Below are 144,179 nucleotides of genomic sequence, written 5' to 3'. Positions count from 1 at the left end.
CACCACCTCTTTGGGAATGTGGGCATTGTATTCTTAAAATTGCTTCCTGTTGGGTACGGGCGAAGGTATCTTAATCCTGAAAAGAAAAAATTTAGGTTAATTGTCAAATTCTAGGAAAGGTAACTATATCCTTCGTTATCCAGTCTGTGTATAATGCCAAAGTTCAGGATTTATCTCAAGTCCTTATTCAAGTAGTCTTTGAGACTGGATCATCTCAGCTAGCCCTCTCAAAATTGCTCTGAGCACTTTGTAGTTCAAAGCTGACCTGTAGATGATGTTTGTCAGCTTAATGATATTATTATTGTCCACATGGAATTGTTGTTGTTGTGGGGCCCCATCTTCTTCCTGGAGAATTCAGTAGATGGTAGGCCTGGCTGAGATTTCCTGCAGAAAACTGATAAGAGACTCGAACACAAAGACATATATATGCAGCTAATTGAAGCCTTTTTTCTAGAATTAGTTAGTACTCTATATGACCATTCATATCTTAACAAAGTTTAATATATATATATATATATATATATATATATATATATATACTAATCTTGTAAATTTGGTGTAAAATTCGTACTTTAAGAAAAGTTTAAAGAAGCCTGGCGGTGGTGGTGCACACCTTTAATCTCAGCACTCGGGAGGCAGAGGCAGGTGGATCTTTGTGAGTTTGAGGCCAGCCTGGTCTACAGAGCGAGATCCAGGAAAGGTGCAAAAAAGCTACACAGAGAAACCCTGTCTCGAAAAACAAAAAACAAAAGAAAAGTTTAAAGAATCAGAATAGAATCAAAGAGTTGAGATTAGTAATAGAATAGTCCCTTAATTAATTTGGTTTCACTCCTGTCCTGTAGAAGATGGCTCTTTTCTTCTGGCATGATACAGGGAGTTTGCATTTTCCTTCTAACATGTTTGAGTTTAAAGAAGGACAGAGCCATTCTCCAACTCCAAAGTCAGCTTTAAATTTTAATTGAACTGAAACTATTAGAAGACCAATAGTGTTAAATTTCTTTAGAGAAGAGCAGAAACAAACATTTAGGAAGACTTAAAATTTTTTTAAATGATATATCCATATGCCATTTCACTCTGTTTCCTGAGGTAGATGATTTGTCCCTTTTCTTCAGTTGTCTCATTTGTCCAGTGTTCTTCAGATTCCTTAGCCTTCATTCTCCTAAAAGACAAAAACAAAAACCTTTTCCCAAGACTAATTTTGGGGATGTTCCTTTTTGGCAAGTTATTATCTGATTAAATGAAAAGACATGTGTTACTGATATAAGTTAGTTTAAATTGGATGTTCATGCTGGTTGATGACCTATCACCTCCTCTAATTAAGAGGTCTCTCTTCTTCAAATCAAACCTTTATCAATTTTGATGGTACCCACAGCTTATCTTCTCCTGTAGAAACAAAAGCAAAACCTCATCCCCAATGTAACACATATCCTGGTTTCCATTCTGAAGTCAGCACATCCTTAAAGTATATAGGCAGATTTAATTCTGTAGTTTTTTTTAAATTATGCAATGTCCCTCTACAACTGTTGTTCCTTTCTCATTGGCATTGAGAAAACTCAAAGTTAATAGAGCATTATGCAGTCTATTTCTGGGTATTTTTTTTACTCCTTTCTGTTTATTTAGCATATCCTTTAGAGATCTGTTTGATCTATCTATAACTGCTTGACCTGTAGGATTATGTGGTATACCTGTAATATGCTTTACATTGTAATAAGCAAAAAACTATTTCATTTTAACAGAGACATGTGATGGAGCATTGTCAGTTTTGATTTGTGCAGGTATACCCATGATGGTCATAACTTCTAGCAAATGAGTGATTACAGAATCAGCTTTTTCAGAACTCAAAACAGTTGCCCATTGAAATCCTGAATAAGTATCGATGGTATGGTGTACATATTTCAATTTTCCAAATTCTGCAAAGTGAAACACGTCCATCTGCCAGATTTGATTCCTCTGAGTACCCTTTGGGTTATATCCTGCTGGTAATGGTGTGTGATTGTGGAAGGAACAAGTAGGACATTTCTTTACTATTTCTTTGGCTTATTGCCAGGTTAAGAAAAAAATCTTTTTTGAAACCTTTACTATTGATATGATGTTTTTTATGACATTCTAAAGCCTCCGGCACATTTTTTATCAATAATTTATCAATCTCATCATTGCCTTGTGCTAGAGGGCCTGGCAGACCAGTATGGGATCGGATGTGAGTTATATATAAAGGATGACTCCTTTTCCTGATTGTATCTTGTAACTGAATAAATAATAAAGTTAATTCTGAAGCATCAGGGATAAATTCTGCAGTCTGAATATGTAATACTGCTCTTTCAGCACACTGAGAGTCAGTTACTATGTTGAGAGGTTCTGAAATCCATTAATACCAACAGAATAGCATACAATTCTGATTTTTTTGTTTGTTTTTTGTTTTTTGTTTTGGATTTTCGAGACAGGGTTTCTCTGTGTAGCTTTGCTCCTTTCCTGGAACTGGCTTTGGAGACCAGGCTGGCCTCGAACTCACAGAGATCCGCCTGGCTCTGCCTCCCGAGTGCTGGGATTAAAGGTGTGCGCCACCACCGCCTGGCACAATTCTGATTTTTGAACTGTATTATAAGGACTTTGAACTTTGAACCACTTTACTTAAATTTTCTGATTTGTAACCTGCCTTACCTTGTTCGTTGGCATCTGTATAAAATGTACAAACTCCAGATATGGGTTTTTCTCATACAATTCGAGGCAAGATCCAATCAGCTCTCTTTATAAGATCAATTCTATTGCTTTTGAGATATTTGCTGTTAATTTCTCCCCAAAAATTACTGCAAGCTCTTTGCCAAGGTTCACTTTCTGTACATAATTTTCCATGTCCTTCTTATTAAAGGCACAACAATTTCTGCTGGGTCTATTCCTGCTAATTGACAAAGTCTCAATTTTCCTTTTCAAATCAAGTCAGAGATTTTTTCCACATAAGTTTTTAATTTTTTATTTGGTTTATTTGGTAAAAATATCCATTCTAATGTAATATCTTCCCTCTGCATTAATATTCCTGTAGGAGAATGCCTAGAAGGTAAAATAAACAAAATGCAATCCAGCTTTCCATCAATACCATCCACATGCCCTTCATGTACTTTCTTTTCTACCAAGGCCAATTCTTTCTCAGCCTCAGGTGATAATTCTCTTGAACTATTTAAGTCCTTGTCACCTTCTAAGGTTTTGAACAAATTATTCAGTTCATCATTTTTTACCCCAACAACAGTTTATAGATGAGAAATGTCTCCAAATAATCTTTGAAAGTCATTAAGAGTCTGTAGTCTATCTCTCCTAATTTGCACCTTTTGGGGTCTAAATTTTTGTAGCTCTATTTTATATCCTAAATGATTAATAGAATCTCCTCTTTGTATCTTTTCAGGAGCAATTTGTAATCCCCAGCGAGGAAAAATTTTTTTTTACTTCTTCAAACATTCTTTCTAAAGTATCTGCATTTGAGTCAGCTAATAAAATATCATCCATATAATAATAAATTATAGATTTAGGAAATTTTTTACATACCACTTCCAATGGCTGTTGTACAAAATATTGACACAGAGTTGGGCTATTCAACATTCCCTGTGGGAGGACCCTCCATTGAAATTTTTTTAACCAGTTGAGAATTATTGTAAGTAGGCACTTTGAAAGCAAATCTTTCTCTGTTTTTTTCTTGTAAGGGTATTGAAAAGAAACAGTCTTTTAAATCAATAACTATGAGAGGCCATCCTTTTGGTAACAAAGTAGGCAAAGGAATTCCAGATTGTAGAGAGCCCATTGGCTGAATTACTTTGTTAATTGCTCTAAGGTCTGTTACCATTCTCCATTTACCAGATTTCTTTTTAATAACAAATACAGGAGAATTCCAAGGGCTGGTTGATTCTTCAATGTGCTGAGCATTTAACTGTTCTTCTACCAGCTCTTCTAAAGCCTGGAGTTTCTCTCTGTTGTTAATGGCCATTGCTGAACCCATACAGTCTTGTCTGTTAGCCATTTTAAATGTAGAGCTGTTGGTGTCTTGAAAGCTCATCAGTTGTTGTGCCCTGTTCTTTTATAATATGGATGGCTGGTGACCACTCATTAGAATAATATCTTCTAATATTTCTCTCAGAAACATGTGCTAGTTTATGATTTGTTTCTGAGATTGGAGGGATGTTAATCTGAGTATTCCATTGTTGCAACAAGTCTTCACCCCACAGGTTTATAGCTATTTTAGCCACATATGTTTTTAATTTTTCCTCTCTGTCCTTCTGGATCTATACATTCGAGCCATCTTGCACTCTGTTTCACTTGAGATAATGTCCCTAACAGTTGAACGTTTACCTCCTGAAGAGGCCAAGTTGGATGCCAAAATTCTGGTGCAATTATGGTAACGTCCACACCTGTGTCTACCAGACCAGACAACAAAACACCATTTATTTTTATTGTTAATTTTGGTCTTTGTTCATTAATAGAAGTTTGCCAAAAAGTTTTCTTTATGTTTTCTCCTGAGTTTTCTATTCTCTCTGTTTTGTCATCCCAACCAACATGATTTATTCCAATAGGCATTTGGTTATTTAATTGCTCTGAGTAGGGGTTTCCTCTACAACTGCAGGAAAGGTTTGAACTGGATTTGCTATAGGAGCCTGCATGAAGCCACTCTGGGAGTTTCTCAAGGACTAAGGCAAAGGATTACCTTGCCCGTCCCTTGTTGATCTACATTCATTGTTCCAGTGTTTTCCGTTACCACACCTTCTGCATACTCCAGAAGGAAAGGGCATTCTGTTGCCATTATTCCTTGAAGAAACACTGTTTCTAGGAATGACCTGTTTACAATCCCTTTTCAAATGTCCTTGCTTTCCACATCCAAAACATTTAACATTTCTCAAACCTTTTGAAATTGCTTCTCCTACCCACATATCATCATGGTCATGAGCCTCAACATTAACTGTATCTCTAATCCAATCTTCCAAGGGTGCATATCTTGCCTTTAATGGCCTGATTATTCTTTGCATGCTGCATTCGTGGTCTCAAAGGCCAAAGATTCGATTATTATCTGACTAGCTTCTGAATCTGGGACCATTCTCTTTACTGCCAAATCCAGTCTTTGTTAAAAAAAAATCTGTGAAAGATTCTTTTGGGCCCTGTATAACCTTTGTAAATGACTCAGTTTTTTCCCTGGTTCCTCAACTCTGTCCCATGCATTCAAGGCTGCCATTTGCCATAGAATTAGGGTTTGGACATCATATAAACATTGTGTTTGTACTGAAGCATATTTGCCTTCTCCAATAAACTGATCCTGGAAGACTTGTATTCCTTTATACCTCCATTGTTTTTCTGTGTTTTTAGCCTCCTCTTTAAACCACATTTGCCACTAGAGCCTTTGACTGGGTTCCAGAGCAGCCTGTGCCAGCTCCCGCTGTGGTATAATCCTATTGTATATTGACCAAGAGTTTAACATTTGCTTTACATATGGGGAATGCATGCTATAAGATACTATTGCCTCCTTAAACATTTGTAAATCTAACATTTCAATTGGAGCCCAAATGTTTTGTGCAGTCATTTGATTAGGCAACTGCTGTACGGTTACTGGATAAATTAAGGGTGACTGTGTGAAAAGAGGCTTTCTTTCTGTAACCTTATGATCCAATCTTGAAAAAAATTCACTGTTAATTTCTTCTGTCTGAATTTGAATTTCTCTATAATTCATTTTAACAGGTTTAACAGGGTTTTCTAAAGTTTTTATCCTGGCACTTAAATTGACTATCTTCTTAAATATTAAAATGAGGATAAGAAAAGTAATAAACTGCATAATTTAATCAATATTAATCTTCTCATATAGTTGTTCCATTGTCAGACTGCCTAAAATTTCAAACAAAGCCCAATTTTCTTCCAATTTACACATAAACCCCATTTTTTTGCTTTTCCATGTCTAATTAAAATCTTTTTTTTATTTAATTTTTTTTAATTTTTATTTTGCAATACAATTCAGTTCTACATATCAGCCACAGATTCCCTTGTTCTCCCCCCTCCCACCCTCCTCACCTTCCCCCAGCCCACCCCTCATTCCCACCTCCTCCAGGGCAAAGCCTTCCCCGAGGACTGAGATCAACCTGGTGGACTCAGTCCAGGTAGGTCCAGTCCCCTCCTCCCAGGCCAAGCCAAGCGATCCTGCATAGGCCTCAAGTTTCAAACAGCCAACTCATGCAATGAGCACAGGACCTGGTCCCACTGCCTGGATGCCTCCCAAACAGATCAAGCCAATCAACTGTCTCACCCATTCAGAGGGCCTGATCCAGTTGGTGACCCCTCAGCTATTGGTTCATAGTTCATGTGTTTCCATTCGTTTGGCTATTTGTCCCTGTGCTTTATCCAACCGTGGCCTCAACAATTCTCGCTCATATAAACCCTCCTCATTCTCGCTAATTGGACTCCCAGAGATCCACCCGGGGCCTAGTCATGGATCTCTGCATCCAGATCCCTCAGTAGTTGGATGAGGTTTCTAGCACAACAATTAGGGTGTTTGGCCATCCCATCATCAAAGTAGGTCAGTTTGGACTGTCTCTTGACCATTGCCAGCAGTCTGTTGTGGGGGTATCTTTGTGGATTTCTGTGGGCCTCTCTAGCACGTTGTTTCTTCCTATTCTCATGTGGTCTTCATTTACCATGGTCTCCTATTCCTTGTTCTCCCTCTCTGTTGTTGATCCAGCTGGGGTCTCCCGCTCACCCAAGCTCTCTTTCCCTCGACCCTCGCCCTTCACTACCCCCACTCATGTCCAGGCTGTTCATGTAGATCTCATTCCATTTCTCTGTCATTGGGTGATCCCCGTGTCTTTCTTGGGGTCCTGTTTTCCAGGTAGCCTCCCTGGTGATGTGAGTAGCAGTCCGGTCATCCTTGTTCCACACCTAGTATCCTCCTATGAGTGAGTACATACCATGTTTGTCTTTCTGAGTCTGGGTTACCTCACTCAGGATGATTTTTTCTAGATCCATCCATTTGTCCACAAACCTCATGATGTTATTGTTTTTCTCTGCTGAGTAGTATTCCATTGTGTATATGTACCACATTTTGTTTATTCATTCTTCAGTTGAAGGGCATCTAGGTTGTTTCCATGTTCTGGCTATTACAAACAATGCTGATATGAACATAGCTGAACAAGTGCTCTTGTGGTGTGGTTGAGCATTCCTTGGGTATATGCCCAAAAGTGGTATAGCTGGATCTTGGGGGAGATGGATTCCCAATTTTCTAAGAAAGCGCCATATTGATTTCCAAAGTGGTTGTACAAGCTTGCATTCCCACCATCAGTGGAGGAGAGTTCCCCTAGCTCCACATCCTCTCCAGCATAAGGTGTCTTCAGTGTTTTTGATCTTAGCCATTCTGACAGGCATAAGGTGGTATCTCAGAGTTGTTTTGATTTGCATTTCCCTGATGATTAGGGATGTTGAGCAATTCCTTAAATGTCTTTCAGCCATTTGAGTTTCCTCTGTTGAGAATTCTCTGTTTAGTTCTATAGCCCATTTCTTAATTGGACTGTTGGGCATTTTGATGTCTAATTTCTTGAGTTCCTTATATATTCTGGATATCAGTCCTCTGTCAGATGTGGGGTTGGTGAAGATCTTTTCCCATTCTGTAGGCTGTCGCTTTGCCTTGTTGACCGTATCCTTTGCCCTACAAAAGCTTCTCAGTTTCAAGAGGTCCCATTGATTGATTGTTTCTCTCAGTGTCTGTGCTACTGGTGTTCTATTTAGGAAGTGGTCTCCTATGCCAATGCGTTCAAGACTACTTCCTACTTTCTCTTCTAGCAGGTTCAGAGTAGCTGGATTTATGTTGAGGTCCTTGATCCACTTGGACTTAAGTTTTGTGCACGGTGATAGATATGGATCTATTTGCAGCCTTCTACATGTTGATATCCAGTTATGCCAGCACCATTTGTTGAAGATGCTTTCTTTTTTCCATTGTGCACTTTTGGCTTCTTTGTCAAAATTTATATGTTCATAGGTGTGCGGATTAATGTCAGGGTCTTCAATTCGATTCCATTGGTCCACATGTCGGTTTTTATGCCAGTACCAAGCTGTTTTTATTACTGTAGCTCTATAGTACAGCTTGAAGTCAGGGATCGTGATGCCTCCAGAGGTTGTGTTATTGTACAGGATTCTTTTGGCTATCCTGGGTTTTTTGTTTTTCCATATGAAGTTGAGTATTATTCTTTCCAGGTCTGTGAAGAATTGTGTTGGTATTTTGATGGGGATTGCATTGAATCTGTAGATTGCTTTTGGTAAGATTGCCATTTTTACTATGTTAGTCCTGCCTATCCATGAGCATGGGAGATCTTTCCATTTTCTGACATCTTCTTCAATTTCTTTTTTCAGGGACTTAAAGTTCTTGTCATATAGGTCCTTCACTTGCTTGGTTAGTGTTACCCCAAGGTATTTTATGTCATTTGTGGCTATAGTAAAGGGTGATGTATCTCTGATTTCCTTCTCAGCTTCTTTGTCCATTGTATATAGGAGGGCTACTGATTTTTTTTGAGTTGATCTTGTATCCTGCTATGTTGCTGAAGGTGTTTATAAGCTGTATCAGTTCCTTGGTGGAATCTTTGGGGTTGCTCAAGTATACTATCATGTCATCTGCAAATAGGGAAAGCTTGACTTCTTCCTTTCCAATTTGTATCCCCTTAATCTCCTTATGTTGTCTCATTGCTCTGGCTAGAACTTCAAGTACTATTGAATAAGTATGGAGAGAGTGGACAGCCTTGCCTCATTCCTGATTTTAGTGGAATTGCTTTGAGTTTCTCTCCATTTAATTTGATGTTGGCTGTTGGCTTGCTGTAAATTGCCTTTATTATGTTTAGGTATGTTCCCTGTATTCCTGATCACTCCAAGACCTTTATCATGAAGGGGTGTTGGATTTTGTCAAATGCCTTTTCAGCATCTAGTGAGATGATCATGTGGTTTTTTTCTTTGAGTTTGTTTATATGGTGTATCACATTGACAGACTTTCGTATGTTGAACCATCCTTGCATCCCTGGAATGAATCCTACTTGATCATGGTGGATAATTGTTTTGATGTGGTCTTGGAGTCTGTTTGCCAGTATTTTATTATCTTTTCATCAATGTTCATGAGGGAGATCGGTCTGTAGTTCTCTTTCTTTGTTGTATCCTTGTTTGGTTTAGGAATCAGGGTAATTGTAGCCTCATAGAAGTTTGGTAATGTTCCTTCTGTTTCTATTGTGTGGGACAATTTAGAGAGTATTGGTATTAACTCTTCTTTGAAGATCTGGTAGAATTCTGCACTGAAACCATCTGGTCCTGGGCTTTTTTTGGTTGGGAGACTTTTAATGACTGTTTCTATTTCATTAAGGGTTATTGGACTATTTAAATAGTTTATCTGGTCTTGATTTAATTTAGGTATGTGGTACCTATCCAGAAAATTATCCATTTCTTTTAGGTTTTCCAGTTTTGTGGAATAGAGGTTTTTGAAGTATGACCTGATGATTCTCTGGATTTCCTTAATGTCTGTTGTTATGTCCCCCTTTTCATTTCTGATTTTGTTGATTTGGATGCTCTCTCTCTGTCTTTTGGTTAGTTTGGATAAGGGCTTGTCTATCTTGTTGATTTTCTCAAAGAACCAACTCTTTGTTTCATTAATTTTTTGTATTGTTCTCTTTGTTTCTATATTATTGATTTCAGCTCTCACTTTGATAATTTCCTGGCATCTATTTTTCCTGGGAGACTTTGCTTCTTCCTGTTCTAGAACTTTCAGTGTGCTGTTAAGTCACTAGTATGAGATTTCTCCAGCTTCTTTATGTGGGCATTTAGTGCTATGAATTTCCCTCTTAGTACTGCTTTCATAGTGTCCCATAGGTTTGGATATGTGGTGTCTTCATTTTCGTTGATCTCTAGGAAGTCTTTAATTTCTTTCTTTATTTCTTCCTTAACCCATTGGTGATTCAGTTGGGTATTATTCAGTTTCCATGAGATTGTAGGTTTTCTGTAGTTTTTGTTGTTGTTGAAATCCAACTTTAGACCATGGTGGTCTGATAGAACACAGGAGGTTATTCCAATTGTTTTGTATCTGTTTAGATTTGTTTTGTGGCCAAGTATGTGGTCGATTTTAGAGAAGGTTCCATGGGGTGCTGAGAAGAAGGTATATTCTTTTTTGTTAGGATGGAATGTTCTGTAGATGTCGATTAAGTCCATTTGAGTCATGACATCAGTTAAGTCCTTTATTTCTCTGTTAAGTTTCGATTTGGCAAATCTGTCCAGTGGTGAAAGTGGGGTGTTGAGGTCTCCCACTATTAATGTGTGGGGTTTTATATGTGATTTAAGCTTTAATAATGTTTCTTTTACATATGTGGGTGCCCTTGTGTTTGGGGCATAAATGTTCAGAATTAAGACTTCATCTTGGTGGATCTTTCCTGTGATGAGTATGTAATGCCCTTCTTGATCTCTTTTGATTGATTTTAGTTTGAAGTCTATTTTGCTGGATATCAGGATGGCTACACCCGCTTGTTTCTTAAGACCGTTTGATTGGAAAGTCTTTTCCCAGCCTTTTATTTTTAGGTAGTGTCTATCTTTGAATTTGAGATGTGTTTCTTGTATGCAGCAGAAAGATGGGTCCTGCTTTCGTATCCATTCTGTAAGCCTATGTCTTTTTATAGGTGAATTAAGTCCATTGATATTGAGGGATATTAATGTCCAGTGATTGTTCATTCCTGTTATTTTTTGGTGGTGATGTGTGTGTACTTTTCTTAGTTGGGGTTTACTGCTGTGGCTTTATCTATTGCTTGTATTTTCGAGGGTGTATCTGACTTCCTTAAGTTGGAATTTTCTTTCTAGTGCTTTCTGTAGGGCTGGGTTTGTGGATAAATATTGTTTAAATCTGGCTTTGTCATGAAATGTCTTGTTCACTCCATCTATGATGATTGAAAGTTTTGCTGGGTATATTAGTCTAGGCTGACATCCATGGTCTCTTAGTGTCTGCGTTACATCTGTCCAGGTCCTTCTGGCTTTCAAAGTCTACATTGAGAAATCAGGTGTTATTCTGATAGGTTTGCCTTTATATGTCACTTGGCCTTTTTCCTTTGCTGCTCTTAATATTCTTTCTTTATTCTGTACGTTTAATTGTTTAATTATTATGTGGCGAGGGGACTTTTTTGGGGGGTCTAGTCTGTTTGGTGTTCTATAGGCTTCTTGTATCTTCATAGGCATTTCCTTCTTTAAGTTGGGAAAGTTTTCTTCTATGATCTTGTTGAATATATTTTCTGTGCCCTTGAGTTGGTATTCTTCTCCTTCTTCTACCCCTATTATTCATAGGTTTGGTCTTTTCATGGTGTCCCAAATTTCTTGGACATTTTGGTTCATGACTTTGTTGGCTTTAGTGTTTTCTTTGCCTGATGAATCTGTTTTTTCTACTGTATCTTCAATGCTAGAAATCCTCTCTTCCATCTCTTGCATTCTGTTGATTATACTTGCATCTGAAGTTCCCAATCATTTTCTCAGATTTTCTATTTCCAGCATTCCCTCTGTTTGTGTCTTCTTCATTTTTTCTATTTCCCTTTTCAGGTCTTGGACTGTTTCCTTGGTTTGTTTCATTGATTTTTCTTGATTTTCTTTCAGTACTTTATTGTTCTCTTCCAGGACTTTATTGATTTCTTCTAATTTGTTTGCCCTTTCCTCTAGTTGTTTACAGTGTTCTTCACATTTTTTTGTCTTTTCCTCTACACGAGCCTCTAGCTTCTTCATGATGTCATTCATAAGGCTATTTTCTTCTGCTTCTTCCAATTTCTGATGTTCAGATCTAGGTGTTGGAGGAGGGCTAGGGCCTGATGATGCTGTATTGCTATTGATTTTGTTGTATGTGTTTCTGCCTTGACGTCTGCCCATCTCCTTGTGGTTCGTTCTTGGCCTTATCCGCACACTTGGTTCAGACAGAGCTGACAGATTCAGGAAGTCTCTCTCTCTTGTCCAGATGGGAGCTCTCTTGTCCAAATTGGAAGTCCGTGGCAGGATGGGAGCTCTTGTCCAGAAGGGAAGTCTGGGGCAGGATGGGAGCTCTCCTCTCCTCTCTCTCTCTCTCTCTCTCTCTCTCTCTCTCTCTCTCTCTCCTCCAAAAGGGAAGTCCGCGGCAAGATGGGAGCTGGGGACCGGCCTCTAAGTCTCAGGAAGAGGCTTGGGGCTCGGGCGGATGGGCATGGGGGCAGGGCGTGGAGACTGCAGGGTCTGCCAGGGGTCTTAGAGAAGGGGATCCTTCCCAGTGGGGCTAGAAGGGACCTGCCCAGTGGCCAGAACCTGGGGCCAAGTTGGGCAGGTCTTCCCAGGAGTGGCTGGTGCCCAGGGATGGGGTAGGGGGCAAGCTAGGGCACTCACCTGTGCTTCAGAAAGGAAGTCTGGGGCGAAGGGAAGGTATTTTGACTGCTCAGGAGAGTCAGATCTGGAGCTGCTAGGACAGCTCATCAGAGAAGGGTATCCTGACTTTTTGGGAGTGGTATGGTGGGGGATGGTCTCCCCACAGGATAGAGCAATCCTGCTCTTCTCCTGCAGAGCTGCTACAGCTGAGCTTTTCTCAGCCTTCTGAGCAGACCTCTGCTTCTTCTCTAGCCTAAGATGTTGCTTCTTTTGCTTCCCTGGAAATGCCTGCAGAAATGTAGCAATCTCCTCTGGCTCTGGAGAAAGTTTTACTCTTTCAGCTCCCCCTTGCTCAGTCCACTATGGGACATCTCAGCAAGGTTCTTCTGTTCAGCTCACCCTTGCTCAGTCCACTATGGGATGTCTCAGCAAGGTTCTTCTCTGTGCCACTGAATAAAGATCTTCACACCCAAAACTCTTTTGAGAAAGAAATTTATTTGGGGAAGAGGAGTCCAGGAGAGTGGCTACCTCTGCCAGGGTGAAGAGAACATTCCACAACTGACCAGGCAGGCTGGTTTATATAGGATCTCTTGGGGGCAGAGTCAACCAGGGATTTTGGTTAGTTATTTTCTGCCCAGGGATTGGTCAGTTTTGTGGGCTAGGGGCAGAGATGGCCTTGATTTCAGAGCCAACTGTGTTTCCTTCATTAGTCTTTCTTGGCTTTTTGACACTAATTCTAAGGCCAGGGCATATTTCTTTCACTGACCCTGATTCTAGGAACCAAGAGTATTTCTTCAGTACTGGTTTCAGAGTCAGGGCATGTTTCCTTAGTTCTGGGTTTGGGGATAAAGTGTTCATTTCTTTGGCTCAGGTCCCAAACCCAGGCTGTGTTTCTTTTCCTGGTTCTGGACTCCAGGGCCAGGGTGCTATTTTCCTGCTCTGTGATTGGTTGGTTTCACATAGCAGTTGGCCAGGAGCAGAGATGGCTCTGATCTCACTGAGTTTCTTCAGCCAGCCCCCTTTCCCTACAACTACCTTCTCTGTAAGTTTGTGGTTGGTAGACAGAAAAGCAATTGATTTCTGCAAATTGATTCTGTATTCTGCCACATTTCTGACTTTGTTTACTGTTTCCTGAAGTATTCTGTCAGACTTTTTGGGATCTCATATCATCTGCAAATAGGGATAGTTTGATATTTTTATTTTCCTATATGTATCTCTTTAATTTCCTTCTCTTGCCTTAATGCTCCTGCTGGTATTTCAAGCAAAATGTTGAAAAGGATTCTGGATAGTGGACAGTCCAGTCTCATTCCTGACTTCAGTGGAATTGTCTTCAGCTGTTCTCCATTTAGGAAGACATTGCCTGTGAGCTTCTCATACATAGATTTAAAAAAATGTTGAGGGATGTTCCATCTAGCCCTACATTCTGTGTGACTTCTACTATGAAAACAACTGAGGCTTTGTCAAAGGTCTTTGCGGGGTGTTTACCCACAAACCCCACAGTTCCCCAAAGTTTTCTTGAGTGAGAGCAGCAGAAAATATTAGATAGAAGGATTTAGATTGTAGAGATAAACAGATAGAAAATACAGGATAGCCTCAAGAGGGTCTGGAACCTATTCCAACAGGCCCTGACTGTCTCTGACCTAGGGTATTTATAGAAACACCAAGGTGTGGAGCAAAGACCTCCCCCCAGCACAGCCAAGTGCAGACCATGTCAGACAGCTGCACTCAGGCCCGTGGTCCTAATCATCCTCTCTATGCAGACCTACTGGGTAAAGTCATGAGGAACCTGAAAATGGGCTCCCAAGGGTCTTTTGTTGTTTGAGAAGATCATGTGATTTTTGTCTTTAGGTCCATCTATGTGATTATTACATATATTGACTTGCATGTATTTCACCATCTCTGAATTTCATGGATAAAGGCATCTTTTTAATGGAGGATAATGTTTTTGATGTTTGTGTGTATTCTATTTGCAAGTATTTTATTGACAATTTTTGAGTCAATATGCATCAGCAATATTGGCCTGTAGTTTTCTGTTTCTATGGTGTGTCTTTCCCTGGTTTTGGTATTATAATGAAACTATCTTTGCAGAGACAGTTTGGGAGTGTTCCTTCTGTTTCCCTTTTTTATTAAAAAAAAATAATTTAAGAAGGATTGGCTGTAAATCTTCGTTGAATGCCTGGTTAAATTCTGCTGTGCATCCATCTGACCATTAGTTGCAGGTATGTTTAGGTTGCTGATTCCTTCTTGGTAGAATTTTGGTGGTTTGGCTTAATCTAGAAATTCACCCATTTTTTTATGATCCCCATAAATCATGATGTAGTACAGGCTTTTAAAATACCACATTATAACATTATGGATTTCTTTTGCATCTGTTGTGACATTTCCCTGTTCATTTTTGATTCTGTTAATTAAGTCCTCTCTTTCTTTTGGCTAGTTGGACCAAGAGTCTGTCAATTATGTTTAAATGAATCTAAGAAGCAAGCTGATATAACCATTTTAATATCTGGCAGAATAGACTCAAATCAAAACTAATCAGAAGAGATTGGGAAGGACACTACATACTTATTAAAGGGAAAACCCACCAAGAGGATATTGCAATTCTTTTTTTTGTTGTTTTTTTTTTTGTTTGTTTGTTTTTTGAGACAGAGTTTCTTTGTGTAGCTTTGGAGCCTTTCCTGGAACTCACTTTGTAACCTAGGCTGGCCTCAAACTCAGAGATCTGCCGGCCTCTGCCTCCTAAGTGCTGGGATTAAAGGCGTGTGCCACCACCACCTGGACAGATATTGCAATTCTTAACATCTATGCACTTAAGTTGATAAAAGAAACACTACTACAACTTTTTTTTTTTTGGTTTTTTGAGACAGGGTTTCTCTGTGTAGCTTTGCACCTTTCCTGGAACTCACTTGGTAGCCCAGGCTGGCCTCGAACTCACGGAGATCCGCCTGGCTCTGCCTCCCGAGTGCTGGGATTAAAGGCGTGCGCCACGACCGCCTGGCCACTACTACAACTTAAATCATATATTGACCCCCTGATGCACTGATAGTGGGAGACTAACAGATATCTACAGAACATTTCACCTAAACACAAAAGAATATACCTTCTTCTCAGCACCTCATGGAATCTTATCCAAAATTGACCATAATACTAGATCACAAAGCATGTCTCAACAGATATAAGAAATATCTTTGTATCCTTGTATCTTATCAGACATCATAGATTAAAGCTGGAGTTAAACAACAACAGAAACTACAGAAAGCCTACAAAATTCATGGAAAGTGAACATGACTTAACTGAATTACCACAGGGTAAAGGAAGAAATAAAGAATTCCTATAACTTAAAGACTTCTTAGAACTGAATGAAAATGACTGAACAATATATTCAAATTTTGGGACACAATGAAAGCTATGTTAAAAGGAAAGTTCATAGCACCTAGTGCCTTCATAAAGAAATTAGAGAGATTTCATTCCAGTGTCTTAACAGCACACCTGGAAGCTCTAGAACAAAAAGAAGAAGACACAGCAGAGAGGAGTAGACAGCAGGAAATAAACTAAGGGCTAAAATTGGTAAAAACAGAAACAAAGAGAATAATACAAAGAATGAGTGAAATAAAGAGTTGTTCTTTGAGAAAATCAACAAGATAGACAAACCCTTATTCAAACTAACTAAAAGGCAGAGAGAGAATATCCAAATTAACAAAATCAGAAACAAAAAGTGGGACATAACAACAGACACCAAGAAAATCCAAAGAATCATTGGGTCATAGTTCAAAAACCTGTACTCCACAACATTTGAAAATCTAAAAGAAGATAATTTTATTTATAGATACCACTCACTAAAGTTAAATCAAGATCAGATAAATAATTTAAATAGACCCATAACTCTCAAGGAAATAGAAGCATTTATTAAAAGTCTCTCAACAAAACAAAGCCTAGGGCCAGATGGTTTTACCATAGAATTCTACCAGACTTTCAAAGTAGAGTTAATACCAATATTCCTCAAATTATTCCACAGAATAGAAACATAAGGAATATTGCCAAATTTTACTTTTTGAGGCCACAGTCATCCTGATACCCAAACCACACAAAGATGCAACAAAGAACTACAGACAGAACAATTCCCTGAAGATCTTTGATACAAAAATATTCAATAGAGTACTCACAAACTGAATCCAAGAACACATAAAAAAGATCATCCACCATGACCAAGTAGGCTTCATCATCCCAGAGATGCAGGGATGGTTCAACATATGAAAATCAGCCAATGCATACACCTTATAAACAAACTGAAAGAAAAAACAACATGATCATCTCACAAGATGGCAAAAAAGCCTTTGACAAAATCCAACACCCTTTCATGATAAAAGTTTTGGAGAGATCAGAGACACAAGAGACATACCTAAACATAATACAGGCAATATGTAGCAAGGCAATAGTCAACATCAAATTAAATGTAGAGAAACTTAAAACAATTATACTAAAATCAGGGACAAGACAAGGCTGTTCATATCTATCCAATATAGTATGTGAAGTTTTAGTCAGAGCAGTAAGGCAACTTAAAAAAATCAAGGGTATACAAATTGGAAAGGAAGAAGTCAAAATATTGTTATTAGCAAATGATATGATAGTATACATAAGTGACCCCAAAATTCCTACAGCTGATAAACACCTTCAGTGAAGTGGCTAGATAAAAATTAACTAAAAAAATGAGTATCCTCCTATATCCAAATGATAAATAGGCTGAGAAAGAAATCAAGGTAACAACACCCTTCACAAATATCCATAAAAAATATAGAATATATTGTTGTAACTCTAACCTGGCAAGTGAAAAGCATGTATGACAAGAATTTCAAATCTTTGAAGAAAGAAACTGGAAAAGATATAAGAAGGTGGAAAGATCTTTTATGCTCATGGATTGGTAGGATTAACATAGTAAAAATAGCCATCTTACCAAAAACAATCTACAGATTCAATGCAATCCTCATCAAAATTCCAACATAACTCTTTACAGACCTAAAAAGAACAATACTCAACTTCATGTGGAAAAACAAAAAACTCAGGATAGCTAAAACAATTTGTACAATAAAAGAACTTCCAGAGGTATCACCACCCCTGATTTCAAGCTCTACAACAGAGCAATAGTAATAAAAACTGCATGGCATAAAAACAGACAGGTTGATCAATGGAATCAAATTGAAGACCCAGAAGAAAATCCAAACACCTATAACACTTGATTTTTGTCAAAGATGCCAAAATTATGCACTGGAAAAAAAGAAAGTATTTTCAATGAATGGTGCTGGTTCAGTTGGATGTCAGTATGTAGAATAATGCAAATAGATCCATATCTACCATCCTGCATAAAACAAGTCCAAGTGGATCAAAGACCTCAACATAAAACCTGATACACTGAACATGATAGAAGATCAAGTGGGGAATAGCCTTGAATACACTGACACAGGAAACAACTTCCTGAACAGAACACCAATAGCACAGGCACTAAGATTGACAATTAACAAATAGGACCTCATGAAACTGAAAAGCTTCTGTAAGGCAAAGGACCATCAACAGGACAAAACAGCAGCCTACAGAATGGGAAGAGATCTTCACCAGTTCGACATCTGACAGAGGGTTGATTTCTAAAATATATAAATAACTCAAGAAACTAGACATCAACAAACTAAATAATTCAATTAAAAAATGGGGTCTAGAGCTAAACAGTGAAGGAGTGATTGTCTGTACTTTACCCCTAGTGAGGCAGCAGGTAACTGTTAGGTACCTGTCCCCCTCCTGGGGCATGGCCCAGACAGGGACCCTTAAAACCTGGAAGGAGTACATGCTCGCTCTCTCTTCACTACCTCATGGTCTTAGATGCTGGTGCTATGGATCAAGGCAGAGCTCTCCTGAGAACCATGTTGGACCATACCCCACCACTACTGGATTCTGAGACCAACTTAATTGTGAGTTAAACTCTCAATAAACTCCTTTGACCTTCAAATATACTCTGTGGAAATTCCCTATTATGTGGTAGTCACATAGGGCAAACCCTAAATGCCCATGAGGCCTCTGCCCTCAGCCTCTGTGGCTGTTGTGGCACACTTTTCTTGCTTTTCCTTGTCTCTTTTAAAATTCCCATCCCTCCTGGGGACTCAGCACTTACCCGTTTGGCTCACAACCTTGTGGGTATTGCTCCTTCCCCACTCTCAGCTCACTGGCATCAGTTCCCTATTTGAGCTACATCTTATGCACCCCACCACCACCTGCCAGGTCCCGTATAGCCACTGTGTACACCTAGTGAGTGTGAGTATGAGAAGACCCACACCACCCCCAGCCCACCTGGACTCAGTATTCTCCTTAAGAAAAGAAAAAGGGGAATGGATAGGTATAGGATATTAAGGTAGATTATTGTATACACTAGTAAACTAATTTAGTAAAATCTCAGCCTTATGCACTATTATGGATTCTTGTATATTGATACAAATATAAACTATTTTTATATTCCTATTTAAGATAATTTGTATATTGATACAAATACAGAACTATATTTGTTGTAATGTACATATAATTCTACTCTTATTTGAAATATTTGTATATTTATATTTGTCATATTGTATGTATGTTCTACCTCTGTTTAGGATATTTTGTATATTGATACATATTTAGGATTATTGTCATATTGTATATTGCACTATACACTCTGACCTCCACTTAAACTATTTTGCGTATTGTCACAATTTTGAGATCATTGTCCTTTTACGTACATTTGCTTACAGACTGTTTACCTTGTTTACATGAAGCCTTAGTCCTTAGGTTATTTAGGTAGATAAGACTTACAGATTTATAGTCACTGATGCATGTTATATCTATAGTTATGTTAGTTAGGTTGTCCAGATTTACAGATATGTAGGTCAAATGGACAGGTAATCTTTAAACACTTCATAGACCTAGAGAATATGGCATTTAAATAACTTAGAATTCTGTTGAAATGAGACATGATTGCTCCTGGCAGCACCAATTTGATCCTGAGAGAATGTTGGGCTTCTAAGACTTTTCTATTTGGAAGTTTATCTTCTTTGCACAAAATGGCCTACTGGGCAAAGAACTGCCCTTGCCTCAACTGATGACAGGAAAAATGCTGTCCTTTTTGGATGAGTGGGACACAAGGAAAAGTGACTACTGAACTCTGCTGAGACAGGGTAAGATGGTCTTTCAAATTTCCTGCTTCTGATAATGGTCTGTCAGATCCTCTAGGTCTGTAGCCAATTTGATTGTGCCAACAGTGCTAAGAAACTTTGGGTGACTGTCCAGGCTGCCAGCTGTCTCTGTCTACTCTCACAGGACTCCCCAAAGTTGCTTGCATATATCTCCTGTTTTCTCAGGTATTATTATATTCCTTCTCAGGTCTTTGATGGAAATGAAGACTAACAGTTACAGTTAAAATCTTCTTGTATCTTAGCTAGAATATGTTATATATTAGATTCAGGTTCTCCAGGATCATTTGGAATGATCTCTGTAACATGCCATTTACCTATACTCTAGACTTCTCTGGATTTTAGTATATGTCTCTTGTTTGATGTTGTTCCTGTTAGTTGTAGTTCCATTTGTTTATGTCATTGCCCTTTATTTCTCCTTAATAATTATTCCAATTGTATATAGTTTTATGTTAAGTTAAAACTTTCTTCCTTAGACAAAAGGGGGAGATATAGGGGTGATTCTCTGTTCTTTTCCCTGAAGCACTGCCCCTAGTGAGGCAGCAGGTAACTGCTAGGAACCTGTCCCCCCCTGGGGCATGGCCCAGATGGTGAAGCTTTAAGACCTTGGAGGAGTATGTGCTGACTTTCTCTTTGCTACCTCATGGTCTTGGATCAAGGCAGAGCTCTCCTGAGAACCATGTTGGACCATGCCCTAGCCCTACTGGATTCTGCAACCAGCTCAATTATTCTTGTTGTGACTTAAACCCTGAATCAACTTCTTTGACCTTCAAATAGACTCTGTGGAAATTCCCCATTAAAACAGACTACTCAACAGAGGAATATTAAGTGTCTGAGAATCACTTAAAGCAATGTTCAACATCTTTAGCCATCAAGGAAATGCAAATCAAAACCACACCAACTGCTCATGCTGTGGAGCGGAACACTCCTGCATTGCTGATGTGAGTGAAAACTTGTACAGCCAATTTGAAAATCAATATGGCACTGTCTCAGATGATTGAAAATCAATGTACCTCAAGACCCAGATATACCACTCCTGAGCATATACCTAAAGGATGCTCTGCCATCATACCACAAGGACACTTGCTCAACTATGTTCACAGCAGCTTTGTTCATATGAGCCAGAAACTGGAAACAACCTAGATGTCCCTCACCTGAAGAATAGATAAAGAAAATGTGGTACATTTACACAATGGAGTCTTACTCAGCTGTTAAAAACAATGACATCATGAAATTTGTTGGCAAATGAATGGAACTAGAAAAGATCATGCCGAGTGAGGTAACCCAGACCCAGAAAGACAAACTGGTATGCATTCACTTATAGATGAATACTAGCCATAAAGCAAAGGATAACCATGCTACAATCCATAGACACAGAGCTAAGTAACAAAGAGGCCTCAATGGGGGAACACATGGATCTTACTGCGAAGGGGAAATAGAATAGACATCACCAGTGGATGGGGGAGGTGACTGGATGGGGGTTGGGTAGGAATGGGAACAGAAGGGATCAGCTTGGGGGAGGATGCATGGAGAGAGTAGTGAGAGAGACAACTGGAAACTTGGGGCATCTCTGGGATGAGCTAGAAACCTAATGCAATGGAAACTCCCAGTAATCTATGAGGGTGACCCTAGCTAAGACTCCTTGCAATGGGGGATATGGAGCCTGAACTGGCTATCTCTTCCAGCAGAGAGTCTGGGACACCAACACAGCCACAAAACCTTTGACCTGCAATTTGTCATGCCTACAAAATGTGCTGGGGTAAAGATGGCACAGAAATTATGGGAGTAACCAACTGATGGCTGGCCCAGTTGGAGATCCATACCATGAGAGGCAGGTCACCTGAGGGTCAGGACCCAGAGAGGGATACCCCAGAGACCTACGATAGAGACAAACATGAATGGAGAAAAAGTCAATGAAATGATTCCTAATGATATTCTGCTATATTCATAGATTGGTACTTAGTCTGACTGTATGACTTAGGAGAGGCTTCACCTAGCAACTGATGGAAATAGATGCAGAGACCCACAGCCAAACATTAGGCAGAATTCAGGGAATCCTGTGAAAGAGGGGAGGACTGATTATGGGAGCCACAGGGCCCAAGAACACCAGATGAAAACTCATAGAACCAACAAGCCTGGGCTTATAGGGGCTCAGAGACTGAACAGACAATCAGGGAGCTTTCATGGGTCAAACCTAGGCCCTATGTATATATGTTACAAATGTGTAACTTGGTCTTCTTGTGGAAATCCTAGCAGTGGGAGCAGGGGCTGTCTCTGACTGCTACCTGCTTTTGGGACCCATTCCTCCTATTGGATTGCCTCATCTGGCCTTAATGGAAGAGGAGCTGTCTAGTCTCACTGCAACTTTATATACCATGTTTGAATGTTACCAATGGGAGGGCCACTGATTTCTGAAGAGTAATAAAAGTTGAGTGGATGGGGGCAGGTAAAGGAGAGGTGTTCAGGAGGGACTAGAATGAGAGGAGGGAGGAGAAACTTTGGTTGGGATGCAAAAACAACATAAATAAACAATCAAAAGAACTAGAATGTCAGTTCTGGATACTTGCCACTCATTCACCAAATGACATGAATAAATAAGCATCAAGCCAGAAAACATATAAAGTACAAGTTAAATTCCTGTGCTCCAAAACAATATGGGACTTTATCTGTCATTCTATGGAAAAAAATTCAAATTGGATTTCTGACCTGCAGGTCTGAAATAACTTGAATATATTAATATTATATGAATCCCATTCTGATGCACACATGCAGGCAGTAGCATCCTGGATGGTTGTCCACAGCTCAGAAGGGTATTTCAGAGCTGCTGCATGGGGTGCTGCAGTCAGAAAGTCTGCACAGCCAGGATACAGTGGAGAGACAGCCTCTAGATGGGGGAAATGTCTGCTCCCATTCATGTAATTGGGATTAACATTCAGAATACATGAAGACAGAAAAATCTCAAATACCCAAGTGTTCAAACCACCGAAGTCTGCAAAAGTATTGATCAGAAGATATAAAAAATAACAAAAACATAATTCAGTTTATGAAAAAAGTTTAAAATTATTCTGACAGATGAAGCACAAGTTAAATCTACATGAGATTTCATCCCAACTCATTGAGGACAACAAACGTTTAGAAAATAAGTCCCAAAAAGTAGGTAGGATGTAGGGGAAAAGAATCCTCTTTATTTCTAGTAGGAATGGAGTTTATCTACTCTGGCCACTATGAAAATTTGTATAAGGTTCAATAAAAAAAATCACAATTCAAACTAAGTGATCCCACCATACCACTCCTGGGGTAACAAGAGATATTGGGGTCTAGCCCCAGATACCTCTTTCCCAGGGTCCATGGAAGAATCTAACAACCAGCTGAGGATCTAATCTGAGGGCTATCAAAAGGATCTACCCATGCAGATCTTTCAGTCCATTCACTTCATTGTCCTAAGTTTGTTCTAAATCTACAGCTTCTTTTCTCTCATACATTCTCTGCTGTTCTCCCTTTGCCCTATCTTAGTTCTATCTCATGTCTCTGAAGTTTCCAGTTTTTATACACATACAATCAGCAATTCTCTGGCCAAAGCAAGGTCACAAGGCTTGAGTTCTTTCAGGGTCATAAAAGCAAATAAGAGTTTACTCCAGGCAGTGACTGTCAGGCTTTCTTTATGACTCAAGAAGGGGGTGTATTCTATATGGCAAATGTGTTGCTAATTAGTCAATAAATAAAACACTGATTGGCCATTGGCTAGGCAGGAAGTATAGGCGGGACAAGGAGGAGAATAAAGCTGGGAAGTGGAAGGCTGAGTCAGAGAGACACTGCCAGCCACTATGATGAGAAACAGCATGTGAAGATGCCAGCAAGCCACGAGCCATGTGGCAAGGCATAGATTAATGGAAATGGATTAATTTAAGCTGTAGGAACAGTTAGCAAGAAGCCTGCCATGGCCATACAGTTTGTAACCAATATAAGTCTCTGTATTTACTTGGTTGGGTCTGAGGCTGTGGGACTGGCAGGTGAGAGAGATTTGCCCTGACCGTGGGCCAGGCAGGAAAACTCTAGCTATGGGGTGACTTGTAAAAGCCTCACTGAACTATTTTTTTTTTTGTTTTTTGTTTTTTTCGAGACAAGGTTTCTCTGTGTAGCTTTGTACCTTTCCTGGATCTCGCTCTGTAGACCAGGCTGGCCTCGAACTCACAAAGATCCGCCTGCCTCTGCCTCCCAAATGCTGGGATTAAAGGCGTGCACCACCACCGCCCAGCCTCAGTGAACTCTTAAAGGGAAAGGGTCACATGAGAGGAAGAGAGAACTTAAATCAACCAGGGAAAACTAAGAAGGAAAAAAAGGGAATCCATGTGTAATACTGCATTCTTAAGTGTGGTTAGATAATAAGCTGATTAGTAAACCAAGGTGAAAGTAAAAGGAATTAAGAATTTGTTAGTTCAAAGTTAGGTTGGGGCAGCACTTTCCTATCTGCAGGTGGGGTGAGCGCAGGGCACATTTGTTCCCTATCTATCTAAAGGCTGTGAATCAACATATTCAGGCATGAAATACTTTTGCCTGAACACAACACTGACTAAATTCCTGCCAATGAAGACAATTTCAGGAAGGCAGACCTTTAAGTTTACATTGGAGAGAGGAACAAAGACCTGGTTGTGGAAAACAGGTTTTTAAATGTGTGACACAGCTGGGGGATACTATCCAAATATTCAAAATGTGCAGGAGAAATTATGTCCAATAAATGATCAATCACACTGTTAGAAGTTCTAGGGAAAAGAATCAGATGGGAAGGCTACAATAGCACACAAGAAATTCACTACAGGATACAGCTAATACATTAAAAAACCAATATCACCAGAACTCCTTAAGTTTTGGCTCTGCTGGGTTAGCCTTGTCAGTACCAGCTGAGTTCCTATTCATATTTCTGTGGCTTGCAACACTGGGAATGTAACCAACATGTGTAACTTAACATCCTACAGACACATCCATATTAATTGCCATATAACCCAGGAGAGTCAAGATATGGAAATCACACAAATAGCACAATTAGAGGAATGAAAAACATGTGATATATATTCTTCCATAAGTAATAGTGGAGGTCACTCATTTGATGTACTGTCTGTATATGTTTTCTCTTTTATCCATAATGATACATGAAAGAAACTAATCCACACTCATTCACAGACTCTGTATTAGGCAATGTGTATTTTTGCATTCTATCTAAACAAAGGTCCTTTTTATAGACAAAGTCTTAGAAGAAGAGACAGCATCTGGAAATTGGATATGATACCCAGCAATAGGGGCAAGTCTGGAGGAAACTGCAGTGCTGGATGAAGAAAGGTTTCATTACAAGACACTAAACATGGGAACAGAATAGCAGACAGATGTTTTAGAACTGGATTTGACTGAATGTCTGCCATTTGTGTGGATACTGGACTGGATGGGTATTGAGTCACTATAATTCATAAATTTTCTGGTATTGGCATGATGAGAGATTCCCCAGAGGGCAGAAAAACAGAGGTAATTTCATGAGATTCTGCACATGTGACTGGAATATGTTAGCAAATGAACAATACAGAGAATGCTCTGCTCCTGGCTGGATGCTGTATGTGAGGCTGCTCTTCCATATTATGGAGAATGGAGAACATATTGTTCCATAATTAAGCAATAGCTCTGACTAGCATGGGCCCTTTATGACCTCCTCACCTCTCATTACCATGGAGGTTCTGATGAAACCTACTGAAATGATCACTAATGGTGTTCATGCACATGGCTGTCGACACAGGGTAGGGCCCTAGCTGTTCAGGAGGAGATTGTCTCTAGAGATTTGAATGGAATCATGGCACCTGAGGCTGGAGACCATAATACTCACAACATGTTTTCTGACCTGTGTTGATGAAAAGGTTGCAGACCTCAGAAGCAGATCCTGAGACCAGAATTTTCTAAATGTATCCAGAGAACATGGCACAAAATGGGCAAAAGGGAACTGGGGTGTACATATGTGCTCCCCTTTCAGCAACAGTAATAAAAAAGGCACAGTCATAGATGTGTGTGTGTGTGTGTGTGTGTGTGTGTGTGTGTGTGTGTGTGTGTGTGTGTGATGTTTGTCTGCATGAAAAACAGGTTTCACCTCTGCTCAGTCTCAGATCCTGGCAGAAATGAGGAAGCTGTGTGATTTTATTACTTCCTTCTTGCTCCTGAAGTTTTCTCTCATTTTGTGTAGTTTGACAGAAACCAGCTGCTTTTGGAGGAAAAAGCACAATGAAGAGGATGATAGGGCTTTGTGGACTGGTTATGGTTGTCTTCTTCTCGTGACTCCAGAACCCATAGAGGAAGATTTTTTATAATACTCCAATTGATTTTAGGTAAGTCATTAGCTTCTTCATTTCTTGCATAAATGTTATGAATTAGAAGTCTGTGGCTGTGTAGAGAAACTCTGTTGGTTTTTGTCCTCTGCTTCCCTTTGTTATGTTAGGAACTACAGAAAAATTGATCCTTTATTGATCATTATTTTAATATTTTGTAAAAAATTTCATTGTAGTGTGGTTTGCTTGTATTATATTCCAATTCACTAATCTGGAACGTGAGGGAAGTTTCTCTTTCTTGTTTCCTGATGGATCTCCTTATGTTGGAAGTTGTCATTGCACAGGATCTCATGACCTGACATGAAAACACAAATGCACACCGCTGGCATGAGTTGTGTGAAGAGGTTGCATTACAGTGTCTCTTCAAATGTGGGCCAAGGATTTCTACATCAGCATGTATTCCTAAAGCCTTGATAAATAGGTTACTTAATTTTAGTTCTAACCCAGGGCACATTTTAAACATAGAAAAAAAAAAGGCCAGGCAGTGGTGGCACAGGCCTTTAATCCCAGCACTTGGGAGGCAGAGGTAGGAGGATCTCAATGAGTTCAAGGCCAGCCTGGTCTACAGAGCGAGATCCAGGAAAGGCACAAAGATACACAGAGAAACTCTGTCCTGAAAAACCAAAAAAAAAAAAAAGAAAAAGAAAAAAAAGTGTGTGACTAGTATCCATGATTATATGTCAAATATTACATGCATAGTTCTGAATATTCATATACATTGCTTTAAAAACAGCCTCTATACCAGCCCCTAAGGTTGCTCTGGAGCTGACAATGAGGATGGAAAAAATATAACTGTCAGCTGTGAGTTCTATGTTTTATTTTACTTCACTTGTACATATATGCCCAGTCACAGATTTGGGTCATGATTAATACCAGACAGGTGATGAACATGCATTTTAAAATTTTTTAAAAATTTTATCTAATTAATCTTTTTTCATTCATTTTACGTACCACCCACAGTCTCCCCTTTGTCCTCTCTTCCCGTTCCCTCCACCAACTTCTATATACTCCCCTCCCCATCAACTCCTACTCCATCTCCATTAAGAAAGAGGCAGGCCTCCCATGGGCTTGAACAAAGTTTGGCACATCAAGTTGAGGTAGGACTGAGCTCCTCCTTCTGCATCAAGGCTGGGTGAGCTAATCCAGCATGAGGAACAGGGTCCTAAAAGCCAGATAATCACCAGGGACAGCTCATGATCTCACTGCTTTACAAACAGACCAAGCTACACAACTGTCACACACAAGTAGAGGGCCTAGTTCAGTCCCATGCAAGCTTCATAGCTGTTGGTCCAAAATCCACGAGCTCCTATATGCTCAGGTCAGCTGTCTCAGTTGGTTCCCCTATCATAACCTTGACATCCTGTCTTGTATAGTTCTTCCTCCCTCTCTGCAGGAGGACTTCCTGAGATTGGCCCAGTGCTTGGTTGTGGATCTCTGCATCTGCTTCCATCATTTACTGGATAAAGACTCTCTGATGACAATTAGAGTAGTCACTAATCTGATTACAGTAGATGGACAGTTCAGGCACCCTCTCCAATAGTGCTAGGAGTCTTAGCTGAGGTCATCCTTGTGCTTCCCTATCACCAGGTTTCTTCCTAACCCTGAAAGGGTCCCCCTATCAAACCATCTCTTTCAACCCACCATCTGCACCCAGCCTGCCCAACCTGCTTTCTCAAGTTCCCATCCCCTCTACCCCTGCACCCTGTTTACCCAGGAGATCTCTTCTATTTCCCATTCCCAGGGAAATCAATGCATCCCTCTTTGGAATGTCTTTGATATCTAGCCTCTCTGTAGCTGTGGATTGTAGATTGGCTATCCTCTACATTACTCCTAATATCAACTCATGAGTGAGCATATATCATGTTCTACTTTCTGGATCTAGGTTACTTCACTTAGAATGATTTTTTTTCTAGTTCCATCCATTTGCCTGCAAGTTTCCTGATGTCATTATTTTTTACAGCTACAATACTCCATTGTGAAAATGTACCACATTATCTTTATCCATTCTTCAATTGAGGGGTATCTAGGTTGTTTCCAGGTTCTGGCTATTATAAACAATGCTGCTATGAATATAGTTGAGCAATTGTCCTTGTGGTATGATTGAGCATCTTTTGGGTATATGTACAAGATTAGTATAGCTGGGTCTTGAGATAGTTTGATTCCCAATTTTCTGAGAAGCTACCATATTGATTTCCAAAGTGACTGTACAAGTTTGCACTCCCATCAGCAGTGGAGGAGTATTCCCCTTGATCTACATGCTCTCCAACAAAAACTGTCTTCAATGTTTTTATCTTAGCTATTCTGACAGATGTAAGATGGCATCTCAGTGTAGTTGGAGTTTTCTTTCTGGGTCCCGCCAAGCCCGGGCAGTCTGACAGCTCACTTATAAAATAAACACACAGACACATATTATTTAAACTGCTTGGCCATTAGCTCAGGTCTATCATTGTCTAGCTCTTATTCTTATGTTCAGCCCATTTCTATTAATCTATACCTTACCACATGGCTCATGGCTTACTGATACCTTACATCTTCCTTGTCCTGGAGGTGGCTGCAGTCTCCTCCCTCAGCCTTCCACTTCCCAGGATTCTCCTCTCTCCTTGTCCCACCTATACTTCCTGTCTTGCTACTGGCCAATCAGTGTTTCATTTATACAGAGCAATATCCACAGCATCTCAGAGTCCTTTTGATTTGAATTTCCCTGATGGCTGAGCATGTTGGACAATTCTTTAAGTTTATTTTGACCATTTGAGATTCTTCTGTTTAGGGCTGGAGAGATGACTCAGTGGTTAAGAAATTCTTCTGTTTAGATTAGTACCCAATTTTAAAATTGGATTATATGTTATTTTTGATGACTAATTTCTTGAGTTCTTTATATATTTTGGAGAGCAGCCCTCTGTCAGATGTGGGGTTGGTGAAAGTCTTTTCCCATTCTCTAGGCTGTCATTTTGTCTTATTGACAGTATTGCTTGTCTCACAGAGGCTTTTCAGTTTCAGAAGGTCCCATTCATTAAATGTGGATCTCAGTGTCTGTGCTACTGGTGTTACATTCAGAAAGCAGTCTCCTGTGCCAATGTGTTCAAGGCTAGTTCCCATTTCTCTTCTACCAGGTGCAGTGTAACTGTATTTATGTTGAGGTCTCTGATTCACTTGGACTTGAGTTTTGTGCAGGGCAATAGATATGGATCTATTTGCCTTCTTCTACATGCCATCATCATTATGCCAGCACCTTTTGTTGAAGATGTTTTCTTTTTTCTATGGTACAGTTTTGGCTTCTTTGTCAAAAATCAAGGGTTCATAGATGTGTGGACTTATGTCAGGATCTTCAGTGTCTGTTTTTATGCTACTACCAAGCTGTTTTTTTTATTACTATAGCTCTGTAGTAGAGCTTGAAGTCAGGGATGGTTCCTTTATTGTATAGGATTATTTTACCTATCCTGGGTTTTTTTTACTTTTCCACATGAAGTTGAGTATTGTTATTTCAGCATCTGTGAAGAATTGTGTTGGGATTTTGATACAGATTGCATTGAATCTATAGATTGCTTTTGGTAAGATTGACATTTTTAGCTATGATAATCATATCTATTTATGAACATTTCTTCAGAATGTTAATGTTCTTGTCATTCAAGTCTTTCCCCTGTTTGGTTAGAGTTGCCCCAAGATATTTTTTATTATTTGTGGCTATTGTAAAGGGTGGTGTTTTTCTGATTTCTATCTCAGCCCATTTACCATTTGCATATAGAGGGCTACTGATTGTTTTCAAATAAATCTTATATCTGCCACACTACTGAAGGTGTTTGTCAGGTGTAGGATTTTCAAGGTAGAATTTTTGGGGACACTTATGTATACTATCATATCATCTGCAAAAAGTGAAGGTTTGACTTCTTCCTTTCCAATTTGTATATCCTCTATTTCCTTTTGTTTTCTTTTTGCTCTAGCTAGAACTTCAATAGTCCATTGAACAGATATGGAGAGAATGGCCAGCCTTGTCTTGTTCTTGATTTTACTGGAATCACTTTGTGTTTCTCTCCATTTAGTTTGATAATTGGCTGTTGGCTTGCTGTATATTGCGTTTATATCTCTAGGTATATTTCTTATATTCCTGATCTCTCTAGGACCTTTATCATGAAGGGGTGTTTGATTTTGTTAAAGGCTTTTTCAGTATCTAATGAGATGATCATGTGTTTTTCTTCCTTCAGTTTGTTTATATGGTGGATTACATTGGCAGAAATCCCTATGTTGAACCATTCCTTCAACTCTGGGACAAAGCCTACTTGATCATGGTGGATGATTTTTTTTGATGTGTTCTTGGATTTGGTTTGCCAGCATTTTATTGAGTATTTTTGTGTCAATATTCATGAAAGAGATTGGTCTATAATTCTCTTTCTAGTTGTATCTTTTGTGGTTTGAGTATCAAGGTAACTATAGCCTCATATAAAGAGTTTGGCAATGTTCCTTCTGTTTTTATTGTGTGGAACAATTTGAGAAGTATTGGTATTAGCTCTTCTTTGAAATTCTGACAAAATTCTGCACTGAAACCATCTGGCCCTGGGTTTTTTTGGGTTGGGATATTTTGATTTCTGCTTCTATTTCCTTAGGGGTTATAGATCTATTTAAATTGTTTGTCTCAAGTTGATTTAATTTTGGTATCTAGAAAATTGTCTATCTTTTATATTTTCCAATTTTGTGGAGGACAGGTTTTTTTTTTTTAAATTTTTATTTTGCAATACAATTCAGTTCTACATATCAGCCAGATTCCCTTGTTCTCCCCCCTCCCGCCCCCCTCACCTTCCCCCCAGCCCGCCCCCCATTCCAATCTCCTCCAGGGCAAAGCCTTCCCCACAGACTGAGATCAACCTGGTGGACTCAGTCCAGGTAGGTCCAGTCCCCTCCTCCCAGGCCGAGCCAAGTGGCCCTGCATAGGCCCCAGGTTTCAAACAGCCGACTCATGCAATGAGCACAGGACCCGGTGCCACTGCCTGGATGCCTCCCAAACAGATCAGGCCAATCAACTGTCTCACCCACTCAGAGGGCCTGATCCAGTTGGTGACCCCTCAGCCATTGGTTCATATTTCATGTGTTTCCGTTTGTTTGGCTATTTGTCTCTGTGCTTTATCCGACTTTGGTCTCAACAATTCTCGCTCATATAAACCCTCCTCATTCTCGCTAATTGGACTCCCAGAGATCCACCTGGGGCCTAGTCATGGATCTCTGCATCCAGATCCCTCAGTAGTTGGATGAGGTTTCTAGCACGACAATTAGGGTGTTTGGTCATCCCATCACCAGAGTAGGTCAGTTCGGGCTGTCTCTCGACCATTGCCAGCAGTCTGTTGTGGGGGTATCTTTGTGGATTTCTGTGGGCCTCTCTAGCACTTTGTTTCTTCCTATTCTCATGTGGTCTTCATTTACCATGGTCTCCTATTCCTTGTTCTCCCTCTCTGTTGTTGATCCAGCTGGGATCTCCCACTCACCCAAGCTCTCTTTCCCTCGACCCTCGCCCTTCACTACCCCCACTCATGCCCAGGCTGTTCATGTAGATCTCATTCCATTTCTCTGGAGGACAGGTTTTTGAAGTATGACCTGATGATTCTGTGAATTTCCTCAGTGTCTATTGTTATGTCCCTTTTTTTATTTCTGATTTTGTTAATTTGAATATTCTCTCTTTGCCATTTGGTAAGTTTGGATAATGGTTTGGCTATCTTGTTGATTTTCTCAAAGAACCAACTCCTTTTTTCATTGATTCTTTGTATTGTTTTCATTGTTTAAATTTTATTGATTTCAGCCCCGAGTTTGATTGTCTCCTGCCACCTACTCCTCTTGGGTGACTTTGCTTCTGTTTGTTCTAGAGCTTTCAGGTATGCTGTTAAGTCACTAGTCTGAGATTTCTCCAACTTCTTTATGTAGGAATTTAGTGCTATGAATTTTCCTCTTAGCACTGCTTTCATAGAGTTCCATAAGTTTAGGTGTGTTGTATATTTATTTTCATTGAATTCTATGAAGTCTTTAATTTCTTTCTTTATTTCTTCCTTGACCCATTGGTGATTCAGTTGAGCATTTTCCAGTTTCCATGAGTTAGTAGGCTTTCTGTAATTTGTGTTATTGTTGAATTCTAACTTTAAGACATGGTAATCTGATAGAATGTAGGGGATTATTCCAATTTTTCTGTATCTGTTGAGATTTGCTTTGTGACTGAGTATGTGATTAATTTTAGAGATGGTTCCATAGGGTGCTGAGAAGAAGATATATTCTTTTGTGTTAGGGTGGAATGTTCTGTAGATGTGTGTTATGTCCATTTGGTTTATAACATTTGATAGCGCCAGTATTTCTCTGTTTAGCATTTGTCTGGAAGTCATGTCCATTGATGAGAATGGCATATTGAAGTTCCCCACTATCAGTGTATGAGGGTTGATGTGTGATTTAAGCTTTAGTAAAGATTCTTTTCTAAACATGGTCCCTTTGCATTTGGGGCATAGATGTTAAGAATTGAAATGTTGATTTTTCCTTTGATGAGGATGAAGTTTGCTTCCCCATCTTGATTAATTTTGGTTTGAAGTCTATTTTGTTAGAAAGTAGATGGCCACACCAGCTTGCGTTGTGAGTCCATTTGCTTGGAAAATCTCTTTTTCAACCCTTTACTTCGAGGTAATATCTGTCTTTGATGTTGAGATAAGTTTCTTATAGGCAGCTGAAGGATGGATCCTGTTTTTGCATTCAATCTGTTAGTCTGTGTCTTTTTATTGGACAATTGAGTCCTTTGATATTGAGAGAAATCACTGACCAAACAGTTACTGCTTGTTATTTTGTTGTTGGTAGTGTTGGTGGTTGTGTGTGTACTTTCCTCCCTTTTTTGATGTGAGATTATTTCCTGTATTTTCATGGGTTTACCCTCTTTGGTGGGTGGTTTCCTTCTAGTATATTCTGTTGGACAGTATTTGTAGATAGATATTGTTCAAATTTGACTTTATCATGGAATAACTTTTTACTCCAGCTATAGTGATTGGAAGTTTTGCTGGGTATAGTAGTCTGAGCTGGCATCTGTGGTCTGTTAGTGTCTGCAGGACTTTTTCCAGGCCCTTATTGATTTTAATCTACAATGAAAAGTCAGGTGTAATTCTGATAGTTCTGCCTTTACAATTTGCTTGCACTTTTTCTTTTTCAGCTTTTAATATGATTTCTTTGTTCTGAATATCTAGTGCTTGATAATCAAGTGTTGAGGGCACTTTCTTTTCTGGTCCCATCTATTTGGTGTTTTGTAAGCTTCTTGTACTTTTATATGCACATCTTACTTTAGAGTAGAACGATTTTCTTCTATGATTTTGCTGAATGTATTTTCTAGACCACTGAGATAGGATTCTTCTCCTTCACTTATTTCTGTTATTCTTAGGTTTGGTTTGTTCACAGTGTCCCAAATTTTGTGGATATTTTATGTCAGGAATATTTTAGATTTAACATTTTCTTTGACTGATATATCTGTTTCTGCTGTTTTATCTTCAACAGCTGAGATTCTTCTTTCTCTTGTAATCTGTTGGTGATGCTTACCTAAATTTTCCATTTCCAGCATTCATCATGTTTGTATTTTCTTTATTGCTTCTATTTCTATTTTCAGGTCTTGGACAGTTTTAGTCATTTCCTTCAACTCTTCATTTTTTAAGAGTTTGGCTTTCTTTAAGATATTTTTATGCACTTCCTCTTTAAGGACCTCTATTTTCTTCATAAAGCCAATTTTAAGGTCTCCATATTTTTTTTGTAATTCAGGTATGTTGAAATATTTGGGGCTGGCTATAGTAGGACAGCTCAGTTCTGTGGTGACAAATTGACTTGATTGTTGATTGTGTTCTTACATTGGTGTCTATGCATCTGGGTTTTGAATGATTATTGGTATAGATGCTGATTTCTGCATCTTTCTTTGTTGCATGGGTTTTCCTTCCTTGTTTGTGTTTCCTATGTGATCTCCTGTCCTGTGTGGCCTGTGGTTGAGTAGAGGGTTTCTATGTGCATTGTTTGATGGACTTCTGATGGGTAGGGTGCCCATTAGTCAAGCAGAGATGTCTCTGCCCACATTAGGGCTTCAGACACAGAACTGAGGTATGGTAGGACTAGAGTGGGTAGGAGTGAGAGAATGAGGGGGTTCCCAAAGCATGCATCCGACCTGGAGTTCTGGTCACTCAGCATGGCCTGTGCTCAATCAGTGGGCTTCTGTTGAACTTATGTGCCAGGATCTTCTTTTTAACTTCAGAATTTTCCTATCCACACATCTTTCTCATTAATATTCTTTCATTTTCTTTTTTCTTTAATGTTTATTGAATCTTTTTGGATTTCACATCATGCATCTTGATCCCACTTATCTCACCCTTCCTTTGTATCTGTCCTCTGTCCATGCAACCTCCCACCCAAAGTAAACAAAATTTAAAAGAAAAACCAAGAACCAAACCCATGAACAAATCAATCAATCAATCTATCAAACAAACAAACAAACAAACAACAAAAACAAAAGAATCTCATCATGGAAGCTGTAGTATGGACCATTGAGTCACACAGTTTACCCTTTAGTCCATTTATCTTTACTTGTATGTATTATTGTTATGAGTCATTGGTCTGGTTTGATATCTCTGGTTTCTGCTATACTATTGATAACAAGCTCTCTCTGGTGCCCATCTTGGATAGTTTGTTTTTGTCCTGTGTGGTGGTGATACTGCAATTTTGGATTTGTAGGTTCATCCCCTTCACATGTTCTAGCAGTTCTTAGATACAGTGATGTTCGGGTGGGCTAGCTTATAAGCTTGGTTCTGGGCCTGGACTATAGCTGGGTTGATTACCCCACCAGCTTTTCCTCATCTTCACCACCTGGGTGAATTCTCCAGCACTGCCCCAGCTAGCCCACCCAATGCAGACTGCAGCATAAAGTGGGGTCAGTTTTCCTGTTCTCAATTCCTAAGATCTAGCTCACCTGCACTCTTACCAACAGGGAGAGCTCTACTGATTTGCCCAGGCAAGGTGCAGGGTCCTACTCCTCTGATTGCTATAGAGGGTATATGGGGGGGGTGAGGATCAACTGTCTTTTTTCATGCACTCAGGGCTGGCTCACACATGCCCCTGACAACAGAGTCATCTCTAATGTGCTGTCCAGGTGGGGTGCAGAACCTGCTCTCTTGTGTGCTGCAGCTGGTGAGGGGCAGGGCTAGTTCTCTCACTCTCATGACCCTGAGGTCAGCTCTTTCAGATATTGCTGGTGGCAATGGGTGAGCAAGCGATGGAATTTCTCTTACCCATGTCACTGAATGGCAGACATGGTGAGGGGTAGGGTCAGCTCTTCCACTCTCACATCCTCAGAATCTGCCCAACTGCATCCTCAACAATTGGGTCAGCTCTAGTGTGCTGTGCAGGTGAGTTGTGTGCTCATGGTCAGGAATGGGGCCATCTTTCCTGAGTCTGAGAGCCAGCTCTCGCCTGAGGGGTGGGACCACCTCTCCTGCTGCAGCATCTAGTGAGGGGCAGGGCCAGATATCCCAGGGCCAGGGCCAGATATCCCAGGGCCAGTGAAGGGCAGGGCTGCCTGAGTGCAGCCCTTTGTGCCCCGCCTGCAGGGCTTCAACAGGTTCTCGACCACCCTAAGGATGGAATGATAGGGACAGGAGATACAAGGAAACACACCAAGTCTAGATTCTGATCAAGGTGCAACTTTATTTTTCTCCAAGAGAGTTTATATAGTTTCTGCAGGGTGGGGGGAGCAAGAAGCTGTCATCTGCATAAGGTGGGGCAAGCTAACAGGATGTTTGTATAGGATGTTTACAGGGTGAAAGGGTCAAGGGCTCTGCCTCAATGTCCTGTTGCTAGGCAACCTGACTGTAAGATGATCTAGTTGCCTGTCCTTAGAGATTCTGTCCTTGTCCCTGACATCTCCCCCTTCTTAGTAATAAATCTAAGGGCCAACATAAACCAGGTTCGAATGGTCTAAAAGGAGGACTCTGAAAGAGGCTTTGCATGGAGGATTACAGAGGCCCTATCCCTCTAAAGGTTGTGAAAAAAGGGTCCGAGAGGGAATGTCTCTCCAGACTCAAGCACCACAGGTGTCCCCATAGTGCAGGAATCAATGGACCGTGCAGTTTTTTGAGGGAGCGGAAATGGGTAAGCACAAGGCTGATACTGCACAACCGCTATGCAACAGGGCATATAATCCAGGCTCTCGGGATTTTGGGGTACCATGGTCCCCAGCCTGTACAGTCCCAGCTGCACTCCAATCATGCCTTGAGCGAGCCTTTTTCCCACACACAGGTGCAGCCTCCCCCGAGTGAAGGGGTCTGTGTGGGGCATCTCTGTCAGGGGAAATTTCAACCCTGGAGTCCTGCATATCAAAGCAGTGGTAATGAACCTGGATCTGCCTGGCTGGTAGGTCTGTTATTTGGCTTCGGATGAACCGAGTGAGCCATGAAAGTGCCCATGGCCCAAAGGCAAGACCTGGAGCAGGCCTACAACAGGTCCTAGGAGGGAGGGAAAAAGGGTTGTTAGCTAAGGAAAGTTGGAAAAACAATTCTAGAACCACCAAGCTCTTATTCTCCTCTTCTCTCTCTCTCTCTTTTTTTTTTTTTCTAGTCCTTTTCTAACCTTCCATACTGTTCCTGACTATCTTGGTGTGGTCTGTAAAGAAGCAACATTCCTCTTTGAGCCCAGTATAAAGGCCACCTGGTTGTAGAAAGAGGAGATCCAGGCCTCTCCTGTTCTATAAAACTACCTCAGCTAGGGGGGAAAGGGATGACTCGAGGGCAGAAATTCCCTGTTCAAATTGGGCAATATCCTCGTCTATGGACAGTCAAAGTTCAGAGTAATGTTGGTTGGACAGGACCAGAGAGGCAATTCTTGTGCCTGTTCCCGTTGCTCCAACCCCCAGAAGGACTGCTAAGGTGATGGCAGTAACAGGCTCCCGTCAAGGCAGTCGTCTCAGCGCGGCTTTTCTTCCTAGAGATCTAGGAATTGATCTGAGGAATAATAGGTTAGTCTAGGTGGAAGGGACCTAAGTGCCCTGAGTGGCATCTCTGGTGCTACCCTGTTTGCTGTGCTACCTGCCAGCCATAGGCTGTGTCAAGCTGGCCCAACACGGCTATGACCACCTGTGACACCAAGGCCAGCAGGTCTGACAAGTCTTTCTGACACCTTGGATGAAAATTCAGCATTGCCCTTGGAAACATGACCCCTGCTGTCAGATTGAATTTGTGACAAGCAGTGTCACAGCCCAGAACGTGACTGACTATGGGACTTGTATACTGTGTGAAAGGTCTCAAACACAGTTTGCTGTAAAGTTCCCACTGTCCCCCCACAGGAACTTTGAGCAGAGTGATAACAGAGCTAAAGGGCTGGTGGGGGTTGCTGTGGGTGAGGACAACAGCCTGGAGGGCTTGTTGGAGGGACAGCATTTAAAACAGAAGAAGTTTCCTCAGGAGAGGGGCTGTCTCTCCTGGGCAGATCAGGTATATTTACAGCTCTAACCAGGCGTTCTGGTAACCATCTGGGAGCAGAGTGTATCTGGTCAAGAATACAGGCCGAACCTCGTCCCCAAATAAGGACCAGGTCGGAGCCCTTCCAACGCCCCGTGAGGGGATCTCGCCACATGGCTAGTGGCTGGGTGGCATCTGGAGAAGGGTGCCAGTGCCTGTCAGCGGCAGAGTGCCCTGCAGCATCTAAGGTGAGGAAGTTGAGAACAAACAGAGCATGGCTCAATTGATCTCTGGGGGAGGTAAAATGAAGGTTAGAAGACTTGAGGCGAGCCAACCAGGTCTTTAGGGTCTGGTGGGCTCGTTCTATTATGCCCTGTCCCTGGGGATTGTAAGGTATCCCTGTGGTATGAATAATTTGTAGACTATCACAAAATTTTTTGAAGCCTGTGCTGGTATAAGCAGGGCCATTGTCTGTCTTTATCTTAGCTGATTTTCCCAAGACAGAAAAGGCAACAATCAGGTGAGAAAGAACATCCTTTGTGGCTTCCCCAGCATGAGGAGAGGCAAAGATAAAGCCACTAAAGGTATCTATAGAGACATGGATAAATTTTTGTCTGCCGAATTCGGGACAATGAGTAACATCTGTCTGCCAGATTTGGTTGGGAAGGAGGCCTCCAGGGTTGACTCCCAAGTGTGGGGCAGGGTGAGAAACAACACAAGAGGGACATTGTTTGACAATTTCTCGGGCCTGTTGTTTAGAGATCTTAAAAAGAAGACGGAGGGTCTGAGAATTTAAATGGTGGATCTTATGGGCAGTTTGGGCCTGTAGGACTGAGCCAACCATGACAGGGAAAGTTAGCCTGGTGGCGGCATCTGCCTGTGCATTGCCATCAGTTAATGGTCCAGGAAGATCACTATGGGCTCTAATATGGCCTATAAAAAATGGGTGTTGGCGAGTCAGGACAAGCTGTTGAATCTGGGAGAAAAGTAAACCCGAATATCCCAGCCCATGTCTATCCTCCTTGGGAACAGGCTGAATTGGTTGGACTCTCCCCTGAGCTGCCTTGCCCAAGCCTGTGCCAGGGATATAATTCATCCGTAGCATTTGTTGTGTGACTGTAGAGTTTGGGCTATATAAGATTACTTGCATTTGTGAAAGTATGTCCCTTCCCCAAAGATTAACAGGCACAAAAGGAGTGACAGTCCCCTGGTTTCCTTCCTCATCCTTCCAGGAAAGTGTCCTTGAACTAATTAAAGGATTATTAGACTGACCAATTCCTTTTAAATCGGTGAAGGATGGAACCAGTGGCCAAGCGGATGGCCAGTGAGACTGTGAAATGACTGTGGTGTCTACCCCTGTATCCAAGATACCCTGAAACTTCTTTCCCTCTATAGTAAGGATGAGAGTAGGGCTATTCTGAGTAACAGGCTGGACCCAGTAGGCGTCCGAGGAGCCCAATCCAGCTGACCCCCTAGGGATGTTTGTAATTGAGGGATTATCACAGACAGAGGAGGGTAGAGGAACTAGCTGTGCCAGGCGCGTATCTTGAGGAATCGTGACCATGCCGTTTACAGCAGTGGCCAGAATCTTAATTTCACCTGTGAAATCACTATCTATTATGCCAGGGTAGACCTGGACCCCTCGGAGGGCCACAGAAGCACGGCCAAGGACAAGCGCACAAACATTAGGAGGTAAGGGCCCTGTCACCCCTTCATCAGTAGGGATGACCTGAGCCCCTTCAAGGGAGTTTAATACTGTTTCAGTGGTGGCACACAAGTCCAATCCGGCACTGCCTGGAGTTGCTCTCCGGAGGGAGGGGAATGGAACTGGGGCGGGAGAGTTTGTTGAGGCTGGGGAGGCAGGAGGTGAGCGGACCTCAAGGCCCCAGGGTGCGCTCTTGGAGGCACTGGGGCCAGGGGCTGGCCCCTTTGGAAGTTTCCCGGCACCCGTGGAGGAAGGGGTTGACTTTTGACCTGCATTCTGTAGCCCAATGATGGCCCTTGTTGCAGCGGGGGCAGAGAGTGGAAGGCAGGACCCCTGCATTTTGAATCTGGGCCAGGAGGCCAGGAGGGAATTTGCCTGTGCTGCATTTGTATCGTAAGGGGGGTTGCTGAGGAGTTTCTTTCATGTCCAAGTTTTTGAGGACGGCTGTTTAGTATTTTTTTGAGCAACTTCTCGACAATTTTCTGTAAATTCTGTTTTCCAGAGGACAAAGTCACCCCCAGAAAGAGCCGCACGGGCAAGAAAATACCAGTCATTAGGGGTCAACCAATGTTTGCTCTGGTTTTCCACCAAGGCTAATGTAAAAGGAGCCATAGGACCATACTGAGCACAGGCAGATTTCAGCTTTTCAACTAGGCGGAAATTTAATTTGTGATAAGTCTGTCCTGGCGGGGGGTCCTCTGGTGACGGCTCTTTCTCCTCCTCCCCCTCCTCCCCCTCCTCAGTTTGATCTTTCAAACCCCCTGAGGGGCCGCTCTGGGTGGCTGCCTCAGATGAGTCCCCAGAGGTCTGGCTCCTGGTAACAGGAAATGCCAGGACAGGCTAAGCCTTACTCTTCGATTTAGTAGATTTTTTAGATGGTTTTAGCGGACCGGGAGCCACCACTTCAAGGGCAAGATCTTTAAGTTCTTTGTCAAGAGTTTTCAATTCCCTTAAAAGCTCAACATGTTCCCTGCGAGCCTGGAGGTCCTGTCTCAGTAAACCAAGATCTGGGAAAGGGGGAGCCAACTCATCAAGAATAGGCCCGCAAAAATGGGAAGACGGAGAAATACAGGGAGGGGGCATTGCAGAAGGGGGAACTGCCGGAGATTTTTGAGGTGGTATAAAAGGGCCCAAGGACTCCTGTGTTAAGGGGAGATTTTTGCAGGGGGACCAGTCTGGATTATGGTAACGGGCTGCCCCTTTCTCCAGGGAAGCCTCCTACGTGGGTTCTAGAGGGGAGTTAGAGGTCAAATTATTAACAGAGGCATGAGGATGGGCAAAAGCGGACTCCTGGGGATTCCTAGGTTTAAAAGTTGTGAGCATCCCCTCTTCCATAGAGCGCAGGTCATGAACCGAGGGACAGACTGAAGGAGGACCAGAAAGCGCTCAAGGGTCTTAGGGCAGGTAGAGGGGGAGTGAAAGGCTTCTTTGAAGATTGTTTCTCCTATATTAATAACCTCTTTTATGTGAGGGGAATATTTATAGACCCTGAGAATGTCAATAATCAACAAAGGCTTTAAGGTCTTTTTTCTTTACCCTATTTCCTTGTATCTTGAGGGGCTCATTTAGGCCAGAAATAAATAAACCTCGTTACGAAGTTGCCTGTCCCATGGCTCGTCACTTTCTTACCTGCGTCGTCTCCACCCTCCTCCGGGATTGCGTCCTGAACCGGGTGATTTCAGGGGGATCCAACAACTTCACCAAGGCCTTGGTCTTCCTCCGGGAGACAACATTCCGAATCCTCAAGAGGTGGTTTCATCCACGTTGGGCACCAGTTTGCCCCGCCTGCAGGGCTTCAACAGGTTCTCGACCACCCTAAGGACGGAATGATAGGGACAGGAGATACAAGGAAACACACCAAGTCTAGATTCTGATCAAGGTGCAACTTTATTTTTCTCCAAGAGAATTTATATAGTTTCTGCAGGGTGGGGGGAGCAAGAAGCTGTCATCTGCATAAGGTGGGGCAAGCTAAGGATGTTTGTATAGGATGTTTACAGGGTGAAAGGGTCAAGGGCTCTGCCTCAATGTCCTGTTGCTAGGCAACCTGACTGTAAGATGATCTAGTTGCCTGTCCTTAGAGATTCTGTCCTTGTCCCTGACACCTTTGTTTTCCACACATGTAGTTTTAAAGACCTCCTATGCTAACACTGACCATGGATATCATCACAGATCCTAGCTGCCACAGAACCATGGACCCAGACTTGGCCTTTGGCAGCTGCTCAGGCCCAAATTATAGTCATGGTCCTGTGGCAGCACAGACCACCCAGATAGTATAGCCCTTGCAGTAGCATGTCCCTTGGATACCAACAAGGTCTCAAGGGACTGACCAGACCCTGTGTATCTGCAGGGTTTTTGACAGTAATAGTAGCCATAGACATTACCCCAGACCCTACCTGCTACAGGGCCACTGACTCAGACATTGCTCTACACAGCAGCCTGGACCCAGACATCTCTGTGTCCCCATGTGTCATAGGGTCTGTATGGCTCTGGAAGTGGCATGGGCCTTGGTCACCAAGATGGTCTCAGGTGTCTGATAAGATCCTGGTCATTCAGCCCAGGCTACTCAGATCTGTATGGCTCTGGCATTGACATGGGCCTTGGACACAGAGATCACCTTAGGTGGTCTACCCACAGCCCTGGATGGTAACAGAACCATGGACACCAACTCAGACCCTGGCTAATGTAGAGTCATGGATTCAGACATGTTCCTCAGCAGCAGCCCTGGCCCCAATAACACAATGGCCTCTGCTGAGAGCACAGGCTACTCAGATCATCATGGCCCTTGAAGCAGCATGGTCCCCAGACACCCACGTGGCCACAGGTTGTGGCCCAGACTCTGGGCATCCATGTGGTCTCTGGTAATAACATAGGCTGTGTTTGTCAATATAGACCTGGGCAGTGGTAGGACCATGGACCCAGACATGGTCCCAGGTGGCAGTACAGGCCACATGATTCGGCATGTCTCATGTGGCAGTATGGCCCTGGGACACTAATATGGTCACAGGTGGTGGTTCAGACCTCTCATATTGGCATGCCCTTCGATGGTATAAGGAACTGTGGCCATTAACAGACAGACACCCTGGCTGCAGTAGGGCCGTGAACCAAGACATATATTAATGGGCTTCCACTAGTGTGGCCAGTTATCTCTTCACGTCCTCCCATCATGATCTCCACATCCCCCACTTGCAGAATCCCCCCTCTCTCTCATCAGTTGGATTCCCGGAGCTCAGCCTGGTGCCTGGCCTTGGATTTCTGCATCTGCCTACATCAGTCACTGGACAAAGGCTCTATGATGACAGTTAGGCTATTCGCTAGACTGATCACCAGAGTAGAGCAATCAAGGCACCCTCTGGACCACGGCCAGCAGTCCAAGGTAGGTTCATTCTTGTGGATTCCTGAGAGCCTCCCCAGCACCCTGCCTCTTCCTATTCCCATGATGTCCTCATCTATCATGGTATCTTCCTCCCTTCCCTCCCACTCTGTCCCTGTTCCAGCTTGACCCTCCCATTTCCCTATGTTCTCATGCCCTCTGCCACCACACCACACACCCAGTCCACTCATGTAGATCTCATCCACTTCTCCTTCACAGGGTCATCCATGTCCCCCTAGGGTCTTTCCCTGTTGGCTAGCCTCTCTGGAGCTGTGGGTTGCAGTCTGCCCATCACTTCTCTCACATCTGGTATCCACTTATGAGTAAGTACATACTATGTTTGTCCTTCTGAGTCTGGGTTACCTCACTCAAGATGATATTTTTTAGTTCCATCCATTTATCTGCAAATTTCATGATATCATTGTTTTTTACTGCTGAGTAGTACTCCATTGTGTATATGTGCCACGTTTTTTATATCCATTCTTCAGTTGAGGGGCGTCTAGGTTGTTTCTATGTTTTTGCAATTGTGAATAATGCCTCTATGAACACAGTTGAGCATGTGTCCTTGTGGTAAGATTGAGCATTCCTTGGGTATATGCCAAAGAGTGGTATAGCTGGGTCTTGAGACAGACTTATTCCCAATTTTCTGAGAAACTGCCATACTGATTTCCAGAGTTGCTGTACAAGTTTGCATTCCCACCAACAGTGTAGGAGTGTTCCCCTTGCTCCACATACTCTCCAACATAAGCTGTCTTCAGTGTTTTTGATTTTAGCCATTCTGACAGGTATAAGATGGTATCTCAGCATTGTTTTGATTTGCATTTCCCTGATGATTAAGGATGTTGAGCAATTCTTTAAATGTCTTTCAGCCATTTGAGATTCTTCTATTGAGAATTTTCTGTTAAGCTCTGTAGCCCATTTTTTAATTGGATTGTTCAGTATTTTGAAGTCCAACTTTTTGATTTATTTATATATTTTGGAGATCTGTCAGATGTGGGGTTGGTGAAGATCTTTTCCCATTCTGTAGGCTGTCGTTTTATCTTATTGACCATGCCTTTTGCTCTACAAAGCTTCTCAGTTTCAGGTGGTCCCATTTATTAATTGTTGCTCCCAGTGTCTGTGCTACTGGTGTTATATTTAGGAAGTGGTTTCCTGTGCCAATGCGTTCCAGACTACTTCCTACTTTCTCTTTTATCAAGTTCAGTGTAACTGGATTTATGTTGAGGTCTTTGATCCACTTGGACTTTAGTTTTGTGCATGGTGACAGATAGGCATCAATTTGCAATCTTTTGCATGTTGACATCCACTTATGCCAGCACCATTTGTTGAAGATGCTTTCTGTTATCTATGGTACAGTTTTGGGTTCTTTGTCAAAAATCATTTGTTCATAGGTGTGTGAATTAATGTCAGGGTCTTCAATTCAATTCCATTGGTCCACATGCCAGTTTTTATTCCAGTACCAAGCTATTTTTATTACTATAGCTCTATAGTAGAGCTTGAGGTCAGGGATCACGATGCCTCCAGAGGTTGCTTTATTATACATGATTCTTTTAGATATCCTAGGTTTTTTGTTTTTCCATATAAAGTTAAGTATTGTTCTATCCAAGTCTGTGAAGAATTGTGTTGGGATTTTGATTGGGATTGCATTGAATCTGTAGATTGCTTTTGTTAAGCTTGCCACTTTTACTATGTTAATTCTACCTATCCATGAGCATGGGAGATCTTTCCATTTTCTGATATCTTCTTCGATTTCTTTCTTCAGAGACTTAAAGTTCTTATCATACAGATCTTTCACTTGATTAGTTAGAGTTACCCCAAGGTATTTTATATTATTTGTGGCTGTTGTAAAAGGTGGAGTTTGTTTGATTTCTTTCTCAGTCCATTTATCATTTGTGTATAGAAGGGCTACTGATTTTTTTGAGTTAATCTTGTATCCTGCTATTTTACTAGGGGAGTTTATCAGCTGTAGGAGTTCCCTGGTCAAATTTTTAAGGTCACTTATTTATACTATCATCTCATCTGAAAATAGTGAAAGTTTGACTTCTTCCTTTATAATTTGTATCCCTTTGATTTCCGTTTGTTGTCTTATTGTTCTAGCTAGAACTTCAAGTACTATATTGAATAAGTATGTGGAGAGTGGACAGCCTTGTCTTGTTCCTGATTTTAGTGGAATCGCTTTGAGTTTCTCTCCATCTAATTTGATGTTGGCTGTCAGCTTGCTGTAAATTGCTTTCATTATGTTTAGGAATATTCCTTGTATTCCTGATCTCTCTAGAACCTTTATCATGAAGGGGTGTTGGATTTTGTCAAAGGCATTTTCCACATCCAATGAAATGAGCATGGGTTTTTTTTTTCTTTCAGTTTCTTTATATGGTGTATTACATTGACAGATTTTCATATGTTGAACCATCCTTGCATCCCTGGGATGAAGCCTACTTGGTCATGGTGGATAATTTTTTGATGTGTTCTTGGATTCAGTTAGCCAGTATTTTATTGAGTATTTGTGGTGGTATTGTGTGCCCCAAAATATTGTGTACCCTAATAAACTTATGTGAGGTCAGAGAACAGAAAAGCCACTAGATACTTAGGCTAGAAAATGTTGGCACTCATGCCTTTAATCCTAGCATTTCAGAGGTAGAAATCCCTCTGGATCTCTGTGAGTTCAAGGCCACATTGGAAACAACCAGGCATGGTGACATATGCCTTTAATCCCAGAAAGCGAGCCTTTAATCCCAGGGAGTGATAGTAGAAAGGAAAGATATATAAGGCATGAAGACCAGAAACAAGAAGCATTTGGCTGGTTAAGCTTTCAGGCTTCTAGCAGCACAATTCAGCTGAGAGCTATTTGGATATGAGGACACAGAGGCTTCCAGTCTGAGGAAACAAGACCAGCTGAGAAGTTGGCCAGGTGAGGTTAGCTGTGGCTTGTTCTGTCTCTCTGACCTTCCAGCATTTCACCCCAATAACTGGCCCCGGGTTTGATTTTATTAATAAGACTCTCTAAGATTCCTGCTACAAGTATTTTTGCATCAGTGTTCATGAGGGAGATTGGTCTGTAATTTTCTTTCTTTGTTGCATCTTTGTGTGGTTTGGGTATCAGGGTAACTGTAGCCTCATAAAAAGAGTTTGGTAATGTTCCTTCTGTTTCTATTGTGTGGAAAAATTTGAAATGTATTGGTATTAGCTCTTCTTTGAAAATCTGGTAGAATTCTGTGCTGAAATTATCTGGTCCTGGCCTTTTTTTTTTTTTTTTTTGAGACTTTCAATGACTATTTCTATTTCTTTAGGGGTTATTGGTCTATTTAAATAGTTTATCTGGTCTTGATTTAACTTTGGTATGTGGTACCTATCCAGAAAATTGTCCATTTCTTTAAGATTTTCCAATTTTGTGGAGTACAGTTTTTTGAAGTATGACCTGATGATTCTCTTTTTATTTCTGATTTTGTTGATTTGGATGCTCTCTCTCTGATTTTTGATTAATTTGGGTAAGGGATGGTCTATCTTGTTGATTTTCTCAAAGAACCAACTCTTTGTTTCATTGATTCTTCGTATTGTTCTCTTTGTTTCTATTTTATTGATTTCAGCCCTCCATTTGATTATTTCCTGGTGTCTGTTTCCCCTGGGTGAGTTTGCTTCTTCTTGTTATAGAGCTTTCAATTGTGCTGTTAAGTCACTAGTGTGAGATTTCTCCAACTTCTTTATGTGGGCATTCAGAGCTATGAATTTTCCTCTTAGTGCTGCTTTTACGGTGTCCCGTAAGTTTGGGTATGTTGTACATTTGTTTTCATTGAATTCTGTGAAGTCTTTAATTTCTTTCTTTATTTCTTCCTTGACCCATTAGAGATTCAATTGGGCATTATTCAGTTTCCATGAGATTGTAGGCTTTCTGTAATTTTTGTTGTTGTTGAAATCTAATTTTAAGCCATGGTGGTACAATAAGATACAGGAGGTTATTTCATTTTTTTTGTATCTGTTGAGATTTGCTTTGTGACCAAGCATGTGGTCGATTTTGGAGAATGTTCCATAGGGTGCTGAAAAGAAGGTCTATCCTTTTGTGTTAGGGTGGAATATTCTGTAGACATCTATTAAGTCTATTTCAGTCATAATGACTACTAGTTCCCTTATTTCTCTGTTAAGTTTCTGTCTGGCAGACCGGTCCATTGGTGAAATTGGGGTGTTGAAGTCTCCAACTGCTAGAGTATGGAGTTTGATGTGTGATTTAAGCTTTAGTAATGTTTCTTTTATGAATATAGGTGCCCTTGTATTTGGGGCACAAGTATTCAGAATTGAGACTTCATCTTGTTGGATTTTTCCTGTCATAAATATGTAATGTCCTTCCTGAACTCTTTTGATTGATGTTAGTTTGAAGTCTATTTTACTAGCTATTAGGATAGCTACACCTGCTTGCTTCTTAAGTCCATTTGTTTGGAAAGTCTTTTCCCAGCCTTTTATTCTGAGGTAGTGTCTCTCTTTGAAGTTGAGGTGTGTTTCTTTTATGTAGTAAATGGATAGATCTTGTTTTCGTATCCATCCTGTTAGTCTGTGTCTTTTTATAGGTGAATTGGGACCATTGATGCTAATGGATATTAATGACCAGTGATTGTTAATTCCTGTTATTTTTTGGTGGTAGTGTTGTATGTTTCCTATCTTTGGTATTTGTTGGTATAGGACTATCTATTGCCTGTGTTTTCATGGGTGTATCCAACCTCCTTAGGTTGGATTTTTCCTTCAAGTGCTTTCTGTAGGGCTGAATTTGTGGAGAGATATTGTTTAAACCTGGTTTAATCATGGAATATTTTGTTTACTCCATCTATGTTGATTGAAAATTTTGCTGAGTATAATAGCCTGGGTTGGCATCCATGGTCTCTTAGTGTCTGCACAATGTCTGTCCAGGACCTTCTGGCTTTTAGAGTCTCCATTGAAAAGTCAGGTGTTATTCTTATGGTTCTGCCTTTATATGTTACTTGGCCTTTTTCCTTTACAGCTTTTAATATTTTTTCTTTATTCTGTATGTTTAGTGGTTTGATTATTATGTGGCAAGGGGACTTTTCCTTTTTTGATGCAGTCTATTTGGTGTTCTGTAACCTTCTTGTATCTTTATAGGCATTTCCTTTTTTAGGTTGGTAGTTTTCTTCTATGATTTTGTTGAATATGTTTTCTGTGCCTTTAAGTTGGTATTCTTCTCCTTCTTCTATCCTTATTATTCTTAGGTTTGGTCTTTTCATGATGTCCCAAATTTTCCTGACGTTTTGGGTCATGACTTTGTTGGTTTTCATTGACCGATGAATCTATTTCCTCTACCGTATCTTCAATACCAGAGATCCGCTCTTCCATCTCTTACGTTCTGTTGGTTATGCTTGCATCTGTAGTTCCTGTTCATTTACTCAGATTTTCCACTTCCAGCATTTCCTCAGTTTGTGTCTTCTTTATTGTTTCCATTTCAGTTTTAAAATCTTGAACTGTTTCCCTCACTTGTTTAGTTGCTTTCTCTTGGCTCTCAAGGGATTTACTGATTTCTCCACATTTTTTGTTTGATGTTTCCTCGATTTCTTTAAGAGAAATTTTCATTTCTTCTTTTAAAATCTCTAATATCTTCTTAAAGTCATTTTTAAGGTTGATTTCTTCTGTATCTTCTGTGTTGGGATGTTCAGGTCTTGCCTATGTAGGTTCTAATGGAGCCATATTGGCTTTTATGTTGTTGACTGTATTATTGCACTGGCATCTGCCCATCTCTTTCTCCACTTGGTGTAAGTGGTTTCTGTGTCCAAGGGAGCCTCTCTTGGTCTGATCGATACTCTTGGTCCAATGGCAGTTCTTGGTCTAGTTGGTGCTGATGGACTCTTTGTCTCAGGGAGTAGCTCTTAGTCCAATTGGCAATAGTAGGCTCTGTCTCAGGGAGTAGCTGCAGTCTTGGCATGCAGTAGATGGTGGTAGTCTGACCTGTCTGCAGGAGGTCTGCCAGCCAAATGGCCTGAAACTGGGACTGCAATTGGTGATGGTGTAGGGGCATAGGGTTGTGCCCCTGGGCCCAAAGCCTAGGGGCTGGGGTGTTTGGGAATGAGGATAAAGACTCAACTCTTAGTCCAATTGGGTGATGACGGGCTCTGTCTCAGGGAACAGTTGTAGTCTTGGAGGGTGAGTGGGATTTGGGGGAGGTGGGGCTTGGGTTACAGGGTCTGATGGGGGATGGTGGTAGTCTGACCTGTCTGCAGGAGGTCTGCCTGCCAAGTGGTCTGAAACTGGGATTGCAATGAGTGGTGGTGTAGGGGTGCAGGTTTATGCCCCTGGGTCCAAAGCCTAGTGGCTGGGGTGTTCAGGTATGAGGATAAAGACTCACCTCTTAGTCCAATCGGGTGCTGATGGGCTCTGTCTCAGGGAACAGTTGCAGTCTCTGAGTGCAAGTAATTATCCTTTAACAATTAAAGGATAAAGTGCCATTGATGTTTCAAGGAATTTCTTTTTTATGTTTCTCTAGAATGACAATCCCAAAACAAATACATAGAAGACTGAATGTCTGGGGTTGTATTATAGTTCATTAATGTAATTCAGAGATCTCAAAGTTATTTGCACATTTTCACAAAGATAAAAACCTCATATATCAGAATTTAGATGAATTCTGAAAATGCTGTCAGCTTTAAAGATCTTTTCTTCCATGCCCTTATATTAGGGAAGATATAATTAATACAGAAATTTAGAGGGGGGCATAGAAAAAAGGTTTGCTTCAATTGCTTTGAAAATTTCATGTTTGCAACATCCTTCATGATGCTCATATTTCTTCTTTTAGAATACCAACTTGGAAATATGAGTTTTTTCTGGTATTGATTTTTGCTACTGATGAGATCAACAGGAACCCTTATATTTTACCCAACATGTCTTTGACATTTTCCTTTGAATTTGACATGTGTTTTGATACATTGGAAATAATTGATAAACTAAATTTACTAAAAAACAATGACTCAAGTATTACTAATTATTACTGTGGAACTTCTCTATGTCATGTAGAACTTATAGGACCATCATATACTACATCTTTAAACTGTCAATCTATAAAAGGTCTCCAAAGGTGAGGCTGTATGGTATAAAGAGGTAACAGCTTGTCTATGCCAATCTCAAGTTCCTATAGAGAATGAATGGGCAGCATGGGTTTGTGTGTGCTGATCTATATATTCTAAAGGATTAAGGAATCAGATATTGGTATGTCACCAACATTTCCTTGTATTATAAGAATAGATGAATAGAGGAAACATACAAAAAGTTTCATTGAACAGTCAGACTTCTCAGATGTACTATAGAGTGCAGTAGGACTAATGTACCACATTTACAGGGTAATCTTACTGTCTTTTGTAGGAGCTCTGGAAGGTGAGTAACACAATTCATATCTAAGAATGAACTTCCTGCCAATCATATTCCTCACATTGCTTCCTCTGTTATTCATCCTTCAGATTTTCTTTGGACCATTTCATCCTACCCTGAGTGACAATGTCTTGTTTCCCTGTGTTTACCAGATAGCATACAAGGATACATGTTTGCCCCAGGCCATAGTCTCTTTGATGCTTTATTTCACATGGACCTGGATAGGGCTGGTCATCTCAGATAATTTCCAGGTAATTCAGTTTCTCTCTGACTTGAGAGAAGAGATGCAAAGAAATGGAGTCTGATTAGCTTTTGTGAATGTGATCCCAGATAACGTGAAATTATATATGACAAGGGCTATAACAAATGATCAACAAATCAAGATATCATCAGCAAAGGTTGTTACCATTTGTGATGAAATAAACTCTACCCTAGAAGTCGGGGACATGTAGATGTACAGGAAATCTGGGTCACCACCTCACAATGGCATGTCATCACAAGCAAAAGACATTTGGTTTACCCTAGGACTCTTAAAAATTTTTTAAATCTCTTATGTGGTTCTTCATTAGCCAAACTAGATCAATATGGTTTCCATCTCATGGAATGGCCCTTAAGACAAGTTTTGTACCACCGTTATCCAAACATATTTTGCAGGCAGAACAGATTGTAGATCAAAAGTTGTGTGGCTGAGTTGGTGTTTAAGTTTCTCTTTGGTAGCCTTCAGAATACATTCCCATGCCAAAGATGGGATGGCAAAGAATACAGTGGCAAAGGTTCTATGGAGGCAGCAGCTTTACCTCTTCATGTTCAATGCATTGTATGTTTGTCCTCTTCAACAATGAGGCCATCCTTGCTATCAGTTTGCAGAGAGCAAACTATTGCCCTGCCAATAGCCTGGGCTATTTGGGATTCCCATGGGACCTCTTTGATCAACAACTTAATTGGATGTAACCCAGTTCTGGTACTGGAAGCCTTATTTGGTGACTGGAGCTACCAGTTGGAACTCTATCTCCTTCAGAATTGAGAGACTTCATTAGGATCACTTTCATGTATTGTAGGAACTTCCACTGCACTAGATTTCCTTCTCACTCCTTAAATGCCCTTAAGTTCTAGATGTCTCTGCCCTCATTCCTTACCTCAATCCAATCTCCCCTTCCTTTTCCCACATTATTCTTCAGTTCTAAACCTCCCATGACAATTACATTCTTAATATTTTTATTCATTTTTTATTAAGATTTTTTTTATTTTACACACCAATCAGAGATCTCCCTCTTCCCTCCTCCTACCTCCCTGACTTCCCCCAACTGACCTCCCATTCCCCCCCATAAGAAGTCAAGGCCTCCCAAGAGAAAGCACATCCAGTAGAAGCAAGTCCAAGCCTTTCCCCTGCCTGAAGACTGCATAAGGTGTTCCATCATTGGTAGTGGGCTCCAAAAAGCCCCCTCATGCACCAGAGATGGTTTCTGATTCTACTGCCAGCCCCTCCCCAAAGCAAATCAAGCTACACAATTGTCTCACAATGCAGAGGGCCTAGTCCACTCCCATCCAGGCTCCACAGCCATTGATCCAACTTTCATGAGTTCCCAATAGTTTGGTTTGGTCATCTCTGCAGGTTTCCCCATCATGATCCTGATGCACTTGCTCATAGAATGCCTCTTCTCTCTCTAACTGGACTCCTGGATCTCTGCCTGGTGTTTGGCTGTGGATCTCTGCATCTGCCTCCATCAGTCATTGGAGAAAAGCTCTGTGATGACAGGGCAGTCACTGATCTGATCACTGGGACAAGCCAGTTTAGTTCAGACACCCTCTCCACTATTTCTAGTAGTCTAAGCTGGGGTCATCCTTGGGGATTCCTGGCAACTTCCCTAGTACTGGGTTTCTCTCTGTCCCCATGATATCTCCCTCCATCATGGTATCTTTCTCATTGCTTTCCCACTCCATACCTGTTCCAGCTTGACCATCCCATTCTCTTATGTTCTCATCCTCCATGCCCTACCCTCCATTGCCCACCCCTCAACCCCTTTTCATTCATGGGGATTTCATCTATTTCCCCAGTACAATCCATATGTCCCTCTTTGGGTCTTCCTTTCTACCTATCTTCTTTGGAGTTGTGGGCTATTGTCTGGTTATCCTTTGCTTTACTTCTAGTATCCACTTATGAGTGGGTACATACCATGTTTGTTATTCTGAGTCTGTGTCACCTCACACAGGATGACTTTTTCTACTTCCATCCATTTGCCTGCAAATTTCATGGTGTCATTGTTTTTCTCTGTTGAGAATTTCTGAATGCTCCCAATGTGATCCACATGTTGCCCCTAGTCCCTTCTAAACCTAGCTTCTCTGAGTCTATAGATTGTAGCTTAGTTATCATTTATTTAGCAGATAATATCCACATATAAATGAGTACAGATCATATTTGTCTTTCTGGATCTGTGTTATCTTACTCAGGGTGATTTTTTTCTCTAGTTCCACCCATTTACCTGCAAATACCATGATGTCATTTTTAACAGCTGAGTAATACTCCATGATATAAATGTACCACACATTTTCCTTATCAATTTTTCCACTGAGGGACATGTAGGTTGTTTACAGTTTCTGTCAATTATGAATAGAGTAGCAATGAACATAGTTTAACTAGTGCCCTGGTGGTAGGATAAAGCATCTTTTAGGTATATGAACAACAGTGGTATGGCTGGATCTTGAGGTAGAATGATTCCCATCTTCATGTAGAACAACACTAATTTCTATAGTGGCTATATAAGTTTGCACTCACACCAGCAATGAATGAGTGTTTTCCTTATATGTATCCTCACCAGGGTGAACTATCATGTGTGTTATTGATATTAGACATTATAACAGATATAAAATTGAATCTCAATGACATTTTGATTTGCATTTTTCTGATGGCTAGGGATGTTGAACATTTCTTTAAGAGCTTCTCAGCCATTTGAGATTACTCTTTTGAGAATTATGTTTCGTCTGTATACCAATTTTAATTGGATTATTGTCGATGTCTCAATTTTTTCAGTTCCTTATATATTTTAGAAATCAGTCCTTTATATATTTGCAAATCACTTCTTTATACATTTTGTCTGATATGAGGTTGTTGAACAGCTTTTCCCATTCATTGGGCTACTGTTTTGTCCTTCTGACTGTGTCCTTTACCTTACAGAAGTTTTTCAGTTTTATGCAGTCCCATTTATTAATTGTCAGTGTTAGTGTGTGCAATAGTGATATTCTGTTTAGGAAGTAGTCACTTGTGTCAATGCATTCAAGGCTCTTTCCAACTTTCTCTCCTATCAGCTTCATTGTAGCTGTTTTTGTGTTGAAGTCTTTGATCCACTTGGACTTGAGTTTTGTGCAGGGTGATAGATGTGAATCTATGTGTGCTCGTCTACATACTGATGGCTTTATGCCAACATCATTTGTTGACTATTCTTTCTTTTTTTGCATTGTATAATTTTGGGTTCTTTGTCAAAATAAGGTGTCTATAGGTGTGTATATTAACTTCTCAGTCTTCAATTAAATTTCATTGATTTACCTGTCTGTTTTTATGCCAGTTCCCTGTGGTATTTATTTACTATACCTCAGTAGCAGAGTTTGAAATCAGAGATGATGATACCCCGAGAATTTCCTTCATTGGATAGGATATTTTTGTTGTTGGATTTGGTTTGCAGGTACTTTGCTGAGTATTTTTGCCTGAATGACCATGAGGGATATTAGTCTGTAATTCTCTCTCTTTGTTAAGTCTTTGTGTGATTTCCGTATCAGTGTGACTGTGGCCTCATTAAGTTCATTTGGCAATGTTCTTTCTGTTTCTACTTTGTAGAATAATTTGAGGAGTACTGGTATCAGGTATTCTTTAAAAGTCTGGCAGAATTTTGCTCCAAAGCAGTCTGGCTGTGGACTTGGACTTGCTTGGCAGAATTTTAAAGAATGCTTCTATTTACTAAAGAGTTATTGGTTTATTTAAATTGTTTATCTTATTTTGCTTTACACTGTTAAGTGATATCTATCAATAAATCTGTCACTTTTTAAAAAAATTTTTATTTTGCAATACAATTCAGTTCTACATATCAGCCACGGATTCCCTTGTTCTCCCCCCTCCCGCCCTCCTCACCTTCCCCCCAGCCCACCCCCCATTCCCATCTTCTCCAGGGCAAAGCCTTCTCAAAACCTGGTAGACTCAGTCCAGGTAGGTCCAATCCCCTCCTCCCAGGCCGAGCCAAGCGACCCTGCATAGGCCCCAGGTTTCAAACAGCCGACTCATGCAATGTGCACAGGACCCGGTCCCACTGCCTGGATGCCTCCCAAACAGATCAGACAAATCAACTGTCTCACCCACTCAGAGGGCCTGATCCAGTTGGTAACCCCTCAGCCATTGGTTCATATTTCATGTGTTTCTGTTCGTTTGGCTATTTGTCCCTGTGCTTTATCCAACCTTGGTCTCAACAATTCTCGCTCATATAAACCCTCCTCATTCTCGCTAATTGGACTCCCAGAGATCCACCCGGGGCCTAGTCATGGATCTCTGCATCCAGATCCCTCAGTAGTTGGACGAGGTTTCTAGCTCAAATCTGTCACTTTTTTATTATCCAATTTTGTGGAGTACAGATTTTTCAGCTATGACCTAATAATTCTTTGCATTTTCTTGGTATCTGTTGTTTTATCCTACTTTTCATTTCTGATTTTATTTATTTCGATATTCTCTCTTTTAATTATTTTGGATAAGGGTTTGTCTATCTTGTTGATTTTCTTGAAGAACTAACTCTTTGTTGCATTGATTCTTTGTATTGTTCTCTTCGTTTCTATATTACTGATTTCAGTCCTCAATTTGTTTACATACTGCTGTCTATTCCACTCAGTTGTGTTTGCTTTTGTTTTGTTCTAGAGCATTCATGTGTGCTGTTAACTTGCTAGTATTATATCTCTCTAATTTCTTAATGTAAGCATTTAGTGCTAATAAATTTCCTCTCAGCATTGGTCATTGTGTCTTATAAGTTTGAGTATGGTGCATATTAATTTTCATTTAATCCTAGGGAGTTTTTAATTTTTTATTTGTTCCTTGAACATTCAGTAGAGAGTTGTTCAATATCCATGATTTTGCTTCTTCTATGCCCTTACATTAGGAAAGAATACAGAAATTTAGAGGGGTCTATAAAAAGATTTGCTTCAATTGTTTTTAAACTTTCATGTTTGTAACCTTGTCCATGATGCTAATGTGGATTTTTTTAGAATACCAACATGGAAATATGAGTTTTTTTCTGGTATTATTTTTTTCTACTAATGAGATCAATAGGAAGCCTTATCATTTACATGTCTGTGACATTTTCCTTTGTTGTTGGCATGGCTTTTCATACATTAGAAAATAATCAATAAACTAAATTCACTAAAAATAAATACCTCAAGAATTCATAAATATGACTATAGAATAGCTGTATGTGATGTAGAAATTGCAGGCCTATCAAGAACTACATCTTTAAAAAATGCATTCTATACCAGGTGTCCAAAGGTGAGGCACTGTGATAAAAGAAGAGGTAATAGCTTGTCTATGCCAATCCCAAGTACCTACACATATTGAATGGGCAGCATGGGTCTGTGTGCTAGTCTATACATTCCAAGGGAATAAGGAATCAGGTATTGGTATGTCACCAATATTTCCTTGTTGATGAATGGAGAAAATAAGAAAAAAAATTGTTGAACATTCAGACTTGTCAGAAATATTCTAGAATCCAGTTCTACTATACACAACATTTACAGGGTAATCTTACTGTCCATTGTAGGAGTTCTGGAAGGTGAGTAACACAACTCATATCTCATAATGAACTTCCTGCCAATCATATTCCTCACATTGCTTCCTCTGTTATTCATCCTTCAGATCTTTTTTTGTACAATTTCAACCTATCATGAATGATAATGCTCAGTTTATCTATGTCTACCAGATAGCACACAAGGATACATGTTTGCCCCATGCCATAGTCTCTTTGATGTTTTATTTTAAATGAATCCAGTTAGGGCTGCTTATCTCAGATGATGCCCATGAAATTCAGTTTCTTTCAGACTTGAGAGAAGAGATGCAAAGAAATGGAGTATGTTTAGCTCTTGTAAATGTGATCTCAGATAGCATGAAGTTATACAGAGCAAGGACAGTAAAATATGACAAACAAATCATGGCACCATCAGCAAAGGCTGCTATCATTTATGAAGAAATGAACTCTACCCTAGAAATCAGCTTCAGAAGATGGAGATACTTAGGTATACAGAGAATCTAGGTCATCACCTCAGAATGCGATGTTACCAAAAGTAAGAGAGATTTCAGCCTTTACCCCTTCCACGGGACTGTCACTTTTGCACACCACCATGGTAAGATTTCTAAATTTAGGAATTTTATGCAAACAATGAACACTTCCAAATATCCAGTGGACATTTCTCAGATGAGAGCAAAGTGGAATTATTTTAACTGTTGAATCTCCTAACCATTATAGTGCAATGAATCATGGTTCATTCAACACTAAACTGCAATAGTTATGACAAAACAAATTTGACACAGTCCTGATTGAAGAAGGTTACAATTTATACAATACTGTGTATGCTATTGAAGAATTCAGCAAGTAGAATTTCATCAAATAGCCAAACTCAAAGGATTATTCTATGACTATCATCAGGTAACATATCTTGCTTTCTATATGCTTAATTCATGATATTTTTAAATGGTCCCACAAATGTTCATATGAATTTGTCAGAGACTGTTCTCTCAATATAGAGATATCTATTCCTCAAAACACCACAAAATAAATCCTTCTCATGGAGAAATAGACTGAACAAAATTAACATTCAATGGATGACAACATTTTGTATGAATATCAGTTATTTTTATGAGAATGTGTTCCAATGAATTTACTACTGAATACAGTAAATGAAAATTTTACCATAAATATCTCAAGTGACAACTGTAGAGAATTTCTTTCTCAAGAAACAAAATATGTGTTGATCAGTGTCATGAATATTTATTTATATGAAATATCAATTAATTATATAGACAAGTAATAAGGACTGCATGTTGTTATTAAATTTATTTTTATTTCATATATGCATACTGTATTTACATGATACACACTCCATCTCTTCCTTTCAACAACTTCCAGGACTCTCATTCCTTCTTAATTTTATGACTTCTCTATCTTAAAATAATTTTTACTACAAACACACACACACACACACACACACACACACACACACACACACACGTGTAAAAAAAATCCATTGCTAGAGTCCAGTTCTGGATGAGGGCAGGGTCTGAAGATGGGTGGATGCAAGAGAAGTGATGTGAGGAACCCGACATGGGACACTGCTTGGTTTCATTTTAGGAGAGATGGGCAGAGAGAAAGAACATTATTCTGTGGCTTGTCCTACTCTGACAGGAGCCATTGCCTACAGGAAATATACCAGTAGAAGATGTAGGAAGTCAGTGGGTGTAGGAAGTGAGCCAGGCCATGGTGGTCATGAGAAACTTGCAGCCTGACTGACTAGCAGCCAGAGTGCTTTCTTTATTAATACACAATTTAGTAAGCAATGATACATTTATGCTATTCCAAGACATAGATCATATTATTTTTGTTTTTGGACATGTGTTTCACTTTCTTTTACTCATCTTTTAGTCATCATTAATAAACTATGACAGTATAGAGTTACAATTTCCAATCATTTTTCCTCAAGTTTTGACATCATTAATAAACACAGTTATCATTCTTGTTAATTAACCCAAAACCCAACATTTAAGAATCTAGAGGAATATGACAGCCTATTCTCAGGCTGGTAGCTCTGGTTGCCTCAAGGATGCTAAACAAAATCTTCAAGCCACCCAGGCATTTTGCCACATCACAAGCAGTGTAATTTTAACTCTTAATTATCAGAATGCCCAGGAAAATTCCTCAGGCTAAAGATGCTGCAGTTATTATTTAAATTCCGACATAATGCAATGTTTATATTTTATTTCTTTATAGATTTTGTCTGTATGTCTAATCCTGGCATTCTATTGTTCTTTGATCATATGACACCACAGTGGTATGCATGTGCTAACTTTTCTAAGAAAGGGAGGTCCTGAAACCTTATGCTTTTATCATCTTCCACTCCATACTTTACTCATCAATATGCTACATAATTGTCTGTGTTTACAGTGAGAAGAGGCTTGTAATCTGAAATGTGGCCGTGTCTTCTAGACCACCATATCTTATTGACTTTTTAAAGTTTATTTTCTTTTGACTATCTTGTCCCTGTGTAAATACAGGGACAGTTGTTTCAAGAAAGTCTCATAGCTTTGTGAAGATACCCTGGCTTCTTTATGTGTCACAACCATCAAGGCATAAGGAAGACCTTCAAGAAGATAAGCATGTCTGCCTAAAAGCAGGAGGGATAGTATGTTCAGAAATGTCCTGGGGAAGCTTAGAAACAGTATTACTGTGAGAAAGCATGAATGATTCATAAGGAATTTTTCATTAATCCAATATCCCTAAATTGTACAAATATTAAATGTACTCCAAATATGCAACAGGTGGAGATGAAAACCAAAGATATCATGGAGGCCATCATGCAGCTCAACTTTGCTGGATATTTGTCAAGCAGCTGTGCTGGTTTTATGTCTTTTGCCTTTCCCATCATATATGGCTGTGCCAATCAATTTTAATAGTTTTCATACAAGTAATGAGTGTTTGGATCTCTTTTACTATGTTACTCGTTATTTAGTAAGCATTGTTTCTGAATATTTCCACGATGAAAATGAATATGAAGTACAAAACAATTTAATTACACATGAGCTATCTTGTATTTCAATAGACAGCAGATCTTAAATACAGTTGGCTTTTCTGGAAGACATTGAAAATTGGAAGGCATTCACAATGTCACTTTGCCTTAGCTTACTGGGTGAACACGCATAATAATCTAAAGAGTCATCTCATTTAGATTGCTTCTTTGCTAAAAACACAGAATATTTACTAACTCTATTGGAGAGCGTTAGTTCCTTTTCATTTGCACATATTTTCAATTTCCAGAATTCCCTTGGTTTTTGCCTGTATTTAAATTTTCAAGATTTGAACTGTTTTCTTCACCTGTTTGATTGTTTTTTTTTTTCTTGGCATTCTTGGACTCTTTTAAGGGATTTACTGATTTCTATTTTTTTGTCTTTTCCTCCATTTCTCTTTTTCTTTCATTTTTCTTTATTAAGAAATTTTCTACTCACTCCACATACTATCCACAGATCCTCGCTCCTCCCTCCTTCCACCCCCAACCTTCTTTCCCAGGCCACCTTGCCTCCCTACATCCCCCAAATCGAGGTCTCCCATGGGGAGTCAGCAGAGCCCAGCACACTGAGCCTAGGCAGGACCAAGCCCCTTCCTACTGCACCAAGGCTGTGCAAGGAGTCACACCACAGGCACTGGGTTCCAGAAGCCTGCCCATAGACCAGGGACAGATCCTGATTCCCCGCCTGGGTGCCCCCCAAACAGTTTGAGCCAAACAACCAACTTCCATATCCAGAGGGCCTACTCCAGTCCCATGGGGGCTCCCCAGCCACCAGTCCACAGTTCATGGGCTTCCACTAGTGTGGCCGGTCATCTCTGCATGTCCTCCCATCATGATCTCAATGTCCCTCACCTGCAGTATCTCTCCTCTCTCTCATCAATTGGATTCCCGGAGCTCAGGCTGGTGCCTGGCCATGGATCTGCCTCCATCAGTCACTGGACAAAGGCTTTATGATGACAGCTAGGTTATTGATAGGCTGGTCACTAGAGTAGACCAGTCCAAGAACCCTCTGGACCACTGCCAGCAGACCAAGGTGGGGTCAACCTTGTGGATTCCTGAGAGCCTCCCCAGCACCCTGCCTCTTCCTATTCCCATGATGTCCTCATCTATCATGGTATCTTCCTCCCTGCCTTCCCACTCTGTCCATGTTCCAGCTTGACCCTCGCATTTCCCTATATTCTCATCCCCCACTCATCGCCCTCTGCCACCCCCCACACCCAGTCCACTCATGTAGATCTCATCCACTTCTGCTTCACAGGGTCATCCATGTGTCCCTCCTAGGGTCTTTCCCTGTTAGCTGGCCTCTCTGGAGTTGTTCCCCCATTTCTTTAAGGGAATTTTTCACTTCCTCTTTAACGGCCTCTATCATCTCCATAAAGTTATTTTTAAGGTCATTTTATTCTGCTCCATCTGCTATGGGATGTTTATGTCTTTCTGTTTTAGAACTGCTAGCTTCTGGTAGATCCATATTGCTCTTTATGTTATTGAATGCATTCTTACACTGCTTTCTACCCATCTGAGTATGGTAACTATAGGTACAGGTGTTGATTTTACCTCCAATATGTGCAGATGGTGCTTATGCCTCAGGGCCTTTCTTCCTCCAATTGATGCATGTGGTATCTGTGCCTCCAGTGACCACTGATGCCAATAGGGATGGTAGGCCTGCTGATTGGCTGATGGGGCTGCAATGGGTGGGTAAGGAGCACAGAATATGCTTTGGAACTTAGTGCCTGGAGAGTGCACCTGTCCAGCTGGGAGGCCAGAAACCTACCTCTTCCTCTTGTTGGTGCAGATCGCATCTTTCTACCCCAAATTTCTAAAATTAAAAGGTACCTGATCTGGGAACCATGGACTACATTGCCATACAAATTGTAAGAAAACAATCAACTTTGAAGCATTAAATTAAATCCCCTTTTTCTCTAAAATATTTTGCATTATGTCTAGAAAGAGTCTTCCTTCTTTAGACTCCTTATGGCCCATGACTTCTCAAAATTTTTTCTGTTCATTCTTTCCAGTTCTCTCTTGCCTCATCTATCTCTTGCACAGGCAGCTTTTATACCCTTAGATAAAGTCTTTCCTACCCAACAAAGAGGGTTTATCTCTGCAGGGTCCCTGTTCTGATGTCAGTTGCTGGGGGCCAGCCCCAGCATTGAACATATTCCACAGAGGATATAAGAATCAAGCAAGGTGAAGGTTGAATCAGGCATCCTGATGAGAAAACTTTGCAAATCTGACTAGCTAGCAATCAGAAAATTTATTTATTTATACAGTTTTCATAGACATTCATAATTATACCAAGAGATACAGATCAATTTATTGTGTCCCAAGCATAATTACTCACATGCCCAGGGATACATATTAAGTAGAGATAGAATACATTTTATTATCAACCCTATGCCATTATTCCTACAATTCTACTGATCATTTCAGCTTAAGCAAGAATAATATAGCAATCTGTTCTCAGTCTGGCAGCAGTTTTCAGTTTTAAGATGATTTCAATAATATCTGAGTCAGTCCAAGTACATCACTATGCTGTGAGCAGTATAATAGTAATTTTGATGGTTATTTATATTCTTTGCAAATTAGCCTAAGCCTGATTGGTTTAGGAACATTTGTAGCTGTTATTCAATCTTTGCAATATTTGTATTTATAATCTTATAAGCATTTGTGTAGTAAATGAATTCTTTTGTTTCTAAATTAGATAACATCACAGCAACCTGTTGCAAATCAATCATTTTAGGAATGACAAATTTTAATAATGTACTCTTCTTACATTCTTCTATATCATTCTTATATCTCCTATAGTAGCTGTTATGTTATCCTAGCCATCCAAGTTCTTATTTATGAATTACTTTAGAGGTATAATGTGTGTGTGTGTGTACCTCTAAATTTTGGGTTCCGTTTCTAAGAACTTTTTTAATTACATCCAGTAATTTTCCCTTCAATGATGTCTCAGAAACTTTTGCCAAAACCAATTGTTTTGGTTTTCACAGATGATTCATCTAATGGAATGGCTGTAAAAATAAGTGATCAAGAAATTTATTCATGAATGACTCAAGAGACCTCAGCTCAACAGGTGGAATCAGTTGTTGACATATTGATTTTTTCTGATTTAGTTGATAGATCTTTTAATTTGTATTCTTACAATATATTGTTAAATAGGTTACTTATATTGAAGCAGTTATCTGGCCTTCTGGTCAAACCATAATACTTTTGCTCTTTTAATATCTACAAGATCTTATTCACAAAGGATTTTCCCTTTTCTATTGGATTTGTTAGAGCCTATTCCTCCCTGCCTGGCACAATACATAAAGGAAATAGACTTATAGATCTTTATACCAGGATGATTATACTTTCTGCTGTTGAAAAAGTCAATCACCAAAATGCTTCTGCTTTAAAGTATCAATTCCATATTCCCAAAGAGGGAATTTCCAAAGGGGTATTATAAGAAATTGTTCAACATGCCCTGCACTTATTCATAATTTATGTATGGGGTAAATTCTTGAGGATTTAGACCTGGTGACTTATGGCAGATGGATGTTACACATGTGTCTTCTTTTGGAAAATTATCCTATATTCATGTACTGCAGATACTTATTCACATGTTATTATGGCCTCTGCCTGAATAGGAAAGGCCTACAAAAATATTGTTCAACACATTTTCCCTTGCTTTACTATTTTTGAGACAACCTAGGGCATTAAAAACAGATAATGTGCAAGCTTATATCTCTAAATCTCTTTAAAAGTTTTGTATTTGCAGTTGCAGGTCATCAGGCAGGACTATTACAGGCATGCCTGACTACCACCATCCCTCACCAGACCCTGTAACCTACAAGCCCCAATCTTGCCCCCAAACTCACCCATCTTCCAAGACTACAGCTGCTCCCTGAGACACAGACTCCTCCAGCTCTGATTGTAGTAAGAAGTGAGTCTTTGTTCTCCTAGCCAATCACCCCAGCCTCTAGGCTTTAGGCCCAGGGGCACAACCAATTGCAGGCCAGCAGGCAGGACTCCTGCAGGCAGGTCTGACTACTGCCATCCCACATCAGACCCTACAAACTTCAACACAATCCATCCCCCAAACCCATCCATCCTCTGAGACTACAGCTGCTCTTTGAGAAACAGACTCTGATTGGACCAAGAGTGACTCCCTGAGACACAGACACTGTTTGTACCAATTAGAGGAAGATATAGGTAGACACCAGTGCAAGAATACATTCAACATCATAAAGAGCAATTTGGCATCATTGGAACCTAGTGGTTCTTTATCAACAAAAGCTGAACATCATGAAATAGAAGAAGCAGAAGAAAATGACATTAAAATTACTTTAAGAAGATAATTGAGGCATTTAAAGAGAAAATCAAAATTTTGCTTAAAGAAATTGAGGAAAAGACAAACAAAAATTGGAAGAAATTAATAAATTCCTTAAAGAAAGCCAAGAAAATCAAGAAAAAGCAATTAAACAGGTGAAGGAAACAGTTTAGGAACTGAAAATTGAAATAGAAACAGTGAAGAAGATATACACCAGGGGAATACCGGAAATAGAAAATCTGAGTAAATGAACAGGAACTACATATGCAAGCATAATCAATAAAATATAAGAGATTGAAGCAAGAATCTCTCATGTAGAGGATACAATAGAGGAAATAGATCCATCAGTCAAAGAAAACACTAAAGCCAAAAAAGTCATAACACAAAATGTCCAGGAAATCTGGGACGCCATAAAAAACCAATCTATGAATAATAGGGATAAAAGAAGGGGAAGAATATCAACTCAAAGGCACAGAAAATATATTCAACAAAATCATATAAGAAAACTTTTCCAACCTAAAGAAGGAAAACCCTATGAGGATACAAGAAGGTTACAGAGCATTAAATAGAATGGACCCAAAAAAGAAATTACCTCACCACTTAATAATCAAACCACTAAATATACAGAATAAAGAAAAATATCAAGAGCTACAAAGAAAAATAGCCAAGTAAAATATAAAGGCAGACCAATCAGAATAACACCTAACTTCTCAATGGAGATTCCTGAAAGCCAGAAGGTCCTGTTATGCAAACACTAAGAGACCATGAATACCAACTCAGACAATATAACCAGCAAAACTCTTGATTGCCATAGATAAACAAAATGTTCCAAGATAAAACCAGATTTAAAAAATATCTGCCCACAAATCCAGCCCTACAGCAAGCACTAGAAGGAAAAATCCAGCCAAGGAAGTTAGGTGCACATGTGAAAATACCAATAAACCTCAAAGAAGGGAAATGCACAACAGTACCTCCAAAAAGTAACAAGAATTAACAATCACTGGTCGTTAATATTCCTTAATATCAATGGACTCAATTCACCTGTAAAAAGACAAAGCTAAGAGAATGGATACAAAAACATAAGCCACCCTTCTGTTGCATACAGGAAACACATTTCAAATTTAAAGAAAGACACTACCTCAAAGAAAAGGGCCATAAAAGTCTTTCTAGTCAAACAGACTTAAGAAGCAAGCTGGTGTTGCTATCCTAGTTTCTAACAAAACAGACTTCAAAGTAAAATTAGTAAAAAGAGATTGAGAAGGACATTACATATACATCAGAGAAAAAATTCACCAAGATGAAGCCTTTATTCTGAACACCTATGCCTCAAATACAAGAGCACACACATATGTAAAAGAAATATTATTTAAGCTTAAATCACACGTCAAACCCCACACAATAATGGTGGGAGACTTCAACTCCCCACTCTCACCAATGTTCCAGTCTGCCAGACAGAAACACAATAGAGAAATAAGGGAACTAACAGCTATTATGACTCAAATGGACTTAATAAACATCTACAGAATATTTGACAAAAACACAGGAGATGTACCTTCTCCTCAGCACTCTATGGAAATGTCTCTAAAATTAACCACATTCTCAGTAACAAAGATAACCTCAAGACATACAAAAATTGGAATAGCCTCCTGTATTTTATCAAACAACCATGCCTCAAAGTTAGAATTCAACAACAGCACAAATTACAGAAAGCCTACAAACTCTTGGAAACTGAAAATGCTCACCTGATTCACTGGAAGAAATGAAGAAAGAAATTAAAGACTTCCTAGAATTCAATGAAAATAAATGTACAGTGTACCCAAACTTATAGGATACTATGAAAGCAATACTAAGAGGAAAGTTCATAACACTAGATGCCTATATAAAAAAGATAGAGAAATCTCACACTAACAACTTAACAGCACACCTGAAAGCTCTAGAAGACAAAGATGCAAACACACCTAGGAAGAATAGATGCCAGGAACTAATTAAAATGAGGGCTGAAATCAATAAAATAGAAACAAAAAGAACAGTACAAAGAATCAATAAAACAAAGAGTTGGTTCTTTGAGAAAATCAACAAGATAGACAAGCCCTTATCAAAACCAACTAAAATAAAGAAAGAATTTCCAAATTAACAAAATTAGGAATGGAAAGGGAGACATAACAACTGACAACAAGGAAATCATCAGGTCATACTTTAAAAAACTATACTCCACAAAATTGGAAAATCTAAAAGAAATGGACAATTTTCTGTATAGGTACCACATACCCAAATTAAATCAAGTCAGATAAACAATTTAAATAGACCTATAACTCCTATGGAAATAGAAGCAGTCATTTAAAATCCCCCAACCCCCTCCCAAAAAAAAGCCCAGGGCTAGAAGGTTTCAGTGTAGAATTCTGCAAGAATTTCAAAGAAGTGCTAATACCAATACTCCTCAAATTGTTCCACACAATATAAACAGAAGGAACATTGTCAAATTCCTTTTATGAGGCTACAGTTACCCTAACACCCAAACCACACAAAGATGGAAAAAAGAGAACTACAGACCAATCTCCCTCATGAACATTGATGTAAAAATGCTCAATAAAATACTGGCAAACCAAATCCAAGAACACATCAAAAAAATCATTCATTATAATCAAGTAGGCTTCCTCCCAGATATACAAGGATGTTTCAACATATGAAAATCTGTCAGTGTAAACTATCATATAAACAAACTGAAAGATAAACCCCACATGATCATCTCATTCAATGCTGAAAAAGCCTTCAACAAAATCCAATACCCCTTCATGATAAAGGTCCTGGGTTGATCAGGAATACAAGAACCATGCCTAAACATAGTAAAGGCAATTTACTGCAAGCTGACAGCCAATATCAAATCAAATTGAGAGAATCTCAAAACTCAAAACTAAAATCAGGAACAAAACAAGACTGTTCATTCTCCCCATATCTATTCAATATAGTACTTGAAGTTCTAGTTAGAGCAATAAGAAAACAAAAGGAGATCCAGGGAATATAAATTGGAAAGGAAAACATCAAATTTTCACTATTTTCAGATGATATAGTAGTCTCCATAAGTGAACCCAAAAAATTCTACCTAGGAACTCCTACAACTGATAAACACCTTCATTAGTGTGGCAGTATACAAGATTAAATAAAAAATCACTATCCCTCCTGTACACAAATGGTAAATGGGCTGAGAAAGAAATCAGAGAAACATTATCCTTTTCAATAGCCACAAATAATACAAAACACCTTGAGATAACTCTAACTAAGCAAGTGAAAAACCTGTATGACAAGAACTTTAAGTCCCTGAAAAAAAGAAATTGAAGATCTCACAAAATGGAAGGATCTCCCATGCTCATGGATAGGCAGGATTAACATAGTAAAAGTGGCAATCTTACCAAAAGCAATCTACAGATTCAGTGCAATCCCCATCAAAATCCCAACACAATTCTTCACAGACCTGGAAAGAACAGTACTCAACTTCATATAGAAAAACAAAAAACATAGGATAGGCAAGAGAATCCTGTACAATAAGACAACCTCTGGAGGCATCACGATCCCTGACTTCAAAATCTACTATAGAGCTACAGTAATAAAAAACAGCTTGGTAATGTCATAAAAACTGAAATGTGTACCAATGGAATTGAATTGAAGATCTTAACATAAATCCACACACCTGTGAACATTTGATTTTTGACAAAGAATCCAAAACTGTACAATAGTAAAAATAAAGCTAATGAGGCAATTACATGGAGTTTATCTGGTAATCAAAGGGGTTTATTTTGGGTAAATTTACAATAAGCAAAAGGGAGTTGGTTGTGGGGTCCAGGAGAGATGAGCAGTGGTCCAAAGTGGTTCTCTGGAGAACTCAGCCTTGGTCTGCAGTACCAGCCAGCATTCAGCATTCATGTCCATGAGGTAGCCAAGAGAGTGAGCACATATGCATTCCAGATCTTAGAAGGTCCACCCTTGGCTACATCCCAGGGGGACAAGTACCTAGCAGTTACCAACTGCCTGCTATGGGTGGTGTTTCAGGGGCAAAACACAGACAACCACCCCTAAATCACCTCCTTTTGTCTAAAGAAGAAAATTCTATCCTAACACAAAACTATTTACGATAGGAATAATTATCCAGGAGAAATAAAGCATAATTACATAAACAAATAGAACTACAATCAACAAGAGCAACATGAAAAAAGAGACACATACTAAAATCCAGAGAAGTCTGGAGCATAGGTAAATGGCACATTACAGAGATCATTCCAAAAGGTGTGCTATTCTGAAGAACCTGAATCTAATACTTAATATGTTCTAGCTAAGATACAAGAAGATTGGAACTCTATTAGTCTTCAATCCCATCAAAAACCTGAGAAGGAATATAATAATATCTGAGAAATGGGGATGGATGCAAGCAACTTTTGGGAGTCTTGCCAGAATAGGCAGAGACAGCTGGCAGCCTGGACAGTCATTCAAAGTTTCTCAGCATCGTTGGTGCATTATAATTGGCTAGAGGCCTAGAGTATCTGATAGATCATTTTTAGAAGTGGGTATTTTTAAAGACTATCTTACCCTGTCTTGGCAGAGTTCAGTGGTTGCTTTTCTCTGTGTTCCACTCATCCAGAAAGGACAGCATTTGTACTGTCACCAGTTGAGAAAAGGGCAGTTCTTTGTCCAGTAGGCCATTTTGTGCAGAGAAGACAAACTTACAAACAGAAATGACTTAGAAACCCAACATTCTCTCAGGATCAAATTGGTGCTGCCAGGAGCAATCATGTCTCATGTTAACAGAATTCTAAGTTATTTAAATGCCATATTCTCTAGGACTATGTAGTGTTTGAAGATTACCTATCCATCTGACATATGTTCTGTAAATCTGGACAACCTAACATAACTATAGAGATGACAAGCATAGGTGACTATAAATCTGTAAATCTTATCTATCTAGATAACCTAAGGACTAAGGCTTTACGTAAACAGGGTAAACAGTATGTAAGCAAATGTACAGTAAAAGGACAATGACCTCAAAATTGTGACAATACACAAAATAGTTTAAGCAGAGGTCAGAATGTATAGTGCAATATGCAATATGACAATAATCCTAAAATATGTATCAATATACAAAATATCCTAAACAGAGGTAGAACATGCACACAGTATGACAAATATAATTTCACATTTGTATCAATATACAAACATTTCAAATAAGAGTAGAAATATATGTACATTACAACAAATATAGGTCTGCATTTGTATTAATATACAAATTATCCTAAATAGGAATATAAAAATAGTTTACATTTGTATCAATATACAAGAATCCATAACAGTGCAATTTATCTAAGGCTGATATTGTACTAAATTAGTTTACTAGTATATGCAATAAACTTCCTTAATAGCCTATAACTATCCATTTCCCCTTTTCTTTTCTTAAGGAGAATACCAAGTCCAATATTTTCTTTCATTCTGCAACCCTATAACCATTATCCATAGTGCTGAGAAACATGAAATCTTTAGGAGAAATGGAGTCATTTTATTAGAATTGCTTCCTAATGTTTAGGGGTGACAGTACCTCTGTGGGGTCCTGTAAGAAAGCTCAGATAGTTAGGTCTCAGTTGCACTAACTGTAGATTCTGGAGCCAGTCTCAGAGCATTGGGTAAGGTTGTCTGATATTCTGACTAGTATGATAGACCATCTTATTATAGAACTATCTGGAGAATTTTCAGTCCAAGTTTGATCATTCAGTAATGTTTATGAATACCATGGCATCATTCTGGACTGGGTAAAGTCATTGTTGTGGAGCCCCATCTTCCTTCTGGAGACTTCAGAGATTGCTATTGGAAAAGACTTACTTTTTACTATGAAAAAACTTGAACATTTTCAATATCAAGATTGAAAGTTTCGGGTTTATACTGGATAGAGAATGAATTCTTCAAAGGCAAGGAAAAGCATAGAAAGAAATAGAGTCTGGGTGACAATGGTCCCTAATTTATTGTTTTTTTTTTCTGTCTCACATCAGTTGGCTCTTCTGATATGAGACAGAATCTCCTAATTTTTCTTTTAGTAATATGCTCGGGTTTAGAGAAGGAGGAAAACCAAATTTCTTTTCAGGTTCAGCTGATAATTCTCTTGTACTGTTTTAAGTCCTTTTCCCCTTTTAGGGTATTAGCCAACTTTTTAAATCCATCTTTAGGTATCCCAATGATACCCTGTGCCACACCTGCAATGGTGTCGCCCCTGTGACAAATGCCGATCTGGTGGTCTCACAAGGAAGGGGGGCACGTGTCTCTCGAGGCTAGGCCCCCAGCGGTCCCCTGGCAATCAGCCTGAGCAATGGTTCCTGGATACATTGTTCCCTAAAGACCAGCCTTCCGTGGATGGTTGGCAAGACTCCTGCTTCTTTCTTCTTTCCTGACAATAACAACCTCCCTGTACCTGGACTCCCATAGACACTCGCTTGACGTACCTCATAACTCCTCAACTGTTACACCGGCACCGCCCCCAGTGATTCAAGCCCTTGGGCAGATAGCACAAAAACCCCTACTTCAGTGGGGGCGCTCATGGATGGATTAGAACAGAAAGAGCTAATGATTCAGGTTCCCACAGATTCTAAGGAAGAAAATGTAAAAGTAAAAAGATTGTTAGGTAACCCTCACTCAGCTCATGCAAACTCACAAGAAAGAGAACTTAGGAAACTGGCAACTCCCACAAGAATGGTTGGAAAGTACATTCAATGCCGTATTAATGGGAAATAGTGGACACCCCCTCGTTGAAATCCCAGAAGTAGAAATTACTTAGATCCACCCCCTTTTACAGGGGCTTATGACTATGAAGGGAATTGGTTGGGTAAATCATGGGGGAAAAGAATGTTGTGGAATCAGTTGCCTTTTATGGAAAGGCTGGTTAGAAGCAGAAAGGTATGGTGTACATATGATAGGCAGACAAGGTCAGCTATATTGAGGGGTTTAGCACCTGTGCTAAAGAGGTGAGCTAAGGCTCTTGGCAAGGACTCTGTAACTGTCTTTAATAAATTACTAGAAATGGATTACTAGTTACTGAGTGCATGATCTGGCTCTTAGGGTGCAGGCCACAGCATGTCTCTGCCTGAAAGGATTAATCATTCTGAAAACCACATTGTGTGACCACAAAAGATTGCGTCTATTGTTTTCCTTTTGCCCCTGGACTTAGTTCCTTGTTAAGATTGTACAAAATCTCAGCCTGATGTTCAGTAAAATTACAGCAGTTTCACAGCATACTCTGGTGTCTGTGTCTGTCTGTCATTGCCGAATCCCAATTATCCTCAGCACTTTCACCCCGTTCTCCCTCGGTCTGGTGGCCCTACTGAGACCCAGTCCACGGCAACCCTGTAAGTTGGAAATGGAGGAAGTCAGTCATGCTTGGGCATGGGCATGTGACACAGCAAGCCTGAGACATGTGCTGCATGGACTGTAACATTCCACAGCACTGACAGCCACAGCTGGCAGAAAGACCATGGGGCAGCCCAGGCAAGCACCAGTGGTGAAGCTGGGAAAATTGTGAGTGGTGGGTAAGGGTCAAATTCAGTGGCTCAGTCACATGGGCAGAAAGTGCTGGTAAGCCTGCCATGGGACCTGACTCAGCCACTCCCTTATGCTGCAAATGGAACCAGACTCACTGTGGAGGTGCTCCCTGGCACCTGTGAAGGGGGTGGGGGTAGCACCTAGGTGCGGGTGAGGGGTGGCATGTGCCCATGAGCTGGGGAAAAGGGAGGGAGGGAGCAGTTGTACCTACATGATTGTGGGCCCAACAGTAAGCTCTGGGTCCCCAGGAGGAATGGGAATTTTAAAGAGACAGGGAAGGGTGGGAAGTGTGACAAGTGTGCAAACATAGTTTAGAAATAGAGGGTAAGGGTAGAGGCTCTAGATATTTGAAGTTGGCCCCACTTGAGCACCAGAGAATGAGGCAATTCTGTGGAGTTTATCTGATAATCAAAGGGGTTTATTCTGGGTTAACTTACAACAAGCAAAAGGAGTTGGTCACAGGGCCAAGGAGGAGTGAGGCATGGTCCAACATGGTTTTCTGGAGAACTCTGACTGGGTCCACAGTACCAGCATCCAGCATCTAAGACCATGAGGTTGCCAGGAGAGCAAGCATTCCAGATCTCAAGGGGTCCCCCCTTGGCCATGCCCTGGTGGGGGGCAGGTACCTAACAGTTACCTGCTGCCTTCTAGGGGTGATATTTCAGGAGTAAAGCATTGACAACCACCCCTATAGAAAGTATCTTCAACAAATGGTGCTGGCATAACTGGATGTCAACATGTAGAAGATCACAAAATGATCCATATCTCTCACCATGCACAAAACTCAAATCCAAGTGGATCAAAGACCTCAACATAAATCCAGCCACACTGAACCTGATACAAGAGGAAATAGAAAGTAGTCTAGAAAGCATTGGAACAGGAAACCACTTCTTAAATGTAACAACAGTAGCACAGATAACTGAGAGCAACAATTAATAAATGAGACCTCCTGGAAACAAACGAGAAGCTTCTGTAAGGCAAGGACACAGTAAATAAGACAAAACAACAGCCTACAGAATGGAAAAAATATTTACTAATCTCTCATATGACAGTGGACTTATCTCAAAATATATAAAGAACTCAAAAAACAATACCAAACAATCCAATTAAAAAAATAGGTAAAAGAGCTAAACAGAAAATTCTCAACAGAAGAATCCCAAATAGCCAAAAGACATTTAAGAAAATGCTTAACATCCTTAGTTATCAGGGAAATGCAAATCAAAACAACTCTGAGATACATCTTAGTCCTGTCAGAATTGCTATGATCAAAAATACTGATGACAGCTTATGTTGGAATGGGTGTAGAATAAGGCGAACGCTCCTCCACTGAAGGATGTGCAAACTTTTACAGCCCCTTTGGAAGTCAGTATAGCAGTTTCTCTAAAAATTGAGAATCAATGTACCTCAATACCCAGTGACACTACTCTTAGGCTTATACCCAAGAGATATTCAAGCATACCACAAGGACACTTTCATAGCAGCGTTATTCAGAATAGCCAGAACCTGGAAGCAACCTAGATGCCCCTCAACTGAAAAATGGATAAAGAAAATGTGGTGTATATACACAATGGAGTATTACTCAGCTGTAAAAACAAACAAACAAACAAACAAAAACCAATGACATCATGAAATTTGCAGCCAAAAGATTGGAACTAGAAAATATCCTGAGTGAGGTAACCCAGACTCAGAAAGACAAATATGGTATGTACTCACTCATAAGTGGATGCTAGATGTAAAGCAAAGGATAAGCAGACTACAATCCATAACTCCAGAGAATCTAGGAAACAAGGAGGTCACTAAAAGGGATGTATGAATCTCCTTGGGAAGGGGAAACAGAGGAGATCACAATGAGTAAACTGGAGATGAGGGAGGGGCAACAGAAGGTAGGAGATGCAGGATGAGAACATGAGGGAACGGGAAGGTGGAGCTGGGGGAGGGTCTCAGTGGGAGAGCAATGAACAAGAAGTCTTTATAGAGGGAGACATTATGGGGTAATGGAGAAACTTGGAGGTAGGGAAATTCCTAGGAATCTATAAGGATATCTCCAGATTAGACTACTAGCAACAGTGGTGAGGGTGACTGAACTGGCCTACACTGGTAATAAGATTGGTAAATATCTTAACTGTCATCATAGAGCCTTCATCCTGTAACTGATGGTAGCAGAGGCAGAGATCCAGAACCATACACAAGGCTGAACTCTGAGAGTCCAATGGAAGACAAGGAAGAGGGATTACTTGAGCTAGGGCAGTCAAAATCATGAATGGAAAATCTACAGAGACAACTGAACCAAGCTCAAAATAACTCACAAACATTAGACTGACAGCTGTGGAACCTGCGTGGGACCAGACTAGACCCTCTGCATATGGGAGACAGTTGTGTAGCTGGGTCTGTTTGAGGGGCCCCTGGCAGTGTGATCAGAATCTATCCCTGGCACATTAGCCAGGTTTCTGGATGCCATTACCAATGGTCAGACACCTTGCCTATCCCTGATAACACAGGGAGGTGCTTGGTCCTGCCTCAACTGAATGTACCAGGTTTAACTGTTCCCCCATGGGAGAACTTATTCTGTTGGAGGAGGAGGTGATGGGTGGGGGAAAGTGGGGAGTGGGTGGATGGAAGAGAGGGCCATCTGTGGTTGGTATGTAAAATGAATAAAAAAATTTTTTTTAAGTTTTGTATTCAAATGGGGATAAGTCATTCCACAGATATTTCATATAATCCACAGGACAAGCTATTGTGGAAAGAGCTCATCAAACATTAAAAATGGCAAATTATTAAATTACAAACAGAAAAATTTAAATATATATCTTCACATTATATTCTTCAACATGATCTTTTTGTAATTAACCATTTAAATAGCAATGAATAAAGTCTTACATCTGTGTTTCGATATTGACAACAGGATAAAAAAAAGTTGCAAAGGCTTTAATAAAATGAAAAGAACTTTGACAGGTCAATGGAAAGTCCCTGATATGCTCCTAAGAGTAGGATGAGGATATGTGAGTGTTTTTCCACATAATGCTGATTTTCCAATTTGGGTTCCTGACTACTTGATTTGACCTTATGGCTGGCCTTCCTCTTCAGTATCCACAACAAATGAGCTTGACTCCACTCCAACAACATGAAGAAGCCATGACTGACTGTAAAGAGCCAAAGGCTATTGTCACAAAGCTCATGCCCCCACTTCAGCAGCTCCATTTAAAAGAAAGATTGCCAAGAATCTGACATGCAAGATCTACTGCTAATATCTCAATTCCAACCTAAAGTCAAGTCAATAAAATCTCATAACAGACGCAAATAATAATTATGCAACAAGGCCTTCCACTTTCTCCTGTAAAGCTGTTTGTTGCTACAATGGTTTTATTACTGCTCAGTATTTTTTATTCCTCATGTTCTTGCTAAAAATGGTAGTACCTATTGAACACATGTTTCAGACCCCCCACTTTTTCATGAAATTTCATGGGATGTCCCTAACATAAAAGTTATAACTAATAATACTAATCTCATGGGAGAAGAAGGAAATTCTTTCATTCTACATAAGACTAGTCTGAATGCTTCCTATTTTGGTTACACTAGATTTCCTACATGTTTTACTACCAAAACAAGAAACGTGCCTCCAGGATGTGTATACCGTATGCCCAGATATTTGCTTGCTAATTCTCCTAATCTAGCTGGAATACAAGACATATGGATTCTTAAATTTAAGTCCATCGGTTAACCTTTGAAACACCTATGCAAACTTATGACAAACCTCCTGACATTTCTCCTTGTAAAAAAATTATAAGACAATGGATGTAATTTGGAAACATATTAGTAGAACAATGAAATATCCTTATTGTCATGACTGTTTTATTCTAAAGAAAGAGATTTTATTTCAATTCCTCCCACACTTTTACAAATTTGTTGTTGGTTTATATACAGTCTTGATATTGATTATAGATAACACCTTGAGAATAATATGCCTTATTCATGGGATGATTCTTCTATCCCTAAGCCAGTTTTTATTAATAAATGGTCTTGGATAGCCATCACCTATATTCTGGAATCTTTATACAAATAAACCTCAAAAAGGACTATTTCACATACAGGCTGCTTCAAATTTTGTAGAATTAAAGAGGCCCAATATTAAAGATCCAGAAATATTAGCAGTACAGGTCTGTGTTTTTGCTCACTTTGCTATACTAATAGAAAATATGAAAGATGATTTTATGGTCTCTGAATCTAAATCTGCTTACACTGTAAAATGTTCATCTTGTACTGTTTTAATTGTGTTAGTTCCCCGTATGATAAAAGAATTTTTGTTGTAATAAATCACCTCTAATGTTTTACTCCCTGTAAATATGAGCCAGCCTTGGTTTGATGATCCAGGTATACAAGTATTAAAAACAGTCACTAACATTCTTACTGGACCTAAGATATTTGTAGGTCATCTTATACTTGGAATTACTGTATTAATTAGAATAATGCAATCTATGATCACCTCTGTTATCACTTCGATTCAATAAATACAAACTGCAGAGCACATTAAACAATTTTCAAAAAATGTCTCTTTAGCATTATTTATACAAGAAAAGACTGATAAAAATTTAGAGGACAGAATAAATGCATTAAAAGAAGCAGTTCTATATATAGATAATAAGATTCAAAATATTAATTTAGAGTAACTAATTCTTGCTATTCTTAGTTTAAGAGGATATGTGTTACCCCACATCAATATAATTCATCAAAGTGATTTGGGAACAGATTAAAACTGATGTCCATGGCATATGGAATAATTCCAACTTGTCTACAGATATTCAACTTTTATATCAACCAATTACAGCTGTAAGCTTCACCCAATCAGACTCTTCTTCAGTCTCATAAGTTATAAATAAATAAATTCTTACAGTCCATGACATTCTTTGTTTCAGGACAAAATTTCTTATGTTTAATTATCAATCTGAGTATAATTTTAGGAATTATTATAATTCTAATTCTTGTTCTCCCAATCATAAAGGTTAAAAAGTACAATATGTGCCACACAACTAGATATACAAATCTCAAAATTAATAAATACAAAAGGGAAAGATGCCATCTCCCTAGAGAATGGTGAAAGTCACCAAACAAGCATAAATGCTGGACCAGATTCGAGAAAAGCTGAGCCACATGATAGGATTGTTGACCTGATGCTCATTACTTTCCAGTTAAACCTTTGCATGCTTCTCTCTTGGGGGCTATTAGCACAATGATTTACCCATATCTTTCCTGAGGAAATTGTTTCTAACCCCCCCATGAAGAAATCCTGAACATACTAGACCCTGTTTTCAGGGATGTAACCTTAGTTGGCCCTACTTGGGAATCTTCTCTATGCTTTGGAGATTGTTATCTGCCCCAGAGCAAACACAAGAACAAAACAGAACTATATAAATTTGAAAGAAGTTGACAAACATTCAGCAGGATAGGAGAATTGGCAGCAGTTCAGAGCACCAAATTCCTTTTACACTATACTTAGAATTTCTTAGAAACATAACCCAAAAGATAGAGGAATAAATATATATTAAACCTCTAAAGAATTCAGCAATAAGAGCTAGAATGATGAGGATAACATAACAGCATCTGTAGGTGGGGTAAGAATAACATAGAAGAATGTAAGAAGAACAAGAAGATATTATAATTTGTCGTTCTGTTTTTTAAAACAGACTTAATTCACTTTACTTACTTTACTTGTATAAAAAGCCTTATGTGGTAGCCATAACCAGTGTCTGGTCCTCTGAACAAGTCTCTGGTGTGGGTTTTTACAAAGTGTTCATTGAATTTCTTATGGGGAGACTTGGTAAATACAATCTCTTTCCAGAGGTCAGGGGTCAGGTAACCGTAGGTCTTAATAATGCATCACAGGGATCCTTGACTAAGTTACCCAGGGTATCAGTGAAGTTCTTGACTGATGTATAGTAGTCAAGAATATTGGACATCATTAGTAGCTTCTTGGGCACAGTAGCAGAGACTACACCAGTGACTCTGGGTTCGAAGATGAGATGTACCAACACAGAGCCACAATAGCCTGTCATTTTGCACAGAACAGTGTGGGTCTTGCCAATATTGTTCCCCCTGTAGCCTCTCTTCATGGGGAGAATGGAAAGATTGGCCAAGATGATGGACCCATGAATGGAAGACTGACATGACCATTGTAGTTCCCTGGAGGGACAAAACCCTTGAACTTGCTCCACTGGCTAACACACGGCAATTTCTGCTCTGTCATGATCTTCAGAACCTCATTTTTTTGTGGAGGCACCCAGGGAAAAAATCAACAATCTCAGATTCCTTAATGGGCAGATACAGCAGGTAGATCTCTTCCAGGGACTTGATCTTCATGTCCTTAACCAGGCTACCCAGCTTGGTGAGGGGGATCCACACCTTGTCTCTGGCTTTACTTCTAAGAGAGTCATGGCCTTGATCATAACCTCAGGGACATAGGATGGATAATAAAATACATTGTATCTATACTTAATCTTTAACTCCACACAAGGGAGCAGAGAATGCTTGGGACAAAATGATATGAATTGTATCTCTTGATATAATCATGAATGCCTCTGAAATTTTTATAAATAAAGAAGTGTTCTGATTACTAGTCTGTCAGATTTTCAATGTCTTCCCATCTGAGTGTCTGACTCGATTTACCCTTTGACTGATCCTTACATCCTCTCTGAAACCTGTTTACTGCTAGGACTGGGCCTCAGCAACTGATGCACAAACAGGGATGCTGCAGAATTAAGCCCTATTTGTTGGTAAGGACAGGACTTCAATTAAGGGTTTATGGAGCCATCTGGACCAGGTAAGAGAGAGGTAAAAAGAAAGAACTGAAGAAAAAATGGAAAAGTCATGGGCCATAAGGAGTCTAAAGAAAGAAGACTCTTTATAGAAAAAATACAATGCACATTAAAGAAAAAAAGGTAATTAAAGTTAATACTACAATTTAAGCTAAAACTTAAATTGTTTTCTTACAATTTGTAAAGCATGATTTCCAAATCAGGAAACTTTAGATTTATAAATTTGGGATAGATTAGGAAAACATATTCAAGCCTGTTACCAGGAAAATGGGCTAGAGAATATAATACTCAAAAGTTATATGCATCATATCAAAGATTGCATCATGTAGCTCAGTTTTGGTGGACTTTTATCAAGCAGCTCTGCTGGCTTCATGACTGTCACCATTCCCCTAGGAAATGGCTGTGCTATACTTCTGCTACACAGCCTCACCTTTGGATACCTGGTGTAGATTACCAGTTTTAAATATGTTGTACATGATGAGGCTGCAAGTTCTACATAACATAAAGATACTCCACAGACATAATTAAACAATTAACATATCTCAAACTACTGTTTTATAGTGAAGTTAGGTTATCCAGAACTCCCAATGTATCATCACATTGACCAAAAGGGAAGGAAAATGTCAAAGTCATGTTGGGTAAAATATGAGTTCCTGATGACCTCATCAGTAGCAAAAAAAATTTCTAAAAAAATTATACTTCCATGTTACTATTCTGAGAAAGGTTCATGAGCATTATGGGAGATGTTCTAAACATAAAAAAGTCCATCAATTGCAGTGAACTTTGTAATATTTACATGCAAAATTTCCATGTAAGTGCTATTTGTAAAAATAGGTCACTCTGATAAGAGGCATTTTATTATTGTGGAAATTCATAAAAATCATGTTTTATCTCTGAATGCCACCCATTAACTAAACCACAGTCCTATACATTCACTCTGCACTGTTTTTGTCTTGGAATTCTCATTCAAGAGAAACATTAAAAAAATCCCATGACTTAAACCATATATATATAAAATCATGGCACTTTCCCCTTTAATAATTTTTGTTAATTAAAAATTACATTCATATATAAAAAGTATTTTGATTCTATTTACTATGTTATGAATTGACTGATGCATTATGACATTTTATTGTAATTTCACTTTTTACTCTTCACCTTCCTAAAAGCATCACATTAAACATATCTAATAATATGTATAACTCAGGGCTACATTTCTAATGCTTGAATACCAAATTATGTTTTTAAACTTATAAACTACTCTTTGAAAACTAAACAGTATAAAATATTAAAGAGTAAATCACCCAGGAATATGTTTTGAAGACAGAATATGAATTCTGAATACTCAATATGTTTCCTTCTGACACTATAAGTATTTTAAAGTACATTATATATCAGTATGAAATTGTCTAAGAATCAATGTACTTGAAAAGGGATTATGATGCATTCCTGTATGAGAGAATATGTTTAATCGATGAGAAAAATGATTTATTTATCATAATAAGAAAACTCTTTCAAGTTAAACATTATGAAAATGCTAATTTCATGCAAAGAGATAGAAATTATCATTAATGATATTTCTATGATTTTTTTAGCATATGCTTAATATATTCAAATGCTAATGTTCATCAAACATGGCATTTATTTAACATACATGTCATTTAATTAAATATAATTAAATTCTCTTCACATATAAAACAATGGAATATTCATTTTACTTTAATTCAAGGAAGTCTTTAATTTATTTCTTATTTCTTCATTGACCTAGAGGTGATTCAGTTGAGCACTGTTCAATTTCCATGAGTTTGTAGGCTTTTTGTAATTTATGTTGTAGTTGTATTCTAGCTTTAAGCCATGATCTTGATAAGACACAGGAGATGATTCCATTTTTTTGTATCTGTTGAGGTTTGCTTTGTTACTAGTATGTAGTCATTGTTAGAGAAAGTTCTATGAGGTGCTGAGAAAAAGGTATATTCTTTTCATTTGAGTGGAGTGTTCTGTAGATGTCCATTGAGTTCTAACATCTGTTATTTCCCTTATTTCTCTGTTAAGTTTCTGTCTGGAAAATCTGTCCATTGGTGGGAGTGGGGTGTTGGAGTCTCCAAATATTAATGTTTGGGGTTTGATGTACAATTTAAGCTTTACAAATGTTTCCTTTGCAAATGTGGATGCCCTTGTATGTGGGGCATAAGTGTTCAGAATTGAGACTTCATTTTTTTTTTTTTTTACTTTTTAACAATTCTGGACATTTTATTGCAAACATTTTAAGAATTCTGTGATATTACTACTATTTTCAGTTTTTTTTCCTTTTCTATTATTAAGAAAATTTTTTCATTCATTTTACACACCAAAGATCCCTCTCTTCCCTCCCCCCACCCCCTCAGCCTTCCCGTCCCAATCCACCCCCAACTCCCTCCAACAAGAAGGCAAAGCCTTCTATGGTGAGGCACATTCAGTAGGGGCAGGTCCAAGCCCTTCTCCCTGCCTCAAGGCTGCACGAGGTGTCCCATCATAGGTAGTTGTAGTGGGTAGCCATTCCAGCTTTGTTCTGGAAGTTCCAACCCCCATTGAGACTTCGGCAACTGTCACACCTACAAGGCGGGGCCAAGGGAGGCGCCTGGGGACCCGAGATCCGGATCGGCGAACGCTCTCTTGGTTCCAGGACGCTGGATGGTGGAGGTAGACAGAGGAGAGCTCCAGAGAACACCGCTGGACTGTGATACACCTTCCCCAGACCCCGCGACCTACCTATCCCTTAATTTGTAAGTTACGCCATTAAATAAATCTCCTTTTAACTACGTGGAGTGGCCTAAATAATTCCACCAATATCTGGCGCTCACGTGGGGCAAATCCCAAAAGCCTGGGTGGCTCCTGCCCTCAGCCTCCTCCCCGGCTAGCGGGTACCTAAACCCGCCTGCAAAGTTCCATATAACCAGGGAACACCTACACGGTTCCATTCCCGAAAAAGGGAGCAGCTAGTCCGGTCTCAGCTCCCTAGCTTAGCTCTGAGACCAGCGAAAGAGGCACTCCTCCGCTTCCTGAGTGCACGCACGCCAGCTGCGGCTCGGCTCCGCCATCTTGACTCCAGCGATCTGCAGTCAGCCAAGATCACCAGCAGGCCCTGCTTTGGAGCTGTACCATCGCCACCTGCTGGCTGAAAAGTGCTACTACACCCCCCAAAACCACGAAAGGTAAGTAAAAGTACCTGATAATTTTACACCTTAAAATTGACTGACAAATTTTGAGTAATTCTGGTAATATGGCTGACAACATTACCTCACAAGAATTTGAAAACCTTTTTGCCTGTATGATGAATAACATCTTCCTGGAAATATACGACCTTCCTAAGGCATATCTGGCCTGTACCATTTTGGCATTCATCGTAATAATTCACACAGTGTTCAAACACTGGTTGGTTTCATAATTCTCAGGGTTATGGATGATGGTTACAGGGTTGGGGATGGAAGGAAATATTAAACTCAGTACTCCCAAAAAAAAAAAAAAAAAAAAAAAAAAGGAAAAGAAGAAATGGAATGGATACGTATAAGACATTATGGTAGATTATTGTGTATACTAGTAAACAAATTTAGTAAAATAGCAGCCTTAAATAATTTGCACTGTAATTTACACTGTTATGGATTCTTATATGTTGATACAAATGTAAACTATTTTTATATTCCTGTTTAAGATAATTTGTATATTGATACAAATACAGAACTATACTTGGTATAATGTACATATATTTCTACTCTTATTTGAAATGTTTGTATATTGATACAAATGTAAATTTATATCTGTCATACTTTATGTATGTTCTACTTCTGTTTAGGATATTCGGTATATTGATATATATTTAAGATTATTGTCATATTGCATATCCCACTACATACTCCTACCTCTGTTATAAATATTGATATATATTTAAGATTATTGTCATATTGTATATCACACTATACACTCCTACCTCTGTTATAACATCTTGTGTATTGTCACAACTTTGAAGTCATCGTTCTTTACCATACACTTGCTTATAGACTGTCTACCTTGTTTACGTGAAGCCTTAGTCCTTAGGTTATTTCAGTAGATAAGACTTGTAGATTTATAGTCACCTATGCTTGTCATCTCTATAGTTACGTTAGTCAGGTTATACAGATTTACAGATACATAGGTCAGATGGACAGGTAATCTTCAAACACTTCATAGACCTAGAGAATATGGCATTTAAATAACTTAGAATTCTGTTGATGCGAGACACAATTGCTCCTGGCTGCACCAATTTGATCCCGAGAGAATGTTGGGCTTCTAGACATTTCCATTTGGAAGTTTGTCTTCTTGGCACAAAATGGCCTACTGGGCAAAGAACTGCCCTTGCCTCGACAGCTGACAGTACAAATGCAATGCTATCCTTTCTGGACAAGCGGGACACAAGGAAAGCGACCACTGTACTCTGCCAAGACAGGGTAAGATGGTCTTTCAGAATTCCTGCTTCTGAAAATGGTCTGTCAGATACTTTAGGCCTGTAGCCAATTTGAATGCACCAACAATGCTGAGAAACATTAGGTGATTGTCCAGGCTGCCAGCTGTCTCGGTCTACTCTCGCAAGATTCCCGAAAGTTGCTTGCATCCATCTACCATTTCTCAGGTACCATTATATTCCTTCTCAGGTCTTTGATGGGATTGAAGACTAGCAGTTATAGTTACAACTTAGTAGATAGAACATATTAAGTATTAGATTCAGGTTCTTTAGGGTAGGACACCTTTTGGAATGATCTTTGTAACATGCCATTTATCTATGCTCTATACTTCTCTGGATTTTAATATGTGTTTCTTGCTTGATATTGTTTGCATTGGTTGTAGTTCCATCTTATCTAGGTCATTATCCCTCATTATTCCTGGACAATATTTGATAACCATTCCTTTGTATATAGTCTTGTATTAGGTTAGAACCTTCTTATTTAGACAAAAAGGGGGAGATGTAGTGGGTAGCCATTCCAGCTTTGTTCTGGAAGTTCCAACCCCCATTGAGACTTCGGCAACTGTCACACCTACAAGGCGGGGCCAAGGGAGGCGCCTGGGGACCCGAGATCCGGATCGGCGAACGCTCTCTTGGTTCCAGGACGCTGGATGGTGGAGGTAGACAGAGGAGAGCTCCAGAGAACACCGCTGGACTGTGATACACCTTCCCCAGACCCCGCGACCTACCTATCCCTTAATTTGTAAGTTACGCCATTAAATAAATCTCCTTTTAACTACGTGGAGTGGCCTAAATAATTCCACCAATAGGTAGTGGGGTCCACAAAGCCTGCTCATGCACCAGAGATGGATTCTGCTTCTCGCAACACCTATTGATTATCTGTAATTCTCAATCTAGGTTGGGGACATGTGAGATTTTCTCCATCTCTTTGGCAGGTCTACTGGTCACTATTTAGGCCATATTTAGGTGACAAATATGTAAAACATCATAATTTCAGCTTCAATGTTATAGAGAAGAAACTGTCTCTCAGCAGGCACTCTAATCTTTCAGGTCTTACTTGTCTTACTGTCTTACAGGCCCTTTCCAAGATGTTCCTTGTGCCCTGGGTTAAGGAGTCATGTTGTATATGTGTCAAATCAAGTTTGGCATCCCATTTTTTCCTCACATATCTACAAGTTGGATGTTTCTGTTTTACTTCCACTGTACTGAAGAAGAAGTTTTACCATGAGTGGCCAGGACTATGATTATCTGGGAATATAAGAAAGTTTCCAGAATTATACTGATTCAGGAAATAGGAATAATTGGCTCTCCCTTAGACTCCAAGACATCAATAATAATAGGCACTTGGCTAGTTTTACAGTAACAAACATATGTTGAGTGCCTTAAGGACAATTAAACAGGTGTTGGTTACCCCAAATATATACTTGCCACAATCACACCTTTGAATATATATTGCCATAATAGTCTTTACGATGGTTCACAGGCTTTACTGCTGAGTAGAACTTAGACTTGCTTTTTCTCTCTTGGCAGGTTTCAGCACCTTCAAATACTCTAAAGCTAGTCTTCAGGGAGGAGACTCACAAGTCATTTTCATCTTAACACTTCCAGGTCTGTATCTGAAATGTGTGTTGTCCTAAGAAATAGGGCACATTTTTCTTTTTTTTTTTTTTCCGGTTTTTCGAGGCAGGGTTTCTCTGTGTAGTTTTGCGCCTTTCCTGGAACTCACTTGGTAGCCCAGGCTGGCCTCGAACTCACAGAGATCCGCCTGGCTCTGCCTCCCGAGTGCTGGGATTAAAGGCGTGCGCCACCACTGCCCGGCCACATTTTTCATTTCTGGGTGGCAACAAGGTGAGTATCCATAGCTCATATATTTTGTGAAAGGCTTTTGGATTCCCATACCAAATTCATTGTAGAAATCTTTCTCATGCCTGATATTGATGTTCTTGTAAGATTGTCTGTGTATCTTGGGGAATTGTTATCAACCCAAGAAGTACAATTCTTTTAATATTTGTATGTAAATATACACACCAATTATATATGTTACACATGTATTTCTAATTTTCCTTTTTATTTAATCTTTTTCCAAATAATATATTTTGATCCTATTTCCCCCTCTGTAAATGTCTCCCAAATACTCCTCACCTGTTTATAAATCCAATTTCATATTTTTTCTTACCTGTCTGAAACAAAGTATAAATGGAAATAATAAAATTAAACTAAAAATAATAAAACAAAAAAGTGTTGAAAATAACACAAAACAAAAAGAAGCTCCTTTCCAAATGCAAAAAAAGAAAGAAAAACAAATGAATTATGTCTTTTGTTGGCCAACTACAACACAAGGCATGACCATTCCCCAGAATGTGGTTGACATAACCATTAAAACTCCATACTAGAAAACTGATTTTCCCTTTTCAACAGGCAAGAATTGCAAAATATTTCTTGTTTAGGGATGGGATTTGAGTCTTTCTCCACTTGTAAGTACTGGGATATTTTATGGCTTGTATCTCTGCAGGTCTTATGCATCCTTCCAAAGTCTTGGTGATTTCATATGATTGTCAGTCTTTTTTTCTAGATGACATTGCTTCCATGCAGACATCTGCTATCTCTGCCTCTTAAAACGTTTGCACCTCTTTTTCCACATAGATCCTTGAGGCTTGAGACGTAGGATTGCTCTATACTACCTCCTGCTTAGGTGGTATTCCAGGACACAACACTTACTTATTTGATCAAAAATAGAAAAGTTGAATTTTTACCCACCTAGAAAGCTTTACCCTACTGACTAGCATGCAAGGTGCTAGAAAGTAGTCTGCATGATACCAGAGAAAAAAATAGGTGGGAAAAAGACTAACAGGGCTCCATTTATTAATGTTTCTCCCATTCAACATGTACATTTAGAACCAAGCAATTGATCCATCCATGAAACCTTCCCACATCTAGACTTATGGAAAATTGAAGAAGGAAGGAAAGATCTCAAGTGCCTGAAGATGAGGGAGGTTCCTGTGAGAATATGTCTACTATAAGTATATCTATAAGACTATAAGAGTAAAAGGTATATCATAGTCTTACCCACATGACAACCAAATTGTAAGGTAGACAAAGATGACATTATCAAACTTAATAAACTGCATGGGGAAATGATTAAAACTGGGAATGGAAGAGATAGTCATCCACAGGAAAGGGAAAACAGATATTTTGAATATCATCTAAAATTTTAAAAATATGAATGGTTCAATAAAGTGATTTATCCCTGTAATTTTGAAGAGAATTTGAATTTGGTCTCATCAAAATAACATAACATTTTGGGACAAAGATGCACCCTAACAGACCTACACTGGAGGCCAAAATGGAGAAGACCTCCACAATCACCATGACCTTCCCCTTTGTGCTGTGGTAGACAGGGAGGAAGGTGACCCAGACACTGCAGAACACCAGCATGCTGAAAGTCAGGAATTTGGCTTCATTGAATCTGTCAGGAAGATTCCTGGCCAAGAAAGCCACAGTGAAGCTACCCAGAGCCAAGGAGCCCAAATATCCCAACACAAAATGGAATGCAATGACTGATCCTTTGTTGCAAACAATGATGATCTGTCCATGTTCAGAGTGTGTATCTGTGTCAATAAAGGGAGGAGATGTGACCAGCCATATTCCACAGAGAACAAGTTGGACCATGGTGCAGATGGGAATAACAAAATTGGGTGCCCCTGATACCAACATTCCTCTGATCCTTCTTCCTGGAGTAGTGAGCTTGAAGGCCAAGACAACAGTAATAGTCTTAGCTAAGACAGTAGACACAGCCACTGTGAAAAAGACTCCAAATATGGTCTGCTGCAGGATGCAGGTGACTATGTTGGGATGCCCAATGAAGAGCAATGAGCAGAGAAAACAGAAGGTGATGGATATCAATAGGATGTAGCTGAGAATGCGGTTATTGGCCTTCACAATGGGAGTGTCATTGTACTTCACAAAAGCACCAAGAACAAGAGCTGTAAAGGCAGAGAAACACAGGGACATGCAGGCCAGTGTCATCCCTAATGGGTCTTCATATGCTAGAAAGGAAACATGTCTTTGCAGACAGTGTGTGTGCTCTGCATTGGAGTAATGGTCATCTGGACAGCTCACACATTGCTCCATATCTGCAGGATATAAACAACAAAGTCTCATAAAATTGCATTATTATATACTTAACCTTTTAGTGTCTGTATTAATCAAAGGATATCCTAATAGTAATTTTGATGTTCAGTGACAGTTTTCTTCCTTGTTGCTATAGGGAGCAGTTAAGACAGTCTGCTGTATAGCAATACACCATGATAATGGAGTACACCATCTACATGATGAAGGGAGCTGAGAAGTTTCTTATTCCTGTTAAAATTTCTGTATTCATGAAAGTTATTAAAAATAAAAAACACTTACTTTCTTGGAGCATATGATTAGCAATAGAAAACAGTTCAAATTAGTAGATTTCTCAAATATTATATTTATTATCTTCCTATCTGAGGACTGTAAATGTGTCAGGGTTGCAGTGAGAGTGGCCCCCCTATGCTCATATATTTGAATGCTTTGTAAATAGGGAGTGGAACTATTTGAAAAGATTAAAATATTTGTTCTTATGGTAGTATGTAAGATAAATTGCTAAGTGATCTTTTTAATAAAAAAACCTGGATTCAGATATTATGATGAAAACTGAAATATCAGAGGAATATGACAAGACACAGCCCTCCTCACCTTAGCAACTACTCAGCCTCCAGAGAGAGATACTACCGGTATACTTATGCCTATAAACCCTTCTGTGTTCTGTCATCTTACTTCTCTTTCCACCCAGCGACATCACTTCCTTTTTCTGCCCAGCTCTATCACTTCTTATCTGTCTATACAGACCTCTAGTCCTCTATGGTTAACTAGCACTAGGATTGAAGGCATGTGCCACCATGCCTGGCTCTGTTCCCAGTGTGGCCTTGAACTCACAGAGATCCACATGAATCTCTGCCTCCCAAATGCTAAGATTAAAGGTTGTGCTACTACTGCCTAACCTCTATGTTTAATATTGTAGCTGGCTTTTTCCTCTGATCTCCATGCAAGCTTTATTTATTAGAGCACAAACGAAATGTCAACACATTTTATCTTTTTTGTCTAAAATAAAAAATATAAGTAATATAAAAACTATACATAATAAGTACAATAACTATATACATTATATACAGATAATAAATACATCAATAATGTCTAGTCCATTTGCATTTGACAGATTCAGAGAAAATATCCCATTATCTATCCTATCTTTGTGAATCCAAAGCATTGTTCTTAACTTACCTATTATCCTAATTACCAACCAAAAACTATTTTTTGATGTCTTTCAAACTTATATACTTTACACCTCTTTAGTGCATTTCTTTTCTGAAATTGTTAACAAGGAAAACTGTAACTATCAAATCTTCAACTCCCTCAATAGCTCGAAAAGTAAATAATATTAACTGAGTAAGTGCAAATAAAGGACTTCCAAAAAATTTGAGAAATGACAGAAACTGCTGGCTGCCTGGAGAGTAACCCTAAGTTTCTCTGCAACTTTGGGACATTGTCTTTGACCTACAGACTGAGCATATCTGACAGACTCATTTTTCTTTTTTTGGGGGGGATGGGGTTCAAGACAGAGTTTCCTCTGGGTTTTTTTGGTTCCTGTTCTGGATCTTGCTCTGTAGACTAGGCTGGCCTCAAACTCAGAAAGATCCACCTGGCTCTGCCTCTCAAGTGCTGGGATTAAAGGTGTGTGCCACCACTGCCAGGCAGACCCATTTTTCAATGCAGAATTTTCTGAAGAGCTTTTTTATCTTGTTTGGCAAGGATTGGAAGTCCTTTATTTTGTGTTCTCTTTGTCCATTTTTGACAGCACAATGCCAGCAGTCTAGACAAGGGCATGTTATTGCCCAGTAGCTAACTTTTGCCACAATGAAAGTAAACTCTATATGGAGTTTCTTCAATACACATCATCTTCTCTGAAGTAGATTGTTGCTGCCAGTAGTAGACATGTCTCATTGTAAAAAAAAAAAAAAAAGAAAGAAAAGAAAAAATCTGTTATTAAAACATCTTAAATGCTGTAGCACAGACACTGAGAGAAACAATTAATAAATGGGACCTCTTGAAACTTAGAAGCTTTTGAAGGGCAAAGGACATGGTCAATAAGACAAAATGGCAGCCTACAGAATAGGAAAAGATCTTCACCAACCCCACATCTGACAGAGGGCCAATTTCTAGAATATATAAAGAACTCAAGAAATTAGACATTAAATACACAACAGTCCAATTAAGAAATGGGCTTTAGAGTTAAACTGAGAATTCTCAACAGAAGAATCTCAAATGACTGAAATCATTTAAGGAATTGCTCCACATCCTTAATCATCAGGGAAATGCAAATCAAAATGACTCTGAGATACCATCTTATACCTGTCAGAATGGCTAAGATCAAAAACACTGAAGACAGCTTATGTTGGAGAGCATGTGGAGCAAGGGGAACTACACTGTTGATGGGAATACAAGCTTGTACAGCCACTTTGGAAATCAATATGGCATTTTCTTAGAAAATTGGGAATCAACTTCCCTCAAGACCCAGCTATACCACTCTTGGGCATATACCCAAGGAATCCTCAAAAATACCACAAGCACACATGCTCAACTATGTTCATAGCAGCATTATTTGTAATAGCCAGAATCTGGAAACAACCTAGATGCCCTTCAACTGAAGAATGGATAAAGAAAATGTGGTACATATACACAATGGAGTACTACTCAGCAGAGAAAAACAATGACATCATGAGGTTTGCAGCCAAATGGATGGAACTAGAAAAAATCATCCTGCATGAGGTAACCCAGATTCAGAAAGACAAACATGGTATGTACTCAGCAATAAGTGGATACTAGATGTAAAGCAAAGGATAACCAGACTGCAACTCACAACTCCAGGGAGGCTACCTAGTAAAGAGGGCCCTGAGAAGACACAGGAATCGCCCAACAACAGAGAAATGGATAAGATATAAAGTAGCAAACTGGGGGTGGGGGAGTAATGGAGGGCAAGGGTCAGGGGAAAGAGAACTTAGGGAAGTGGGAGGTACCAGCTGGATCAGGAGCACAGTGGGAGAATGGGGAGAGAGATACCATGATGAATGAAGACACCAGGGGAATAGGAAGAAGCATAATGCTAGAGAAATCCACAAAGATACCTCCATGGTGGACTACTGGCAATGGTCAAGCGAGTGCCTGAGCTGACCTGCTCTGGAGATTGGATGCCCGAACACCCTGGCTGTCATGATAGAACTCTCATCCAGTGTCTGATGGAAGCAAATGCAGAGATCCAGGGCCAAGCACTGGTGGAGCTCCAGGTGTCCAATTGATGAGAGAGAAGAGGGATTGTATGAGTGAGAGATATTGAGACCATGATTGGAAAAAGCACAGGGACAAATAGCCAAACTAGTGGAAATGCATGAACTGTGAACCAATGGCTGAGGAGCCCCCATGAAACTGGACCAGGCCCTCTGGTTAAGTGAGACAGTTGATAAGCTAGAACTGTTTGGGAAGTCCCCAGGCAGTGGAGCTGGGATCTGTCCTTGGCTTTTGGGAGCCTGGTGCCTATGCTGGGACACTTTGCTCAGCCTTGGTGTAGGCAGGAGGGGACTGGACCTGCCTCAGCTGAATCTACCAGGCTGGGCTGACTCCCTAGGGGAGATCTTGCCTTGGGGGAGATGGGAATGGGGGTGGATTGGGAGGAAGGGCTGGGGGGTGAGAGGAGGGAAGATGGGGTAATACATGGCTAATATGTGAAATCAGTTAATTATAAAATAAAAATTTATAAAAAAATTAAATAAATAAAAAAATTTAAAAAAATCTTAAATGCCATATTCTGTAGACCTTTGAAGTGTATAAAGATGACCTGTCTATCTAAAATATATTTCTCTTTGACCTTGAAAACACATAATATGACTACATATTTGATTGTAATGACTAACCTGCATTTTTTTATTATCCTAAATAGTTGGTAATTATTTTCAAGGATTAGCCAATTGCATTACATTGTTAGATGAACTGTGTAGGTACAATACCTTGAACAAGATTAGAAAGGTATGTACAGTATTTTCTAGCAAAATCAAATGCAAATTCATATCAATATACAAAATTTATGTACAATATACAATAATCAAATCCAATGTAAAATATTTAAAACTAGTAGTTGCCTTCTAAAAGTAGATTCAATAATCTATTTTTTATTCAAATCCTTATTTTCTTTTTCTTTTCTCTCAAACAAGAACCTTAAATCTAATCTCCATTGTTTAGCCTTTTTCCTGGACATTAACAATAACAACTTGTAACCAATCATCCTAAATAATGATAATTATCCAAAACCCATTGAAACACCAAAAACCAACCACCCCACTTCTTGGGAATATGGGTGCTGTGTTCTTAAAATTACTTTCTGATGTCTGGGGGTAAAGGCATCTTTAGGGGATCCTGAAAATGAAAATTTTGGGTTGATGGTCAAGTCCTGTGAGAGGTAGCTGTATCATTTTTTTTACCAGTCTCTGCATAATGCAAAAATGCAGGGCTTCAATAGTCCAATTAAGAAATGGACTATAGAACTAAACAGAGAGTTCTCAACAGAGGAAACTCAAATGGCTGAAAGACATTTAAGGAATTGCTCAACATCCCTAATCATCAGGGAAATGCAAATCAAAACAACTTTGAGATACCACCTTACGCCTGTCAGAATGGCTAAGATCAAAAACACCGAAGACACCTTATGCTGGAAAGGATGTGGAGCTAGGGGAACTCTCCTCCACTGCTGGTGGGAATGCAAGCTTGTACAACCACTTTGGAAATCAATATGGCGCTTTCTTAGAAAATTGGGAATCCATCTCCCCCAAGATCCAGCTATACCACTCTTGGGCATATACCCAAGGAATGCTCAACCATACCACAAGAGCACTTGTTCAGCTATGTTCATATCAGCATTGTTTGTAATAGCCAGAACATGGAAACAACCTAGATGCCCTTCAACTGAGGAATGGATAAACAAAATGTGGTACATATACACAATGGAATACTACTCAGCAGAGAAAAACAATGACATCATGAGGTTTGCAGACAAATGGATGGATCTAGAAAAAATCATCCTGAGTGAGGTAACCTAGACTCAGAAAGACAAACATGGTATGTACTCACTCATAGGAGGATACTAGATGTGGAACAAGGATGACTGGACTGCTACTCACATCACCAGAGAGGCTACCTGGAAAACAGGACCCCAAGAAAGACACGGGGATCACCCAATGACAGAGAAATGGAATGAGATCTACATGAACAGCCTGGACATGAGTGGGGGTAGTGAAGGGCGAGGGTCGAGGGAAAGAGAGCTTGGGTGAGCGGGAGATCCCAGCTGGATCAACAACAGAGAGGGAGAACAAGGAATAGGAGACCATGGTAAATGAGGACCACATGAGAATAGGAAGAAACAAAGTGCTAGAGAGGCCCACAGAAATCCACAAAGATACCCCCACAACAGACTGCTGGCAATGGTCGAGAGACAGCCCGAACTGACCTACTCTGGTGATGGGATGGCCAAACACCCTAATTGTCGTGCTAGAAACCTCATCCTACTACTGAGAGATCTGGATGCAGAGATCCATGATCCCCAGGTGGATCTCTGGGAGTCCAGTTAGCGAGAATGAGGAGGGTTTGTATGAGAGAGAATTGTTGAGACCAAGTTTGGATAAAGCACAGAGACAAATAGCCAAACGAATGGAAACACATGAAATATGAACCAATCAATGGCTGAGGGGTCACCAACTGGATCAGGCCCTCTGAGTGGGTGAGACAGTTGATTGGCCTGATCTGTTTTGGAGGCATCCAGACAGTGGGACCGGGTCCTGTGCTCATTGCATGAGTCGGCTGTCTGAAACCTGGGGCCTATGCAGGGTCACTTGGCTCGGCCTGGGAGGAGGACCTACCTGGTCTGAGTCTACCAGGTTGATCTCAGTCTGCAGGGAAGGCTTTGCCCTGGAGGAGATGGGAATGGGGGGGTGGGCGGGGGGGGGGAAAGGTGAGGGGGCGGGAGGGGGGAGAACAAGAGAATCCGTGGCTGATATGTAGAACTGAATTGTATTGCAAAATAAAAATTTAAAAAAAAATTTAACAACATCCTAAAAAAAAAAAAATTGCAGGGCTTGTCTCAAATCTTTTCTCGAGTACCCTGTGAGGCTGGATCATCTTAGCTACTACTCTCAAAAGTGTCCTGAGCAGTTTTTAGTTCAAATCCTATCTTTGGGTGGTGTTTGAGAACTTAGTGGTATTGTCATCATTCGGATGGTATCGTTGTTGTGGGGCCTCATAATCTTTGTGGAGATTTCAAAGTCACTGTTATTTGTGGCCATGGTTCCCTGCAGAAAGTTGATAGAAACTCAAACATGAGAATATGTACAGGTAGATAGATGAAGCCTTTTTTCTATGATTAGTTAGTACTCTAAATGATCATTCATATTATGATAAAAGTTTAAAATATATATAAAATATAATGTCAGGGTCTTCAGTTCAGTTCCATTGGTCCACATGTCAATTTTTATTCCAGTACCAAGCTGTTTTTCTTACCATAGCTCTACAGTAGAACTTGAGGTCAGGGATCGTGATGCCTCCATAGGTTGCTTTATTATACAGGATTATTTTAGTTATCCTATGTTTTTTTTTTTCAAATAAAGTTAAGTATTGTTCTATCCAAGTCTGTGAAGAGTTTTGTTGGGATTTTGATTGGGATTGCATTGAATCTGTAGATTGCTTTTGGTAAGGTTGCCATTTTTGCTATGTTAATTCTATCTATCCATTAGCATGGAAGATCTTTCCATTTTCTGATATCTTCTTCTATTTCCTTCTTCAGAGACTTAAAGTTCTTATCATACAGGACTTTCAATTGCTTAGTTAGGGTTACCCCAAGATATTTTATACTATTTGTGGCTATTGTAATGGGTGATGTTTCTCTGATTTTTTTCTCAGCCAATTTATCATTTGTACATAGGAGGACTACTGACTTTTTTGAGTTAATCTTGTATCCAGCCACCTTACTGAAAGAGTTTATCAGCTGTAGGAGTTCCCTGGTAGAATTTTTAGGGTCACTTGTGTATACTATCATATCATCTGCAAATAGTGAAAGTTTGATTTCTTTCTTTCCAATTTGAATAACCTTGATCTCCTTTAGTTGTCTTATTGCTCTAGCTAGAACTTCAAGTACCATGTTGAATAACAATGGGGAAAGTGGACAGCCTTGTCTTGTTCCTAATTTTAGTCACTTTGATTTCTCTCCATTTAATTTGATGTTGGCTGTCAGATTACTGTACATTGCCTTTATTATGTTTAGGTATATTCCTTGTATTTCTGATCTCTGTAGAACCTTTATCATGAAGGGGTGTTGGATTTTGTCAAAGGCTTTTTAAGCATCTCATGAGATGATCATGTGGTTTTTTTCTTTCAGTTTGTTTATATGGTGTATTACATCGACAGATTTTCATATGTTGAGCCATCCTTGCATTCCTAGGATGAAGCCTGCTTGGTCATGGTGGATAATTTTTTGATGTGTTCCTGGATCCGGTTAGCCAGTATTTTATTAAGTATTTTTGCATCAATGTTCATGAGGGAGATTGGTCTGTAATTCTCTTTCTTTGTTGCATCTTTGTATGGTTTGGGTATCAGGGTAACTGTAGCCTCATAACAAGAATTTGATAATGTTCCTTCTGTTTCTATTGAGTGGAACAATTTGAAGTGTATTGGTATTAGCTCTTCTTTGAAAATCTGGTAGAATTCTGCACTGAAACCATCTGGTCCTTGGCTTTTTTTTTTGGTTGGGAGACTTTTAGTGACCATTTTGATTTCCTTAGGGGTTATTGGTCTATTTAAATAGTTTATTTGGTCTTAACTTAACTTTGGAATGTGGTACCTATGCAGAAGATCGTCCATTTCTTCCAGATTTTCCAATTTTGTGGAGTACAGATTTTTGAAGAATGACCTGATAATTCTCTGAATTTCCTCATTGTCTGTTGATATGTTTTCCTTTTTTTTCTAATTTTTTTTATTTGGATGCCCCCTCTCTGGTTTTTGGTTAATTTGGATAAGGGCTTGTCTATCTTGTTGATTTTCTCAAAGAGTCAACTCTTTGTTCATTGATTCTTTGTATTGTTCTCTTTGTTTCTATTTTATTGATTTCAGCTCTCAATTTGATTATTTCCTGGCATCTCTTTCTCCTGGGTAACTTTGCTTCTTCTTGTTCTCGAGACTTCCAGTGTGCTGTTAAGTCACTAGTGTGAGATTTCTCCAACTTCTTTATGTGGGCATTTAGTGCTATGAGTTTTCCTCTTAGCACTGATTTCATAGTGTCCCATAAGATTTGGTATGTTGTACATTCATTTTCATTAAATTCTAGAAAATCTTTAATTTCTTTCTTATTTCTTCCTTGACCCATTGGTGATTCAATTGGACATTATTCAGTTTCCATGACATTGTAGGCTTTCTGTAATTTTTGTTGTTGTTGAAATCTAACTTTAAGCCATGGTGGTCCAATAAGATACAGGAGGTTATTTCAAATTTTTTGTATCTGTTGAGATTTGCTTTGTGACCAAGCATGTGGTCAAATTTGGAGAAGGTTCCATGCGGTGCTGAAAAGAAGGTACATTCTTTTGTGTTAGGGTGAAATATTCTGTAGATATCTATTAAGTCTATTTGAGTCATAATATCTGTTAGTTCCCTTATTTCTCTGTTAAGTTTCTGTCTGGCAGACTTGTTCATTGGTGTCATTGGTAAGAGTGGGTTGTTGAAGTCTCCCACTCCCACTACTAGAGTATGGTGTTTGATAGGTGATTTAAGCTTTATTAATGTTTCTTTTACAAATATTTGTACTCTTGTATTTGGGGCATAAATATTCAGACTTCATCTCATCAGATTTTCCCTGTGATAAATATGTAATGTCCTTCCCAATCTCTTCCAATTGATTTTAGCTTGAAGTCTATTTTATTAGATATTAGAATAGTTACACCAGTTTGCTTCTTAAATTCATTTAATTGGGAAGTCTTTTCCCAGCCTTTTATTCTGAGATAGTGTCTGTTTTGAAGTTGAGTTGTGTTTCTTGTAGGGAACAGAAGTATGGATCTAGTTTTCATATCCATTCTGTTAGCCTGTGTCTTTTTATAGGTGAATTGAGACCATTGATAAAAATGGATATTAATGACCAGTGATTGTTAATTCCTGTTATTTTTTGGTGGTCATGTTGTATGTTGCCCTTCTTTGGTTTTTGGTGGTGTGGAACTATCTATTGCTTGTGTTTTCATGGATGTATCTAACTTCCTTAGGTTGGATTTTTCCTTCTAGTGCTTTCTGTAGGGCTGGATTCGTGGGTAGCCATTCCAGCTTTGATCTGGAAGTTCCAACCCCCATTGAGACTTCGGCAACTGTCACGCCTACAAGGCGGGGCCAAGGAAGGCGCCTGGAGACCTGAGGTCTGCATGGGCTGCGCTCTCACTTGGTTCTGGGACCTTGGACGGTGAAGGTGGGCCAAGCAGAGCTCCAGAGAACACCACTGGACTGCGATACACCTTCCTCAGACCCCTTGACCTACTTATCCCTTAACTTGTAAGTTATGCCATTAAATAAATCTCCTTTTAACTACGTGGAATGGCCTTAATAATTTCACCAATATCTGGTGCCCAATGTGGGGCATGAACCCACAACCCTGAGATTAAGAGTCTCATGCTCTGCCGACTGAGCTAGCTGGATTTCAATGGGCAACTCTTATGAGTTCTGAAAAGAACTCTGTGGATTCTGTGATTACACACCTATTAGAAGTTATGGCCATCATGGGAATACCTGTACAAATTAAGACAGACAATGCCCCAGCATATGTCTCCAACAAAATGAGACAATTCTTTGCTTATTACAATATAAAGCATGTTACAGGTATACCACACAATCCCACAGGCCAAGCAGTCATAGAAAGATCCAATCAAACTTTAAAGGATATGCTAAATAAACAGCAACAGGTAACAATGACTCCTAGAAATAGATTGCATAGTGCTTTATTAACCTTGAATTTTCTCAATGCTGATGAGAAAGGAACAACAGCTGCGGAGAGACATTGGATGACAGACAAAACTCCTGAGCTAAACCAACCGGTTTATTTGAAGGATGTGCTGACCTCAGAATGGAAACCTGGATATGTTCTATGTTGGGGAAGGGGTTTTGCCTTTGTTTCTGCAGGAGAAGAAAAGCTATGGATACCAACAAAATTAATAAAAATTCGATTTGAACAGGAAAAACCCCTTGATGAGGAGAAGTAAAAGATCATCCACCAATGTGACATCTCTACAAGTTGTAAGAAAAATTTAACAATCAAAGGTTGGGGTAGGGTTCTGTTTTTGTCTTTCCAGGATATAACTTTTTTTCCTTTTTTCTTTTTATTAGACTAGAAGGGGGAAATATGGTGATATTTTATTTGTGTTGAAATGTGATTTTATTTGTATGTTAATAAATAAAGTTGCCTGGGGATCAGAGCTAAGAGCAAGCCATTTAGCAGAAGTCTGGCAGTGGTGGCACACGCCCTTAATTCTATCACAAGGCAGGCAGAGTCTCTGTGTGTTCAAGGACACAGCCAAGTGGTGACCCGAGCCTTTAGTCTCAGTATGAACCACAGAGACCTGGAGGTCTGTATAGATAGACAGTGATGAGGATGTCATGTGGTTGGGTTTAGAACCAATGAGAAGGCAGAACAGAAAAGCAATAAAAAGACAGGACACAGGGAGAAGGTCTCTCTCTCAGGGGAAGGACAGCAGTGAGTGGTAAGATAAGGTGGTCTTAGCTCTTGGCTGCTGCTCTGATCTCTGGGCTTTTAACTCTTTATTTGGCTCTGTGTTTCTTTTTTTTTATTTTTATTTTGCAATACAATTAAGTTCTACATACAGGCACAGATTCCCTTGTTCTCCCCCCTCACGCCCCCCTCACCTTCCCCCCAGCCCGCCTCCCATTCCAATCTCCTCCAGGGCAAAGCCTTCCCCACAGACTGAGATCAACCTGGTGGACTCAGTCCAGGTAGGTCCAGTCCCCTCCTCCCAGGCCGAGCCAAGCGACCCTGCATAGGCCCCAGGTTTCAAACAGCCGACTCATGCAATGAGCACAGGACCCAGTGCCAGTGCCTGGATGCCTCCCAAACAGATCAGGCCAATCAACTGTCTCACCCACTCAGAGGGCCTGATCCAGTTGGTGACCCCTCAGCCATTGGTTCATATTTCATGTGTTTCCGTTTGTTTGGCTATTTGTCTCTGTGCTTTATCCGACCTTGGTCTCAACAATTCTCGCTCATATAAACCCTCCTCATTCTCGCTAATTGGACTCCCAGAGATCCACCTGGGGCCTAGTCATGATCTCTGCATCCAGATCCCTCAGTAGTTGGATGAGGTTTCTAGCACGACAATTAGGGTGTTTGGCCATCCCATCACCAGAGTAGGTCAATTCGGACTGTCTCTAGGCTCTGTGTTTCTTATTTAATAAGACCATTTAGAATTATATCTACAGAGTCTAATTAGCTCCCACACAGCCTCAGGCATTTGGCAGTTCCTATAAGGTTACCAGATAGATTAATGTTGGCTGTTTGAAAACATTAGGCTGTTTCTCTGTAACTGTGTAATTCAATACTGAGATAGGTTCACCTTTAAATTCTTCTGTATGGATCTGAATTTCCCTATAATTTGTTTTAATGAGTTTTTTCTAAAACTTTTGTCTTGGAACTCAAATTAACCAGCCTTTTAATGATAAAATAAAAATGACCAAACAAATAATATTCAAAATTGACATTATGCACATCCCATCAACATTAATTATCTTCTCATTTAATTGTTCCATTTTCAGACTTCCAAATGTGTTATTAAACAGAGACCAAATTCCCTCCATTGTAAAAATGTATCCCATTTTTTATGTGGGAAAAAATTCTTTTTTAATTAATTTCTCCCTTTAAGATATCTTGATTTACTCTACATGTCTGCTGACTACATAGAATAGAAGTCTGAGGGAGTTTTAAGACATCTATTTAGTGTTGTAGCAATTTGAGATAGAAATCCAAAGAGAGCCTACAGCCCACCAGGAGAGAAGAAGCCAAAGAGACCCTGGCCCATGTGGGGTGGTCACTCTGGCCACATGCAGCTCAGGCTTGAGCCAGGGTCCGTAAGGCCACAGGCAAGCAGCTTTTCTGTGAATTTGGGTTATAAACATTAGGGCACCAGATGTAAGATGTACCTTTAATGGTCTTATTAATAAATATCCCAGAGCCAGATGTTGTGGTGAAAGATCAAAGGAATAGGCGAAGACACAGCCATCCTAACCTTACCAATTCAGCTGCCAGAGAGAGCTACTACCTGTATATTCACGCCTATAAACTTTTCTGTGTTTTGCCATCTTACTTCCTCTCTCCACTCAGCTGCATCACTTCCTCTTTCTTCCCAGCTCTATCACTTCCTGTCTGTCTATATAGACCTCCAGACCTCTATAGTTTACTAGCACTGGGATTAAAGGTGTGTGTCACCATGCCTGGCTCTGTTCTCAGTGTGGCCTTGAACTCACAGAGATCCAGCTAGAATCTCAGCCTCCTGAATGGTAGGATTAAAGACATGTGTTACCATTGCCTAACCTCTATGTTTAATATAGTGGCTGGCTTTTTCCACTGATCTCTGTGCAAGCTTTACTTATTAGAGCACAAATAAAGTATCACCTTAAGAGTAGGTGTGGCCCTGGTGGCCACTGAGGATGGGCTTTGGTTTTTCAAAAGATCAAATCAACATCAGTGTCTCTATCTTCATGTTCCTGAGTATCTGGATGTATAACATTCAGCTACTTTCAAGAAACATGCCTGTGTCTGTGCTAGCATGTTCCCTGACATTATGGTGATGGACTAAACCTCTGAAACTGTAAACAAGTCCCAACTAAATGCTTTATTTTATAAGTATTGGCATGGTTATGGTGTGTCTTCACATCAATACAACATACAGTAAAACATACTAGGGAATGGGGTATCTCTGATAGACTTGGCCATGTGACACAGGATATCTCATGTGACAGACCTAGATGCCAGAATGTGGACTTCGTAACTGTGGAATAGGAAAGCAACTGAATGTTTTAAGTGAGGCTTAATGGACCAAACTAGCTGGAGCATATAAGATAGTCCTGAGGGATATTTGAACTCTTGGACCCAGTTCAAGCAGTTTCAGAAGGGAAGAAATTTAGTAAAAAGCTTAAAGACTATTATTTTAATATTTTGACTAAGATTATGTTTGATTTTTGCCCTGGTCCAAAATATATGCCTGATGCTAAATTTGAGTTTTGGATTAAGGGAAATGAGGAAATTTTAAGATAGCCTAGTGTTGACATCTTTATATGATTTTTAGTGGTCACTCTTATACCAATCTATAATGAAGTAAGGTATAAGCAGTAAGGTAAGCATGGAAAAATACAAAACAAATGGTTTAAGAAGAAAAGGAGCACCAGAAAGTGCAATGGAGCTAATTTGAGAGCTTAAAGAGATAAAAAGGTTTAAAGAAAAGCCTGATGCTAAATGGAATAAAGGAAGTGGCAAACTCAGGGCAAGAACCCACTGAGCTCAGATTCCAACTTGAGAAATGAAGTGCATAATATTTCAGTGAAAGAAATAATCAAAAAGACAAAACTGGTGAAAATCTATTTGAATAAGAGGGCCCAGTTCCAACCTTAGTAAGCAGAAAACCTTGGAAGATTTGGCTGCATGGTTCTGGCTTGGAGTAAAGCATAGAAGAAAAGGGTTGTAGAATATTCCTTTATGGCTATGTAAAGCCACTAGGACAGATATTTGTCTGATGTGTCCCTGCATGAAGGCCAAAAAATATCATCGAGTGAAGCTGTGAAGGTAAAACCCAGATTTCATTGGAGATCCCAAAATATTGGAGATACCAGAATCATGGGATACCTGCAGACAAAATGTTGAACTAGCCCAAAGCAGAGAACTTTGTTGCAGGCAACAAAACAGAAAGGAGTTGGAGATCTGAAGAGTGCTTAAAACATCAGATAAAGAAATGCAGAATTTGAAGTTTGCCCTGTTGAATTTTGGTCTTTCTTTGGGTCCATATTTCTTCATTTTTCTTTTTTCCCCTCCCTTTTGAAATGGCAGCGTATATTCTGTGTATGCTGGAAATATTTGATCTGCTTTTTAATTTTAATTTTTTACAATAGCTTAAAGGTAAGAGACTGCCAGGAGTCTCAGAAAACACTTTAATCTTTGGACATTTAAACAGTTCTGAGGCTGTGATAGAGTATGAGGCCTTTTGAAGTTGGGCTAAATGCATTTTACATTATAATGTACTTGCAAGCCTATGGAGTCAGGGACTAGTATGTGGTGGTTTCAGTGAGAATGATCCCCATAGGCTGACATGCTTGTTTTCTAGGGAGAGGCATGGTTTGTTGGAGTACATGTGGACTTGTTGAAAGAAGTGTGTCATTGGTGATGTGGTTTAAGTTCTCAAAAGCACAAGCAGCACCACAGCTTCTCTCTTCCTTCTACCTGAGGATCTGGATAGAGAACAGTTAGCCACTTTTCCAGAAACATACCTGCCTGTGTGCTACTGGGCTCATTATTATTACAATAGTACCTCTGATAGTATAAATGAGCCCCAATTAAATGCTTTCTTCAAAAAGAATTGTCATGTTTGTGGTGTCTCTTCATAGCAATAGAACACTGACTAAGACAGCATGTCTAGATTGCAAAGCCAGCTGATACAATACTATGTACATTTTGCTTGTGTCCTTAGTCTGTATCGGCATATAGAATCAAGGAAGTACAATTCACTCAGGTGCATACTGTTTACATAAAGCAATATTTCCACTAAAAAAGCTGTTCTTCTTATGCACTAAAATGCCATTCAGTTTCAGTACATCACATCAACAATTAACATAAAGATTTAGAAAAAAAAGGACATTACTTTTTTCACAAACTTTCATTCCTATAATAATACCTGTTTATGGACTTCTGTCAATTCACATTTAGGTTTGTTCTTGTCACTACTTACCTGTGTATTAGAAGCAAAATGAAAAACTACAATACACATCAATTTTGAATATGTCACAACATAAAAATACAGATTTTTCAACACTGTATTTAAAATTCATACATTCATATAGTCTATTTGGATTTATTCTACCTTCCTAGTCCTTTTCCTATTGACTTGAGAATGGATGCGGCATGTCAAAGTGTTTCAAGTGAGGCTAATGCTGGTGCTGCAGGGAGAAATGAGGAGGATGTTATTAATTTTCAACTAAAATATATTTAAATTTAAAATGTTCTTATGTATATATAGTATGCCTAAATGTGTGTCCATGATTTTATATGTGAGTGATTTTTGCATGTCATTGTAAGCACACATGCATCTCTACATGTATTTGTAATTTAGAAGACAATCATTGGTGTTTTTCTTCACTTACCTCTCTTGTAGTATTCTCCTTTTGTTCCCAACTACACATTTCAACCTAGATGACATGCAAAATTACGCATATTCTGAATCCATCCCTTATATCTTGGTAAGATGTGATTGCTGAAGAACACTAACAAAAGTTTGGGTATATTCTTGTGTTCTGCACTATTGACCAAATCATTTCACAATAAGTACTTTATTCTGTAAGCTATTCCTCAAGATATTAAAAATATTTCTTTAAACAACAAGAGTCTGAGGTCTTTGCCTAGGACAATCTATGTACTTGGTGGCCAAGATTGTGGACTGACTGATCTTGTTATAAATTCAGTTTGTACAATGGGTTAAGGAAGATTAGGCATATGGATAGCAATAAAATTTTTCTTATAGAATTAATTACAAAATGTTTTTGTTTCCCATTGAACATTCTTTGGAAAATTTAAAAATTTGTAACCATCAAAGTGTAAGAAAGATATGTGGTATAAGGAAGACAGAGTATGTTCATTCCAGGTATGCTTGATATCTATAAAATCATCAAATTAAATTACATATTTTATGTCTTCAGTTTCCTTATAGGCACTTTCTAGTTTTAAAAATAGAATATATTCAGTTTCAGCACCTTCTTCTGCATACTAGCACATACCTGTCTCATTGGAAATCTCATTCTCTGGGCACCAGGCACAATCAAAGCAGCAGTCTGCTGTTTGTTCCTGATGAAATTTCCGGAATCCAGGAGTGCATTTCACACTGCATGTAGAAGTGGGAACCTTAGGGAAATGAAATTTTAGTTGGTAACAGACACAGGTTACAAATATTCTTCTGTTATCACACATTATTTATCAAATTCAGGTATCTGAGCATTTTCTGTGAATCTGCAATGAAATTGAAGGCCATACAATATTTAGTACATGGTGTAATATTCTATGTATAAAGTACTGGTTGTAGAGATGAGAAACTGTTTCTTCCTAAATTGAAATGATCTAATAGGAATACTTAGGAGGCATGCATTGCTCTTGATAAGTTTAAAACTCAAAATCAAGCATACTGACTTTGGTGGGAGGGAAAGCAGGGTGGAACAATGAAGAGTAATGGAATGAAGAAAATGAAGCATGTTGTAGGAGACTTTCATTGACTTAAATTTTCTTAAGTTAAAATAAAAGTTTAGGATAAAGAAAAATGTTTTGGAAACAATAAAATGATATCCTTCATTAGGTTTTAAAGATGTTTACACAGAATCACAAAATTTCATGGTTTATACCCAGTTGCAAATTTTAATAATTTAACATTTTTATTTTTATTTTGTATATATGTTTCTTTGGTATAAGGTTAATTGGAATATAACCCTAAGTATCCATGGAAGCCAAGAGGATTGTATCCCCAACACCTGGACTTAAAGGAAGTTGTGAGCCATCAAAAACAGGTGCTCAGTGAACTGAGCTTTGGCCTTCCCAAGAGCAGTGATTGTTTTTAACATCCAACCCATCACTCCCATTGTACAAATTTTTATAACACAGATGTACTTAAAAGAATGAAAATTATGGTGTACACACCGGTGTTTCTCCAATGGATGACTCTATGTCTTCAGAAATGTGTAGTTGTTGGCTTTGTGGGAAATAGGAAGAATAACTTCCTATCTTCACCTTTAATCCAAAGCCATGTGGGAAATTCCAAATGTTGTAAATGTCATACTCTGCACACAATTTTTCTCTCAGATTCATATTCACCAGCTCCCCGACAGGGTTAATAAATACTCTATTCCTCAGCAAAGAAGCCATCTAAGTGAGATGAATCATTAGAATACATATAGCCACCCAGTAAGGCAAAATGATATTGTGAATGAACCCAAATTTTCAATGTCTTCCAGAAAAGACAACTGTGTTGAAGACATTCTATCTACTGAAATACAAAATATCTCATGGGTAACTATTATTTGTTATTCATCATATCAATTTTTCATGGTGAAAAAGGTCAGAAGACATGCTTACCAAATAATGAGTAAAATAGTAAAAGAGATCAGAACATTTATTATTTATATGAAAACTGTCAAAATGGATGTTTTTACATATGTGAGTATATGTCTGTGTGTGTGTGTGCTCATAGCAAAAATTATTTTTAAAAAGAGAGAAGTCATTAAATTAAGGAGTGAGATGCCTGGAAGTTGTTGAAAGGGAGAATGGGAGTACATATCATGTAAATACAGTATACATATATGATGTAAAATAAAATTAATAACATGCAGTCACCACTCTTTGTTAACATACTTAATTGAAACTTCATATTAACAATTATTTGACATTGATTAACACATATTTTGTTTATTGAGATAGAAATTCTCTTCTAGTTGTCACTGAAATTTTTATGGTAAAATTTTCCATTACTATTTCTAATATTGAAATCATTTTTGAAAATATTAGTACACATTCTCACAAAAATAATTTGTCTTCATATAAAATATTGTCATCCATTGAGTGTTAATCACATGAAGTCTATTCATCTATATGAAAGATTAAAATTAGGAACTTCAGAGTAATAGAAATCTTTGTATTGAGTAAACAATCATTTAAAAATATCATGACTTAAGCATTATGAAAAGTAAGATAATTTACCTGATGACAGTCATAGAATATTCCTTGGGTTTTGGCTATATGCTGAGAGTCTACTTGTTGAAAAATGATTTCATGGTAGGTGTGGGCAACAGCATACACAGCATTGTATAAATTGTAACCTTCTTCACTCAGGATCATGTCAAATTTGTGTTGTGATAACCATTCCAATGTAGTGTTGAATGGGCAATGATTCATTGAGCTGTAGTTTGTCTTACAGATTGAACAATTAAAATAATTCCACTTTGTTCTCATCTGAGAAATGTCTACTGGATATTTGGAAGTGTTCATTGTTTGCATAAAGTTAAAAAATTTAGAAACCTTACCATGGTGATGTGCAAAAGTGACAGTCCCATAGAAATGGTCAAGGCTGAAATTTATCTTACTTGTGGTGACATCCCATCTTGAGGTGGTGACCCAAATTCTGTGTATACCTAAATATTCCCATCTTCTAAAACTGACTTCAAGGGTAGAGTTCATCTCACCATAAATGATAACAACCTTTGCTGATGATGTCATGATTTGTTTTTCATATATTCCAGCCCTTGTCATGTATAACTGCATGTTTTCTGGGACCACATTCACAAAAGCTAAACAGACTCCTTTTCTTCGCATCTCTTCTCTCAAGTCTGAGAGAAACTGAATTCCCTGGTCATCATCTGAGACAACCAGCCCTACCCAAGTCCATGTAAAATAAAGCATCAAAGAGACCATGGCCTTGGGCAAACATGTATCTTTTTGTGCTATCTGGCAGACATAGGGAAACTGTATATTGTCACTCAGGATAGGATGATATGGTCCAAAGAAAATCTAAAGGATGAAGAACGGAAGAAGCAATTTGAGGAATATTATTGGCAGGACATTCATTATTATATATGAGTTGTGTTACTCACCTTCCAGAACTCCTACAAAGGACAGTAAGATTACCATATAATGTTGTGTCCTTTTGTATTCCAGAATATTTCTGACAAATCTGAATGTTTAACAAAATTTTGCACGTTTCTCCAATTCTTTTATTTTCATAATACAAAGAAATGTTGGTGATATGCCAATATGTGATTCCTTAAGTCTTTAGAAAATGTAGAGCAGCAATACAAACCCATGTTTCCGATTCATTCTCTATAAGGACTTGGGATTAGTGTAGACAAGCTGTTACCTCTCCTTTTACCACACAGCCTTACCTTTGGATGCCTGTCATAGGTCATCAGTTTCAAAGATGTAGTCCATGATGGCCCTGTAAGTTCTACATCACATACAGATATTCCACAGTCATAATTAAGAATTCTTGATGTGTTGTTTTGTAATAAATTTAGTTCATCCATTATTTCTAATGTACCAAAACAGAAGCCAACAACAAACGAAAAATTCAAAGACATGTTGGGTAAAAGGTAAGGGTTCCTGTTGATCTCATCAGTAGCAAAAAACAATACCAGAAAAAACTCATATTTTCCTTTTGGTATTCTAAAAAAGACAGATGAGCATCAAGGAGGATATTATATATATGAAATTTTCAAACCAATTGACTCAAACCTTTTTCTCTGCCCTCTCTATATTTCTGTATTAATTCTATATCTCCTCTTATAAAGACAGAGAAAAGAGATCTTTAAAGTTTAAAGCATTTTCAGAATTCATCCAAATAAGTCATTCTGATACAAGAATTTTTTTCTTTGTGAAAACCTGTAAAGAGCTTGCGTGATCCCAGAATACCATTCATGAACTAGAACACAGCCAAAGACTTTCACTCTGCTATAAGATTTGGGGGACTGTCAGTCTAGAGGAACTTGAAAAAAAATATTACTTCATCCATGTATCTGCAGAATGGTACTTTATCCTTTAATTGTTAAATGATAATTACAGAAGGATTGAAGTTTAACAGATTTTATTAATGAAAATTTTCAATCATATATAAAAAGCATCTTGACCATATTGAGTACATCAGAAATCATACAATAGATGCTGGCCCACAACCCCCCATAGAAGACTCCTGCTCTGTTTTGACCACACTGATACTAGGAACTTAAGGAGAGCAAGGAAATATAAATATATAAGGAAGAAGTCAAACTACTGATATTTGTAGATGTTATTATAGTATACATAAAGTGACACTCAAAATTCTATCAGGGAACTCCTAAAACAGAAAAATACCTTTAGTGAATTGGCTGGCTACAAAATTAACTAAAAAAAACCACTATCCCTCTTATATATGAATGATTAATGGACTGAGAATGTAATCAGAAGAAAAAACCCTTCACAATAGCCAAAAATAATTAAAAATACCTTGGTATAACTCTAACCATGCAAGTGAAACTCACATAGGACAAAATTTTCAAGTCTTTGAAGAAAGAAATTGATAAAGATATCAGAATATGGAAAGATCTCCCATGTTCATGGATCAGTAGAATTAATATAGTAAAAATGGCAATCTTACCAAAAGCCATATATAAATTAATTGCAATCTCCATCAAACTCCAACACAATTCTTTTTGTTGTTGTTGTTGGTTTTTCAAGACAGGGTTTCTCAGTGTAGCTTTGCGCCTTTCCTGGAACTCACTTTGTAGACCAGGCTGTCCTTGAACTCACAGACATCTGGCTGGCTCTGCCTCCCAAGTGCTGGGATTAAAGGCATGCACCACCACCACCTGGCAGTCAACACAATTCTTTACAGATCTTGAAAAAACAATACTCAACTTCATATGGAAAGCAAGAAATAAAAAAACAAAAGAACAGAATAGACAAAACTATTCTGTACAATGACATAACTTCCAGAGGTACTATCATCTCCAATGTCAAGCTCTACTACATAGCTATAGTAATAAAAACCACAGGGGATCCAGGGCATTGGTATAAAAACAGAGAGGATAATAAATGGGATCAAACTGAAGATCTAGAGATAAATCCAAAAACTTACAGACACCTTATTTTTGACAAAGAAATTAAATTTATACTAAGAAAAAAGAGTTTTCAACAAATGTTGCTAACAAAACTGAATGCCCACATGTAGAAGAATGCAAATAAATCTATATCTATCACTCTGCACAAACTCAAGTCCAACTAGATCAAAGCCTTCAATATAAAACCATTTACAATGAACCTGACAGAAGAGAAAATTGGAAAGAACCCTGACCACATTGACACAGTTGACTACTTTCTGAAGAGAATACCAATAGCACAAGCTCTAAGACTGACAATTAATAAATAAGACCTTATGAAACTGAAAAGCTTCTGTAAGACAAAGGACACCATCAATAGGACACAGTGGCAGCCTACAAAATAGGAAAAGATCTTCAACAACTCCACATCTGACAAAACATATAAAGAACTGATTTCCAAATATATAAATGTCTGATTTCCAAAATATATAAGGAACTGAAAAAATTAGACATCAACAAACCAAATAAGCCAATTAAAAAGTAGAGTACAGATCTAAACAGCAAATTCTCCAAAGAATAGTCACAAACAGCTGATCAGTTCTGAAATGTTCAACATCCTTAGCCATCAGGAAAATGCAAATCAAAACTTCACTGAGATTCAATTTTGTATCTGTCATAATGCCTAAGACCAATAACACAAGTGACAGGTCACCCTGGTAAAGAAAGATTATAAGGTTAGCACTCATCCATTGCTGATAGGAGTGCACACTTGTACAGCCACTATAGAATTCAGTGTAGTTGTTCTTCATTAAGAAGGGAATTTTTATACCTGAATATCCAGCTATTCCACTTTTGGACATATACCTAAAGCATGTTTCATCCTACCACCATGACACTTGCTCAACCATATTCATTCCTGCTCTATTCTTATTTGCCAGAAAGTGTAAACAACCTACATGTCCCTCAGTGAAAAAAAATGGAGAAAGAAAATGTGTAGTACATTTACACAATAAGGTATTACTCAGCTGTTAAAAATGGCATCATGAAATTTTTAGGCAAGTGGATTAAACTAGAAAAAAATTACCCTGAGTAAGAAAAGATAAACCCAGAAAGATAAACATGGTCTCTGCTCATTTATATGTGGATATTATCTGCCAAATAAATGATAACCCAGCTACAATCTCTAGACCCAGAGAGATTAGGAATAGAAGGACCAAGGGAGAACATGTGGATCTCATTGGGAGGTGGAAATAGAATAAATATTATGGGAGACTGGACATGGTTGATGACAACTGGAGGATAATGTGAGGGGAAAGTAAGAGAAATTGTAATAGGGAAGGAAATGTGAGGAGAGACATCTAGCATTTGGGGACATTTAAAGATTGACAAGGAAATCAATTGCAGTATGAATTTCCTAAAATATGTGAAAGTGGTGGTAATGAAGTCTCTTAATCATGAAGGAGATAGATTCCCCACTGGCAACTCTAATCACCAAATAATGCTTCTAGTACCAGAACTGGGTTTCATCCAATTTTGTTGGTGGTCAGAGAGGTTCCATAGAAATTCTCAACAGCCCATACTGTTGACAAGACAATAGTATGCTCCTGCAAACTGTACAGCAAAGCTTCATTGCTGAAGACAACACCTACACAATGCATTGAATATGTAGAGGTCAAGCTGCTGCCTCCATAGAACCTTTACAACTACATTATAGTGCCTTAGGTATGGAGAAGCACTTTGAAGGCTACCAAAAAGAAACTTAAGCATCAACTCAGCCACATAACATTTGACCTACAATCTGTTCTGCCTGCAAAATATGCTAGGGCAATGTTGGCACAAAACTTGTGAGAGTAAGCAACCAATCTCTGTTTTGTCTTAGGGGCCATTCCACCAGAAGGAACCCATATCAACGCAACTGTGATTAGAAAGAACCAGAGAAGAGATTCACAAGAGACCTGGGGTAAACCAAAGACTACTGGTCTAAAAACAAGTAACAATAAAATGCCTCCTCATGATATTCTCATATATTCATTGATCAGTGCCTTAATCAAACATTATCAGAGAAGCTTCCTTCTACCATACATGACAATAAATACAGAGACCCACAGCCAGACATTGTGCAGATATAGTAAGACACCTTAGAACCCATAGCTCAAATTGGATGTCTTTACCAAACACCTACCTTCAGAGTTTTAGAACTTGCCTGGAAGTGAATGTGGAAAGAGTGCCAGAGCCAAAGAGGATGGAGCACACAAGGTCAACAAAGCCCTCTAAATCAACTGAACAAAGCTCACATGAGCTTAAAGAGACTGAAGAAGCAAGCACTTGGGCTCATACAAGTTTGCACCAGTCATCTGCATATATATTAAATTGCTTTCAATTTACTTTGGGGATGGGACTAATAAGTGTGTGAATGAGTGGGTCTCTAATTGTTGTGCCTTTTCTTGGAGCTCTTTTCCTCATGTGTTGTTTTGTTTTTTGGTTTGCTTTTTGTTATGTTTTATCTTGTTCAACTTTTTGTGGTAGTTGGCTTTTTTTTATCTTACTATATTTTACTTTGTTATGTTTGGTTGTCATCTCTTAGAATCCAGTTCTTTTATAATGAAATAGAGAAAGGTAGTAGATTCAGATGGGACTAGATGTGTTAGGAACTTGCAGGAATAATGTGAGGGGAATTGTAATAAGGATATTTTATGGGAGAAAATAATCTATTTTTAATAAAATGGGTAAAAGTAAAAAAAGATTATAACAAAACCTTGATCAGTTAGGGAAGGAAGAAAATAAGAGGAGCTTCTCAGCAATTTGCAGGACTCAGGTGGTAGAGGATAGTGTTAACTTCCCCCCAGACTCCCAGGTCTAGTAGGTCACAACTACCAGTAGCTTGCCTAGCACCGAAGGCCAAAGGTTGATCACCATCATACCAAGCCCATGAATTCCATGCCCAGGCATATAAGAGATGAAAAGCAGAATCTCTGCATCATGTCTTGTGGCTGAGGTAGGCAGGGTTCAAACATGTGCTATGTGTGACTCAACCAGCAGCCCTCTAGGAATGAACAGACTATTATAGTAAGTGAATACAGAGTGGGGAAAAGGAGGAAATAGAGAGACAGAATGGTTCATGGGCTAGGGAAAGAGGAAGATCTGAAGGAGTGATTGTGGTGAGGAGCAGGCTGACATGAAACGTCTGCTTGCCACCCAAGTCTAAGATGATGTCCAGGCCAGGGCTATTGCCAAGGTGCAAGTCTTGGCCCAAGGCCCAGAAGCATCAAAGTGGCCTGGGTTGATGTCTTTAGCTCTTGTCACCAGTGAGGCCCCTGCAGAGCTTTGGGGTCCTGCCACCATCTGGAGCCATGATGAGTTCTAAGAGCCACACTGCTGCAGGGACTTTGCCACCCTGAGTGGCATACACTGCTACCTGGGATCACAGTGGCAATCAGACCTGGGCTGCTGCTGAGGACCATGTCTAGATCCATGGTCCTATCAAAGCTGAGATCTGTGTTGATGACCAGTGGCCCATGTTGTTACCAAAGGCCAGAAATATGCCCAGGGTCTAGGCTGCAAGCTATGACCATGTTGGTGTCCAAGGACTGTGCTTTCACTGAGGCCATGCACAGTTGAGTGGCCAGCACTGTGACCTGGGGCCATTGTGTTATCTGTGTCAGGGTTGCTGCCTAGGGCCATGTCATGGTCCTGAAGCATCCAGGGCCTGTGTTGATGTCAATAGGTCCTTATATTATCAAAGGCCATGCCACTGCTATGGGTCTGAGCCACCACTTAGCCCATGTTGCCACCAGAGAACATATGGATACCAAGAGTCTGAGTGCCAACCTGCGGCCAGTTGTGTGTCCAAAGGACATGAAGCTTCCGGGGACATTCTGATCAGAGAGGCCTGTGCTCTCATGTGGAGCTATTATGTCATTTGGTCAAAGGCTGATGCTGATGGATATGTCTACATCTGAATTAATTAATGTCCAGGTTTCCTATTAAAATTGAGGGCCATGCAGATGATGAGGTTCTGGTCAGTCACCCGAGATCATCTCAGTATCCCCATCCCATGCTTCTGCTAGGCCTGTAGTGATTTGGAAAGCTTATGCTGCCACATGGGGACTTGGAGACATCTAGGCCTAGGCTGCTGCCTAGGAATATGTCTAACACCATGGCTCTGCAGCAGCCAGGACCTGGGGTAAGGTCTATGGGTCTTGTTTTCATCAAAGAGCCTGCAGATACATTGTATCTGGTCAGCAATCTGGGACTTTGCTGGTGTCTAAAGGCCATGCCAATTGCAGACCCATACTTACCTTGCAGAGTAGATTTCTCTCTATCAAGGTCTCTCTCTCTCTCTCTCTCTCTCTCTCTCTCTCTCTCTCTCTCTGTCTCTCTCTGTCTTTCAACTTCTATCTATAAAAATTAGGAAAGTAGGATATAGGAATATAGGATAAGAAAAAATATAAAATAAGATAGAGTAGGAAGAAAATTTAGGATAAAGATAAGCAACAAGATGTAGGAACTATGTCCTTAATTTTTCAACTATGAGGCTAGGCACACAAGCTTGGAAGAACTGGAGGAAAAGAAAAAACATGCAGAAAAAAGCTTCCAGTGGAAGCTTTTGGCCTGGGGACAGCAAAAATGCTAAGTCCAAGCAGCTGAGGAAATAATTTTCCCTCAGGCAAAGGCAAGTGAAGTAATTTTTTTCACTCTGCAGATGCTGCCACTGTATAGAAACACCATACCATCAGGATTAGTTTCCTCTTGGCCATGAAGCCAAAGTTTAGAGAACAGAACTCTTAGGAAAACTGTACAGTCTTTCTCTCTCAAAAACTGAAAGCTTTCTTGGAATAACTTAGCAATCCCTCTCTAAAAAACTAAAAGCCTTTAAGAACTTTCCTTCTCCAATTCTCTTTCTAAATGGGCAAATTTAGATTCACCTGGAAGAATGCAGGAAGTAACCTATGGTTCGCTCTAAAAAAAACAAAAAGATCTCTTGGTACTAGACAAATCCTCTCTGCTAAGGTCTTTCCCTACAAGCTAATAAAAAAAGCAGCCAGAAATCCCCTTGCAGCTGGAACACTCAGGAAATTGCAGGCAGAGGAAGCAGTAAAGCTGAACTGCAGCTTTGGTTGCTGGGGAATCAGAGACTGTGTGCCTGTGGAGGAGACAAGTGGGGACAAGATAAAGAACTACCCAGGAGAAAAGCTCTCTTTTCTGTCAGAGAAAGGACCTTTCTGAAAAAGCTCTGTTTCAAGTGCCTTCACTTTCCCTTACTCACCTAGTGAGGAGAGGGAGTGAAGCCCTGAAGGGTCTTAGCCTCTGGCAATAAGCTCCATCTGAGTGTGAATGGACAGACAGATGCTACCCACTGGGGGACAGGATCAGATGAAAGGCCTGATTAGGGAAGTACACCTGTCCTAATATGAGCTTAGGGAAAACAAAAACTTCTTATGATAAAAAAGCAGAAGCTTGATTTCAGTGTGAACACAAACCACACAGACCCTGTAAACAGAAAGAGGAAGTAACATACTTTAAAGGCAACATGGGAAATGTAGTTTGAAAAAGTAGCTTGGAAAACGTAGTAATGGCATGGTGATACAGAGAAAGGCACCATGGAAAATGTACTTTATTTCAGCACAAAATGGCAATAGTGTCTAAAAACTCATTTTTTTTTCAGCTCAGAATGAAATTTCTTTTCAAATTAATGCTGGAAAGCTTAATTTTACCTCATGAGAACTAAGAACATGTGAACAACTTCCATCTAAAGAGATAATTAAAGTGCTAGTACCGTTTGTCAAGAAGTCACTTTGAAAACCTCAATAAAACAAAGTCCATACACTGGAAAATTGCATTGTAGATGGGGATTAAACTCCAGAAAACATAGCTGTCTTACTAAAAGTTGAAAAGCTACAACTATAGTCAGAGTTAAATAATGCATGGATAGAGTATATGACAGCTACTAGGAGAATTGGCATCAAGGATTCAGAAGCTAATATACTAAGTCATAAAAATGTACTTCCTCAGAGTAAACTAATGAAGGATGTACTTCATGAAACAACATCTATGCTCTTGACTCCTTTGAATATTAAAAGTTTTGGTGAACAAACAACCTTGCCAGAAATATTGGGCTAATAAAAATCTATCAGAAACCTCAACATTATTAAAAGAACTCATGGTGAATACACCTTTAAAGGCCAAACACCCTAATTGTCGTGCTAGAAACCTCATCCAACTACTGAGGGATCTGGATGCAGAGATCCATGACTAGGCCCCGGGTGAATCTCTGGGAGTCCAATTAGCGAGAATGAGGAGGGTTTATATGAGCGAGAATTGTTGAGACCAAGGTTGGATAAAGCACAGAGACAAATAGCCAAACGAATGGAAACACATGAACTATGAACCAATGGCTGAGGGGTCACCAACTGGATCAGGCCCTCTGAGTGGGTGAGACAGTTGTTTGGCCTGATCTTTTTGGGAGGCATCCAGGCAGTGGGACTGGGTCCTTTGCTCATTGCATGAGTCGGCTGTTTGAAACCTGGGGCCTATGCAGGGTCCCTTGGCTCGGCCTGGGAGGAGGGGACTGGACCTGTCTGGACTGAGTCCACCAGGTTGATCTCAGTCTATGGGGAAGGCTTTGCCCTGGAGGAGATGGGAATGGGAGGCGGGCTGGGGGGAAGGTAAGGGGGGCGGGAGGGGGGAGAACAAGGGAATCTGTGGCTGATATGTAGAACTGAATTGTATTGCAAAATAAAAATTAAAAAAAAAATAAAAATTAAGAAAGGGGAAAATTGTCTGAGAGTTTGGTGATGAGTATGGAACAGAGGAATATCAGCTCCAATAAAAAAGCTGAACAGAAATGGAGCTCAGAGCCACATCACTTTGCCCTAGTGGCAAATCAATGCAAGCTCCTTTAACACAGTGTCTAAGAGCTGCACAAGAAGTTTTTGGTAAGTACTTTATGGCAGTTCAATATGGTAATTTCATCCTCACCCTAAGGCAAGGCTTCTGTGTCAACTGAGTGAAGCCAACAGTGTTTGTCTGAATTGAAGCACTCAGGGAAGCTCTTATGAACTTGGGTAAAGCGACAGCCTCCAGTTAGAAAGTATTACCACTGAGTGCATCTCTGTTGGTTCCTGAACATCTGAGAGAACTCAGCAAGAAAGGTGACTTTGTGTAAGTGGCATTGTCCCGAGAGTGTTTCAGACCCCTAGCTACAAGTGTTACAACTCCATGTCAACAGCACTCACTAAATTCGAGGATTGAGGGAGAACCATTGAAAAAGTAGGCTCTTGTTTCCAACGGTCAGGAGAACTTTCATAATGATAGCAAAGCTCACTATAAACTCTGAACTTTAATAAAAAATCTGAACCTTAAAAATGATTTGTGTACTTCTGGTATTGTTAATAGTGTAGTTAAGAAACTTGTTTTAGGTGTTAAGAAATCTCTTATAGATGTTTACTAAGCTCTGCTAAGAGATTCTTTCCAGTTTAAGTTAGTTCCATTAGGAGGGTCTTTCTAACAGTTGTATAGTTTTCTCTTAAATATAATTTTGGTAAGTAGTGCTTCTAAGAAATCTTTTCTAAGAGATGTGTGAGGTGATAATAGTTCAGAGATCTCTTCTAGATGTTAAGGTTTATAAAGTAGTTCTATAGAATGTAAGTTTAAATAAGAAGTATAAATATATATAGTAAAGTAAGTCAATAAGTTTAGTTTGATAAATGTAGGTTCAAATATATTGGGGTAGAATAAACTTTAGGCATAAGGATATTGTGTAGGCTTAAGTAAGACTTGGTATGTTAGAAATTTAGAGTACAGTAAGTTCCCCCACCCCACCCCCCGAGTACAAGCAGAACCTGGGACACAGAAAGCAGTGTCCATAGCAGACTGCAAACCTGGCAGTCTGAGCAGCTTCAGAAGCTCCAGAAGCCGCCAACAATGGCAAATGCTAGAGGTAGCACAAAAGGAAGTGGACAAGCATTAGTAGTTTTGACCCTTGGGACATCAATGCACCACAGATGGCAGATGCCTGAGACAGTGAGAGCATCTAAGTTCTGCAAGCTTTCTGCCAAGAGGAAGCCACAGTGAGGAGCAGAGTAGAGATGCTAAGCCATGAGAAAGGTGAACAGCAGGCAGCAGCTTGGAGAACAGAGTGGCTTTCCTCACCTCAAGAAAGGTGAACAGTGAGCAGTGGTGGGCAGTGGTGACTGCAGAGATCACACTACTGCCAGGGGCAGAGAAGCAGTGTCAGTATAAGACAAGCAGCTGAGATGCACTGGAGCCAGATAGCTGTGATGGTGAGAGATGTGCCCCAGTTGAAGAGCCAGACTGGGGGGCTCTGTGGGAACTGCTGAGACAGAAGCAGCCTGAGCTGCCAGCATCAGGGTGTAACTGGAATCATGGAAATGCCCTAGGGCTACATGTGGCCATGGAGGTTTCCAGGACCCATGGTACTGAGCACAGGGCCTCCCATGAAGCAGGTAATATGACCCAAGGAAGCCACATATCATAGCAGCTGTGTTTCCTCCAAGAGCCAGGTTTACTGTAGTAAAGCCACTGCTCAGCTTGTAGAAGTTGGAGGAAACTTAAGCCCATATGGCATGAGGCAATTGAAAACACACTAGCCTCAGGGCACATGGGTCCTGTGAACACCCAGTTACAGGAAACACAGACAGAAAAGGACTGTAAAAGCTGCAAAAGACTGAACAGAGCTAACAGCTAAAGCCACACAGTTTCTGTTTGCTGGTTGTAAGAAAGTCTCTTTTGAGAGGACTTTATGCTAACCAGCTCTGGTGGAGCTAATAGATTTCTGCCCCAAGGCAAAGTTCCTCAGGAAAGAGTGCCATAATATGCTGTTGTAAATGAAAATGCCTGAGACTGAGAACAAAAGTTGTAGAGATGCTTGTTTGAACTGAAATTGTTAACTGCAACAAGTTTTTGGTTGTGAGAAATGTTTCTTCATATTTGGAAGACTAGTAGCAGAATTTAATTTCTTTTAACTTTTCAGACTTAAGAAATGGTTTGAACAGGAGTGGTTGCATTACAATGGGTCAATTTTGAATTTACTTATGCATATAGACTGTATCAACTGTGTTGATTCATGAACTGGTATTATGTTAAAAATGGAAGTGTTTAAATAGAGAAGTTTGGGTTTTTTCTACATAGGCTCAAGATTTAGTCTAAAAAATAATAAAGAAATGAGAGAGTTAATATTCCTCAGTTTATTTAATTTAAAAAATATTTTCTGGTTACTTGAGTGGGTTAATGTTATGTTTTGTATAGTTCTATTAAGAAATTGGTCTTGAATTTAGGTTTGTAGGAATTATAATTGTGTATAGTAATATTTATGAGTTATTACGTTAACCTATTGATATTGACTCACCATAGTTTGGTGCAGTTAAGGGATATTTAAGCTTGATGTGAATACATCAGAAGTTTATCCTATTTTTGTTAGCAAGAAATTCAAATGGTTCTATTAAGAGTTTACATTTGGATGTAAGTTTCAGAGAATTGTAATTACATATAGCAATATTTAAGTTAGAATTTTCTTAACCTGATAACGTTAATAATGAAGCTAAGGGAGTCTTTAAGTTTAATGTGATTACATCAAGAGTTTTATTATTACTATTATTATATTATTTTGAAAAAGGGCTTGGTGCAGCTGTCTGCTTTATTCATCTTAGACCAATTCCAAAAAGGATATTCCATCGTTATCATCCTCTACTTCTCCACTGGGAGAAGTGACAGGTATGGAGATTGCTGTGAGCTCTTGATAAGGAGCTGTTATAAAATATTAAGAGGAGAAACCTATTGGAGCCCACTGAGGTTTCCTAGTAGCTTTACCCAGCAGAACAAAATAAGAGGATGATTGGGCCATGGGCCTGAGTACCAGTTGTTTGGAAAGGTCTACAGTTGGCTGTATCTAGCAAGGGGGAGGTCTTTTGCCCCTCCCCTTGTAAGTGTTATAAAAAGCCCTTTTGAATGAAGTTCTGGCCTGGTGGATAGGGATCTAGGCCCTCCTGAGGTTCTTCTCTCTCTCTCTCTCTCTCTCTCTCTCTCTCTCTCTCTCTCTCTCCTCCCTCCCTCCCTCCCTCTCTCTGTCTCTCTTTCTCTCTCTCTCCTCCCTCCCTCTCTCTCTCTCTCTCTCTCTCTCTCTCTCTATATATATATATATATATATATATATATATATATATATATATATATAATTTCTATCTAATATTTATGCTGCACCTGCTCAAGAGTCCCCTGGTAAAAAGTGGGGGTGGGATGGCTCCCCACAGAACCTATTGTCAGGGATTCAGGTGGGCTGACCCATAGGGTGTAAGAGTAGGATAGTTGACCCCAACCCCCTTGTCTGCTATGTGGTAGCATAGATGAAATGTGTCATCCCCTACTCACTCTTTCCCATCTGTGGCAGGTGAGAGAGATGGCCCAATGTTTGAGAGACTGTGAGACCTATGTCTGCTCCATACCAGCTTCAGCACACAGGAGAGAGGGTCCTGCATCCCTACTTGATATCACATTAGACATGGTCCTGTTGTCATGGGCACAGTTGTGCCAGGCTTCTGGACATGAAAGCTGGAGATCTGACTCCACCCCCATCACTTATATGCCCTCTATAGCAATCAGAAAAGAGGGTGCTGTGCCTTACCTGGGCAAAACAGTAGAGTTGACCCTGGTGGAGTGAGTGCTGGTGAGCCAGGTCTGAGGAACCAAGAACAGGAGAATTGGCCCTACTCCTTGATGTATGCTGCACTGTGTGACCTAGCCAAGCCAGTGTTGGAGAGCTCACCCATGTTGTAAAGACCAAGGAAAGCTGGTTGAATGACCAGCTCAGCTACAACCCAGTTCCAGAATCAGACCTACATCTTAGCCCATCCCAACTTTCACTGCATCTATAAACTATTGGAGTGCATGCAGTGAGGAACCTACATATCCAATATTGCAGAATCTCCACCACACAGAACAACAACAGAATATCTGAGAGGAGCTCCAGAGAGAGCTTATTATGAATATTATAGCAGAAGCAAATGGCCTTGAAGCAGAGCAACGATTCATAGCAACAAACACTTACAAGTAAAAATCAATAAATTAAAGGATAAACTGTGTGACTCAAGAGGCTACACTACAGCTTCTACAAGAAGAACTTCTTCTCCTTCTTCTACTTCTTCTCCTTCCTCCTCCTTCTCCTCCTCCTCCTTCTACTTCTTCTTGGGTTTGATTTAAACTTTGATTTCTTTCAGTGGAGAGGTTTCATGGCCAACAGCAGGTAAGAGGGAATGGGGAGATAAATGGGATCAGGATGCAAAATGTGAAGTCTCAAAAGTATCAATAAATGTTAAATAGAGAGAAAAAGAAATTTAATAATAAAAATGTGTGGCTAGAAAAATTCTATAGTAAAAAACAAAATCCTCTGATCATCAGAGTAGGTCAGTTCAGGCTTTCTCTCCACCATTGCCAGTCTATTGTGGAGGTATCTTTGTGGATTTCTGGGGACCTCTCTAGCACTTTGCTTTGCTTCTTCCCATGGGGTCTTCATTTATCATGGTCTCTTTTTCTTTGTTCTCCCTCTCTGTTCTTGATCCAGCTGGGGTCTCCCATTGGTGAAAACGAGGAAGGATTGTTGAGACCATGATTGGAAAAAGCACAGGGACAAATAGCCAAACTAGTGGAAACACATGAGCTATGAACCAACAGCTGAGGAGCCCCCAGCTGGATCAGGCCCTTTGGATAAGTGAGACAGTTGATTAGTTTGAACTGTTTGGGAGGCCCCCAGGCAGTGGGACCGGGACCTGCCCTTAGTACATGAGCTGGCTGTTTGGAGCCTGGGGCCTATGCAGGGACACTTTGCTCAGCCTTGGTGAAGGGGGGAGGGGACTGAACCTGCCTCAACTGAATCTACCAGGCTGAGCTGAATCCCCAGGGGAGTCCTTGCCCTGGAAGAGATGGGAATGGGGAGTGAGCTGGGGGAAGTGCATGGGGGTAGGAGGAGGGAGGACAGTAGAACCCGTGGCTGATATGTAAAATTAAATTAAATTATAAAATAAAAAAAAGAAAAAGGAAAAAAATTTTTAAAAAAAATCCTGGCACCCAAGTCAACTAGACGCCCCCTGAAAAAGCACAGGCCACACCAAACCATCAAAACTCCAGGGAGGATTCATACCATGGAACTCCCTTCACACTCTTAGTCTGCACCCACCCTAGCCCCAATCCCTCCACAGCTGAGTGCAGTGTCCCTACACCTAATGTGGGCAGAGAGCTCTCTGCTTCCCAAGTGGCTACCCCATCCACCAGAAGCCTATCTCACAACATGAGTGGACACCCTCTGCTCAGAGACAGTCCATATAGTCTGGAAGATCACAGAAGAAACACAAGAAAGGAAACACCCATCCAACAAAGTAAGATGCAGAAGTCAACATGTAGACCAATAATCATCTCAAACACAGATGGCTCAATACCAATGTAAGAACACAATCAACAACAGCCAAGTCAATTTGCCACCTCCAGAGCTAAGCTATATTACTACAGCAAATCCTTAATATTCCAACCCATCTGAAGCACAAGAAAAAGACCTTAAAATCAACTTTATGAAGATGATAGAGTTCCTGAAATGGGAAGTGTATAAATCCATTAAAGAAAGCAAAGAAAAAGAAAAAGGTTGAAGGAAATCATTAAAATTTCCTGAAAATGGAAATGAGAGTAATAAGATAGACCCATCAATCAAAGAAGATGTTAAATCTAAAAAATTCCTGACAAAAAACATCAAGGAAATCCAGGATATCCTGAAAAGCTCAACCCTAAGAATAATAGAAATCAAAAGAGAAGAATTTCCACTCAATGGCTCAGAAAATATATTCAGCAATATCATAGAAGAAAGTCATTATAACCTAAAGAAGGACATGACTATAAAGGTATAGGAAGCTTACAGAAAACCAAAAAGACTGGAAAGGAAAAACAAGTGCCCTCACCACATAAATATCAAACACTAAACACACAGAACAAAGAAATCATATTAAAAGCCACAAAAGAAAAAGAGCAAATAAATAATAAAGGCAGAACTATCAGAATTACACCTGATTTATCGGTGGAGACTATAAGTCAGAAGAGCCTAGACACATGTCCTACATACATTAACAGGCCACAGAATGTGGCACAGACTACTATACTAAGGAAACTTTCAATAACCATTGATGAAGAAAAAAAGATAGTCCATGATAATGAAAAATTTAATCAATATCTATCTACAAATTCAGCCATACAGATGATACTGAAAGGCAAACATCAATCAAAGGTGGTTAATTAATCCTAAGAAAGCACAGGAAATAGTGGCACACCAGAAAAACCAAAATAAGGGAAGTACATATGTACACACACACACACACACACACATTGCCAGCAACAACAACAAAATAACAAGCATTAACAGTGTTTGGTCAGTGATTTCTGTCAATATCAACAAACTCACTTCCCCAATAAATATACACAGACTAACAGACTAAATTCAAAAGCAGGATACATCCTTCAGCTGTATAAAATAAACACATCTTAAAATCAAAGACAGACATTACCTCAGAGTAAAGGGCCAGAAAAAAATTTACAAGCAAATGGACCCAAGAAGCATGCTTTTGTATCCATCTTACTTTCTAACAAAATAGGCTTTAGACCAAAATTAATCAAAAGAGATGGGGAAACACACTACATTCTCATCAAAGGAAAAATCAACCAAGATGATGTTTCTTTTCTTAATATCTATGCTCCAAATAAAAGGGGATCCATGTTTGTAAGAGAATCATGACTAAAATTTAAATCACATATCAACCCTCACATCTTGATAGTGGGAGACTTCAATATCCCTCTCTCACCAATAGGTAGGTCTTCCAGACAAAGACTAAAGAGAAAAACTGGAGTTACCAGAAGTTATAAAACAAATGGACCTAATAGATGTCTATAGAACATTTCACCAAAACACAAAAGAATATGCCATCTTCTCAGCATGTCACAGAATTTTCTCTAAAATTGGTCACATACTTGGACACAAAGCAAGTCTCCACAGATACAAGAAAATTAAAATAACACTCTGTTCTCATACTACCATGGAATAAATCTATATTGCAAAAACAACTGAAAAACTACAGTTCATGAGGAAAGTCCTCTCTACTGAATGACTACTCGATCAAGACAGAAATAAAGAAAGAAATTAAAGGCTTCCTGTAATTCAATGAAAATGAATATACAACATACCAAAACTTATGAGACACTATGAAAGTGTTATCAAAAAATTAGAGAGATATCATGCTATGTAACAGCACACCTGAAAACTCTAGAAAAATAGAGGCAAGCACACCCAAGAGAAGTAGACTGAAGAAAGGAATCAGAAGGCTGAAATCAGTAAAATAGAAACAGGGATAACAACAGAAAAAAACAATGAAATGAAGAGTTGATTCTTTGAGAAAATCAACAGGACAGAGAAAACCATATCCAAATGAACTAAAACACAAAGAGAATGTCCAAATCAACAAAATGATAAAAGCATAGGAAAAAGTAGAAACGCAAAGAATCATCAGTTCATTCTTTAAGAACCTGTACTTCTCAAAATTGGAAAATAAAAAAGAAATGAATAATTTCTTTGATAGATATTTTTAAGATAAATTCAAGTCCTTTGTTTGTAAACCAAAATTATAACATGCACTTGAAAATAGATAGACAAATAGCAATGTAAAATGGATAGAAATTAAAGGATATGAAATGAATAGTTGAGCTAGAGAAAAACATTAAAACATAAACTGGCTTAGGAAAATGTAGCTGAAATCTGTGACATGAGCATTTTGCATTCCTGAAAAGGTCTGTGTGATAAAAATTTTATTCAATTTTGCACTTAGTTCTGTCATACGATATTCACATCATTGAGTTCATCTGGCCAATCTTTGGTTTCAATAGTGTGAATCATGTGTCCATCAATTTGTTCAATCATCTAATAATCACTGAGGACTCACTCTCACCTAGTTGGGCATTGGACAGACAACAACAAATAAACTGTATTTTCTTTGCTAATAGGACTTAATCTATTTTTGATGCATGCTCATAATCAAGTAGCTGATAAGCCATTGTATTACAGGAGAGTGCCTAAGAATTCCAATATTCTTCATATTCTGGAAACCTCCATCCATATCACTCTTCAGCCCCTCCCTTCAGTCATGGAAGGAAACCACTCAAATATACAATGAATCTCTAAGAGTATTTCATGAGAATTTGAGATTCATACATATTGATATATATATTACATAAGCTTATTTTGTAAGACACAACACTGAATTTAAATGACAACCAACCTGGTTACCCCATTTAAGAGGTTTTATATAAGCCAACAATCAGATGAGTCACAGAGAATTGCTTGTTTTCCAGAGTTTTATAGTCCATTTCTGCCATAAAATACCATAATAACATTTTATTAATTGGTTGGCTGTTTTTAAATAAAAACTGGTGATAAAATATGTGTACCTAGTTAGAAAAATTACCCTGGTCATTTGATTCATTAAAATTGTTATTTCACAGTGCCTCTGAAGCAGCAAACTGAATATTACACACAGCAGCCCTGATTACACACGTGTATAAGATATTTAATCAGAACACCAAAAGCACAATTCAATTGAATCTACTCACAGAGGGTGTTCAGTCCTTTCTAACAGAAGCCTAAAGCTAATCATAAAAACTGTTTCTTCCCTTTCTATCTAAAATAAATGTGTTCGAATTCAATGACTAAATCCTCCTCTTAGGCCTTCCACTGGAGCAGTTCTGCCTCTGACTAGATAGAGGGCTAAGAAACCTACACTAAGCCTGGCAGTGGTGGTGCATGCCTTTGATCTCAGCACTGGGGTAGTAGAGGCAGGCAGATCTCTGTGAGTTTGAGGCCAGCCTGCTCCACAGAGCAAGTTCTATGGCAGCCAGGGCCACACAGAGAAACCTTGTCTCAAAACAAACAAAAACAGAAAAAGAAAGAAAGGAGGGAGGGAGGGAGGAAGAAAGGAGGGAGAGAGGGAGAGAGGGAAGGAGGGAGGGAGAGAGGGAGGGAGAAAGGGAGGCAGAGAGGGAGGGAGAGAGGGAGGAAGAGAGAGAGAGAGAGAGAGAGAGAGAGAGAGAGAGAGAGAGAGAGAGACTGCATGCACACAGATGGACACTGTGAACATAAATGTGACTGTGACTTTCCTTTCTCCTTCATCCATGATGACATTGGAAGCCCATACCTACAACTTGAAAACATTTAATTTCCCAAATACATTTGGGGAAGTTCTTTGAAGACAGTTGTATTCACCCTTCTGTGTATTTTCTGGCCTGGAACTCACCATAGCTCAGGCCGGCATCACAGTCAAAGCAATCCTTCTGCCCCAGCCTCCCACACAATGAGATTACTGATGTGAACTACCACATCTAGCTTTCTTTCTTTCTCTTTTCTTTCTTTTTCTTTTTTTTGTTTTTGTTTTTAGAGAGACAGGGTTTCTCTGTGGGTATCCCTGCCTGTCCTGGGACTCGCTCTGTAGACCAGGCTGGAACTCAAACTCACAGAGATCCACCTACTTCTGCCTCCCAAGTACTGGGATTAAAGGCATGCAACATCACCATCCTGCTGGAGTAAGTATTTTAAACAATAATTTCTAAATAATTTCTGAGATCCCTGGACCCCACTTTGAGGAAACACTGCTAAATAGTCCAGATAAAATTCAGTGTTTTATTTTAATGTAAAACAATGATTCCATATAAATTGAGAGATGAATCCCAAAAGATTCACCCAAGGAACTGAGATGCAGCTGAGTTGGTCAAATGCTTGCCATGTGAACAAAAACTCCCCAAAAAAGCTGCATTTGTCTGATTGTCAGAGACTGACTGGCTGACTAAGACTTCAGTACTGTGGAGAGTTTGCAATGGTGCAGGCCTATCCAATAAGGCTAATTGCCTCAGCTTGAGCTAGTTCTCTCTGAAACAGCCATTCCTTGCCCACCAACTAACATCTTGTGACAATAGATAAAAAACCTTTTACAATTGACTTAGGAGAACACTGGAATCCACCAATCCAAATGCTAAGAATGTCATCAGATAAACCAGGCAGTGGTTCCTCACACCTTTAATCCCACTTTGATAGATAATACTTACCACAGTTAAATTAAGATCAGATAAAGGACATTAATAGACCTGTAACCCCTAAGGAAATAGAAGCAAACATGAAAAGTTTCCCAACCAAAAAAGAACTCAGGGTCAGTCTGTTTTAGAGCAAAATTCTATCAGACTTTCAAAGATAAAATTGATTTACCAGATATTTTCACAAACTAGAAATAGAAGAAACATTGCTAAACTCATTTTATGATGTCACAGTTACCCTGATATCCAAAACACACAGGATAACACAAAGAAAGAGTTACAGACCATTTTCCCTCATGAACATAGGTGTGAAAATACTCAATAAAGTCCTCCCAAACCAAATATAAGAACACATCAAGCCCTAGGACCCAGGCCCTGGGACCCCCGTCCCCCCGGCCCAACACTGCCCCAGTTGCTGGCCAGCAGGAAAAGCTCCTGCAGGAAGCCCCCCAACATCAAAACACCTCATCAGGCCCTGCAATCTACAAGTAACATGCCCTGCCCCAATACCCATCTGCCTGTGACCCCAGTAACTTCCTGAGGCACAGAAACCAAACCACCACCTCTCATTGGACCAAGAGCTCTCATTTGACCACGAGTAGCTTCCTGAGGCATGCAAACCAAACTGCCAGCTCTCATCGGAACTAGAGCTTTCATTGGACCATGAGTAACTTTCTGAGATGGGAAATCCACTAGCCCTCATTGAACCAAGAGTGGCTTTCTGAGACATAGAATCTGCCAGCTCTTGTTGGACCAAGAGAGGCTTCCCAAGATACAGAATCTGTCAGCTCTGACTGGACCAAGAGCCCTGATAAGACTAAGAGCGGCTCTGTGAGTCACAGAATCAACTTGTTTGGATTAGGCCAATAGCAGCTCCTTGAGATAAAGAATCTGCCAGCTCCAATTAGACCAAGAGCTAAGACTGGACAGAAAGGAGGCCCCCAAAGACACAGACACAACAAGCACAGAGTAGACCAATAGCAACTCAGACACAGGCACCTTTTATACCTATTAGAGGAGGAGATGGGCAGATGCCAAGGCAAAAATACATATAACAACATAAACAGCAATATGGAATCACCAGAACCTAGCACTCCACCAACAAGACCTGAACATCACAATGTAGAAGAAGTAAAAGAAAGCAACCTTAAAAATAGCTTCATGAAGATGCTAGAGACCTTTCAAGAAAAAATGAAAAATTCCCTTAAAAATTGAGGAAAAGACAAACAAAAAATTGGAAGAAATCAATAAATAAACCATGAAAAGGCAATTAAACAGTTGAGAGAAACAGTTCAAGGCCCGAAAAGGGAAACAGAAACAACAAAGAAGACACAAACAGAAGGAATGCGAGAAATAGAAAATCTGAGAAAACAAACAGGAAGCACAGATGCAAGCATAACCAGCAGAATTCAAGAGATGGAAGAGAAAATCTCTGGTGTAGAGGATACAATAGAGGAAATAGTTTCATCAGTCAAAGAAAATACCAAAGCCAAAAAAGTCATAACACAAAATGTCCAGGAAATTTGGGACACCATGGGAAGACCAAACCTAAAAATAATAGGGATAGAAGAAGGAAAAGAATACCAACTCAAAGGCACAGAAAATATATTCAACAAAATCATAGAAGAAAACTTTACCAACTTAAAGAAGGAAATACCTATGAAGACACAAGAAGCCTATAGAAAACCAAACAGACTAGACCCCCCAAAAGAGTCCCCTTGTCACATAATAATTAAGCAACTAAACATACAGAACAAAGAAAGAATATTAAGAGCAGCAAAGGAAGAAGGCCAAGTGACCCATCAGAATAACACCCAACTTCTCAAGGGAGACTTGGAAAGCCAGAAGGACCTGGCAGATGTAATGCACAAACTAAGAGACCATGGATGCCAGCCTAGACTAATATATCCAGCAAATCTTTCAATCATCACAGGCAGAGTGAACAAGACATTCCAACACAAAACCAGATTTAAACAATACCTATCCACAAACCCAGCCCTACAGAAAGCACTAGAAGGAAGATTCCAAACTAAGGAAGTCAGATACACCCAAGAAAACACAGGCAATAGATAACCCCACGAAAGTAAATCCCAAAGAAGAGAAATACACACACATCACCACCAAAAGAAAACAGAAATGAACAATCACTGATCATTAATATCCTTTAATATCAATGGACTTAATTCACCTATAAAAAGACACAGGCTAACAGAATGGATAAGAAAGCAGGGCCCATCTTTCTGCTGCATACAAGGAACATATCTCAACTTCATAGACACTACCTCAGAGTAAAAGGCTTGGAAAAGTCTTTCCAATCAATGGTATTAAAAAGCAAGCTGGTATAGCTATCTTAATATCCACCTAAATAGACTTCAAACTAAAATTATTCAAAAGAGATTGAGAAGGACATTACATCATCATCACAGGAAAGAGGTACCAAGATGAAGTTTCAGTACAGAACATTTATGCCCCAAATACAAGGGCACACACATATATAAAAGTAACATTAATAAAGCTTAAATCACACATCAAACCCCACACATTAATAGTGGGAGACTTCAACACCCCACTCTCACCATTGGACAGATCTGCCAAATTGAAACTTAACAGAGAAATAAAGGGTTTACCTGATGTGATGACTCAAAGGGACTTAATCGATATCTGCAAAACATTCTACCCTAACAAAAAAGAATATACTTTCTTCCCAGCGCCCCATGGAACCTTCTCAAAAATCGACCACATACTCACTAACAAAGCAAATCTCAACAGATATTTGTAATTGGCAGAACCTGGAAACAACCTAGATGCCCCTCAACTAAATAATGGATTAAAAAAATGTGGTATTTTACCTAATGGTGTACTACTCAGCAGAGAAAAACAATGACATCATGATGTTTGCAGGCAAATGGATGGAACTAGAAAATATCATCTTGAGTGAAGTAACCCAGACTCAGAAAGACAAACATGGTATGTACTCACTCATAAGTGGATACTAGATGTAAAACAAAGGATAACCACACTGCAACCCACAGCTCCAGGGAGACCAGCTAGTAAGGAGGACCCTAGGAAAGACACAGGGATCACCCAGCAATGGAGAAACAGATGAGATCTACATGAGTAAACTGGGAGTGAAAGGGGTTAATGAAGGGCAAAGGAGGGGGAATGAGAGCTTAGGGGAGCTGGAGGTTCGAGCTGGATCAGGAACAGAGTGGGAGAACAAGGAAAGAGATACCATGATAAATGAAGGCACCATGGAAATAGGGAGAAGCAGAGTGCTAGGGAGATCCCCAGGAATCCACAAAGATGACTCCACCATAGACTACTGGCAATGGTCAAGAGGGTGCCTGAGCTGAACTATACTGGTGATCAGATGTCTGAATACCCTAACTGACATCATAGAACCCTCATCCAGTGACTGATGGAAGCAGATGCAGAGATCCATAGGAGGGTCCCAGGCAAAGCTCCAGGAGTCCAATTGATGAGAGGAGGAATCATATGAAAAAGAGATATCAAGACCATGATTGGAAAAAGTACAGAGACAACTACCCAAACTAGTAGAAACATATGAACTGTGATCCAATAGTTGAGGAAAACCCATGGAACTGGACTAGGCCCTCGGGATAAGTGAGACAGTTGTTTAGCTTGAACTGTTTAGGGGACCCCCAGGCAGTAGGACTGGGACCTGTCCCTAGTGCATGAGCCAGCTTTTTGGAACCTAGTGCCTGTGGTGAGACACTTTTTACATCCTTGGTGCACGCAGTAGGGGCTTGGACCTGCCTCAACTGAATGTACCAGGCTCTGCTGACTCCCCATGGGAGACCTTGCCTTGGAGGATTTGGGAATGGGGGATGGGTTGGGGGAAAACTGGGGGGTGGGAGGGGGAGGACAGGGGAATCTGTGGTTGATATGTAAAATGAATAGAAAATCTCTTAATAAAAATAATGGAATAAAAAGAAAAACACATCAAAAATATCATCCACTTTGATCAAGTAGGCTACATCCCAGAGATTTGGGAATGGTTCAACATAAAAAAAATCTGTCAAATGTAATACAAAATAAAAATTTTAAAAAAATGAACAAACTAAAAAAACCCACATGATTATCACATTAGATACTGAAAAATCCTTTGATAAAATCCAAAAATCTTTCTTGATAATTCTTGAAGAGATCAGGGATACAGGGACAGACCTAAGCATAATAAAGGTAATTTTCAGTAAGCTATAGCCAACGTCAAATTAAACGGAGAGAAACTCTAAGCAGTTCTGCTAAAATCAGGAATAAGGCAGGGCTTCAACTCACTGTCTCCATATATATTCAAAATAGGACTTGAAATTTTAGCTAGAGAAATAAGACAGCTGAAGTAGATCAAGGAATGTAAATCAGAAAGGAAGAAATCAAGTATTGCTACTCTCAATTGACACAATATTATAAGCAAATCAAAATTAAAAATTACCATGAGCTGGGCAGCAGTGGTGCATGCCTCCAGCACGCAGGAGGCAAAGCCTGATGAATCTCTGGGAGTTTGAGGTCAACCTGGTCTACAGAGAGAGATCCAGGACAGGCACCAAAGCTACACAGAGAAAATCTGTTTCAAAAAAAAAAAATACCATGGAACCCTTAATGCTGAAAAACAACCTCAAGAAAGTGGATGGATGTATGATTAACTTTAAAAAATCTATACCACTCTTGGGCATATACCCAAGGAATGCTCAATTATACCACAAGAGCACTTGTTCAGCTATGTTCATATCAGCATTGTTTTTAATAGCCAGAACATGGAAACAACCTAGATGCCCTTCAACTGAAGAATGGATAAACAAAATGTGGTACATATACACAATGGAATGCTACTCAACAGAGAAAAACAATGACATCATGAGGTTTGCAGGCAAATGGATGGATCTAGAAAAAATCATCCTGAGTGAGGTAACCCAGACTCAGAAAGACAAACATGGTATGTACTCACTCATAGGAGGATACTAGATGTGGAACAAGGATGACTGGACTGCTACTCACATCACCAGGGAGGCTACCTGGAAAACAGGACCCCAAGAAAGACACGGAGATCGCCCAATGATGGAGAAATGGAAGAGATCTACATGAACAGCCTGGACATGAGTGGGGGTATGAAGGGCGAGGGTCGAAGGAAAGAGAGCTTGGGTGAGCGGGAGATCCCAGCTGGATCAACAACAGAGAGGGAGAACAAGGAATAGGAGACCATGGCAAATGAAGACCACATGAGAATAGGAAGAAGCAAAGTGCTAGAGAGGCCCACAGAAATCCACAAAGATACCCCCACAACAGACTGCTGGCAATGGTCAAGATACAGCCCGAACTGACCTACTCTGGTGATGGGATGGCCAAACACCCTAATTGTCGTGCTTGAAACCTCATCCAACGACTGAGGGAACTGGATGCAGAGATCCATGGCTAGGCCCCGGGTGGAGCTTTGGGAGTCCAATTAGCGAGAAACAGGAGGGTTTATATGAGCGAGAATTGTTGAGACCAACGTTGGATAAAGCACAGGGACAACTAGCCAAACGAATGGAAACACATGAACTATAAACCAATGGCTGAGGGGCCCCCAACTGGATCAGGCCCTCTGAATGGGTGAGACAGTTGATTGGCTTGATCTGTTTGGGAGGCATCCAGACAGTGGGACCGGGTCCTGTGCTCATTGCATGAGTTGGCTGTTTGAAACCTGGGGCCTATGCAGGGTCGATTGGCTCTGCCTGGGTGGAGGGGACTGGACTGAGTCTACCAGGTTGATCTCAGTCCTTGGGGGAGGCTTTGCCCTGGAGGAGGTGGGAATGGGGGGTGGGTTGGGGGGAGGTGAGGGGGGAGGGAGGGGGAAGAACAAGGGAATCCGTGGCTGACATGTAGAACTGAATTGTATTGCAAAAAAAAAAAAATCTAACACTGCTGTATACAAATCACAGATGAATAGAGGAAGTAATCAGAGAAAACAACATCCTTCAAAATAGCCAAAAAGAATATAACGTATATTGATATAACCCTAGCCAAGCAAGTGAAATGCCTGTTTGACAAAAACTTTAAGTCATTGACAAAAGAAATTAAAGAAGGTATCAGAAGATGAAAGGATCTACCATGTTAGTGGATCAGTGGAATTAAAAATGACAATTCTACCAAAATGAATCTACTGGAATCAATGCAATTCCATTAAAATTCAAACATAATTCTTTAAAGATCTTGAAATGACAATATTCAATTTCATATGGAAAAGCAAAATACCCAGGATAGCTAATACTATACTAAACAATAAAAGAACTGCCAGAGGTATAATTATCCTTGACTTCCAGCTCTACTATAGTACTATAGTAAGAAAAACCCCTTGAAGTTGGCATTAAAAACAAACATGGTCATCAATAGAATCAAATTCAGATCTCAGTTATAAATCTACTCACCAATAGACACCTAGATATTGATAAAGAATACAGAAATACTCAATGGAAAAAAGAAAGCACCTTCAACAAGTGGTGCTGGTCTAACTGAATATCTGCATGTAGAAGAATGCAAATAAACCTGTATTTATAACCCTGCAAAAAAACTAAAGTTCAGGTGGATCAAAGCCTTATCATAAAACCATATGCACTGAATGAAAAAAAGAATTAGAGAATAGCCTTGAATGTATTGAAAGAAGAGACAATTTCCTAAACAGAACACTCATAGCACAGGAACTAAGTACAAAAATTAATAAATTGTACCTCATAAAACTGAAAAACTTCTGTAAGACAAGGGACAGAGCACACCATCAATTAGATACAACAGAAGCCTAAAGAACGGAAAAGATTTTCAACAACTCCACCTTGTATTATGGGCTAATATCCAAAATATATAAAGAATTCAAGTAACTAGACACCAACAAACCAAATAATTCAATTTAAAAAAATGGGGTACAGATTCATCAGATGAATCTCAAAAGCCTGAGAAACATGGAGAAGAAATGTTTAACATTCTTAACCACCATGGAAATAAAAATCAAAACTATTTTGAGATTCCATATTACACCTGTCTGAATGTAAGATCAATAACACAAATAAGAACTCATGCTGGAGAGGATGTAGAGCAAGGGGAGCATTCCTCCATTGCTGATAAAAAGTGAAAACCTTGTGTGGCTAATTTAGAAATCAATATAGATGTTTCTAAGAAAATTGAGAATCAATCTACTTCAAGATTCAGCCACTCTTGGGCATAGAGTCAGTTCATGCCCCCATCCTACACAAGGACACTTTCTCAATTATGTTTACATTGGCATTTTTCATAGCACCCAGAAACTGGAAACAATATATATGACCATCACCGAAAGAATGGATAGAGAAAATGTGGTATATTTACAAAATGAATTCTTTTTTTTTTATGGAAAATTTTTTTAATTAAGACCTTAAAATCAAAAATTTTAAAAAGACTTGTGTATCATTTATTTTAAATATGATTATATTCCCAAACATTTTCAAACATTTCCCGCATGGAAGCTAATTTTAAATTATCTCACTGTCTTGCAACTTGTCCTATATTAGCTCCTATGATAGGAAAAAGCTGATCTGATCAATTTGTTAAAAATTTCATAGGCTCAAAAGGTAATCATCTTTTGAAAATGAGAAAAATTGAAGCCTAAACATTAGGGACGCAGGTCTGTAGGGGAGGACACTGGACCCCCACCCTGGCCTTCAGACTTGTGTAGGAGACGCTTGCATCCTTCTGCGTGTGTGCAGAAGTCCAGGCTGAGGTGTGCTGAAAGGCCACGTTGGTGTCTTTGCCACCTTCTTTTTACACAGAGCACAAATGATCAGGACTTTGGAGAATATTTAATGTTCATACACCACAAATATGTCAGTATGGATTAGCTGTGACTCCTACAAAATGAATTCTTACTGAGTTGTTAGAAAAAAAATGGCATCATGAAATTTGCAGGCTAATGGATGGAACTAGACAAATATCATACAGAGTGAGTCAATCCAGACCTATAAATACAAACATAGCATGTTCTTATTTGTAAGTGCATATTAGCTGCTGAGTAAAGGATAATCACACTACAATCCAAAGTCCCATAGAGGCTAAATAAGAAAGGATCTAGGGGATCACATGGATCTCCCTATGAGTGGTAATAGAATAGATTTTACAATTGGACTGGTAGAGGGTGGAGATGTGAACAGGACTGACCACATGGGGAGGGAGGAATAGAGAGAAAGAGAATGTGGAGAGATAGCTGGAATAGGGAGCATTTAGGAGATCATGGGGAAACCTAGTACATTGGAAACTTCCTGGAACCTATGAGAGTAACACCAGCAAGGACTCTTATTAATGGAGGATATGGCGCCTTAACAAGCCATCTTCTGTATCTAGGCTAGGCTCCAACCACAAAATCTTTAGTGTACACCTGTGCTACTTGCAAGATGCATTGTTGCAGTGGCAACTCAGATCTTCAAAGATGACCAACTAATGATTACTCTATTGTGAAACCCAAGCCATGAAGGAGAATCCATGATAGACACCATCTGGATGACCAGGAATGACAAGTTGGATGGATTAGAAACCTAGGGTAAAATAAAAAATAATTGACAGAAAGTGAGAGAAAGAGAGAAAGAGAGGGAGGAGAGAGAGAGAGAGAGAGAGAGAGAGAGAGAGAGAGAGAGAGAGAGAGAGAGAAATGAAAGAAGGAAGAAAGAGAAAGGAAGGAAGGAGAAGGAAGGAAGGAAAGAAAAAAGTAAGTCAATGAAATGATTCCTAATGCTATTCTGCTATACTCATAGAAAAGTGCCTAGTCCAATCATCATCAGAAAGGCTTCCTACTACAGCTTAGAGAACAAGACACAGATACCTATACCTGAATATTAGGCAGAGTTACGGAACTCTGCAAAAGAGGGGAAGGAAGGATGTATGACCCAGAGTGGTCACAGTCACAATGAGAATACAGCCCATAGAATCAACTAAGCAGTCCTCATAGGGGATCACATAGATTGAAGTCACAATCACAGAGCCTGCATGGGTCTGCACTAGGTCCTATGCATAAATGTTAAGAGTTTTTAGCTTGTAGTTTTATTGGGACTTTTAGCAGTGGAAGTGGGGATGTGCCTGACTCTATTGCCTGATCTTGGGACCCTTTTCTGCTTACCAGGTTTCCTTGTCCTCCTTGTTATGAATGTTTGTTCCTAGTCTTATTGCATCTTGTTATGGCATGTTCATTTGATATCTCTGGAAGGCCTACTGTTTTCTGAAGGCAAACAAAGGAGGAGTGGATGGGGGAAGGGAGCAGAGAGGAAAACTAGGGCAGGAACTAGGAGAAATGGAGAAAGGGAAGGCTACTATTGGGATGTAGATTATGAGAGAAGAATAAAAAAGACTAGTAAACAAAAGGTTGCAAAAAGTTCTGTGAAAGACAAACAAAATTACAAACTAAAATAAAACAAAATAAAAATAGGGGAAAACTCTATTAAAATGGTATTAATGTCAATTTCTGGATGATGAGCCTCCTCAGGTTCTTCATGATTTTTAGGTATTTCCTAATTTACAATAACCACAGAAGCACTATAATTTTTGCAGAAGGAATTCACTACCCTTTCTGATTAGAAATTCTCTTTCTAGTAAACTCTCAAGTGCTTCTTGATGAGAAGAGTTTCTGATAAATGCGTCATTAGCCAATTCCATCATTGTACAAGTACAATATACTTACAGAAACCTACATGGTCTTTCATACTGCATATGCAGGCTATACTGGACAGATTATTATACATGTTGTCAGTCACTTACCAACATGTTATATGGCTCATAATAATATATCTGTGGGCAGAGTAGGTGCCAGTCTGCTTTGTCTTTTTATCGCCCAACTCTATTGAAATTATCCACCATGTAATTTCTCTGGTGTCTTTGAGTGAGACTATGTTGAATTAGTCTAATGGAGAGGATAGTGCTTATTGTGGTTTTTCTAAACATAGATTTTGTCTTAGGGTAAAAAAATGAGGTACTCTCAGAAAACTTTATATCTAACTTATACATAAGACACTGGAAATTTAATTTTCATTAAATTTGGCCATTAAACTGATAAAAAAACTTCTATCCCTCTGTATAGTCACTGTAGGTATGATCAAACAAATTCAACTTGAAACTGTTCGTGTAAAGAAGTCTGAAACATTTTCACACAATAAATATTTATAGTATCTTTAGGATTTTAGGTAGTTGAAAACTGGTAAAAATAGAACATAAAACTAGCAAGAGGATGCTGGGCTAGGAGTACATGTTTGCAGTTGCAGCTTCTTAAGAAGGCTGAATCAGGGTTGCTTAAACTCAGGAAACTACAGCCATTCTGGGAAATATGGTTATGCCAGCTAGTTTTTGTGTTAATGTGATACAAGGAACAAAGAATGTAAATAAGAAAATCTCTCCATGGAATAGGCCTGTAGGCAAGTCTGTAGGATATTTTTTTGATTTATGGTTGATATTGGAGGGGCCAGCTCACAGTGGGCAGTGTCACCTCTGTGCAAGTGGCCCATTATTGGTATAAGAAAGCAGGCTGAGCAATTCATGAGATAAAGAAAGCACGGACCCTTCATGGCCTCCACATCTGTCCCAGCCCTGACTGCCTTCCAATGTTAGACTGTGATGTGGAAATGGAAGCTGTAGTAAGCCTTTCCTTTCCCCGAAAATAAATAGGAAGTAGTGACAAACATGGAAATGTCAGTCATCTGCCTTGACCAACAAACAATGTCTTGAAGGTTACACAGAATTCAATATGTACATATGACAATTGAGTGTTCATCAAATGTTTTGTTCCAAATGGTAGAGATGTTAATTATGTTTATCGTTATACACAATTTATATGTAAATAATTGCATGAAAGCCTCTAAGTGCTATATTATGTGCACATATATTTGCTTAAATACATTTTTCAATAAAGCATAGTCCATGTTGATAACTTTTTTAAGTGTCATCAATGAGAATTTCCATTATGAGGTAGAATTTCAAAGATGAACCAACAGAAATGCAAACTCTACTGACCTGAAACTGAAAAACAATACTGTGAAGCAACAATCAGAATCAAAGTGTCCACAGTACACTGGGGCAATAGTTGTAATACGTTTAGATGTAAACGAAAGTGAGTGTGGGATGAGTGTCAGCTTAATGAAAGCACAGGGAACCTCAATGCATGGATAAAAAAGGTCCAGACACATTATATTGCAGCAAAACTGAGGAATTTCAATAGTGTGTGCATGCTCTCTCTGCTCTGCAGGCACCAGTGTTAACATCTGACACTCAGGATCTGAGATTTTTGTAGATACATTGCATCTCCTTTTCCAATAAGAATATATTAGTTCTCCTATAATTCTCTTAATGTTGTATTTACTCATTAATTAAAGGGGATATTGATCATCTATCTGATATTAATTATGCCCCAAATCTGTGATTGGGCACATGTGAAGCAAAATAAAACTGTGTTGATATAGAATCTAATGCTCACAGATTTATTTTTTCATACTCATTTTTAGCTCAAGAATGACATTAGGGATTGGTACAGAAATTATTTTAAAGCAATATATATATATACTCACATATATATGTATATATACTCACAAATAAGTATGTAATATATGACATGTAATTATATATACTAGTCACACACCTCTATTTCTATGTATGAAAATGTGCACTCTAGTTAGAGACCAAAATTAAGTAACTTCTTTATGAAGGCTTTAGTTATACTTGCTGATGTAGGAATCCTTGGCACACTCTTGAAGAGACATTATAACACAGCCTCTTCACTCCAAACTCATGCCAGTGTTGTGCATTTGTGTTTTCATGTCAGATCATGAGACCCTGTGTAGTGACAACTTTCAACATAAGGAGATCCATGAGGAGACAAGAAAGAGAAAACTGCCTCTCCTACCTCCCATATTAGTGAATTGGAATGTAATATAAGAAAACCATAGTACAATAAAATGCATTAGAAAATACCAAAATAATGATCAATAAAGGAGAAAATTTTCTCTAGGTCAAATATTACAGAGAGAAATACAGAATAGAATCCCCTTGAGTTTTTCTATACAGGCATCAACTTCTAACTCATGACATTTATGCTGGAAATGAACAAGCTAATGACTTACCTAAAATCAATTATAGTATTATAAAAATCTTCCTCTACAGGTTCTGGAGTCACGAAAAGAAAAAAAACACAGTCAGTCCGCAAATCTCCATCAACCTCTTCATTGTGCTTTATTCTCCAAAAGCAGCTGCTTTCTGTCAAACTGTCCAAGATGAGAGAAAACTTCAGGAGCAAGAAGGAAATAGTGAAAGCACAAAGCTTCTTCATGTCTTCCAGGATCTAAGATTGAGCAGAGGTGAAACTTGTTTCTCATGCAACAAACATCACATATGCATTTAAGTCTATGTGCCTGTTTTATTGCTATTGCTGACTGGGGACCATGTGTATACATCCCAGTTCCCTTTTGCCCATCTGTGCCATTCTTCCTGAATACATTTGGAAAATTCTAGCCTAAGGATCTGCATCTGAGGTCTGCAAAATTTTCATCAACACTGGAAGAAAAACATATTGTGAGGATCATATTCTGCAGCCCCAGGTGCCATGATTTCATTTATGTCCATGATGTAAATGCCACAGGGACAGTCACCTGCTGAGCAGCTTGGGCTCCATCCGGTTTTAACACTCATGTGCATGAACACCATTGGCCATCTTTCAGTGTATTTCATCAGAACTTCCATAGGAGTGAGAGGTGAGAGGGTCATAAAGGGCCTATGTCATTCAGAGCTTGAATTGAATCATGGGACAATATGTCCTCTGTTGTCCATGATAGGGAAGGGCAGTATCACATAGAGCATTCAGCCAGGAACACAGCACTTCCTGTGTTGTTCATACACTAATGTAGGCTAGTCACATGTGCAGAATCTCATGAAACTACCTCTGTTTCCTGCCCTCTGGAGAAACGTCATCATGCCAATACCAGAAAGTTTATGAATTATTGTATGAATTATTGTGACTCAATACCCACTCAGTCAGTCTAATACCAATACCAATTGCATACTTTCACAGTCAAACAAAGTTCTAAAGCATGATCTTCCTGAGGTATAGAGGGATCACGTAGTTTGAATTGTAATTTTTGATCAAACCTTATACTAATTTCCATAGTGGCCACAGTAGATACATTCCATTACTACTACAAATGAGGGGATTCTTTCCCCTTTCATTCTAACCAACTTTGTGGAATTTATTTTCTAAATGTTTGCTGTCTTCAATGGGTTGGGATGGAATCTTGTGTAGATTTAACTTGTGCTTTCTCTGTCAGTATAATTTTGATCTTTTTTCATAAACCTTTTGAATAATGTGTTTGTAATTTTTAATATCTTTTGCTCAAAATATTTGCAGACTTTGGTGGATTGAACATTTGGATGTTCAAGATTTTTCTTTCTTCATGTATTATGGATGCTCATTCCAGGTGAAATGAATGGGGAACAGACTTTTCCCCCATCTAGAGGCTGTCTCTCCATGGTGTACTGGCTATGCAGAGACTTTCCTACTGCAGCATCCCACGCAACATCTCTGAAACACCCTTCTGAACCTTGGACAGCCATTCAGGATGCTATTTCCTGCATGTGTGCATCATAATGGGATTCATATAATATAGTCAAGTTATTTCTGATCTGCAGGTCAGAAATCCAATTTGAAATTTTTCCAAAGAATGATAAATAAAGTCCCATATTGTTTTGGAGCACAGGGATTTAACTTGTACTTAATTTGTTTTCTGTATTGATGCTGGATTATTCAAGCCGTGTTGTGAATGAGTGGCAAGTGTGCAGAACTGATATTCTAGTTCTTGAGGGGAGGAATGAAAACACAGCAATTAAGAATCTGACCAGTAAAAATGATACATCCTAATATGGGGCTGGCACCATTCCTGGACCACAAAGTCATTCTTCAGTGACAGCATCCTGGGAAGACTGGTTCAGAGGATCACAGATAAAGAGAATAAAATGTGCTTTCTCAGGAGGTCCTGAATATTCTGTCTGCCAAGCAAGATTATTATGAAGTACAGCATCTTGTATGCTGTCTTCAAATGGGACAAACTTAGAAAAAACTATCATACAATGGAACTATGCCAATAGGAGCTAACTAAACAATGCTGGACAAGGGGAACAAAGGATGTCTCATGACAATTGCAGACAAAGTAATAGTGGCCTTGGGACTGACAATCATATTCCTGTACAGTGAGACATCTTGGCTCTCCAAAAAATACACCCTTGATGCCTTGGAAGTACTGGCACCAACCCCAGACTGGCTTGGAAAGTCTGTTCCTGAACAAAGACACAGAATTGATGTTCCCTTAGTCTTCTTTTCAGGGCCTCTGGGAAAGTCTTGGATAGTTATAGCTCTCAATACACTTGGGTCCTAACAGCATAAATAGAAGAATGTTGACTGAACATGAGCATTTATTTTCTGTTTCCTGACTAGATACCATGTGACCAACATCATTCCCCACTATAATGTCCAATATCCATTTGAATTTTAAATCTCAACCCAGTATGAATCCTTTAAATTGCCTATTGTCACATGAACACAAAAACAGTTAATAATGTGCTTCCCTATCTTTTCTGAGGAAATGTTGAAAAGCTCTTCCCTTTTGTTAGACAGTAAAAAAGCTATTTTAATCCTTACTTCTAAAATGTTTCCATTTAACAGATATGCAGGGCAGCTACCTACCAGCCCCACAGTTCCCCAGAGTTTTCTTGAGTAAGAACAGCAGGAAATATTAGATAGAATGATTTAGAGTGTGGATAGATAGAAAATACCAGATAGCCTCCAGAGGGCCTGGAACCTAATCCAGTGGGCCCCGACTGTCTCTGACTCTGCATCTTCATGTCTGATGTCAAAGCTCATCAGATCTCCAACTCTTTTCAGTTTGGTTGACTGCAACACACTTCACTCTCCGGGCCAGGTTCCCCTCTCTCTTTGGCAGATATTCTATGGTTCTGGCAGCTCCAACATCTTGGGGTTTAGAAGGCAGTGCAGGCTTCACTTGCACAGCTTCACACAGTGGTCTCTTGGGTCTGCATGCAGGGACACTGCTGATACATTGCTGACCTCAGCTGCTTTCCTTAATTGTGGAGGAAATTGCATAACCCTTTTCTTCTATCCATGACTCTAAAACCATAACCAGGTGGCCAAAACTGCCATCTTCTGCTGTTTCCTAGGGCTATAACATGGCCCCCTTGCTCAATTACACCTTCACTAGATTACTGTGTTTTCCATGGTTTCCTTCATTGTCTCAGCTTGACTGTTCTGGAACTCTATCTGTAGATCAGGCTGGCCTCAAACATAGAGATCCACTTGCCTCTGTCTCCAGAGTACTAGGATTAAAGACATGTACTACCACATCTGGCTTTAAACTTTTCATTCCTTTTCACAAGTTGGAAATAGCTTGGTAAGATCTTGTCTTGAGGTCATGATACACTTTATTTCATTTCTTAGTGTGTGTCTCCTTGAATACAGCAATTTATTCCATTCCATTTCCTGGTGCTCCTTTTCTCTCTAAAGTATACATTTTGTATTTCTCCTTCCTCAACTTCCTTCTTTTCATTATATAACTTCATTACCATTAATACTATTTAACCCACAATACCAAGCTTATAGTAGTGTGTTTTGACATTTCTTTAGACAATAAAATTAATTCAAAATTCTTCAGTGGCAGACTTTTTGGACAATGGAAAAAGGCAGCCACATTCTTCAACAAATTAACACAAGAATGATTGCTAGGCAACATAGTAAACATCTTTGCTCTGAAACCTCTTGAGCCAGGTTCCCACATTTATAATCATCCTCAACATGATTGTCTTCCAGTGCTCCTACTTTTATGGCTCATTCAGCAATGCTGAAAGCATTCTACTGCTTTTGTAATCCAGAAAAACAAAGTCCAAGTTTCTCTATACAGAAACATGGTCAGGCCTATCATAGCAATACTGCAGTTCGAGGTAACAACTGTTATCTTAATTAGGTTTTCAAATGCTGTGAAAACACACCATGACTGCAACAATTTTATAAAGGAGAGCACTTAATTAAAATTAGTTTACAATATCAAAGTTTTATTCCATTATCATCATGGCAAGAAAAATGGTGGAATTCAGGTAGACATGGCATTGGAAAAGAAACTATGTGTACTACATCTTGATCTGCAGGCCACAGGAAGTGAACTGTCTACCACACTGAGCATAGCCTGAGCATAGGAGACATCAAAACCACCCCAACAGTAACACAGTTCCTCCTACAAAGCCACAACTACTCCAACAACATGACACTACCTAATGGTGCCATTCCCTTTGGGGATCATTTTCATTCAAACCATCAAAGATCTCAGAGAACTGGAAGTAGAACGAGTTGCATGATGTCATGTGGGTGCTGGGATCTGCATGGATGTCCTCTAGAAGAGCAACCAATGCTCTTGTCTGCTGAACCATTTTTTTTACCATTTCTAGAAAATATTTATCTTGGATTAATGGGCATGCATTGTTTATATCACTAAAAATTCTCTATTTCCTTTTACTAGGAAAGCATTTTCTCCAGCAGCACATAGTAGATGGATAATTTCCATTACAGGTTCTGTGGACATTTAGGGATATGGCTGTGGACTTCTTCCAGGAGAAATGGGAATGTCTGGTGTCCTATTGGAGGAACTTGTGCATTAATGTAATGTTTGAGAGTTACAGCAATCTAGTTTTCATTGCTAGGAATTCTCTTCTTGAGGAATATCTACCTTATCCATTGTATTTGTCTGCTTTCTAAATAATTTTAGAGACTACCATAAATGGAGGAAATTCTGCTAAAAACCATAACTTTGTCATGTTTTTTCCATTACACTTTTCTTTCTTCTCTTAAAAAGCAACCAATACAATATTTGGGTGAAATGTGCAGACCTCTTACCAAGTATTTATGAAAACTGCAAATTTCAAAAAATATTGAATATTCAGAGCAAAGAAAAGCATTATACCATACTTATTGATTGGAATTTATTGACATTAATATCAGACTAAATTTTATTTATTTCTGTATTTTAAGAAATTTAGAGGTTTTTAAGTGGAGAAAAATGGTTCCAATGAACATTTTGCTGCTTTTTTCCATTTCATTTCTTTATTTATATTTAAGTTGTAGTCTATTTAGTCCTGAAAGCATAGGACAGCATGTTTTTAATCCTAACACTTGTAAGAATGAGGTAAGAGGATATGGTGAGTTCCTGGCAAGCCTGGGATACATATGTGTTCTTAGATGACCAAGTCTATATGGTGTGACCCTCTCAAAACATAAATAGAAAGAAAATTTTGAAAACTACATCTAATCTTACAAAGAGTATATTTCTCATAATGCATTATTGCTCAATCATCTATTTGTCCCAACTTCTACATGGTTTGCAATTTATATAAAAATGAGAAGGTTACTATTGGTTCTTAGTGTTTGATGACAATTAGATTGAGTTTTGAGCATGGATGTAATAATAGTGAAACACAAATGGCCTCCCCTGAGAGCTCTGTTTTTAAGAATACCTGGGTAGCCTGTCTTATAAAACTTAAAGAGACATCAGTTTTTGAATCAATAAATATGCATCAATCCCTATAAGCCATTTTTGTACTCATTTTCCAGAGAAATATCATATATGGGGGAAATATATGAACATCTTGAATTAAGGATCAAAGCTCATTATCTACTATTATGTGAATATCTAAGAGAAGTCTCATAAATTTAATGAGATTTGCAAAATTGCCCACAAATTCTCCCAAAGTACATCTTATAACACAAGTGATCTTGCAAAGAACTGCAACAAGTATGGATGTGGTAACCATGGGGATGCCTCTATTAAATCAACAAACTCAAAAAATTCTAAAAGTGGGAACACTGGAGAAGAATCTTGCAGGTATAAACACTGTGGAAAACAGTTAAATTTGTGTTCCATCACTACTGAAAGACTTCATACTAAATGGGAGCTGTACAAAACTACAGACTGTGATAAATTGTTTGACTCTAAACACACACTCATACTGAAACAAAACTCTAGTGTAGAGAAACTACACCAATGCAGGGAATTTGGAAAATGCTTCAGGTCATACTAGAGTCACAGTAAACATTGTAGATCTAATTCTGGAAAGAAATTCTACAAATGTAACAAATGTGGAAAGTGGTTTTACCTGTTATATATGGTTAAAAACCATTATAAAACCCATAGTAGAAAGACATCTTCAAATGTAGTGAATGTGAAAAATGCTTTGTCCAGCAAGACCAACTTTTGACACATCAGAGAATTCATACAATACAGAGACTTTTCAAATGTAATCATTGTGAGAAATGCTTTTTATGTGCTGATCATCTTAGAGTACATCAGAGAATTCATTTGGGAGAGAAACCTTTCAAATGTACTGATTGTGAGAAATCCTATACATATGCCTCAGATCTCAAAGTACATCAGAGAATTCATAAAGGAGAGAAACCATTGAAATGTAGTGATTGTGAGAAATCCTTTACAAGTGCCTCTTGCCTTAGAGTACATCAGAAGATTCATACAGGAGAGAAATCTTACAAATGTAGTGAATGTGAGAAATCCTTTCAATAGATTTCAAATCTTACACAATATCAGATCCTTCATACAGGAGAGAAACCTTACAAATGTAGTGAATGTGAGAAATCTTTTGCATATATATCAAGTTTTACATATCATCAGAGAATTCATAGAGGAGAGAAACCTTACAAATGTAGTGAATATGGGAAATCATTTTCACGTGTCTTCATTCTTAGAAAACATGAGAGAATTCATACAGAAAACTGACCTTTCAACTGTAGTGATTGTGAGAAATCCTTTAAAGAGGATTACAATCTTAGAAAACATCAGATCACTCATACAAGAGAGAACCCCTACAAATGTAGTAAATGTGAGAAATCCTATACACAAGGTCCAAGTCGTAGACAACATCAGTTGTAGATGACATAAAGAAGATAAAACTGAGTGTAGTGAATGTGCCAAAGTCTCTATCTGCCTCTCATTTCTAAGAATACTTGAAAACTTCATCCTAGAGAGAAAAGCTTCCATAGTAAATAATGTGGCATATAATTCATACAAAGATCTGCACTGCCATATAATTGAAACATTATGAAAATGAGATATTTATGAAAGAATTTAAATAATGTGCAAATCTTATGAAGTATGAAGAGCTTATACTGAGGAAAAATTCTGAAAATGTGAAAATGTTGGACAATTTTCATTAAAACATAATTTTTCAAAATCAAAAATTGCATAAGAATGAAAAATGAAGCCTCCAGACTATGCTATATTTTATCAATTTCCAGGCTTCTAAAACATTCCATCCTGAATAGATGCTGATTAATCAGGAAATAAAGAACTCTAATTCATTTCAGAAAGTCCAAAAAAAACCTGACAGGATTCACTATCCTAAATTCTGCTGAAGAAATGGAGACCAGCCATGCTCTGGAGGAGCATGATAAACTAAGTCTCCTAGAAAGGATGTCATACAACCTGTAGCTATACCTACAGGTGTGCAGTGAATTATTGGTGTTTAGAGTTCATAAGCCCTATCCCATGCAGGGTTGGATTTCATGTTGACATCAATTTTTCAGTCTGATTTGCTCCTGTAACCAACTTGTTTCCATATTCCTTAAGGTAACCCAAAGAGAGCCTATTGATTTTATAAGCTGAATTTCAGTGATATCCATTCTAGGTTCTGTTTTCAATCTACATTTTGAGTCAGTAGATGCATATGTGTGTGGCTTCTTCTCAGGAAAGTTCTACCATATAGCATGAGCTGACCTCATTAATAGTTCTTCCCAAGCATCTATACATCAGAAAATTGATATCATAGAAAAAGCATTGAAATGTTCACCATTGTGTTAGATATGTGCTTCATTGTACCTTATAAAGTCCACTTCCAGAAACTTCTAGAAATGAATTGACATTGTCAACACCTACTGATAAAAGTGTAAACTCCTCTGAAAATTGATCTTGAAATAAACCACCTATACAATCATACATTAAAAACTCATCTAGCCGGGCGGTGGTGGCGCACGCCTTTAATCCCAGCACTCGGGAGGCAGAGCCAGGCGGATTTCTGTGAGTTCGAGGCCAGCCTGGTCTCCAAAGCGAGTTCCAGGAAAGGCGCAAAGCTACACAGAGAAACCCTGCCTCGAAAAACCGGAAAAAAAAACTCATCTATAATTATTTATCTTCACAGTATTGATTATAGAAAGGATATCTGCAATAGAGAATTTTTTAAAGTTATAACCTGTAATCATGACAACATGCATGTGGATATATAGCTATGAAATATCAAATTATGTGAAGGAAATTAGTTTATCAATGCTCATCTTAGAA

General features: G+C 39.2%; 1 protein-coding gene and 1 pseudogene across 6 annotated transcripts; one reads left to right on the top strand and one right to left on the bottom strand.

Moving 5' to 3' along the window:
* Positions 1 to 49,789: 49,789 nt before the first annotated feature.
* LOC131900411 (vomeronasal type-2 receptor 116-like) lies at positions 49,790 to 56,372 on the top strand (annotated as a pseudogene).
* A 28,567-nt stretch (positions 56,373 to 84,939) lies between these two features.
* On the bottom strand, positions 84,940 to 136,114 carry LOC131900530 (vomeronasal type-2 receptor 116-like). Of its 6 annotated transcripts, none has more exons than XM_059251785.1 (7): positions 135,909 to 136,114; positions 104,986 to 105,265; positions 103,808 to 104,614; positions 102,752 to 102,976; positions 101,845 to 101,968; positions 99,356 to 99,358; positions 84,940 to 85,844 (listed from the first exon to the last, which is right to left on the bottom strand). In XM_059251785.1, exons 1-7 carry the CDS (start codon positions 136,112 to 136,114, stop codon positions 84,940 to 84,942), a joined length of 2,550 nt encoding a protein of 849 aa, XP_059107768.1. The 6 variants fall into 6 exon arrangements, with proteins under 6 accessions (XP_059107768.1, XP_059107767.1, XP_059107769.1 ...); XM_059251784.1 differs by lacking the exon at positions 99,356 to 99,358 and adding an exon at positions 88,967 to 88,969; XM_059251786.1 differs by lacking the exon at positions 99,356 to 99,358.
* Between the last annotated feature and the right edge of the window lie 8,065 nt (positions 136,115 to 144,179).

The sequence above is a fragment of the Peromyscus eremicus genome, unplaced genomic scaffold, assembly GCF_949786415.1.
Source record: "Peromyscus eremicus unplaced genomic scaffold, PerEre_H2_v1 PerEre#2#chr22_unloc_1, whole genome shotgun sequence".
NCBI classification, from domain to species: domain Eukaryota; kingdom Metazoa; phylum Chordata; class Mammalia; order Rodentia; family Cricetidae; genus Peromyscus; species Peromyscus eremicus.
Note: the sequence above shows the minus strand (reverse complement) of the source record. Positions and strands in the feature narration are given on the sequence as shown.

Bases quoted from the DNA above. Each gene is read 5' to 3' on its own strand.
- LOC131900530 (XM_059251783.1), bottom strand. From the start codon at position 136,114: ATGAAGAAGCTTTGTGCTTTCACTATTTCCTTCTTGCTCCTGAAGTTT. The intron at 105,266-135,908 runs GTAAGTCATTAG...TGTCTTTTTTAG, and splicing joins AATACTATAATTGATTTTAG to AATACCAAAAGGAAAATATG. The intron at 102,977-103,807 runs GTAAATTATCTT...CATCTCACTTAG, and splicing joins TATTCTATGACTGTCATCAG to ATGGCTTCTTTGCTGAGGAA.